General features: G+C 43.3%; 2 protein-coding genes across 6 annotated transcripts; one reads left to right on the top strand and one right to left on the bottom strand.

The window, feature by feature from the left end:
• The first annotated feature begins 44,867 nt into the window (after window positions 1-44,867).
• Window positions 44,868-78,277, top strand: SERBP1 (SERPINE1 mRNA binding protein 1). Of its 5 annotated transcripts, none has more exons than XM_075003372.1 (10): window positions 44,870-45,353; window positions 48,149-48,311; window positions 49,631-49,777; window positions 49,922-49,993; window positions 51,340-51,414; window positions 58,403-58,580; window positions 63,906-63,953; window positions 65,978-66,151; window positions 67,520-67,558; window positions 70,143-78,277. In XM_075003372.1, the coding sequence occupies exons 1-10, from the start codon at window positions 44,969-44,971 to the stop codon at window positions 70,197-70,199; spliced, it is 1,338 nt and encodes a 445-aa protein (XP_074859473.1). In that variant the 5' UTR covers window positions 44,870-44,968; the 3' UTR covers window positions 70,200-78,277. The 5 variants fall into 5 exon arrangements, with proteins under 5 accessions (XP_074859476.1, XP_074859475.1, XP_074859474.1 ...); XM_075003371.1 differs by having other exon boundaries at window positions 49,898-49,993; XM_075003374.1 differs by lacking the exon at window positions 63,906-63,953 and having other exon boundaries at window positions 44,869-45,353.
• Window positions 78,278-85,218: 6,941 nt separating this feature from the next.
• IL12RB2 (interleukin 12 receptor subunit beta 2) lies at window positions 85,219-116,695 on the bottom strand. The gene is given in 16 exon segments (XM_075002973.1): window positions 85,219-86,174; window positions 86,974-87,073; window positions 88,740-88,827; window positions 90,185-90,322; window positions 95,497-95,652; window positions 95,741-95,842; window positions 97,129-97,320; window positions 99,148-99,364; window positions 103,746-103,825; window positions 107,987-108,134; window positions 109,717-109,859; window positions 110,128-110,262; window positions 110,332-110,384; window positions 113,322-113,436; window positions 114,438-114,653; window positions 116,629-116,695. Coding segments are annotated over 16 exon segments (2,487 nt in total). The 5' UTR covers window positions 116,687-116,695; the 3' UTR covers window positions 85,219-85,628.
• Between the last annotated feature and the right edge of the window lie 27,484 nt (window positions 116,696-144,179).

Genomic DNA, 144,179 nt, shown 5'->3' with positions numbered 1-144,179 from the left:
AGCTGGTTATAGGAGGACTGTTGTGGAGTAGAGAGACTAGTGCAGTGCTCTCCAAGCTTTTTAAGACTGAGATCACTTTTTGAATTTAAGAGCAACCCAGGAACTGCCCTGCCTGTTCCCTGGTGTCCCACTCCTTCCCTGAATCACCATCCCCTCCCCACCATCACTGGCTGTGTTCCCCACTCTCTCTCACTTTCCCAGGTTAGAGTTTGGGAGGAGGTACAGGCTCTGGGCTGGGGCCAGGGGTTTTGTCGTGTGGGAGGTGGCTCCGGGCTGAACCTGGGACAGCAAGTTTGGGTGCCAGAAGGAGTGATGGTGGCTGCAGGGGGGCTCAGAGTGTTGGTGCACAGGAAGGTCATAGAATGGCTAGACAAGAGGTCTCCCAGCAGCACATCTGCATTGGTACAGCTGTGGCACTGCAAGGTCTCCAGTGTCGATGCAGCCTAGGACTATGATTGCATTTGCCATTTCCACTCAAACTCCCCATGTTTGCATAAAGTTTGAAGGCAGAGAACTGATTCTATTTCCCCGCTCCTTCAAAAGCTACTTATGCCAGGGCAGAGTGCATGCAAAGTAGGTATAACCATGGGGGGAAGTATGGTGAACTTTCCCCTTCGGCAGGCTTCCTTCTGCCCTGCCTGGTTTAGCTGAAGCACTGCCCCTGCGTACTGCTCACAGTTCTGCCCTGTCACCTGGGTTGGGGGGGGGGCCAAGAACTTGGATGGGGCAAGGGCCTTAGAGTAAGTCTGGAACTGTGGCAGGGCTCTCTGCCCTGGCTGAAACTCTGAGCCTGGGGCCCTTCCACATTCCACCCCTTGGACCACATCTGTTCCACCCATAGCCACAACCCTGTTCAGTCCCAGCTCTTGCGTCTTCCTGCCCCCCAACACCTAATGAAGCCCTACCACCAGCTTTCTCCTTTCCCCACCCACACTGGCCACTATGGCCCCAAGACAGGAAAAGTTCTGTGGCCAATGCAAGGCTTGTTGGAGTGGAGAATTTTTCAAGGTGCCTCCAAATCTATCACTGCCCAGTGGTAGAAGATTTGGGAAGGGTTAGTCTCCCAGAGCCTCCATTACACATCACCTGTGGGTGCAGCACTTTGCTAGTTGATAGTGCATTGCCCAAGTGCACCCAAGTTACACACTACAGGGAAATGGGGAATAACGTTCAGAGGTTTTTTGCCTGAAATTTTAAGAGCTGCTTTTGAATGTGTCTCATGGATCATGACTGTGAGGGGAGACCAGGGGTTGAATAGATTAATGGATTAAGAAACTAAGGGTCTGATTTCCCCAGTAATTGTTTACACAACCATGGCTCTATGTGAAGAATAGTAATTGGTGGTGTTTTACATCAAAGGGCATAGATGTGAAAGGTGCAAGTAAATGTTAGCTTGAAGGCCTCAGTTTTCTGGTAGCATTTTGAAGTGAGCAATTTTTGTGTGGAACTTCTGTGTTGCCTATGTCTTTAGTGCCATCTTGTGGCTGCTCATTTTCTTCAATCACATTGTATACACACTCTCTGTCTCTCTCTCTCTCTCTCTCTCTATATATATATATAAAAAATATGTATATTTTGACTGAAAAACTTAGGTTCAATATTGTGTCTATATTTTGAAGACCATTACATTGCTACTTTTTAGTACCTTATAATGTTATCTAGAGCTTGTTTGTTTTTAATTGTTTTGATAGATATTTGCTGGCACATTTTCTTCTTTTTTTTAAATCCATTTGTCTGTAGGCACATTTGCCTATTTCTGTTATGGCCTTTCCTTGGGCAAGGACACACATTTTGTTCTTTATCAGGCTGGTCATGCCTCCAGAAGAAAGTGGCCATTAGAGGTGGGTAGGAAATGGCTTTCCCATTTTGTAAAAAGTTTAGATGTGTTTTAAAAAAAAAAAAAAAGAGAGAGAGAGAGATTGAGAACAATCCTAATTCAAACTTGGTCAAACATTTCTAAAATTTATTATATAAAATGCTTTGGGTTATGTTTTTTGATAACTTAGAAACATCTTATTTGATTTTGATCATTTAAAAATGTTTAAATTCCTTAATGGTAAGTAATTTTGAAAATGTCAAAATGGAACATTTGGATGACTTCCAAAGTTTTTGGGGAAAAAAAATTGGTTGAGAAATTTGTTAAAACTGATAATTTCCTTTGACAATTCACCTTCGATGAATCAGTGTTTTCTGGCTAAAAAAAGTCTTGTCAAAAACTCCACCAGCTCTAATGGCTATATTAAAATGTGGCTTTTGGCTCTCTCTGGTATTGTGAAGTTCCATATATATCACCGCTGCCTGATTTCTGGACAGATACACCCAGGTTTAAGAAAAAAGGAAATGTGAGGAGCTGAGGGAGTGGGCTATCTGCGCGCTCTGCAGACAGAGTGGAACCTGAGTTGAGCTCTTTCATTCTTGCATATCACCATCGCTGTAAAAGATGATGGCCTTACGCTGGGGTGGGGAACCTTTTATTTTTGCATCAGGGCCACACAAAAAAAAAAAAGAAAGAAAGAAAGAAAGAAGACGACACTCCGCTCATTCCCCTCACACACCAATCCCAGGGCTAATAGATTTTGTGGACCCTGCCTAGGTTCTGTGATGGAACCAAAAATGAGGGGTTCGCTGTGGGAGAGCGCTGTCTGGAAGCAGTCTTGGTGTGTGGCATCTGAATGGGAGGGTACAGGAGTGGTCTGGGGACTGGGGGATCTGGGAAGGTGGCAGGGTGCAGGAGCAGGCTGTGAGTGGGCAATCTGGGTGGGACTGGGGTGCTGGAGCAGGCTGGGGCTGGGGTGTCTGGGTGCGAGGGGGTACAGGAGTGGGTGGGAGTCTGGATGATGGGCATGCATTTACCTCGCACAGCTCTTCGGGGCACATACCTCTGTGTGCCCTACAGCTCCTAGGAACTGCCCCCACTGCTTCTATTGGCCAAAGTTCTGGCCAATCAGAGTGGCAAGGGGAAAGCCTCCAGGTAGAACTTCTCATCAGCCGGGGGTGGGCAGGGGTGGCAGTGGCAGCACACAGAGCCTCTTCTTTCTCCCTTCAGGCAGAGCCCATGTGCGGGGTCTATCCCTGGCTGGTCTGACTCTCGCCTGGGAGGCTTGGAGCTTTACGGCCCCCATCCCACAGCAGGCAGATCCACTGGATCCAGGCAAGCCAAGGGCCAGACCTGCCCCATGGGCCAAAGGTTTTCCACTCCTGCTTGACAGGAATAAAAACTAGCAAGCGGACGTACTCACTGAATACACTCAGAGCAGGTCTGCTGAGCAAATATGGTCTGTTGGAAATTTCCCCCTGAATGCTAATCATTTTTAAAATTGGTTCTCTAAACTGAGTTAGAAGCTGGTTGGAGCCATAGACTGGGCAGCCTGGACTGGCAGCCTGCTGATCCAGTTTCATATGTAAATTAGTACCATTTAAGGTATAAGTTTTGGCTTATAAAGCTTAGTCCCGCAGTGCCTGGACAGCGGTGGTAAAACAGGTTTTCTAATAGGGGTGCTAAAAGTGGAAACTAGCTATTTGGGTTGTTGTTACTGCTTCAAACTAAGGGTGTGGCAGCACCTTTAGCCTCCTTCTTCCGGTACCTATGCACTTGGGATCACAGAAATGCAGGGCTGGAAGGGCTGTCAGAGCTCTTTTAGTCCTTCTCCAGGGTTACGCATGCCAAGCTCATCCCAGAAAGGTGTTTGTTTAGCCCTGTTCCTAAAAACCTCCAAAACTGGGAACTCCACAACTTTTCTAGGTAATTCATTCTAGTGCTTCACTGTCCTCCTAGTGAGAAAGCTTTTCCTCTCTGAGAGCATGTCTGCACCAGGTCTGGAAAGTGTAAGTAAGTGCTTAAGGAGACATACTGGCACCAGCTCTGATGGAGGCACCCTGCTAAAAATAGCAGTGTAGCTGTAGCGGTGCTGGCCACCCCCAGTGTGTAGCTATGGTCTCAGCCAGGAGTGTCTTAGGATGTCTAGGGTCACTTATCTCTCACGTTGCTGCAGTGACACTGATATATATTTAGCAAGCTAGCTCAGTCAGATGAAGTGCAGGTATGTCTCCTTGAGCTGGAATAGACATCTTCCAGCTCCAGTGTAGACATACCCTAAGAGGCTGCCTCTCCCTTTACCATCCTGCCAGAGTTTCAGTAAGTGTGTCTGCTGGAGTTGAGGTTTCCTCAGCAGGCAGAAACCAGAGGGGAAGGGGATGCTAGCAGCATATTCATTGTGAGAGACTTGCAAAATAGCCTGAATCATGGTATGCTGCAGATCCCATCTAGTTTCTTTGGCTTCTTGAGAAGGGAAAATTATGAAGGTTGGCTGCTCAGCGTTTTCTCAAAATCAGCTACTACCAAGGGTGGCTAGTGCTTCCGGTAGGCTCTGTATTCTTTATCTGGTTTCTACGCATCAAAATAAAACCATATTGCTTGGCACAATAACAATACTGTTCTGACTTGCAGGTGAAAGTGTATGGGGGGAAATCAAGTGACTAGACAACATCCACCCTAAAAGACCACCAAAAATGTATGGTATTGGCCTCCTCCTGCTACACCTATGGAGTTTTTACTATCTCTAATAGGATTTGTATCCACTGAGTAACCCATTTATGGACTTTCATGTTAAGCAAAGTACGTGAAGAGTTTTTTATATATCAACAATGCTGATGTGGAAAGAACTCTAAATTACTCTCTAATTAAAATGCTAGATTAAGAATAACCCTCAAGTTCTTAATTAGAGAGGAGGCAATTAGGAAGATACTGTCAAAGCAAAGAAAGGCTCAGCATTATGTCTTGGAGGATCAGGTCTGACCAGTAATAATTCTGCACTGTCAGTATTTAAATTTGGAGAACTAGCACGTAGCTGCCTATTGAATGTCATCCTAACAATCTGGCGAGACTAGAAACAGGGCTAAAGTTGAGTACATTAGAGCCGTGCATCATCTATTTATCAGCAGGGACTTAACCTATAATACCAAAAACCAAACCAAACAAAAAGCTAACAATCTAGAATAGCCAGACTGGAAGAGAAGCTCCAAAAGTATATAGAATGGCAATTGGGTCATTTGGTTGGTTCAGGGCCAAATCCTTATTGATTTGTCCATTGTTGGCTTATGAAGGTCAAACCTGCCATTTCTTGGACCTGTGCCTTAGAACAATGATTAATTTAAAAGTGGTTTCAAAGTAGGATAAAAGAATCAAGATGCAACATGTAGGAACAGATATTCATGGCCATGAAAACCTGTCCTCCTGCCTCATACTACCCATTCCTTTCCCACTCCAGTGAGGTTTACTGTTCAGTGTTCCTGTCTGAGTAATGCAGTTCAGTGGTCGTAATTAAACAGAGCCCTCACATTCTGCAACCTACAATCAAAGTGATACATGAACATGTTAAAATGCATGTGCTTAAATGCTTTGCTGAATTGGTGCTGGCTTTTCTTTTCTATTGGGGTGTGTGTAGGCTTCTTTTCTCCTTTGAAGAGGTGCATTTATTTTCTGTGACATTTCCATGGCCACAAGAATGCTCCTCTTTCATAATCTCTGTAGTTATGACTATCGTGGTATACAGAGGAAAAAAATGGAAAGGCCTAAAAGATTTTGCAAATGGTGTTGCAGGATGTGTGCCCCAACCAGACAGTGTCTGAGACTCTCAGCATTCAGGTGGGCAAGTTTTTTTCTTTTCTATGGACCTTCCACAGTTTCTTCACGTCTTTCCTGAAGTGTGGTGCCCAGAAGTGGATAGAAAACTCCTGTTAATACATCTCAGAATTATGTTTGTTTTTTTATTTTCTGGTTTTTTTTGTTTGTTAGCTGTTTTTTTTTTTTTTTTTTTGGGGGGGGCGGTCTTGGCAACAGTGTCACACTGTTGACTTCTATTTAGCTTGTGGTCCACTATGGCCCTTTTGATACCTTTCTGTAGTGCTCCTTCCTAGATAGTCACTTCCCATTTTTTATATGTGAAAATGATAGTTCCTTCCTAAGTGGAGTACTTTGCGTTTCTCCTTTTCAAACTTCATCCTATTTAACTCAGACCATTTTTCCACTTTGTCCAGCCCGTTTTGAAGAAGAGCACCACACCTTATACTTCAGCTCTTCTTAAGCTAATGCACTAAAAATAGCAATGGGATGTTGCAGCCACTGCCCATCCCTCCCTACTGTATTGTTAAGGCTTGTCTACACACTGCAGAAGGTTGACACTGCTGTGGTCAATCTTCCAGAGTTTGCTTTAGCGTGTCTAATGGGAACATGCTATGTTGAACTCAGAGGATGCCCCCATAGGCACTGAAATTCCTGCTCCTTGCAAGGAGTAAGGGAAGGTGAGGGAAGCAGCACTGCCTCAGGGGCAATTTCAGGCACTGTAGCAGTGCCTTCTTAAACAGCCAGAGGCCGCATGCTTGCTGTACCAGCCCTTAATCCCTCCTCTGCAGCCAGTCAGCATTGATGACCAGTGTGGAATGTGACAGGGCCATGATGACCCTGCTTCCTCCAGACCCTTCCTTAAACCTAGGGGGTGTTAGCAATGAACAATCCCTGCATGCACGAGAAAACAAGGAAGGCAAGAGAAGAAATATTGGCTTTGTTGGTCCAGTACAAGATATTACCTCACCCATCTTATCTATCAAATAGTGGGTTGAAAGACCGATAGTTTTGCCTTACTGTGCTTACAGAGAGTTTTGTAGAGGGCACAATAGAGCTTGGCAAAGCTTGCATAAAAAATTTAGTTGGAAAGCACTGGCAATAAGTTTTCCAAAGGCTCCTTACCAGACATTCAAGCATATACTTGGGTATCGGCAAAATTGTTCCTGTGCATACACGTGCCCCGGGCTTTGCACCACCCAACATGCTTTAAATTGCTCAGAGGTGTTAGAATTGTACACGCAGAATGCTTCAGTGGTAGTGAGTTGCATAGTTGCAAATTCTAAGACACACAGAGGAATTAGATTATTGAAAATGAATGCATAGATGTTTGTTGGAATCCATCAGTGCTGATAACAGTGAAGATTTTAGCATGAGTCTTGTGATATTCGTGTTTGTCTTAAAGTCCCAATTCCTGGACTTAAGTGATTATTTGAGAATCTCAGGTATACATTATTTTAAAATGTACATTTCTAGCCCTCATTTTGGAAGGAAAAAAGCTCCATGAAAATGTGAACTCTATGGGCTCAACCATCAGAAGGCACATAAAAGATCCCTCATCTAAATTTTTATGAAATAATTATTTCTGGAACCCTGACTCATTATTTTTGAACAGTCAGGGCTGGGAACAAAGCATTTCTCACAGTCTTTGGTGCTAAAGGTGAATCATCAGGTGCTAACATCTAGCAAATTTTGCAAGGGTGATACTAAGGATGACAATTTCAGAGGCTGCCTCTGTCTGTGTACCTTCACTGATGCCTTCTTTGCTCTGTTTTGCAGTCCTACAACTCAATCTCAACAGCTCAGAGACATCCTGTAATAGGCTGGTGCTATGCCAGAGCAGTGGAGAGATGGTTATGGTACAACTGTCTTTCTCGGCAGGCAGGCTTCTAATTCTGTACTCTCTGGCCTACGCAGTTGCCTTCATCTATCAGTTTGAAGTGGGAGATTTCTTCGTTTAGAACTTGTTTATCTTCCTGTGTCAATATGGTTTTGCTGTTTTGGCCAGCAGGTGGCCACTACCATGTTGGTTTGATTGTTTACTTATTACCTGTTGCTGGAATGGCATGCAGCTCTGTCATATCACCTTGTGTTGTGATTCTGTCCACTCCCACAGGATAAACAGTAAGGCCGTCTCTGACTTTGCTCACATATTGCTCTTACATGGCCTTCAGTCCTCTCCCAGTGTGATATTGCAAGAAACTGAGAAATATGTGACCATTTGGTACCAAATTCTGCCTCAGTAACACTGGGGATACATGGATGTTTCTGAGATATGGCCAAGGAAGTGAAAACTGATCATATCAGGTGCAGTGGTTTGTAACATGAGAGAGATGAGAGAGCTCCATGAATGGCCACAAATCAAGCAGCCTTTCCTGCCATTCAGTGGGAAGGTCTAGGCAAGATGGTCTTGACAGTTTGCTGACCCACGTCAGATTCCTTTGCATATGGGCAAAAAGGAAGTTTGGGCTCAAATCTGAGTCAAGCCTGGACTTAGGCTGTGTTTACACTACAGTGTTACCTCAGGGTCTGAACTCAGTTTCAAGCCTAATCTCCCATCTATCTACACAAATCGCACTAACCTGTGACTCAGATCCAGGGCTCCAGAATCCCAAGGGGTGGAGGGACAAGGGCACCATTTTGAGAGGGGTGAAGGGAGCTGCAGCCATGCATCCTGGGATGCTGCTTGCTAGTCTTCCCATTCTCCTGACTATCAAGGAGTGAGGGGAAAATGCACCACTTGTATGAATTACTCCTCTGCCCTCCCCTCACTAGCTGAGAGTGAGAGAAGTTTGTACACGCTGTGTACTTTCCCCTCGCTCCCTGATAGTCAGGGGAAGGGGAAGAACATTAAGCAACATCCCAGTACATATGGCTACAGACATCACCTGCCCTCCCCAAGCAGCATCCTTGTGCCCTTGTAGAGGCCCCTAACCTGAGATGAGCTGAGACCCACCCCCCATCCCCTGAGGGTTCAAGCCCTTTTGCTTGCAGTGTAGACACATTTCCACTGGATTTATGATCTGAATCTGCCAAAAGTATCCCATGGGTAGTGTTCTCTTTATGCTAAGCACTTGGTCAGTCATCCAGGAAATACTCAGGGGCTGCCCAGGTGATTAGCACAGCACCCCAGCTGGCAGCATGCATTTCTATTGGTGATGCATATCTGCATATAACAAAATTTATTTAACACATGGGTGGAAAAAAATAGAGGGAACGTTGCCTGTGGGCCAATTTTCTTTGTCTTCTGGATGGTCAAGTTTGTCAGACATTCAGGTTTTCCCACCCTGCAGCATGAACAAAGGCCAAGAACATGCATGTTTAAGAGGGCACTAGAAAGTCTGGCATTTTGGCAATTGGGCTTGGACCTGCACAATACAATGTAAAGGTTGGAGCCCTAGGTTGGGATCCAGCTTTCCACAGTTTCTAATTTGGGGTGACAGATGAGAAATAGATGCTGAAGATATAGATTAACAAGTTTAGGGTCTGCTAACTTGACGTCTACTAATCCTGGATTTACATTGCAGTGTAGCCCTAATCTGAATATACAATATAGGCATATACTGTGTATAATACTGGAGAACTTATATTCAGGGCAGAGGGAACACAGCACTGATTTGAGGAAACACCATAATAACTCATACTTTAAAATATATATATATCAACCTGCCAACACAGTATCTTGAGCTATAGTCCTTTGCCTTAGTTTCTCACCCCTCCCATGGACAAATGTCACATTAACACACCCCTCTCCCTTTTTCCTCTGTTGCACCCAATTTGTTCTCAAAGATCAGCAAAGTTCATCCCCTTCCCCCGCCCCCCAAAAAGTGGTGCTGATCAAGTTCCATCACTACCTTGGCCCACCAGCATGGCTGAATGTGCTCACCACTGCCTTTGCCGTGTTCTGAAGGTCCAGCACCTAACCCCATTTTTAGGGGTTTCCCTGGGTTGTGGGGAGCATCACAGCTGCTGTCTCCTCTGCCTTGTTCACTGCGACATTGGTGCTTACACTAGGGTGAAGGTTCAGCGCTCTATACCAGCCTCAGTACCTTATCTCAGCTCTATCAGTGATTTGAGCTTGTCATCACTAAGAAATAAAGACTCTCAATTGAGTCTTACCAACTCAGTCTTTAAGCACAGAAAGGGAAGGATTGAGTGGGCTCCAGGATCCTGTATGTGAGTGCAAACCACCAGTTAAGAACACCTGTCCTCACCACCCTGATCTCACCTCAGCTCTGTCTTTCAGCCAGTGTTGCTGTCATTAACCTGTGCTTAGTAACTGAGAGCACAGGTAGGGCGAACACCTTATCAGGGCATGTTAAGTACAGTTCTACTACCTGTCAGTCACACAGTCAGGATTACAACATTTCGTTACCCCTGCATCCAAGATTTAAGATAATTTTAAACAATAACAACCAAAACTAATCACTTTGGCAAAGGAGGTTGATCTGTTGGTTAGCTAGATGAATTAGGTACATCTGTTCAAATACGGTCTGGTTATGCAGTCTTCTTCCCCAGTTCATCAATAGATGGCAGGAGAGAGCTCGTTCAGACCATTGGCTTATGGGTTTTTTAACCATTCAATAGAAAAGTAGAGCAAAGATATAATTTTCTATGATGCGTGTCTTTACAGAACAGTTAAAATTATAATACAGTCAACCAACAAGGGAGACAGATGACCAAAGAGGGACACGGTCGCTCTCATTGCTTTCTCTGAAGGACTGTTACTCTTATGAAACTTTTACTTGGACTCCCACTGAGGAAGGACACAGCCAGGGCTTCAACCACTTTCCCCTTGAGGCCTTGCTTCCCTTTCAGGTGACAAAGGGGACCATCACCAGGACTTAAATGGACTATAGCCAGACAGAAGGACATGAGATGACCGATGAGGGACATGACTGAGGATGATGAGGGACTATATTGGGGACTGATTAGAACCAGACTGAGGGACAAGAGACTCCCACTGAGGGACATGACTGGAGCTGACAAGGGACCATGTCAGGGGAAGCATTGGCTTCCATACCTCATGGACTGAGTTAAACCGGACTGAGCTAATTTTTTGGGGGGGAGGCCGGGGGGCAGCGGGGGGAAGAATCTTAGGACTTATCCCAAAGAGGGGCAAATTCCTGCAGTTAAGATTCTTACTTATTTTGACAAAGAATCTGCTGTCCCACGGGCTACGTAGTGACTTAAATGTAATCTTCCCACCACATGTATCAGGGAGGGGGTGGGGGGCAGGTTACGATGTATAATTGTTAACCAAGTTCAGTGCTTGTTACTGGTGTAACCCATCTCTGTGCTGCAGTTGACATATGTTTTATTTCTTACCCTACGCAATTTGGCTCTTCATTGGTGTAAACATTTGCTAAATAAAACTTGCTAATCTATTCTATTTTTATTATATTTTGTAATACTTTTCTATGCATAAATTTTCAGATACAGATAAAATCATAAATCAAGCAATCAATTTTGCAAGCATCTAGAAGATAATAAGGTGATAAGTAACAATCAGAATGGACGTGTCAAAAGCAAATTGTATCAATGTCAACCTGATTGCTCTCTAAAAGCCATGTGGATGGGAGTAAGTTGCAGAAGTGTCTTATTTTGATTGTTGTAAGTCTTTGGATATTGTCTCACATGACCTTCTCATAAACAAACTTCGGAAGTGCAACCCAGATGGTTTAAGATGGGAGCATAATTGTCTGTAAAACCATTCTCAGAAGCCGTTTCTACACAGGCCACTTCCTTCAGAAGTGGCATGCTAATACACGGAGCGAAAGATACTAATAAGGCGTGGATGCAAATTCACCATGCCTCATTAGCATAACGTCACATGATTTGGAGTCTGGAAGACCCTTCTTCCGGACTCCAAAACTCCGTGTAGAAGCACAGCCCTGGGGGGGCTTCCAGAAGGAAGTCCTCCTTCCGGAGGCCCCTTCTTCCTGAAAATTTTCGGGAAGAAGGGGCCTCCGTTAGAAGGACTTCCTTCTGGAAGCGCCCCTGGGGGCCTTGCTTCTGCATGGCGTTTTGGAGTGGTATTCCGGACTCCAAATCACGTGATGGTATGCTAATGAGGTGCGGGGAATTTGCATCCACACCTCATTAGCATCTTTCACTCCGTGTATTAGCATGCCACTTCCGAAGGAAGTGGTCTGTGTAGAAACGGCCAGAGAGTAATAGTTACCAGTGGTTTGCAGTCAAGCTTGAAAGGCATATCAAGTGGGGTCCTCCAGAGATAAGTTTTGGGTTTGATTCTATTCAATATCACAGAATCATAGAAGACTAACTTTAAAAAGACTTCAGGAAGTCATCCACTCCAAACCCTTGCTCAAAGCAGGACTAACCACAATTAAATTATTCAAGCCAGGGCCTTAGAAACATGTAAGGATTGAAATTCCACCACCTTCTTAGGCAACCCATTCCTGTGCTTCACCAGTTTTCTTGTGAGGTAGCTTTTCCTAATATCTAGCCTAGACCTCCTGTTCTGCTACTTGAAACCATTGATTCCTGTAAATAATGGCATAGATCGTGTACTTATGAAGTTTGTGGACAATACCAAGCTCGGAGGAGTTGCAAGTGCTGTGGAGGATAGGAATAAAATTCAGAGTAATCTGGACAAACCTAAGAAATAATCTGAATAAAATAGGACAAATGCAAAGTATTCCACTTCTAAAGGAACAATTGGTGGCACATGTACAAAATGGAAAGTGACTGCCTAGGATGGAATACTGCAGAACACAATCTGGAAGTTATAGTGGATCACAAACTAAACATGAGTCAATAGTGTAACATTGTTGAAACACAAAAAAGAAGCAATCCCCATTCCGGAAGTATTAGCAGGAGTGTTGTAAGCAAGGCATGAGTAGTAATGCTTCTGCACTGATGAGGCCTCATCTGGAAGTTTTGTGTCCTGGGTGCCTGGAAGGGTGTGGACAAAATGGAGAAAGCCCAGAGAAGAGCAGCAAACATGCAAACATGACCAGTGAAGAGAGACTGAAACAACTGGAATTGTTTAGGCTGGAGAAAAGAAGGCTCAGAGGGAACACAGTAATCTTCAAGACTTCAGATTGCAGCAAGAGAGGTTTAGGTTGGACATTAGGGCTATGTCTACACTAGAAGCATCTGTCAACAGAAGGTACTGTCAACAGGGTAATCTCCACAGAATCTCTGTCAACAGATTGCATCTATGGAACTTGCTCCGTCAACAGAGAACTGCCAGACTGCACTGTCCTCTGGTGCCAAAAAGCACAATGGCAGTTCTGCAAAGAGAGCTGCCAAGCAAGCAGAAGTCCTCTCCGTTGCCGGAAGTGGCTACCCTGTACTTTTGTCGACAGTACTCTGTCCAGAGATTGTTATGCCTCAATTTTTTGAGGGATAATACTGTCGAGGCAAATGCAGAGTTCTGTTGAGACTCTGTTGACAGAATGCTTTAAGTGTGTAGATGCTCCCTGAGTTATGTCGACAGAAGGCTCAGCCCTGCTGTCAACAAAATTCTCTAGTGTAGACCCAGCCTAGGAGAAATTTCCTAACTGTCAGTGTGGTTAAATACTGGAATAAGTTGCCTAGACATCACTGAAGATATTAAAGAACAGGATGGATAAATATTTAACCGGGATTATGTAGATGGTGTTTGGTCCTGCCTTGAGAGTGGGGGCTGCATCTGATGGCCTCTTGAAGTCCCTTCCAGTTCTAATATTCTGTGATTCTATGATGCTAAGGACATAAACGATTGGTATAAGAGGGAAGGAGAAAAATTGTTCTCCCTAACCTCTTGAGGATAGGATAAGAAGCAATGGTTTTAAATAGCAGCAGGGAAGTTTAGATTGGAGATTAGAAAACCTTCTTAACTGTCTGTGTAGTTAAGCACTGAAATAAGTTGCCTAGGAGGCTGTGGAATCTCCATCATTGGACAGTGTTAAGAACAGGTTAGACAAACACCTGTCGGGACACTATAGATAATACATTCTCTGCCATGAGTGCAGGGGAGTAGACTAGATGACCTCTCCTTATCCCTTCCAGTCCTATGATGCCATGAAACGATACCTGATGTAGCTCTGTAGAATTAGGCCCCTCTTTCTTATGTAACCATGATCTCATCCCTTTCAGATCAAACTTCTTTTTCTTTCATTAAGAAAAATATAGTGCTTTTAAAAGTGAGAGACGAATGATGTAGCAGGGGCACATGCTAGTTTTTTATTCACTTAAAACTAAAGTTGACAACAATCTAGAGCAGCTAATAAATTTGACATTCACCTCTTGTGTTCATGAGCTGTCTGCCAGCAGACTACAGCTTTCTCTTTTATTTGAAATTATTCCTGTAACAATTATCATTGTTACAGGAGTAAGGTCCAGTGAATCTGATAAAACTGTATCGTTGGTTGTTTGCATGTTATTAGCACGCAAAGGTTCAAGTTGGACATACCATGCTACACATCCTACAAATATATAGTTTAACAGTAATTTTTGGTCTATAACTGTTCATGAGCATTTAGTTGTGAGAGTTTGATATCTAGTATGCAAACTCTTTTGAATGGAAACTTAGGTTATGTGAAATGTTTCCCTTACCTGACTGGGTGAGCACAGCTCTTGGAATCAGGTTTCAAGATCAAATACCAGCATTTGCAAATTCAGTATCTCTTCTTACCAATCTTTTCCAATATTAGAAAGCTTCTTTTTGTCACAATCAATCTTGCCACTAAATCTTGTTTCCTAGAATATTTGTCAAAAGTAAATGTAAAATGGAGCAAACATAATTGCAATTTACATTGTTTTAAAACTTGAGTAAAATATTCCAGTAAAATTTTTATTATTGGCCCAAATCATTGAATTGCAGTTATTACATATGTGCAGATGCATGGCCCTGTCCTTACACACACACACGCGCGCGCGCGCGTGCACAGAAAAGTGACAGAGGGAAGACAGCAAAGGATCAGAATCTGTGATCCAAATTCAGCACAAGACTGAAGAACATAGGTTAGGGTCTTGCCATTTGTGAGCGCCTCATTCGCAAATTCAATTATTCGTGAGTGGCCTCGCTTCCCTGGGGCTCTGGGGCTGGGAGCGCCAGCAGCTGCCATGGCTTCCCCGGGGCCCTGGCTAGGGAGCGCTGGCAGCCACCACTTCCCAGGGCTCTGAGACACCCCCCACCCACCATTCGCAAAAATCAACATTTGCGAGGGTTCTGAACACAGAACCATCACCAGTGTTGAGACCCTCCTGTACTTAACTTTAAATTTACAATGGCTAAATGACCTCAGTGGGACTAAGTGTTTGACTAAATCTGAGTGTGCCACAGAAATTATTGTTATGAGGGTGAAAAAAGAGCAGAGATGGAGCCAGAGGCCAGAATCAGAATCAGAGGCTGAAGACTTTATTGCCAGGTGCAGATTCTCTTCTTCACTTGAGAAGTAAAAGTCTGTGTGTGAAACCAGAACAGTGACACTAATATCTTTTCCTGCCGATGCAGTTAATCAGGATGAATACATAAAGGTATTAGGCACCAGAGATGGGGAGCTTAAGGCTTCCTCCCCCAGCTTCCCTTGAGCCATCCACAAGGCTCGAGTCTCCCCCTACTTACCCACAGTGTGGGGTAGAAGTAGGGAGCCACCACTAAAGCCACTGAGGGGCCAGTTCTGCCTGCTGAGGGGAGCCAGTGACTCTGTATGCTGCTGTTCCCCCCCCAACCCCCAGTTGCGGCCACTGGGAGTGGTGGGGGCAATGTCTGCAATACAGGGAGGTATGGAGACACCTGTGCTCTCCTGGGAGCTGTGCCAGGTAAGTGCCCAATCTCCTACCCCTTCCTGCACCCTCCCTCCGACCCAGGCCCCCAGCCTGCTTCTGCACCCTCCTTCTGACCCAGGCCCCCAGCCTGCTCCTACACCCTCTCTGCGACCCAGACCCCCAGCCCGCTTCTGCACCCTCCCTCCAACCCAGACCCCCAGCCCGCTCCTGCACCCTCCCTCCAACTGCTCCTACACCTTCTCTGTGACCCAGACCCCCAGCCCACTCCTGCCCCTTCCTTGTGACCCAGACCCCCCAGCCCACTCCTGCACCCTCCCTCCAACCCAGGTCCCACATCCCAACATCCACCCTGTTCCTGCACCCAATCTCCCACCCAGACCCAACACCTCCACCCCAACCAATTCCCTAGCAGCCCCCACTTACATACTGAACCCCTCATTTTGGGTCCAGTCTAGAGCCTACAGGATCCTACAAAATCTACTTGCTGCAGGCTCCCAGAAGCATTAATCTGGCCCTGAGTGGAAGCCCTGAGCCTCAGCACCCCCCTACATCCCATGGGCTGGAGCACAAGGGGAACCCTGTCAACCCGAGTTGATTTGAGTGAAGTGAGTGTGTGTCTCTCTCTTTTTTTCTTCTTCCTGCTTCTGAGTTGGGGGCCATGTCAGTGATGTTTTTTTTTTCCTTCCTTCTCACTTGAGGGCCAGGTCAATCATTTTTTACCTCCATTATGTCAGCCTTTGTACAGAAACATCACAGCTCATTGCTTTGTAGTTTGATTTAAGGCTAATAATATAACTGTAATTATAATTTGTACTTAGTTCTTTTCATCCGAGGAACTTAAAGCATTTACTGGAAGTACTTACAACACCTCTCTGATGAAGGCAAATATTATTCTGCCTAATTTACAATTCAGGCAAGGCAACGTTGTGATTTGTCCAAGGTCACACAGCAGATTAGAAGCAGAACAAGGCATCTAACCCAGAAGTCCTAGCTCCCAGGGCTGCCTTTTAAGCAGTGGATTATTTTAGTAAGTGAAATTTGTTGGCTCTCTTCTCATTTCTCATATATTTCCATTACTGCAATATGCCCTAGATGAAATTCTGTCTCCACTGAAGTCAACAGTAAAGTCCATTGATTTCAATGCAACCAGGATTTCACTCATTTTCTCTATGGAATTTCAGCCAGAAAACTGTGTCTAAGCCACACTCTTCCCACAATCTTCAGAAGTCTCCAGTTTAATGACTCCATGCACTAATGAGGTTAACTGGAACATGTTTCAGCTGGTTGTTTAAAATCATACTACCCTAGGTGAGCCAGTGGAGAATCCTACTGTTACATTTGTCCCTGTGTCAAAGCAAGCAGGTCCGGAAGCCTTACAGTGTTTGTTCTCGGTATAAGCAAGACTTTAGGGACCTGCTACACGAATAATTCTTATATTCTCTTATCTAAGCCAGCAGACATGCTAAGCCAGCAGCCATTACAATCTTCTATTTCTTTGTCCCTTTATCTAAACTACCAGCACCCACTCAAGCTGCTGTGTTAAAGTCGCAATGGAAAAGTGAGTAAGAGTGTTTGTGTTCAGAGCTAAAAATTCATACCTAAGTGCAAAATGTATTAAATGTCTCCCCGGTATTTATGTACAGCAGGGACGTGATAGGGGCACCTAATTCAGGGTAGAACTTTCCTGGGTTTGTCTTATTTGGTCAACACATTTTATACCTAGTTCAGGACACATTTTGGATAAACTTGCAGAGAAGTGGAGTGCCTCTGCCCAGCAGGTTGTAAAGTGGGTCAGACTGACCTCTTCCTATGGTAGAACCTGCAGGAAATAACTACAAAGGTGAAAAAAAGTCACTGGTCCTGCTTTGGGGACTAGGTCTATATGCTCAGTAGTGAAGGGTTCCTCAGTCCCCCAGGCCGGGGGAGATGGTCTGATCTGGTGGCTAACTCCTCTCACTGAAGGGCCTCTCCAGAATGTATTCTGGCTTCAATGTGAAGCAAACTAAGAGTCAGGTCCTTGGTAGACTGTCCATGACCGGATTCCCTTCTGTCTCCCCTTACTATCCTCTAGGATCTATTCCCTCAGCGCTCTGATCTTTCAGTTCAGGGCTCCAGGCTTTTTAACAGGTAGGGCCATTTGTCTAGTTTTAAACTGGACAGTTCTCTTTTCGTGTGGTTTGTCTCCCGTCTGGTAATGAGAGAAAACCAGACATGGTTTGCTCTGGTATTGGATGGGAGATGGCACTTCTGCCTCCCTGCTGGCATGCCCTTGCAAACACGATGTGTGTGAACTCACACTGGCTGGGTGAAGTGGTGAAGTTTTTACATTGAATCAGGATCGCTCCAGTTTATCTTTGCCAGGGTGAATGGTGCTATTTCTCATTGGGTAGCTTTGTGCATCTGTTTTGAAAGATTCAGAACAGATTTTGTCATTCATCTGATGAAGCAGGTCTTTGCCCACAAAAGCTTATGCTCCAAAATATCTGTTAGTCTGTAAGGTGCCAACGGACTTGTTGTTTTGAAAGAGTGTTTTATTCAGGTGCTGCAGCTACCTGCTTTGGAAATGTTCCTCTAGAGGGACTCTTCAGTGGGAGGGTCATCTGGAGAATCAGTCCAGCCAATCAAAAAGTTCTGCCTCTGCCTCCTACAGTATGGAGGACTAAAGAACCCATCATGACTGAATTTATGGGATACTCGACCTGAGCCATCTTGTGCCTGATTCTTCACAGGTGCTGAACATCTCTGTGTCCTGCTGAGGTCAAGTAGAATTGTGGTTGCTCAGCATCTCTGAAAAGCAGATTCTCAATAGCACCTCAGCTCGGAACCCTAAATCACTGCATTCTTTGATAATGCGGGCCAATAGCTTCACAGAGCAACCCTTAGAAGATAGCTTTGCTTTGTTTGCTTGGTTTGTTTTGAGAGTACTGTTCATCACATTTATGGAAAACAAGTATATTGCTGTTATGATTTAAGTTCTGTTTTTCAGTGCTGAACTTATGTGGTGGTGTGGGCACTGTCCTATTTGAAGTCCCCCCTTTTTAGATGAGTTTTTGGAAAGTAAAACGTTGACCCTCATAGACATTAAAAATCTCACCATGCAGTATTCATTAGAAAGATGTACTCCAGAAGTTCTGGCCAAGCTCCAGGATTGGTAATTAATTTCTCCCTTTTTAAATTCCCCTGAGTTTCAGCTGGAACTTCTACACTTTCTGTTCCAGCTTGTTTTATGGTTGTGCTGCATATTGTTAAATGTGACCTGTATTCCCTCCAGGATGTGGCTGCATTTCTCTCTCTCTGTGTGTGTGTGTGTGTGTGTGTGTGTGTGTGTGTGTGTGTGTGTGTGTGTCTGTGTGTGTGTGTGTGTGTGTGTGGGAAATGTTATGTGTATGCTTGAAAGGTGATCTGGAATTTTTTTAGCTAAAAGATGCTTTATAGTGCATTTTTAATATGACGTATGTTAATGTAGTAATGAGCATCCTGTGCTCATTTTTATTTTAAATGTTATTAGTCAATGTACTCCCTTAAAATGGAACCACATAACAGTGAGTGAACAACCCTTCCACAGCGAAATGCTTTGTATCCTATTTTCAGTCCCTTGGGTCATCCTGCGCACCAAAGCCTTATATTTTGTTTGACAGCTGTGGATTTTGAAGAATCGTTTACATCAAAGGGAGACACCCCCCCCCCCCCGTGGGTCATCTACTCCATCCATCAGCATCAGGGAAGAATTAATGTAATTATCCATACAGTAATAATCTTCAATGCATAATTGCATACCTCCAGCAGATGCAATTACACAGTCTCACTTTGATAAGTTTGAGTCAGTCTGGGCTTTCTAGCATTTCCCTACCCATAGTATGGCTAGAATGGCCAATAATTTGCATTTCAGACCCAGCGTGTACACCCCAAAGTGGTGTGGAATTTACACGCTTATTAAAGGAGATGTCCTTTCAACAAACAGTTCTAAAATGTCTAGACTTTTCTGTGTGAGTCCCCCTTACCTCCTAGGATTAGGCTGTAATTGATGAGTGACAGAGCCCACATACAAACATATGTCAGCCTAATTGCCACAGCAGGACACCTTTCTGAAGAGGGAGGTAATATCTTCAAATTTTAATAATGTGTTAGAATCATCCGAATCCTTTGATACTTCTGTACCCAGATTATTTTGTAATGCACACTGGGCATGTCTTTTTTTCCCAAACTATTCTGAGTGCATTGCATGTTTCTTCTTTTTATCTCTTGGTGTCTCTTTCACCTATCTATTCAACCTTATATTGGACTGATTTGCAAAAGGAACAAAAGAGCTTTGTAACATAACAAGTAATCAATAATATTTAGAAGTCTGCCATATGTGCCTATTTGAATCCTTATGCACTGCTGTGTTTCAACCCCCAGTACTCCATGGTCTGCTCTGGCGTTCTTCAGAATTATGTTTGGTCCCTTTTGTGAAATCTCTGCTTATGTTGGTGGTTCCAGAGTATGTCCATTAGTTTCACTTGAGTGCTCACCACCAAGAGGACTGTTTCCACAATGGGGCCCTTGTCTTTTGACTGTGCCTTTCATGTAAAGTCATGGGTTCGTCCAGGTCAAAATTCATCAGGAAGATGGTTAGAATTCTGTTAATGAATGATCTCTACCTACTTTTTTTAAAAAATCCATTGTTTTGCATAAATTTTACCTCCCCCACCCTTCCTAGCTGAACAAGAGAAAGCTAATAAACCACATCTGGGCTATGTCTACACTAGAAGCACCTGTTGACAGAGAATTCTTACCTCTGTCGACAGATTTGGCTACACAACTTGCACTGTCAACAGCGAACTGCCAGACTGCACTGCCCTCTGGTGACACAAAGTAGAATGGCAGCTCTGCAAACGGCTGCCAGGCAACCAGAAGTGTTATGCGTCAAATTTTTGAGGGTTAACACTGTCGAAGTAAATGCAGAGTTCTGTCAAGACAGAAGGCACCTTCTGTTGACAAAACTCTCTAGTGTAGACACAGCCATACACCTACCAAAAACTTTGAAATGGCCATGCTAATGGCCAGATCGAACAATACTAATGAGGTGCTGAAATGCACATTCAGTACCTCATTAGCATGCTGCTGGCCTCGACACTTCAAAATTGCCCTGTTTTACTCCTGTGCGGCTCAGCTACACAGGAGTCCTTTTTGAAAGGGCCCCACCAACATCTAAATCCCCTTATTTCAGTGAGCTCACTGGTGTTCCTCGCAATGAGAATAGGTGTTCTGTGAAAAAAAATTTAATGCTAGAGATATTTTTCCTTCTAAGATACTAAATATAAAATTATGTGTGTATCAAAAATACTAAGGTATTTGAATAGTATTTAGATTGTAGGTGTATTAGTATTTATAATGCATTCATAATAGTATAGTTATTATTATGTGACTTGTGCCAAAACAATCAGAGTCAATTCGGATTGTTGCAGCATGAATTGTGTTCAGAGAAATCGTGTGATGCTGCACCTGATATGAGGATTCAACTTTCAAGTATCATTCCTAATATTAAGCTATGTGTGATCAAATGATGCAACAACACTCTTCTCATTTAAGAAAAAACCGTCAAATATTACTTATTGTTTTCCAGCAGTTTTCTGTAAACATAACAAATTTATAAAAACACAAAATTTAAAAATATTTTTTCCGTACTTAGTTTGTTTTGCATTTCCGTTTCATAAAAATGGTTTAAGCTTTCAGGAAGAACAGTCCTTTTTAAAACAATATTATCCTGTTTTTGTACAAAAGAATGACACTAGCCAGCCTTCTTTTGGCCATTATATTGATGTTTTGGTTTGGACTAGTACTTAATTTTTAATTTTTATACTTAATTATGGGATTGCTAACCATCCTCCTCTGAGAAGGATATTACTTGTTCAGTCACATGATTTTCTCTTATTTTTTGTTCTTTGAAAACTAAAAGACAGCTAAAAAAAAAAAAACTAACTCTTTTTTAAGTCAACTTTTTAACATTGTGTGGCAATTTTTTGGTATGAAGTCCTCCACACGCACCTTCCCCCCACCAGCAAGTATGCATTCCATCAATATATTCCAACCCCAAAAGTGTTCCGCAGCCAAATTAGCTTGAGAAATGCTGGGCTAGATGACAACTGACAGAATGTCACTCTGACAAGGTCAATATAAAGAGCTGAGTGTTCCCTGGAAGGGGAGGACCCCAGAGTGTGGGGCACTGCTGTGGGGAAGTATCCTGAGGGAAGGGGGCTGTGCACTGGGCAGGATACAGGTTCTGATGTGTCATGTAGATACTAACAGGAGGCAGGTAATGGACCCTGGCCAATAGAGGTTGCTCCAGGACTGGAAGTACTCATTTCCAGATAGACCAGTAGGAGGCGCTGTGGCGGTGAATCCTGCTACACTGATCAAAAAACCTCTGGAGTTTTGCAACTCCAAGCCTTCTTCCCTAGGCATTTCTGTAGGGGGCGGGTTCTCTGGGACTGATCACTTAAGGAAGGGCTGTTCTGGAGGCACTCTGTTTTGGAAACAGTACCTCCCCACTAGTAGGCATCCTTCAGTCTGCATAGACTATGGATCGCGCCCTTTAAAGTTTCAATTGAGGACTTCATTTACAGTGTCTATTGTGACTATGAAGACCCACACGAGAGTGACAGTCCTTGCTGAATCTCTTGCAGATGTAGTGGGTGTCTGGCAAGTCCTTATTGTGCTTTTTGTGCGCTCACTTCTCCTCTGCTAGCTGTCTGACCTTCATCTCGCCCTTCTGAAGGCCCTTGTGTAACCCCTGCCTCCATCTGCTGCGGTCATCTGCTAGTTCTTCCCAGTTGTCCTGCTCGATGTCTACCTCTCTGAGGTCTCTCTTGCAGACATCTTTGTAGCACAACTGTGGGCGTCCGGGAGGTCTTTTGCCAGAGGCTAGCTCACCATACAGGATGTCTTTTGGAATCCTTCCATCATTCATCCTGTGGACGTGGCCAAGTCAGCGGAGTCGATGCTGCCTGAGGAGGGTGTGCATGGTTGGGATTCCAGCTTGCTCGAGGACGGCGGTGTTGGTCACTCTGTCCTTCCATGATATTCCAAGGATGTGCCTGAGGCAGCGCAAGTGGAAGACGTTCAGCCTCTTTTCCTGGCAGGCATACAGGGTCCAAGTCTCGCTGCCATAAAGGAGGGTGCTGAGGATGCAGGCTCTGTAGACTTGCATTTTGGTGTGAGTGTACAGCTTGTTGTTATTCTACACTCTCTTGCTGAGTCTGGACAGAGTTGTGGCTGCTTTTCCGATCCGCCTATTTAGCTCAGTGTCCAATGACAGGGTGGGCCAAAGTTCAGAATTTTCAATTTGCCAGAAATTGCAATATTTTAGAATGTGGGTTTGTTCTGAATCAGGCTGAAACCAAAATTTCTGATAATTTCTCATAAACCAGAAATCTCCCCTCCCTCCCAAATAAATCAGTTAGGAAACACTGACATGTGATGTTTCGGAAGTGAAATGGGCTCCCTAGAAGTGGCAGCCCAGTGTTACTTTCATGGCCTGCCAGGCCTGCCTCGGAGTCACTCACCTTGGGAGCCCCATCCTGTACCTCCAGCCTCCCAACTTCATGGCAGAGACCCCTGAAGTCCCAAGAGCCCTAAATCTAAGGGCTTGCAGCCTGCCTGCTGCAGAACTGGGAATCTAGCCTCCGGAGCCCCCACTACAGCTGGGGTTGCTGGACACCTGGCTCCTTCTCTGGCTTGCCAAGGTGCTGACTTCTCATTTTGCCAGTGGGGTGGGGATGCTCTCTCGCTTTCCATTCTGGATGCCAACCCCCCAGTTCACCCCTTCCCCAAGCCTTGGTCCAGCCTCTTCCCTGCCTCCTCCCCCAAGTGCATCCTGTCCCTTCTGTCCCTCCACTCTGGACTCTATTTGCAGTCAGGGCAGCCTACAGCTTGGCCAGGCCCCTGGAGAAGGTTGGGGCAAGGGTGGGGGCCTGGTCTGCACTGCTGGAAAGTGCGAGGCCTTGGGTGGAAGGGGCCAATCCTTGGCATTGCCTGGATCATGGAACATCCCCCCACCCCAGCCATCAGCACTACCTGGAGCACACAGTCACTGTGGCAGTGATTTAAATGACCCAGGGCTCTGTGTCCTGCCATTGCTATAGCAGCAGCCAGGAGCCCCAGGCCCATTTAAATCACTGGGCCTTGGGGCAGTTTTCCTCTTCCCTCACCCCCATCAGTAAGCCTGTTTGCAGTGCTCTGGAAGAGCTGGGAGGGAGAAGTTGGTAAGCAGGGGACTGCTGGTGCGTGAGAGGAGTGAGCAAAGAGAACAAAGGGTGGAAATCCCAGGTCCCTAGCAGCAAGCCAGATGAGTTGCAGGGAACCAGGCAAGTTTCTAATGGAAACCTACCTGGTAGGTGGGATTCCTGTCATTCAGCAGAAATGTGTCAAACCTGATTTGCTTTCACGAGACATTTGGGGTTCAACGGGTTGGCATTCTCCAAGGGAACTTTATTTCATCTGAAAATTTCCAAACAGCTCAGCTCCGTACAGTAACTGGGCAAATAACTCAGTGAAGTTGAACATCATTTGAATTTATTTAATCTATGCAAATCTGGTCCCCACAGGCTTAGAAGCATCCTCCTCTTGCCCAAAAATGACTCCAGCATTTGCCATGTAACTATTATACCAAGGCAGTGACTGATACAGAATAGTACTGGTGATGCCAACCTTACAAAGAGGTCCAGGAGAAAAGCAAGAGAGAATTCAAACTGGGAAAGAAAGGAATCTGAGGAAAGAATTCTTGGTTTACACTTAGTCCTCGACTAAAGAAGTGCCCATGTGAGCAGGGAACAGGACTTCAGTGGAAGATCTTATAAGTAAAGATTCCATGTGCCAATAACAGCTTGTTTAATCCAGCGCAAAGGCATTAATTTGTCTCTGGCTCTGCCCTTCGTTAGAGAAATTGTTCCAGTTGTATTTGTATTCTTATAATCGTCAGGTAGCATAATTGTTCAACCTGCTTCCATGCAAGCCACAGTCTCTACAGATATACAGTGCGGTCTCACCATTTGCGAGTGCCACATTTGCAAATGCAATTATTCACAAGTGGCCTCATTTCCCTGGGGCCCCGGGCGCGGTGTGCCAGCGGCTATTGCAGCTTCCCCAGGGTTCTGGGGCAGGGAGCACCTGCACTGCCACTTCCTGGGGCTCTGAGCCCCCTGCCCCATTCGCGAGGGTTCTGAACACCCATATCACCAATTACGCCTTTCAACCCTCGCGAATGTTCAGACTCTACTGTAGTTGGACCTTTCTGGTTTTCAGAAACAGCTTGTTCTGTGCAGCTCATGCTGTCTCTTTCCTATTCACTCCAGAGCAGATCCCGATCCCTAGCTACACCTGCAGCAGGTCCTGAACCTACCAGGGGCTTTAGGCCATGTAGTGAGTCTGCACTGCTGACTCTGTGCTCTCTGGATACCCTGTGGCCTATCTCACAGGGTATTTTGATGGGTGGGATCGGTGACCCATGTCTATGCAGGTCTGCCAGCAAAAGCACTACAGTATGAGGGTGGGTCTAAGGATGCACAGTAGAAGCTACGGTCCTAAGGAACAGCTGAGCAGCAGGAGGGTGTGCGGACATGACTGTCGCCTCTGAGCCCTGGGAATTTTCACTGTGCCCTGTGTTGGCCTGCGCTGTGTGTTGGGTACTAGTCATTTTGTGGTTAGGTACACTTGGGACGAGTGCCACGCACAGGGCTGAAGAGGATTCATGTGCATGGACCTACAAGTAACATGGGAGGAGTTGCAGCTCTTGAGATGAACAAGCAGATTTTATTCAGTTAACACAACTGTTCCCTGCAGGTGGGTGGGTTTTTGTTTTTTATTAGCCTGTTAACAGAACACACAAGGTTTGCTTTACTCAAACATATCAAAGCAAACAAGAATCTCAGCTGCCTGTAGGGTTCTGAGGAGACTGCAATAAATTTACCCTGTGTGTCATACATACCATGAGCCTTTCAGAAACCCTACAGGAGTCTGCTTCGCCCTCCTTGGGCATCTCCCAGCTGGCAGAGAGCACTGAACTGAAAATAACCTGAGGAACTGCTGCCTTTTATCCAGGCATCACTTGTGCCCCTCTCATCCTTGAAGCCACAGAGATGTGAGATGTCTGTGGCTGTAGTACAGAAGCACTCTGCTACCCACCTGCCTGTCTGTGTGGAGTCCAACAGCTGTTCTTTTCAGACTGTACAAAGAGGCCATTTTAATTTCAAACACCCAAGCCTGTTACAATTCACTAACCTGGATAATTTTATTTTTAAATTACCTCTCAATGGAGGTCCTTCAAGGGCAAGTGAAGAGGTGAAGATGAGGAGGCAGGAGGTTTGGAGATCATTTGAGACATCAGTGTTTAAACCTTGAGGATTAAGGTAGCAAACTGTGATGACAGGAATCGCGAGAGCCAGGTGCTGAAGTCAGAGAGGAATGTGAATGGGAGGGAAGGTGGTAATTGGTGATATATACCATATACCACTTCCTCCACCCCCCTCCTACCTAATGCTACAGAGTTTGTTTACTTCAATAAAATCAAAGTCTGTAGCCCGTAAGGGGTGAAGAAAACCTTCAGAACCTGAAGTGAGTATAAGTGGTGCTGTAACATCTGCCTGAGACTGCAGCTAGCCTGAAGCAATTGCTCTGTCCTGAGCTGGGTCTGTTCATCCCAATGTATTCACCGAGTTGCCTCATGACAACAATTAAAACATCGACTGTTTACAGCTCATTTTATCACATATAAAAGGAGAGGGAGGACCATCGTAGGCACAATCTCCTGTGAGTGATATCTCATTTTAGTGCTACCCTGTAGCTGGCACCAGGCACAGCTCTATCCTGTAGCAGGTCTCCCAGCAAAGGAGAGGCATAGTTCAGTAGCCTGAATGTTGGCCTGCTAAACCCAGGGTTATGAGCTCAATTCTTGAGGCAGCCATTTAGGGGTCTGGGGCAAATAGATTTAAAAAAAAAAATTGTTAGGGAAGGTGCTTCATCCTCGTAAGAGAGTGGATTTTATGACCTCTGAGGGTCCCTTCCAGCTCTGAGATACATATATTTCCACTTATAGTTTCCAAGGAGCCAGTCCCAGGGAACCCAGCAAAGCCCTGGGCTGTCTGCCTACCGCCAGTGAGGGGAAATTAAGCCCAACAGGGCATCTGAGTCCCAAGAAGGAGATGGCAGTGGACCCCAGCAGAGCCCCCATTACTATATGAGCACCATTGACTGTCAGTGCCACCTAACTTCGGCTTGTTTTGTGACCCACATGGAGAGGAATCCTTCTCCCCCACCCTCCGTTTTGATCCAAGGCAGATGTCAGCAAAAGGAAGGGTGACCAGGGAGTCAAAGGAGTAGAACAAATGACAAGGGAAGGAGGGAGGCGTTTGAAATGTCAAGAAAGAAGAGCCCCGCATCTCAGCCTTTCCCTTTGAGGATGATGTGGGGTGAGAAGTGTGAGAGGTGGCCGAATCACTGAGATGGATCCAGGCATCCGTGCCTGTGGGGAGATGAGGGAGTGTGAGATGACAGCTTTGATAATTTCTGAGGTAGGTTGGGTATTCCTCCCGAGCTGCTGGATGGAAGAGAAGAGGATGGGATGAGGGTGGGTGAGAAGGGGCAGGGGTTAGGGGATGAAAGCTAGGACAGAAATGGATCCAATGGCATCATTCATGGGTTAGGAAGGAAAGGCAGCAATGACATATAGGCATCTGGTGCACTAGGAAGTGAAAGAGGACTAGGTGGAGCTGGTGGGAGCAGTAGAGGTGGGGAGGTACCAGAGAGGGGGAGATGGACCTGGTGGGAGGTTAGGGGAGGGAGGAACAGGAGAAGTGTGGGGAGGGGGAAGAGAAGCGGGAGAATTAGAAGACCAAAATGTAAAACACTGGTCAGTGAATCTTTGGGGAAGGACTCAATGAGCTGTAAATCAGGCAATCAGCCAGTAAGGCACAAATCAATTAGGCTGAATGATTAAATAGTACATTGCTAATCAATTGAGTAAGGAAATAGACCAATTGGGCATGTGGGGAATCAATTGAACTGTGAATAAATTGGTTGGGAAGGGTGAGCGCCAATTAGCAGCAGCACTGTGGCAGTGTTGCAGCCATGCAGCTGTAGTGGAGATGTGTGATAGCCGTGGAAGAGTTTTTTTCCATTGCTTCAGTAAAACCATTCCCTCAAGATTTGGTAACTAGGCTGATAAAAGAATTCTTCTGTTGCCCTTGTGGCCTGCACAGTGTGGCTTCTGTTGGCTTAATTACTTCTCTTAGGGTGCGTCTACAGTAGGAACTAACTTGAAAGTTAACTTTGAAGTTAGGCACTACATAGAAGTAGCCAGGGGAGAGTCTACACACATTTTTCCCTTAGTTTGAAGTAAACTTCAAAGTAGGTAGCCCAACTTCAAAGTCCTTACTTCATTCCCAGGCATGGAGTAGTGCCCTACTTTAAAGTTTAACTTCAAAGTAGGGTGTGTGTAGATGCTCTACTTCAAAGTTGCTTACTTCAAAGTAAGCAACTTCGAAGGCATTTTTGTAGTGTAGACACAGCCTTACAGATGTGAACTTTTCATGCCCGAGTGACATAGCTGCATTGACCAAAGTCCAGTTCTCTGCACTTGTGTGAAGAGCAAGCACCATTTACCATCCCTGACACCTGTTGGTCTTACCTGTTCTTAAAAATCTCCAGTGATGAGACTCCACAACCTCCTTAGGCAATTTATGGTCCTCCATATGGTCCTCCCTGCTGCTTAACCCAACAAAGGAATGAAAAGCAGGTGCCAATTCTGCCTTTCCTTGAATAGGTAAAACAATCAATTTTGGGCTGTGCCAGGCACCAATTAAGTGTAAATATTGTAAGGAAAAGATGTACGTACCCACTTCCCTCTCCATCATCTGTGCTTGCCTGGCAGGCATGAATAGACCACAGTAAAATCTCAGTCAGGAGATTGCTTGTACCATTCCAGGTGTCCTCTGCCAAGTCTCCCTTGCTCCCCACATCCCTTCTCTGCCTCCTCACTGGTCATGGCAGGCATCTCTGGCGCAGGTTCCACAGAGGTATCCACACTGGTATGTGAGTGCTGGTGGGGTCCCCACCAGGGATGGCATGTGGATCATTGTAAAAGCAGCCAGTTTGCAGCATAGCACCAGATCTATTGCTGCACAACCTGGCCTTGTGACATGCCTGCTGTCGTTCCTCAGGATCACGTGGCCCTGCTGTTTCGTGTTGTACCCCTGTCTCTCCATCCCATGAGCAATCTGCTTGTAAACGTCCACATTTCTATGGTTGGTCTGTAGCTGTGCTTGCCTGGTCTTTTCTCTCCCCAGCCCCAAGAGCTCTAATACTCCCTGCCTACTTGAGCTCAGTGTCCAGTCCTTGTCTCTGTGCATGGAACCAACACAACTAGGGTGAGCTCCCAGGATTGCTTAACAAGCTGGACAATCAGGAAAAGGCATTTCAAAAACATGGGATGTTTTCAAGGGAGTCTGGGGAAATGGCGTAACCAGAAGGGCCCACTTGGGTGGCCTCTGATTTCAGATGAGTGGGTGATGATGAGGGGTAGGGCTAAGCCCCAGTGCACCAGCCCCACTCTCTGTCTGGCTCACTGGACAGAGTCGGGTAAGCCCTGGCATCCTAACCCCACTCCCCAGCTGCAGTGCTGGGTGGGCTGTTGGAGCAGGAGGAGTGCTGAGGAAAGAGGAGAGCCAGGGAGGGCTGCAGAGAGGGATGCAGAATGGGCCATGGCCCACTCAGGCCCACCTATGTCATGGAGTAGGTTCCAGTCTCTGTGACCCAGGGGCAGTGAATTTTATAATTATGACCACAGACGTCCGTGACACTGGGAATGGAACAAGTGTTGGAGGGCTGTCAGCATGGGTCATGTAGCATCTTCACTTGTACTGCACGAGCTTCAGCAGGTCAGCCAGGGATCTGTTCCATTCAGGGAGATGGTTTTTTTTCTGCAACATTGTGAAAGAACACCAACATCAGCCTGAGACACAGGTCAGTGCACAACATTTCATATCACTCTAACCTTGCAGTATCAACCAGACCTTAGCTGGCTTCTTCTCAGCTGCCCTCTCAGAGCTTTAGCTGTTCTGATATTAGGGACCCTGAGGTTTGAACCCAGGTCTAGGTAGCATTTTAGCTATAGCAGGTGCTAAGCTGCTACCCAGTGGCCTGTTAAGAAGCATTATAAAAGCTGAACTCTAAAAGCAGACCCCATTCTGGAAACTAAAAGATTAGAATTTTGAGTGTCCTGACTCAAAATTTGAGGGTCACAGCTTCTATATAAACCCAGCCCAGGACCAGGAAGTTGTCCATATAACTATTCTCCTGAGGTTTGACTGCTTCCCCTACTTGTACCTATTCCTGGTAACCTGAGCCTGCGTACTTCCTGATCTCGGTTTGCCCTCTGGTTTGCCTGGGACTCTGACCTTCTGTTATTGGCCCAAGGGTACGTCTATACTTCCTGGAAGATCGACCCAGTCTGGGTTAATCTTTCGGAGTTTGATTTTGCACATCTGGTAAAGACGTAATACCCCATATTATCACGTGGAGTAAGGGAGGCTTGATGGGAGAGTAGAGGGGCTAGGTCTATACTAGGGCAATATGTTGAGTCCGATGTGTCAGTTCTAGCTACGCAAATGCCGTAGCTAGAATTGCATGTCTGAAATCATCTTATTTCCCTAGTGTAGCCTTAGCCCCAGACTGACTCCTCCTCTTACAATTCCGACAGTCTGCTGCTGATGTCCTTAGAATGCTTTCCCCAAAGTTAATCCCATCTCCAATCTGTTCTTTTACTAAACCATCTAACCATCTATTTCTCAATCACCTCTTTAGCAGCAATCTGTAACACTTTGGCAGAAAGAGACATCCTGCTGTGAGAACAAGGTGACTCAGGGAAGGTGCTACCCTAGGTATGTGTTGGAACACGTACCACTTAGATATCTTCTCAAGAGAGTCTTTGGAGAAACAGAGTATACTGCACCGTCAGCTCCCTTGTGCACATCACAAAGAGCTGTAAATAGCAATAGGTTTCAGTTGCAGAGTTCTTTAGGTTTTGAACGAGGACAGTGAAAGATGCAAGGTGAAAATGAAAGTGGTTTAATGTAGTAGGTGCATGTGGCTGCTTGGTTACACGTCTCTCCCCTTACACAGTGGCTGGGCTTCCTCTCCCAGGGTGTGGCACTTAATGCTGCCTGCAGCTCCCACTTCTCTGATTTCTCCAGGTCGCTCCGCTGTCTGGTGATGGCCTCCTCCTGCATGTTGGCATTTAGTTTAGTGAGTTAGAAAAACCTATGGAAGCACTAGATAAAGTCCTGGAGTAGGCTTCAATGAGCAGGGGTGTGTCTGCAGAGTGACACAGCAGTGCCACAGCCACTGGGAAGTGGGGGCTGAAAATTAGGAATGTGTGCTCTGACAAACGTTTTAATTCTTTGTCCTTCCCCCACACCTCTTGGCACCAGTCCTTCCTCCCCACCCCCACCCCACCCATGAAGAGCTGGCTGCCTGCCTGCCTGACTTTGGAGGTGAATTTTGGAACTTACTGGGCTGCTCAAGTTAGGAGCAAGGTTGTATAGCTGAGCCTTCACCTCAACCCTGTCTGCAATGTCGCACACGTCTCATTCCTACGCAGCTACGGGAACTCCAGTGGGAGCTCGGTCAATGCTAGTTACTGCTCCTAGCTCAGTAGGTGGCCCTGTAGAGTGATGATCACTTCAAAGCTTATTTCTGGGTCTCTCGAATGCAATTTTGTGTCACCAACTCACAAAATTTAAAATCGAATCACCAAAGTCCCAAATAAGGCATCTGCTCTTGTTGTTCCGGGGGACAGGGTAGGAATGAACTGGTTCATGAACGGTGCTGGTTTGCCTGGAAAATGAGCTCTTTTATTTAGTTATACAACAGTGGATGCAGTGTGGGGCTGACTGTACAGTTGAGGCAGTGTGGGGTGGGGGTGGCAGGGTGGGAGTGGCAGCACAAGGGGCAGTGTGGGTTGGGGTGGCTGTGTGTGGTGGCAGTACAGGGGGTGGTGCGGATGCTGTCCCCCTACTTATGTGCCTCAAGTCTGACTGAAGAGGGTTCTCCTTTCACTACTTCCGCGTTACCTCCATGGGAGGATGATTGGTTCATCAAAGTGTTTTCCTCTGAACTGGAAATGTGCCACAGGAAGAGGGATCTCAGCCATGCAGAGGAGAAGGCCAACTGCAAAATCAGCCTCTAGCCAAGACCATTTCCAGGACATGGGCCCATACCCTGTGTTATATGAAGCTGTGTTTCTGGAGCCCCTGCTTGGCAGGAGCTCAGGCCTTGCTGCCAGAAAGAGAGATTCTGATTTTTTTATTACATCACTGGGGTATCTGGTCTGACTGTGGTGCCTGTGATAGGAGCAACACCTGCAGTGCAAGTGTCCCCCAGCACAACATGTTGCCCAAGTGCCTTGATGCTGTTCTGGAGTGTACCTCTCTGGGAGAGATGGGAGTCTCTGTGCTTGCTCCACCCTGGGCTTGTCTGCGGAAGCTGCCACCAAGGGTACCAACCGTGCTGCTGGTGCTTTCAGTTCTCAGGGCATCTATCCATTAGGCACTGGATTGAGATTGCTAACTCATTACTCCCGCTGCTCCCGAGGCAGCTACCAGATGAAAATCATTGTTGTTCTTGGGATAGATTTGGGCTATTGAACTAGACAGGAAAATCTGTGTATCTACAGCTGCTCCCCTGAGCCATCCAGTTCCAGGACAGCCCGACCACTGCTTCCAATGAGTGCCTTCCACCCTGTAGGCATTCTTCCATCACCAATACATACACAGTACTTTCTTTAACAAAGGGAGACTGCAGATTAACTCAGCCGCTGTACATGGGGAATACTAAGAGAGTGAGCCAAAGCCACCAGGAGCCCCACAGGTGCACCTGACGAAGAAAGGAAATGGAGCTAATTATCCAGGGCTCTGGGCGGAGAACCCAGCACCATACTCACTACACTGAGACAGGCTGTGTGGGGGAGTGATTGGGAGGAGCTGGAAACAAGTGGAGTTGCCACCATGCGTGGCCATGGCACAGGGGCGTATACACTATCCAAAGTATTCAAATGGGAATCCCAGATATTTTTAAGGATTTTCTTTACTCCTATTGCCCATAAGTGGGTCAGCAGCTACCGGCATAACAGACAGTTCTGTAGCACAGTAGAGACTAACAATGTATTAGGTCACAAGTTTTTGTGGGTAAAACCCACTTCTTCAGCTAAGAGCTGCACTTGAAAGAAAGTGGGAACAGGGGAAGCCATGAAAGCCAGTGACTGTCTCCTTCTGTCTTGCCCCCAAAGGGCTTTCATAAAACCATGACCTCAACAGCCAGTTGCTCAGTGACTCATGTGAGGCAAAGCTTTCTTACCAACTCCTCAACCTGTGCTGTCAGCTCCTTCCCTCTTAGTTCACCACCTTGCACACTAACAAAGCAGCATGCTCAGCAGTGCGCCTCGAGGTCTCACTCTGCTTTCTCTCTCTTCCACACCCTGAAACACCAAGTTCTCAGACTCTGCTCTGTGTGTGCAAACAGGAAGGGCTGGTTTTTCACTGCAGAGATGGGTTTGGCATGGCTCCTGCCCACAGCAGAAGAAGGGAAAACAAATTTCTACATGTCCCTTAACTGAATGAGAGAGTAGCATGAAGCGACCTTCCCTTGTCTGTAGGAGCAATACTGCAGTAGCTTTGACCGCTAGAAGTAATCATCATGTAAGAGCCAGTCTTGCAAGAGTTATTTTCAGATATGGGTTTAAGCCACAAATTGATTATGCTCAGGAAGTCCACAAATTTTGCACAGAAAATCCATGTGTTTGCATGTGGGGGTTTGGATTGGCCTGTTGTAAAGAAATGGGACACTTGCAAAATGTAGAGGTAGGGAAAGATTTTTAGCAAACCAATATTCAGAGTGTTGGGTGGGAGAGGCTTTTATCTTGGTGCAGTCCTAGTTATTTCTACAAGGAAAATAACAAATGAGGGTGTTTGATTCCTTATAACTGGAAGACTTCACCACGTTGCGGTTTGTATGCATTTACTATTTGACACAGCTGAATCACTGGTACAAAGCTGAAGACCAGGCAGTTGCATGGATGGAGGTTGAGGTTGGTAGTGACAGCTGCAGTTAGGTTGATAGTCACAGGAAGTGGCACTAGTGGGTTTTATCTAAGACAAAGTGAACTCTCTTAGGGCGTGTCTACACTTGCCGAATGGGGCATGTTAATCAGGGTGATGGAAGATTACTAATGAAGTGCTGCAGCGAATACACAGCACTTCATTAGGCTAATTCTCCTCATGGCAACTTCGAAGTGTCAAACTCTGAAGTGCGGGCATGCGTGTAGTCGCAGGCACTTCCAAGTGCCCGCACTACTTTGAAGTGCCTTTACTCATCAAAATTTTGGGGGAGTGAAGGCACTTTGAAGTAGCGCAGGCTCTTTGAAGTGCCTGCGGCTACACGCATGCTGGCACTTGGAAGTTCGACACGTCGAAGTTGCCATGGGGAGAATCAGTCTAATGAAGAGTTGCATATTCGCCTCAGCACTTCATTAGTAATCTCCCATCATCCTGATTAACACGCCCCCTTCAAAGGTAGGGGCAAGTGTAGACCCAGCCTTCCTGTTTTCTTAAGAGAGGGAGGGACGTAGTCAAGAAAAGTGTAATACTAAGCTGTCAGCACGAAGCTACAGGGAATCGCCATTTAACACATGGATGTTTAACTTTAAGTTCGTAAAGGGCAACTAAAAACCTTAAGCAAGCCAAGGGCTTTTGACATAGGGTGTATGTCAGCTTGGGAGAGGAGAGGTTTGGGTCCTGCCCCTTGGGGAGTGAGTTGTTGGAGCTTTTGGGGCTCCCCTGCTCAACTCAATAGCAGCAGCTCCTGCCCCAGGGGACTGAGCTGGTCTCCACACTCCACTCCACAAATAAGCCTGATGGAGATGGATGTGTGTGCACACATTTTCCCACTGGCTTTCACCACAGCATCATGTGACGGGTGCCTCTGCACATAGACAGCCCAGTCCCTCCTGCCATCCTGCAGTGCCCTGCCTCCTTCCTGGACCTGATGTCCCCAGATCACCTGTCTCAAGCTGGACTATGGCAGGCTAAATAAAATGATCTAGTGAGCCAGATGAAGCAATGTGCTGCAGGTTGCCCTTCCCTGATGTAAAGTCTGTTCCTGCTAAGTTTGAAATGGGTGACTAAGGCCAGGTGCACCCTACTGACCTATACCAGGGTAACTTGCACAGGGATGTGAAAAATCCACCCCCCTGAGCAACATAGTTATGCCAACCTGACCCCCAGGGCAAACAGCCACTGCCTCTTGGGCAGGTGGGTTAACTATGCCAACCAGAGTATCTTCACTTATGTGCTGCACCAGTGCTCTATGTCGACGGGCTCTAAGGCATGTACCTACATTCAGTAGTCTGCTTTGTTATACGTATACCTCCTGCATATTAATGAATTTATCCTTCTAACATCTTCATAGGACAGGCAATTATCATTCCCAGGAAATCAGATCGAAATAAAAATTGAATCTGGTTCTTCTCTATCTCACACCAGTGCTTTGACCACAAAACTATGTGTTCTCTCTGGCTGCCAGCACTGACTGAAGGAAGCATATTATACCAGCCAGCTGTACTGGTTTCCTAGTTACTTCCAGATGCAACATAGGACTGCAAGCCCTCTGGTGTGAAGCCAGACTCTATCATGTGCCATCTCAAGAGTTGAGGTTTATGGCTTTTGCTTGTGGCCTTTACAGTTAAACAAGATCTGCTCAGAAATCCACTCTCCTTTTAGGTCTATCAGAGCTGCAGTTTCTTGACATAGGTAACACTCTTCTGTTTACTCAGGCTTCTGTTTCTGTTTGGTTTTTGTTTGTGTTTGGGGTGGAGGGAGGGGAGTAAAAAGTACTTGTGGGGAAGATGAGACTTCAAGGTCCTCTGCTAATAATTCATCATTTTCTTTTACTCTTCAGGCAGACAAAATCAGCTTCTTGTGAGGAATCTGTGTCATGTAGTCCTATAAATTTTCTTCCAGCACTAACAAATGTATAATTAGAACTATTGTGACTGTTCATAGATTACAGGGCAAACTTTTAAGTGGAATTTGCTAATAATATACTCTGTTAATCTTCGTAAGTGCACCCAGAGCTTTGGACAGGCACACTTTATACAGGCTCATTAATGAGTGAGTAGCAAATCCGGTACGTTAATAGGACTCAGTTTGTGCTTGGTGTGCTGCCATCCATGGCTCTGATCCTGCATGTTGTTGCACACTGGTGCCTGGGGAGAACACTGCTGAAAATATGCATAAAATTAAGCATATGTGGTCATGAAATCTGGGCTTTAATGTTTAATTCCTCTACTTATGAATTAAGAATGGTTGTACACTTGATTGCATAATGGGACATAGGCACCAATCCTACACATGCTTGTATATATTCCCCCCTCTCTACCCAGACATGGACTTCAGTCTGGGCCCAAAAGACTCTTCTGGACTGAGAAAATACGTTTCTTCACTTCTCCCTTTAGTCAGTGTGTGAATATAACTGAACTGAAGTGCTGGTGATGGCAAATACAAATTTATTTTTGGAATGAATTTCTTTGACATTTGGTGTTCTGGAGATGGTGCAAGTATAACTCAGCAGAAACTCTCTTTACCTTTAGGAAGCTTGCGCAGAGGTCCCATGAAAGAGTTAGGTTCGGAAGGGTCAAACAAAAATGGTTATAAAAGGTTGTGGGATTTGTGTCGTACCTCCAGTTTTAAAATAGAAAATATGTCTTTACGTACTGGGGATCTGTTTTTGTTTTCCTCTCTACGAAAGGAGCTGACAGCTGGATGTTTTTTAAGAGAAAGAAAGGTTAAAGGGGAACACATTGGTTTCCATTTCAAATGTGTATCGCTGCTTTATAGTATGACATACTTTTGTTTTGTTATGCATGTTAATATTGAAACCTCTGTTCAACGTGACCATCTGTCCTGTATTGGGCAGGACAGTCCTGTATTTGAGGTACCAAAAAGATGTCCCTACTTATTATTAAAAGGGGGCTAATTGTCCCATATTTGGCTCCCCTGCCAGCTGACCTTTTCCCTCACTAGCTGTGCAGGTGCATCTGCTGGCCGGACAGCAGGTATTGTATGTGTTCTCCAGCCACAGGAAGAGGGACCCAGTTAGGGGCTCTAAAAAGGTTGGAGCTCTTCCTTGCCTCCCCGAAGTTGGGAGAAGCCACTGGCAGCTGCTGCCTCCCCGACACTCGAGGAAGCTGGGGGAGCTCCAGCAGCTGCTGCCTCCCTGAGGCGTGGGGCACAGGGAGCCCACCTGCACACAGTCGCCCACTTCCTGGCTCCCCGTGCCTCAGGAGCTGGGAGGAACACAGGCACCGCTGCTGCTTCCTTCCTGGCTCCCCAAGGCATGGGGCAGCTGGGGAGGCAGCCCTTGTTAGCTGCAGCCAGGAAGCCATCTTACCATATCTTCCTGTCCTATATTTGGCATAGGGAGAGACGGTCACCCTACCTCTATAGCTACGTCTGCCTTCATTATTTTATAATGGCGTGTGTGCTTAAGGCAGATAGATTGTAGTAATTTAAATATTTAATCCTTGCTGTAAGAAAACCCCCATTGTCTCGGCTCAGGAAAAATGTAGAGCTGTGCTGAAATGGACAAAGTTATGGCAGGACAGCAAAGCTGCACAGGGAAAATTGCATAGCTCCTGCCTATGTAAGCACCTTGGATGTCGATATCCTTGCCTCATTTTTGCAGACACGGATGCGGATGCAGATACAAATGTTGTGTCCGTGCAGGGCTCCAATGATAGGTGTGAGTACTGTGTAGGTCTAACTGGAATTCATGTTCTTCGTGAGAGCATTAGAAACTCAGCACTGCACAATGGAAAAAAGCAAACTAACAAACCCCCAGCAACTTTCCTTGGTTTATTAAGACCCATTTTATTTGTCACGTGTAATAGCTACTAGTCTAGAAGAAAACAAACGTCAGGCTTTGCTTTGGCCCTTTTTGTGCATGTGGTATTTCTGTAAACTTCAAAAGCTATAATTTTGAATTGAATGTCTGTTCTTGCAATAATTGTTTTATTTCAGAATCTACCAGAATGAAAAGCTAATCTGTTCTGTATTCAGACAGAATCGGGTGCTAGGAATATGTCATAGTATTACATTTTACCCTGTCACAGTCTTCATTCAAACTGTATGGAGGCTATGATTGTACAACAGCTTCCTTGTTCTTTAAAGTGCATAGTATACTGTGTGCTTGAGAATTTATCTCTTTGATCAAGAACTCCTCCTAACAGTAAGAACTAGGCCTACCAAATTCAGTGTGCAGCTTTCTCTTATAAGTCAAACCAACGTAAGGGGTTGGTTGTGCCAGGAAACAGTATGTTCCTGGAATGGAGTTGTTTCTCATAAAACCATAGAAGCGAGGCAGAATCACCAAAGAACGGACAGCTGTCAAAACTGACATAACTTGAGTGAATGTTGAAAGAGTCTGATCCAAGATGAGCCAGAAAAAATAAGATGAACCTGGAATAGGATTGCTTTTATGTAAACCTTGCAGAAGAGAGAGAAAAATGAAGTAGTGCTCTTTTTTTCCACAGCTAAGCCAATGTGTAAGCTTTGAAAACTTGAAGAAAACGTTATGGGAACACAAATTTACTATAGCTCTTTTTTTGTTAAAACATAGCAAATAAGAGTTGATAGGGATGAACTAAAAATACATTTCATAGAATTCCATTTTAAAAAATAAAACGGGAAATTTTTAACACTACCTTTTTAAAATAGCACAATAAAAATTAACTTCATAAAAATAACACTTTTTTTAAAAAATAGGTGTTTAAATAAAGCATGTACATTTTCTTTTATTTTCAAATCTGCTAGTTTTCTATACAATAAGGCAGTGTTCCACAAAGAGTGGGAAAGAATCTGTCCCAAAAGAAAGCTCTTAAAATTGTCTTCATCTTTACAATACTGTACACTCAGACAGTGAAACAGTTTAAATAATACATCTGAAAACTAACTGCAACAGTCAAAACCTTCAACTTGATGTGGAAACATCAGAAATACTGTTAATGGAGCTAGCCTCCAAAGGGGTACCTTTTCTCCCCTTTAAAGTTATTACATTTCTTATTACTCAGTTAACCTGCTTAATAAGCAGCCAATCAACAGCTGTTAGCCAAGCTTGACAAGAGTGTAGCATGTCACAAAGCTCTCAGCTCCTCTTTTGGTAAGGCGTGCAGCTGTAGTTCCTTTGGTAGTTTATCTGTAGGCCAGTTGCAGCCAAGTAACACTGTTGCATGTTACAGCTATAAATAGCACTGGAGCTTTGTTTCTCAGGGCGGTGGAAGCTTTAACTTTTCCACAATGTTAAACAGGAACTGATCAAATCAACCTGCCCCATGGAAAGCTCAAAGCTGCAATAATCTATCCAGTATTCAGAAATATTCAGCTCAAATTATTTTTTTCATTGGTTGTCTCATAGTGCATAGTGTTCTGATTAATACACACTATTAATAAGGAAACTAGTCTGCGGACAATGTGTGGTAGTTTAGTGCTTAACAGTAGACCCCAACTTACGCGGAGGTTGCGTTCTTTCGCAACCCTGCATAAGTCAAAGTTTGCGTAACTTGGGAGAGCCAGGAAACTGACAAGCGCAGCAGTACTGGTCAGTTTTCTGTCTCCTGTGAGTGGGGGACAGCCCAGAGCTTGGGTCTGGGCTGCATGCTGCTCACAGGGGAGGGGGAACTGACCAGCACTGCTGACTCCTGTCAGTGGGGAAACTGCTCCTGTCAGGGGTGGCAGCTGAGTCAGCTGCCAAACCTGACTGGAGCCAGGAAACTGACCACCGCAGCAGTGTCCGTCAGTTTCCCTGCTTCTCTGAGTGCTGGAAGCTGGCACCTGGCTGCCAGCTGCCCACCATGCGGGGGAGCCACGAAACTGACCAGCGTTACTGTGCTCATCAGTTTGCAGGCTCCCTTGACTGTCAAGCAGCCCAGAGCCAGGTGCCAGTTCTCCGTCAATCAGTTGTGTTAACCCAAGATACGTGCAACTTGAGTGCGTGTATTTTGGGATTCTACTGTACAAATATTTGTCCAGAAATTCTTCTTTAAGTTATCTGTTAGTCTATAAGGTGCCACAGAACTTCTTGTTTTATTTGTGGATACTGATTAACATGCCTACCCCTCTGATTCTGATTCAGTTGTGACACCAAGTACATTTCCCAGACCTGAAGAAGAGCTCTCTCAAAAGCTTGTGTCTCTAACCAACAGACATTGGCCCAATAAAAGTATCTCACCTTACTTGTCTCTTGGGTAAGTTTCACTCATACATGCAAGGGAGCAAAGCTGTGGATATTTGAGTATATTAATGGGCAAAGCTGAAGAAAGATTTCACAAAGATGTTATTTCTTAAGAGCACTGAATGTTAAGAATTAAATTTGAAGCAGGATAAAATAAAAACAAGAAACTTCAACAAAACTTATTATAATAACTCTTAGGTGCATAACATATGTACAGTTACCAAACCAAAGATTTTAAGGTTAGATCTTTTAAGCAGTAAGCTGGATAATTTTTAAGACAAGTTAAGTGATCTTAACCTTCATACCAGGTATGAACAAAAACTCTGTCAGTTTCAGGTGAAAGCATCAGTACCAAATCAGCTGTAAGTACAATGGTGTTTGATTTAAACCCTGTAACTTACTCCAGTTATGTTTGTAGGAGAATTCCCCTATTTTAAGCTCTCTTTCAGTTTTCTTTGTTGTAATTCTGTTCTTTGGCTTATTTGGATTCAGATTATTATACAGCGTCTGGGGGAACTGATAATCCTTATGACTTAGATATTTTCCAAGGAAGAATTTCCACCAGGCCATGACTCTTGTTTTATGCAGCAGGGCTGAAATTTAATGGGTTTAACATGCATAGCCTCTCAGTGGTTGGCCCAGCTGAGGAACTCCTCTCAGTCGGTGTGCTGATGCCAAAGCAACTCACCTAAGGGGTGCCTGAAAAAAGGGAGTAAATGGTTGTATAGAAACATAGACCTATCTCTGGCAAGGCAGTCCGGGGCCAAAATATGTATATTAAATTAGAATGTGCAGGGACCAAAATCAGACCCTGCAGTCACTCTGAGTAATTCAGCCTCCCTATTTATTAATCCTAGGAACCTCTGCCAAGTTTGTAGATCAGGAAACCACTTTTAATGGGTGCCTTTGTCTCATGTGCATATTTTTCTCCTGGGACCTGGAATGAGATCTCCCAAATATTTTATACAGAACCTAAGCAAACAATAACTAATGTTGATCATTACATCAAAGCTGGATTTGACTTGGGCTACGTCTACACGTGCACCCAACTTCGAAATAGCTTATTTCGATGTTGCGACATCGAAATAGACTATTTCGATGAATAACGTCTACACGTCCTCCAGGGCTGGCAACGTCGATGTTCAACTTCGACGTTGCTCAGCCCAACATCGAAATAGGCACAGCGAGGGAACGTCTACACGGCAAAGTAGCACACATCGAAATAAGGGAGCCAGGCACAGCTGCAGACAGGGTCACGGGGCGGACTCAACAGCAAGCCGCTCCCTTAAAGGGCCCCTCCCAGACACACTTTCATTAAACAGTGCAAGATACACAGAGCCAACAACTAGTTGCAGACCCTGTATATGCAGCACGGACCCCCAGCTGCAGCAGCAGCAGCCAGAAGCCCTGGGCTAAGGGCTGCTGCCCACGGTGACCACAGAGCCCCACAAGGGCTGGAGAGAGAGTATCTCTCAACCCCCCAGCTGATGGCCGCCATGGAGGACCCCGCTATTTCGATGTTGCGGGACGCGGATCGTCTACACGTCCCTACTTCGATGTTGAACGTCGAAGTAGGGCGCTATTCCCATCCGCTCATGGGGTTAGCGACTTCGACGTCTCGCCGCCTAACGTCGATTTCAACTTCGAAATAGTGCCCAACACGTGTAGACGTGACGGGCGCTATTTCGAAGTTACTGCCGCTACTTCGAAGTAGCGTGCACGTGTAGACGCAGCCTTGGTGAACTAGAGGTCAATAATTGTGAAATATGAAGAGCTAGATGGTAGCACATTTTCATCTCAAATTTCTGATTTCCTAAGGAATAGATTTGTACATCTCAAGTATGAAGGTAGCCTCCTTGTCTCATAACACGAGAGGAGATAATACATTTTAATTATATTAAAAGGTGGTAAATTCAAAAGTAATAAAAGAACTCCCCCCACCACCAAGTACGGGTTTAAATGTGACACTATAGGAAGCCACTGAAACCACAAATTTAATCAGATTCAAAAAGGATTGGACATTAAGAATATTTGTAATAACCATATAAATATGATGAAAAAATTGAATGTGCTATTACACTTCATGCTTCAGGGTTTAAAGCAGTCTATACTGGAGGCCAGAATGACACTCATGTTAGGGGCAGATTATCCCATATCTGCCTACTGCAAGGTTCTTACACTGCCCTCTGAAGCATCTGGTATTGGCTGCTATTGGACTAGATGCACTTTGGATCTGATCCAGTTTGGCAGTTCCAGTGTTAATGCATCTTGCACATCCTGGCTACACGTTTCTTTAGTGACTTAGCGGAACATATTTATCCATTTTGTTGTGGGGGTGCAGTGCAGAATTCAAATATTCACCTAATATTTCATATGTAGGTGATCTTCGTGCCTTATCTGCCTTTTGGGATGGTGACTTAACTGTATTCATGATGATGTAAGAATCCTCTTAATTTTCAAATCAAATAGTAGATGACAGTAATTGTCACCTTTTCTACAGTTCAATACACAGCACACTAAGTTGTTTCCTTCTCTTTTACACAGGAAAGTCCTGACAATGAATATTGTATTATTTCTGAGTTCAGTTGCATCTAACAATAGATGACTTGGGAGTAACTGACATTTTGTCAAATAGCATGCAACCAGAAGGGGTCATACGTTTCAAAGGATTTGTGCTAGGAACTTTAATTCCAACAAAACACTAATTCCTGAGTAATTGCAGTCTTAAAATGATGTATGGCGAATCTAAACATTGTTTCCCACCAGTCAACAGAACAGTAAAAATTAAAGTAAATTAAGTGATCGTGGACTTCAGGGATGGATTAACACCTGTATTTTAGATTTTAAAATATCATGTAAAAGTATCCGAACAATAAAATATGGCCAGTAACCATCCTGTGCTTATTGCCTCCACTTTAGATTGTCAACATACTCTTAAAATCTAAAACTAAAGGGGCCAAATTGAGTGATATTTTATATAATCCCTTCAGATGCTTCTGTCTCATTTTAAAAATAAGATTAAACATCCTCAAAAGGATATCTGAAGAATATTTCGTAAATGATTCTAGACCTACAGTGGAATCCTCATGTAATGTGTCTCTACTGACTTCTTATTTGCAGGTACAAACTGGGTTGGTGATGAGGTGCTTGGGTAGGCAGCAGATGTAGATTTTTTTAAAAACTCACATTTCGGTTTCAGAAACTGAGAGGTTCAAGAACTGTTTGGATTTTGCTTACTGATTGTTTATGTTATTGTAGCACATAATATTCACATTGCTCAATAATCCTAAATCTTTGTTTGTTTTAAAGTATTTTAGATGTTCAACAGCTTTCAAGCATCAGTGCTTTTATATATAACAATCTGGCATAACTTGCAACCATGTTTTAAAAGTAGGTTTCATTATAGATTTACCAACCTTGACATTATCTGTTTACGGGATTTCTTGTATTCATAAAGGTCCATCCCCGCTGTCCTGCATTTCAGCAGTTGATTTTGACACAATGGCAACAATCAGAAATGTAACTCACTGGTCAATGATGCTTATGAGATGTTTTCTGTGCCTGATCCACAGATGATAACATTACAACCTTTATCACAGCACACAGCTCAAGCTGCCAGGACTCTTCCTTTCATCTCTGGAAATCTCTGGTTCTTAAGCTAGCGTGGTGAAGACAGCAGCCATCATACCAGTAGTAAGGTGGATAGAGTTAATGACAAAGCTCAGACCATATCCTTAGTGGATGTGTTACATAACCACAAAATCTGTGCTGGCACTCATTTGAGGCTTAGAGAGCCATATGAGTAAACCTCTGCAGTTTTAGTACGGGTATATATAGGTGCAGTGCTCATTATAGAAGTAGAGGCTTTTTATAAATTAATATATTAATGACTGTCATTGTCCATGTTGAGATGGTTGAAAAGTCTTCTGAAAGCATAAATACAGTACAAAAGTGAAAAGGAGACAAATTGTCAATTCATAAAAAGTCACTCTTATCTGGCTTGGGAGTAGAAAAATTCGAAAAGCAGTTTCACTTTGGTTCATAGACAATTTATCTTTGTACTACTGAAAACCATTAAATGTCTGGGTTACAAAGAGAGGGACAAGGTGGGTGATCTAATACTGCAGGCAGTTTTTGTTTTAATGCCAATATAAAGTTACTTAAAAACAAACCAGTGACAGACTTGTGTGCTTTTTATGGTTTTACAAAAGCCAAATGTGAGCTGTCCCTTAGCATTTAGGGGTTTACAAAAAGGTATTCCTGTTTTTAAAGCATGTCTTTCACAGCAGGTGAGGGAAAAGGAAAGGCCATGTCTCTAAAGAACTCTCAGATGCACGTAGTAAAACACACATTCCCCCGCCCCACCCGTCATAATAACCTTGCTTGTTACAATTGTAACAATGGAAAACACTAGGAAAAATCACTTGTGCTTGTTCTTAAGCTCCAGGGTGCCCCTGTTGCAGGGCCCAGCTGTGCACAAGCAGAACAGGTTTGCTAGCACAGCTTTGGCGCTGGGGTGGCCATGACCTGCCTGTAGCAAGCCCCGGGTGCTGAAACGTACAGCAGCCTACCCAAGATAACAGCGAAGGGCGAACCCAGTGGTGCTTTCCTGGCTTGGCTGTGAACATCCTTTACTAGGTCCATCCCAGGAAAGCTCATCCATCGCCTAATAAGTTCTTTTGTTACAGCGCTACAGGACTGCTGGCTTGTTTTGTTAGCATACAGCCTAGCACGGCTGCCTCTGGGTGCCTATCCTTTACCAGCGGTGGGCAAGAGCATGAACAACGCCCGCAAGGGGCTGGGCTTGTGCGGGCCACCTTTCACCGCAGCTGCAACTCACAGCCCCACCGGCCCGAGCCGCGCTCGGGACGAGGCTGACCCACGGTTAAAGCCTGGCCCACGTGGATGGCCCTTGCAGCCGTGCAGTACGGGGGCAGGGGAACTAGAATGGAGGGAGCTAGGCCTGCGCGAGACAGGTGCACGATCCTGCCTCCCATCTCTCAACAGCGCGCGTTCTCCAGCCCGCAAAACACACGCGCCGCCCAGCCAGCACGCGGCGGCAGGGGGCAGTATTGCATGCTGGGAATTGCAGTCTCGCCTCTCCTGCCGCGCGGATTGCCGTGGCTGTAGGCCGCCTCCAGCTCCCGCGATGCTTTGCGCGCGGCGAAGCCCGGCTGTTCCTGGCGCCGGAAGAGAAGCGGGTGTCTTTGGGGCCGGCCATCTTGTGTGGTGTCGGGAGCAGGGGGCTGGGGCCTGGCCAGCATCGGAGGAGGATCCCGCCGACAGGGGCCCATCATGCCCGGACACCTGCAAGAAGGGTTCGGCTGCGTCGTCACCAACCGTTTCGACCAGCTCTTTGACGACGAGTCGGACCCCTTCGAGGTGCTGCGGGCGGCTGAGAGTCGGAGGAAGGAGAGCGGCGGCGGCGGGAGCCAAGGGGGCGGCGGCGGGGCCCGCAGTGGGCAGGCGACCCAGGCCAACTCCTCTGGTGGGGTCGGCAGTGGGGGCTCGGGCCAGGCGGGGGGAGGCGGCGGCAGTAGCAGCGCGGCCAAGCAGCTGCGCAGGGAGTCCCAGAAAGAGCGCAAGAACCCACTGCCGCCCTTCGCCGCCTCGGCCGGGGGCGCCGGCGACCGCCGGGAAGAGGGCAGCGGGCAGCCCGCCGCGCCGCTCAGGAAAGAAGGTGAGGAGAAGACGACAGGCGGCAGGTGGCCCATGCGGCCCGCGCCCGCTGCGCCAGAGCGTGGGGAGCTGCAGGCTCCAGACACGCGGCAGCACTCGCGCCCTGGAGGATCTGGTTTCAGCTGCCGCCTGTTTCCCTGGGGGCGGAATGGGGGTTGTGTCCCATGCAGGGAACCGGGGTTCGCAACCTTGCAGCGTGTAGAGTGCTTAAGTCCTCTTGGGCCTACAGCTGCGCATCTCCCACCGGGCCTAGCCATAGGGAAGTGCCTGCCGTGGGTTGTGACAGCTCTCGGCCTTCACACGCGGCCGAGGCTGAGTTTTGGGGTCTCTAAGGCCCCCAGCCCCTGTTCGGTCCCGCAGCGAAACCGCGGGGCCCTGCGTGTGGCGGGGCGGGTTAGCTGAAGTCCGGGGCTGGTGCTTCTCTACCCACGTGGGGGGAACAAGGCCTGTCGCACATGGTTGCTGGGAAAGCGGGGGATGCATCTGAGTTGGGGTGAGGGAGAGTTGGAAGGAGTTCTCGTGGTTTTAATTGGTCATGGGGATGGAGATGGAGAGGCTCGAGTTGACCCAGTTCTCTGAGGTTAGGAAAAAGATGACCCAACTCTGGGGTTGAGGTAACGCCTGATGGTGCTTGTATGTTCCCCTGAGCATTGTGCTGAGAGACGTTCGGTGGCTGGATGACCAGCTTAAGGAAAGGGGCCTGGATGACCCACTCAAAACGTTGGGACGAAAAATTATCAGTCGTCTGTTTTTTCTAAAGGGAACTGAATCGCTTTTGAAGGCACAGTAGTTTCCTGCTCCTGTTAGTGAGGCTGAGCTAATTATATCTGGGCCACGTGTGTTTTTGTTATGTTTTCTATCACCATTCCTTAGCTTTGGTCTGTTACATTATCTGCATGAGCCTTCTGCTGGGTGATTTTCTGTACCAGACAAATATCATTTTTAATTTTTTATGCTGGATAAATGTGTGTAATAAAAAACAAAATAAAATAATTGGAGATACACGTTTCCTAGAACTGGAAGGGACCTCAGGAGGTCATCTAGTCCAGTCCCCTGCCCTCTTGGCAGGACCAGGTACCATTCCTGGCATCTATTTGCCCCAATTCCTTAAATGGCCTTCTCAAGGATTGAGCTCACGACCCTGGGTTTAGTAGGCCAATGCTCAGGCCACTGAGCTATCCCTCCCTCTGTGATACACAGCTACCAATGGTGGTCTTAAATAGTCATGGTATTGTTTAAACTTCACCACCACTTTAGTACTATAAACGTAAGAGTTAATGTACTGCACTTTCAGGAAATCATAAAACAGGCAGTGGTAAGAAAAGAGGAGTTTTGCTTTGGACTTTTGAGATCTAAGTTCAGTTGTAGATTCTGCAAGGTATGTCCTGTACAGCCTGAGGCAAGTCGCTTCATTTCTCTGCCTCACCTGTGCATCTGTAAAATTAGGATAATACTATTTTTCTTACAAAGAGTTTTGCTAGGGTAAATCTTGGTGAGTTTAAATTTCCATCTTCTCATATGGAAAAGGAGTACGAGCTTGAGTTTTCGGTCTTGAATGCATGATTGTAGATCATGGAAGTTACTGTTTATTAGGGTGCGTTTGGCTTGGATATCATTATAAACGTGCTAGTTCTTACAGCTCCACCCGAATATGGCATTGCTTGTTCTGCAGGAATTTGTTCAGTTGGCTTGTTATAGAGATTTGAAATTTGGCAGTTAAACTTGCAATCAAAGACAGTATGCCTGAATTCTCGAGTCTTGACTCTTATAAATAAGACAAAAGAGTAGGTTTTTGAAGAATATGGCTATTTTAATACACAAATGCTAATTTTTAAAAGCTGTTTTGGTGATTTATTTTTAATGTTTGTTGTCCTACTTGTTTAGCTTTTGTGTTAAAACGGCTGATACCACATGGAAATCTTTTTTTAAACAGCTTTTGTATATTTTCAGTATTCTGAACTTAACGATATGAAGGATCTGCATAAAAGCAGGGTCTCTTTCATTAAGTTCTTTTACTCTTTCTGAGGAATACTTAATGGTCTTTATGACATCTGTTTTTGAAGATATCAAATAACTTTATTCCAAGTAAGGAATGAATAGCATGAGAGTATTAGTATCAATAAACAAAGGTGCTTTTATAACCTTTGTAGTGCAAAATGGAAGATTTAAAATTCTTTCAACTATATAATGTGTCATAGAAATCCAGGCATTTCTGTTTGGAAATGATGTGGCTTGTTATGGAAGATAATGGCAGAATGGGACACAACTTTAGAATGAAAGCAAGTCAGTTGACCAAAACAAATTTATTATGAAGAGCACTGAGTTAAGATCCTAAAAGACCAGTACCATATATTCCATTTACAGTCCTCTAGACATAGTGCAGTGAAAAATTAGTAATGGCCCTTTAAAATTTACCTGCAAATGGGAATGAGGAAAGTCACTGCAGGAAGGAAGTAGCTTACAAGTCTGGTGGCACAGTGTTCTTAGAGCTGATAAAGTTTTGAGTGAATCCTTCACTTTCAGAGAGCCAGAATAGCTGGTTTCACGCTTGCTTTTACACTTATATGCTGTATAAGGAGAAGGATTTGGTTAAGAGGAGGTAAATACAATTTTTAACTGATTGTGGCAATAAAAGGACAAAACAGTGCTTTAAAAAGGAAATCTTCCCAAATTTCTTGGTCATTGGAAACCATTAGGAAAACTTAAGTGTCAACTCTTACGTTTCGCATTTGTGCAGTTAGTCAAAATTTCTTGGTTCCTCAATCATTTGCTGATGCAGATTGTCTACTTTTTTAGGTATAAGACGAATTGGCAGAAGGCCTGATCAGCAGCAGCAGCAGCAGCCTCAGGGTGAAGGCAAGCCTATTGATAGGAGACAGGAGAGACGACCACCTCGTGAACGCCGATTTGATAAACCTGCTGAAGAGAAGGGTGAAGGAGGGGAATTTTCTGTGGATAAGTAAGACTTTCTTTTGAAAACAATCTTTGTGCTTATTTGGTTCATTACTCTTTTATCCCTTGACTGTTGTACAGAATAAAATCCTTGAGCTGGTTGTATCGGAATATTGATATCTTAAATTTGTTAACTATCAAAACATTGTAATAATGTAAAGTAGAAAACTGTCATTATTGCACGACTTTGTTTATAAACTTGACCAGATTACAGTGGACCAAAGGCCTAGTGTAAACACACAGTTTCAGTGATTTAACTCTGGCTGCTTCTACACTCTCACTCTCCCATTGGAGGTGGCATGGTATTGAGGCAATTCCAAGCAGGCTAATGAGGTGTTAACGTTTGCATGGTCAGCACCTCATTAGTGTAATAGTGGCCACAGGAATTTCAAAGTGGAAACTTCGAATTACAAATCGACAGTGTAGATGGAAACAGCTTTGAAATAAGTGCCCCACTTTAACATTCCCTTACTCTGATCTACTTTGGTGCGGGTAAGGGAATGTCCACGTGGAGCACTTATTTCAAAGCTGACTGCATCGACACTGTCAATCTGCAATTCGAAGTATGCACTTTGAAATTTGTGTGGCTGTTATTACGCTAATGGGGTGCTGAATATGCATGTTAGCACCTATTAGCCTGCTTTGAATTGCCTCATTACCATGCCACCTCTGACGGGGGAGTGAGAGTGTAGAAGCAGCCTAAGCTCCGTTTTTGAACCGGTACAGAACTTTGTCCGGACACTCTTGTATAGGTCTAAATCAGTTTAGCTTACAGTCGAAAGCTAAACTTATAGAACATCTTAGGTTATTTTGAGTATGACCATACCTGTAAATCTGCCAGTTTTGAGATTTTCAAACTAATTATGGTTAGATCAGTGCAATTTGGGCCTACACAAGGCTGTTTTGAGAGTTCCAGAATTATATATTCTGAATAGAGCATCACTGGGCATTAATTTTTAAACCATTGTGCCATAATGAAAACACCGTAACTTTTAAAAGTAACAAACTAGAGAGAGCAGGGTAATTATCAAAGCAAAAAATGTAATGATTGATATTTATTGTATTGGTTGGTTGGAAAAATATGGTTGATTACTAGATGAAATAAGGTAAGAATTGACTTTTTAAAGCTTTGTTTCAAGATTTTAGAATTCAGATTGCTTTTAAATTGGTAATTTTTTAAATAGCAATTAGGCGGTAGTATTTCTAAATGGATGTTTACATTTGACTAGTATATACAATATAAAATTTAAAGACAAATATATTCAAAGGTTCTGTGAGCAGTTTTTTACACGTTTTGGATGTTTAATGGCTTCTGTTCTATGACAGGCCCATCATTGACCGACTTACGCGTGGTCGTGGAGGTCCAGGTGGAAGAGGTGGACGTGGCGGTCGTGGACGTGGACTGGGCAGAGGAGATGGCTTTGACTCCCGTGGCAAGCGTGAATTTGACAGGCATAGTGGAAGTGATAGATCGTAAGTCTTAAATTTAAGTTTTTGTGTTGCTTTTTTCACTAGTCTTTACTAGAATAATCTTGTTAGTTTGCCTTTGAATTACTATATCCAGACACTATTATGTTAACTCAGTTTTGTTAGTTCTCTCTCACATTCACATTTCAGTGGCCTAAAGCATGAGGATAAACGTGGTGGCAGTGGATCACACAACTGGGGAACCGTCAAAGATGAGCTAACGTTAGTAATCCATAATTTCTTGGAATTATGAACAGAAAAATTTAAACAGGTCTGCCTGTTTCCACTATTTATAAATTACTTTAGAAAGTGTTTGTGGGGGGCGGCGGGGGGTGTTCTGCTGTGTTGTTAGAACCAGCATTCATTTAAACGTTTTATTAAAATCAGTTTTGAAACTTTATTAACACTTGACAAACAAAAAAAGAGTTATCTGATCGCTTGCTGGTAACATTTAAGGCTACTTAGACCTGGGGTGGGGAACCTTTTTCAGGGTGGGGGCACTGACCTGTAGCCAAACCAGTTGGGGAGGCCACCTAATGAAAAGCAAAACAAAAACAAAAACCTGCCCTCTCTGATATGGTTCCTGACTGAAAAACAACACTCCCCTCATTCTTCTTGCAGACCAGCCCCAGAGACTAGGGGAGCCAGGGCTAGCACATTCTGTGGGCCCCTCTAGGCTCTGGGGCTGGTGTGTGAGGGGAATGTGGGGTTCATTGTAAGAGAGGGGTGCTAGGAAGTGGCCTTGGAGTGTGGGGTCTGGGAGGGGAGGGTGCAGAAGCAGGCCGGGGGAATTGGAGGAGTCTGGGCAGGAGAGGGGGGGATACAGGAGTGGGCAGTGAGTGACTTAGGTAGGAGGAGGGTGTGGAAGCTGACTGCAGATGTGGGTCCCAGTGGGGTGCAGAAAGGTTTTGTGTGTGGGATCTGGAGGGGAGGGGTGAAAGGTCTGGGAGGGAAGTGCAGGAATGGATGGGATGGAGGGATCTGGAAGGGAAGGGGCATGGGGTCTGGGCAACAGGATGCAGCTTACTTGGGCAGCACCCCCTTCTCCTGGTCTCAGGCAGCAGAATGAAGCCTCATGAAAGTGCTGCTGCTGCTCCCTCTCTCCTGCTGGCTGGGGAGACAGCAGCAGAAGAGCCTGATGCTGCTTCCTGTCTCCCAACTCCTCCTTCCCCATATGCTGGGAACAGAGCCCCAAGCTGCTATGTCCAGATCCAGGCGAGCTGGGTGTTCCCCACCTTGGGTTTTTAGTTCTAAAGTTTTACTGACATTTTTCTATTGCACTTTTTGGGAAGGAGTGGTTACCATTGTGTCAGTTTACATAGGTACAACACTTTTTGTTTTTCTAGTTCTCAGTCTGAGTCGCTTTTACATTTGGGACTTGGAATATTGGTTCTAAAAGCAATACTAGTTGGGAAGACTGCCCGGAAAATTGAGGCAGTCGGCTTTCTTAAGTCTGTGTCTTCGTGAAATAGCGAGAAAAGCTTGATCTTGGGACTATTAAGAGAGTCTGAGTTTAGAGATTCAGTGCTAGCTTGGAAAATAAAAAAACAACCCTGTCTTAATTGCAGTGAATTGGATCAGTCAAATGTGACTGAAGAAACGCCAGAAGGAGAAGAGCACCCGCCTGCTGATTCTGAGAACAAGTGAGTGCTAATGTTTTTACAGCTTTCTTCAGTTGCTTCACATACCATTTTTGAATTATTTTACTCTTTAATTTCTTGGGTTCATTGGCATGAACTGTTTCCCATGGGATCATTGGCATTTCTTCCACAGATAATGTAAATAGTCGCAGTACAGGTTGAAACTCCCAAATGCGTCTTTCTCTCATCGGGCAATATCCATCATCTGGTAGGACCATGGATCTTGCAGAATGCCAGAGTCCCAGGGCTAGGAGAAGAGTCTAGCTAGACCAGCAGCAGGAGCACAGTGCAGGGCAGCCACAGCTGGTCTGGCAGCAAGGAGGGGTGCACCAGCAGCAGCCAGGAAGCCCAGGCTGCTAGCTCATGGCAGCTCATCTCTGAGGTCTGGTGGCAAGCCGCATCACGGGATGCATGTAAAGCCACTGGCTGGGGAGTAGCATCTCGCAGTAGTGTGGCCCTGAGCAGTCCTTGGCCAAGGCTGTGCTTGAAGCCACGGCTGGTGTCAGGCAGGAAGCTGTGGCCTGGGGAAGCCATGACAGGGAATGGGTGTCTGGGGAGCCTGTGGGGTGGCAGGGGAGATGGGAAGTTACAGACGACATCAGGGAGGGGGCAGAACTGATTTCCGCAGTCCATCAAGATGCTTATGAACCGGAGATTTCCAGAGATGAAAGGAAGAGTCCTGGCAGCTTGAGCTGTGTGCTGTGATAAAGGTTGTAATGTTGTATTGGTTGTATCAGATAACACTTGTATCTGAAACACTTGATGTGAAGCTGAGTGGATGAAACCACATGCTTCTGTTTGTGGTTTTAATAGCAATACCTTTTCAGCTTTAAACATTTTGTTTTTTACCCAAATGTAGCTATTGCCATCACCCAAAATGTGTAAATTGTAAGTCGAAACACATTTTTGGAAAGTTCAACACTGAGAAAAGTAGGTTGGTACTCATTAGTAATAGATGAGTTAAAATAATTACATTGATGTATTTGGACTTCTAGTACAGAGTCCATTACTACTTGTTACATCTGTTTCTGCAGTTTCTGTTTTATGTTGAAGATAATTTTTACAGTGTGAATCAAGTGAATGTCTTGTATTTGCGTCCCAGAATTGCATCCAGCATATACACTATGGCTAGGTCTACACATGCTCCTTCCTTTTGAAAGGGTATGTTAATGAGCAGATTCAAAATATGCTAATGAGGTGCTGCAGTGTTCTCTGAAAATATCCATGCAGTGTGCAGCAGCTGTCAAAAAAGCAAACAGGATGTTAAGAATTTTAGAAGGGATAGAGAATAAGCCGGAGAATATCTTTTTGCCCTTATGTAAAACCGTGGTATGCGCACATCTTGAAAACTGTACAGATATAGTCTCATATCAGAAAATCATATATTGGCATTAGAAAAAGTTTGATAAAGGGCAACTAAAATTATTAGGAGTTTGGAACAGGTCTCATATGAAGAGAGATTAAAGAGGCTGGGACTTTTCAGCTTAGAAAAGGGGAGACTAAGAGGGGGATATGATAGAGATATATAAAATTATGAGTATTATGGAGAAAGTGAACGGGGAAGCATTATTTACTGGCCCTCATAATATGAGAACTAGTGGACACCAAATTAAATTAATGGACAGCAGGTTTAAAACAAATAAAAGGAAATTCTTCTTCACACACTGCACAATCAGAATGTGGAACTGCTTGCCAGATGAGGCTGTGAATGCTCAGAGTATAACAGGGTTTAAAAAATAGTTAGGTAAATTCATGGAGGTTAGGTCCATTAATTGCTCTTAGCCAGGATGGGCGAGGAGTGGTGTCCCTAGCCCCTGTCAGAAGCTGGAGATGAATGGCAGGAGAGAGATGTTACTTGACTGGTTCACTCCTTCTGGGGCACCTGGTATTGGCCACTGTCAGCAGTGGAGCTAGGTGGATCGTTGGTCTGATCCAGTGTAGCCGTTTTTATGTGGGAAGTCATTAAGTGAGGCGTTACTGTACCATTAAAAGCCACTCTGGAAAGATGTGTTCTATCTCTGCCTCTGAAAGAGTTTTATGATTCTGTGTAAGATGTGTAAAAATAAATTTTCACAGGCAACCACTGTAGGTTTCTCAATTTCTGGTTACTCCATGAGACTCCCTGAGTCCAAGTTGTAGGAGTGTTGAGCATTCACAATTCCAGCCATTATCCATACAAAGGAGAAGCTCCATTCTTAATGTGTTATGAAAAACTAAGTAATAGGAAAACCGAGCCAAAATGGGAATCAGGTAATACATTAAAACAAATTTGGTGTCTAAAGTAGTTTACATTTGACACTATCGGCTTTAATCTGTTCTCAGTTTGTAAAACTGGCATGATGCTACCTCAGTTCACGTGCATGTTGTGAAGTTAATATCGTTCCTGTTTGTAAAGCACTATATTACCATAAGCACTATAGGAGAGGCCCAGAAGAATTAAATTATCCTGTTTTCAATGCAGGGCTTGGGTGGAAATTAAAAATATATTGAATAGCTTCCTTGTCAGTGAGTGTTGTCCAGCCATGTTATGTGAGGCTAGGGATATAAGGGGGAAAATGTGTGCTCATGTAATTAAAGACAGTATCATATGAGTTTTGGCATTTGTAACCTTTGTGTGCTTGACTTTGTGACCTTAATATTCTTTTAATGTGATTTCTTTCCTAAGTATTTTAAAGCATAAAACTTAAAAGAAAAAAATGTGGAACTGTATTGGCAACCCTGCCATTGGCTGGTCATCAGGGTTGGACTCTTTACATTTACAGTAGTTCTCCACTGCTTGAGCTAATAGAGAATCTGGTAACAGAAAAAGACTGTGCACCTGCCATTAGAAGGTGATGGGGAGACACTTTACTAACAGGTGGCATAGCTATTTGCTAAATAGTAACAGAAAGTTCACTCAGGAATAGTGAAATCAATTCTAGGTTTTGTAAGTGTATGTCTGCATTAAAAAGTTAAGTCAACCTATGTTAGATTGACTTATGGTGCTGCAGTGATTACGGTGGTTTTTCATGTCCACACTGTTGTCCTGCTGTGGGTGGTCTCTCTCCACCCCAGGAGCTTTTGCACTGACTACAGGGGGCCTGAGAGCTTGGGCGCTCAGCTCGCTGCTGAGCTCTAAGATGGGCACATGGCAGCTGCCTGGGCTCTAGTCTCAGCTCCACACTTCATACAGCAGACAATATACAGCCGCTGTGTCACCCATACTACACTGACCTTAGCTGTATGTTTCTTGGTGAGGTGGATTTACGTGGTTGGTATAGCAGGCAATTTATAGCAGTGGTAGGAACACTGTAGTGTGTACACTTAATCGTTCAGTTGACGTAAGCATGGCCTAAGATAGTGTACTTCAATGATTACAGACCAGTGTTCCCTCTAATCTTTTCCATGCATGGAATACTTTTTTTGTGCATTGATGCATGTGCAGTATCAGTAAAAACAAAAAACCCCAAAACCCAAGCTGGGGAACCACTGCTAATCATCTAGGCAGCATTGGAATGCCTCCTGAGCTGAACAGGGAACACTTACAGATCCATGTGGCCTTGATTTCCCTGCCCCCCTGAGGCTCTATCTGCTGCAGGTTGAACCTCTCTAATCCAGTACTGTTTGGTCTGGCAACATCCATGGTCCAGCACGATTTTAGTTAGCCGGACAGCGGCTTCTCATAGGCGTGGCCAAGTTTTCTGCAGTCACCTGTTTGTTTACAGCCACCAGTCCTGGCTCTGCATGCTGTACTCTTATTTATCTGGAATTTACCCCTCAGTGTCTAAGAGCTCTGTAAGCAATAAAATTGTTGATAATGCTGTTAGACAGTATTCACCTCCTGAGGTTTGACAAATTCTCAGGGCCTAAGGGTGCTGGACTAGAAAGGTTCAGCCTATGCGTCTGCTGCTGCTCCTTTCTTGTTGCATCTGGTCTTCCTCTGCATGCTTTGTAATCGTTCCTATCTGTTTAGTATCACTTCCCCTATCATCCTTTGCTTTAGAGCTTCTTTCTCCATCCATGTTGCAAGGCAACTGAGAGGGGCAGTATGGAGAATGCAAGACACAGATATTCCTTCTTTCAGTTCCAGTGCCCCTAGATAGAGCATGTTCAGTTGCTGTTTGGGGATGGCACCTGCAGGCTGATCTCAGGCTGCCTTAAGGAGATGCAGCCTACAGAGTGTTTGGAGAATTTAGCTGCCAGACTGTTACAAGTCTCTGCTGAACATGTACAAAGTTAGGGTGACCCATATTCAGCATAGGGAAATATTGGACACCTGTTAAAAATTACTTGTATTAAAGCAAGTTCAATGGCAAACAGAACTCTGACATACAAACATTCAAATTAACATGAAGTTCACTGAGCCCTATTAAAGGAAAAGAAATAGCTACATAGTAGTTCTTTTCATCTTCAAGGCTTTAAGGTTCATAGGGTGGAATGGTGCCTGCACTCTCCTGTGTCTCTGCTCTCACATAAGGTGAGATCACACACACGCTCTTCAATACGCATCTCTCACAAGGGGCGGGGGGCGTGACTGACCCAGCACTCTGTGCTTCATGCTTTCTGTTGTCCATGTGGGGCTGGGCACCTGGACAGAACCGCCACATCTGGTATCCAGCACTGCATCTTCTGTTGGCAGTTTATGGAGGGCAGGGGGTATGCTGGGTCGCATGCCCTCCACAGATTTCTGCCAAGGTTTCCACCACAATGTGGCCAGCACCAGCTTTGGCACTGTGCAGGAGGGAAAAGGATAGGAGGTGGTTTCAGCTGCAGGGCCTGGCTGAGGGGATGACCTAGCCCATGTCTTTGCAGATCTCGTGTCTTCTCTCCACCTTCCCCTGTGGCTGGAAGCAACATGTGCCTTCTGCCTGTGCAGAGTCAGAAAAGCTGCTGCTGGTCAGTTACATAACCCAGATGCCTTCTGTTCACAAGCTACAACATGGTCAGAAAGGGGTTAAACCCAAAGGTTTTACCATACATGAGGGCCCAAGGGACTTGGCTGCAGGGGCTTCAGTCAGCTCCACCACAGATGGCTAAGCAGAGGAGGGTGCCTTGGAAATGGAGCAGTGCTTCTGCCGCGGAGTAGGAGCATGTGAAGAGGGTACCAAGTCCTTGCCCAGACTGCCAGCCAGGCTGTTGGTCAGCTGGTTGCTTCTGTCAAGGGCTTGTTCTCCACACAGTGCTGGGAGCAGCATGCTCCCTACCAGAGGGGATATGGAGGAGTAGCAAGGCTTGCAGGGGAGGAGATGGGCACAGCACAGGGAGAACAGCCATAGGGAGAGCATATAATGAACCAGTGGATGGCCCCTACTTTGTATACCTGTCTGCACAAACTGGTCTTCACAGCACTCAGCCAGTGCTGAATGGAAATGGGAACTGTTTCAGCTGAGTATTTAAGTCTGTCGCATTACTGAACATAAACAAACAGAAAAAAGCCCATTTCCATTAGCATGAGAAAAAATAAGGTTAGTAAATAACAAGAATCTTTCTCATTTAGTTGATGCTCTTTAGCAGGGGTGGGGGAACCTTTGGCTTGTAGCTTGCCTGGATCTGGCCCCCGAGGCTCAGGGATCCTCCTCAGCATCAGGAGCTCATGCTGGTGCTCCATCCCCAGAGCCTCTCTATGCATCCCTCTGCCACTGCATGGCTGGAGCGCCTGTGCCAGTAACCCGATGTTGGGGGAGCCCTGAGCTTTCGGGCTTGCAGTAAAGGAAGCTGATGCTGGATCTGTCCCACAGCCTCTGCCTGGTTGGCAGGGAGGAAGTGGCTCCACATGCTACCACATCCATCCCCCCTGCCCCCAGGTGGTGAAGCCAACCCATAGGAAAATGCTCTCTGGATGCTTTTTCTCCCGCTGGTCCAAGTGGCTGGAATCACGGCCCATAAGAGCAGGGGGAGGTGCTGCCTGGAAGCAGCAGGGGACACAGCCATGTACATCCCCGGGGGCGGGGTGTGTGTGTGCACAGTTAAGGCTCCCACAACACCTACTAGCATGGGCCCCCCTAGGCTCTGGGAGTGGTGTGCAGGGGGAATGAAGGAAGTACTGTTATTCTGCTTCTCAGTTGGGGGCCACAACAGCGAGTGGTGTTATCTTTGCTTCTCACTTCTGTGTGGTCCCCAACTGATTTTTCTGAGGCTCAGTGGCCTCTGACCCAAAAAAGATTCCCCATCTCTGCTTTACATAGTACCTTACATATATTGGTTTGTAATCGTTCTCCCAAGAAGTCCAATGAAATATAAGTAGTGAATATTAGTGATATAATTTGCCCCATATAAAGATGTTAAGTGAAATTATAAATACATTTGCATTTTCAGTATGGGTAGTTATAGCAGTCTCTTACGGAATATGTGACTAAATGTTTAAGTTACAGAATAAGGGCTTTTTTGGCAGGGATCAGCAACACTTAGTAAGTGAACCTTCAGAACTTAATAGTCAGATCTTGGGTTGCTCACGATTACTGGTGCAAGTAAGATAAAACTATTCAGCTGGTGGAAGGTGTAAACCATTTTGTGCATTTGAGTTTGGAAGTTGGAGGAAAAAATAAAATTACTAAATAAGTATTTGAACAGCTACTAATATTGAGAACAGTACATAAGTGTCCTTCATTTAATTTGCTCTTGCATTCCCAGTCTTTCTTTCATCATCTGCTAGGGGATATCTTAAAAACTGATGCTGTAGCAAAAGGTAAAAAATCTCATTTGGAGTGAAAAATAGCATTAATGGGCATAGGGGTACCATGTGCCATCACTAACTTGAAACTGCTTGCTGTGCTATACTCCCACTTTACTGTTCAAAGCACAATTGCCCTGCTGTTGCTCACAGTTATTAGTTGACTTGGGTGGACATACCATCTTTTGAAAAGCAACATACCTTTTTTTAGTTGAGCAGTGTTCTGAAGATTTTCTACTCTATATCCTAATAACTACTGATGCAATGTTTGTGGATTTGCTGTGCATAGTTATATTAATTAATAGAAATTTAAGTAATCATAAGAAAAATAATTTCATTCAGAGAGAATGAAGTTGAAGAGGTCAAGGAAGAAGGCCCTAAAGAAATGACTCTGGATGAATGGAAAGCTATTCAGAATAAGGATCGTGCAAAAGTTGAATTCAACATCCGTAAACCAAATGAGGGTGCTGATGGGCAGTGGAAAAAAGGATTTGTTCTCCATAAGTCAAAGAGTGAGGAGGTAAAGTAAAACTTAATGGTATTCCAAAGTACCTAGATCTCATGTTGTTAAAATTTCCTGTTTGACTTGCAGATTTTACTTCTTGACATGCAAAGTTCGTAGCAATAAAATTCTATTTAAAAGTAGGAATCAGATGTTTTGCTACGAAAAATTTTAAGCATAAAATGGTTTTGGGGGGGTGCCATTTTAAGCTATTGGGCTGTCACCTTAGCTTAGGCTACAGTTACACTAGATTGCTCTGTCGACAGAAGTCACTGTTGGACTAGATTTTTTGACAAAACTTCTGTCGACAATGTGCAGCCACACAAAAAGCCAGTCACAAGAGCGCTCCACTCTATTGACAGAGCAGCTGCACTGGCTGGCTGTTCTCTCTACAAAACAACCAGCTGCAAGCACAGCAGACAGGGTTGCCCATTGCTGTGGATGTGCTGTCTGTCAAGAGATGCCCCCGGAGGCGTTTACACAGCATTGAGGCAGAACGCTGTTGACAAATCTCATTTTGTGTATTCATGCTCCACAAGTTTTGTTGACAAAACTGGAGTTTTGCCAGCAAAACTTGCTAGTGTAACCGTAGCCTTAGTGGATAGTACATTTTTATCTGTAAAACTAGTGTGCCAAAACTCTGGAGGAAAGGTACTGCAGTTTTGATAGGTTCATAAGAAAGCTCTTTTGGAGCATTTAAAAGAATTTTACCATCTCAACATGGAAGTGTATTTAAATGAACCACAGGTTAAACTTTGAAATGCATTTGAAGTAGTAGTAAACAATGCATTCAGTGATTTTTTTTTTTTTTTTTTTTTTTTTTAACATGTTACTGTCATGCCCAAAGGCTATGAAGTCATTGTACTAGGCTCTGTACAAACATATAGGCACATATGGGTCCTATTTGAAACATCTTAAAATATAATATCTAGTTTCATGTCAGTATCCTGATAATTTCCATTATAACTTTGCATGGCTACCTAGAGTGCCTGCAAAGAATATAAAATTCAAGAAGCCTATGGAGTGTTTGCTATTGTTCTATGTATATTTTGGTAATTGTTACATGACTCCAGAAGCAGGGAAATCCTGTGATGTGAAGAATCACACTATTCAGTCCCCCATTATCTAGCATATTATGAGACCTTGCACACTGGCATAAGAATCTTCACATATGCAAACTTCTTTAAATTTCAGGGGAAAACCAAGTTCATTCTTCATCATTTTCTCATTCAACTTAACCAGTCATTTAAAACAGCTTTACAGACTGCTGTTAAGAAGCCCTTTTGTTTTAAATATTGGTTTCAAAAAAGGATGTATTACATATTCTGTTACAAGCCAAGAAGCTGAAATCTTTCCAGAGTTAATACTGACTTCCACTGAGGAAGTAAATTGTCATTATTCTCCTTAGCTTTTCTAATTGGACAAATTGATGCTCTCAACTTTTTACCTCTGTCTCTCTTGTTACATCTATATACCCAGTTTGTTTATCATACAACTTAAACGGTGGGTGTGGATAGATGAGCACTGTAGGCTAAGTTCCTTTATAAGCTGCAGAGCTTCCCATTAAGCTTAACGTCTGCGCTTATGGGAAGATAGATGCACTGGTGATCAATCCTCCCTGGTTGATGACGTATGTCTAGTGGGGAGATGCTAAATCAAACTGCGGTAGCACTGCTGTTGACCCCTGTACTCCTGGCAGTCACAAGGGATAAGAAAAGTCAATGGCAGAATTTCTCCTGTCGCCCTCCCACTGTGTGGACGGCAGCAAAAATCGATTTTGGAGCGGTTGTCTCCAGCTATGCAGTTCTTTTAGCTGGATTTGCATATCTAAAATGGAGATATATATTAGAAAATATTTTTAAAATAAGTATATTTTTTTCCTCCTAGTGTAGACTAGGCCTAAATCCTGCACAGGAGCATATAGCTGCAGTGGGGAGAGATGCCAGCTACAGAAAGAGGGTACTAAAACACAAGGCAGTACTTGCCAGACCAGAGAAGGTCAACGCCAGTCATTCTGCTGCCAGCCTTTGGGCTCTCTTAGGCAGCTGCTGGCTTCGTGGCCCTAGTCACACTCCCTGCTGCTGGGCTGTCAGCCCGGCTCTGCTCCTACCTGCCAGCTCCTCTGCTTTTGGACTCCCAGCTGGCCCCTGCTCCCAGGCAGATGTTGCCAGAGCAGAAAGCCCTGGAACAGGGAGGTTCAACTGTCCTGTGATCGTGGCTGAATATGTGCTTAGATCTGTGCACTGTTATACACTCAGCACTGTCCATTTCACTGAAAGCAATGGTGTCCAGTTTGTTCCCTGTTCACCACATGTGGTGAATGGGGCAGTGCAGTGTGGCAAAGTGTGGTTCGGAGAGCTGCACATGACGGGTGTCCTTCAGGCCATTCTGTGCACACACCCAACCACTTGGTGGGACAGATGTGGAGGCAGCTCCTCAGGCCCTGGTGGGCTCCATAAGCTTTCTGGAGTGGCTTGTGGAGCGGTGGCTGCAGCTGCGTTCGGCGGGGGGCGGCTACCTGGTTGAGGGGGGACTGTGGCGATCCCTTACATCCCTTTTGGACACCAATGATTTAAAGAGTATTTAAAGTTTGTCAATAACATTTTACAGTGTATGGCGTCACTAGAGAATGAAGGTTTTATTTTTTAGGTTAGTTTGTTGGCAGGCAAAATTTAGAAATGACTTCACTTTTCCAAAATGCCTTCTGGAATGACATCGCTGGAGGTAGTTTTTCACTGGGAAAATACGTTGTAAGGTGGAGCAGTGACTTACTTTATTTGGTCATTGAGGGCTTGCTACTTACCACAGAGGAGTTCTGATCCATCCTTAGTTCTTCCAGGTGCTCCTGCAACACAAATAAAAATCATACATCCTAGGGAATTTTTCTATAGTAGCTCTTTCTAGAAAGGCTAAACAGAGAATGAGCTGAAATTATAATGGAAAAAGCTGACTTTGAAAGCATATAGAAGGTTTAACCCCTTCAGAGCTGTTGGCACAGAGAATTTTCTAATGGCTGATTTTATTTATGTATACATTTGAATGCTGAGGCAATCTAATGTGGTTTTGAAAGTTCACCAGTTCTTGAAGCCATACAGATGGCCTGGAACCTTTTCCCCAAAACCAGATCAGTTTGGTATCTGACCAGGGAAACTTGACTTTTATTGTCTTACCTAACAATAAAATAAGGGTAAAATACCCTTATCTTTTAATTAGTTGCTATTTTGTTTTCTGGCGTTGCAGTTAAATTATAATAGTTGTGCCTCCATTAGTCATATAAAATCCTGTACTGACAAATGGGCATAATTAGTAGATTCTTAAATTTTAATAAAAAGTCTAGTAAATTAATCCTCCTGGAAATGAGTATTGAAATACTGTGAGTAACCATAGAATTTTGCAAAAGAGGTGTTAGGACCACTTATGCTTTGAGGATTAAGAGATTTTGGCCTTCCCTTACTAGTTCAGCGCAGAGTGCATCTATTAAAATAGACTGTCCTGAAATTTCAATACTTGCTTTCAGTTTTTAAAAAATTATATAAAGACATTCAGGCTAAATCTACGCTTGCCCCCATCTTCAAAGTAGGCATGGTAATCGGGGTGGTGGAAGATGACTAATGAAGTGCTGTGATGTATATGCAGCACTTCATTGGGTAAATTCTTCCCTGCCACAACTTTGAAGTTCCTTTAGTCCCCCAAAATTTTGGGCAGTAAAGGCACTTCAAAGTAGTGCAGGCATTTCAGAGTGCCCACAGCTACATGGCATGCTGGTCCTTCAAAGTTGCTACAAAGGAGAATTTGCCTAATGAAGTGCTGTGTATGCATTGCAGCACTTCATTAGTAGTAGCCCATCACCCCGATTGGGGTAAGTGTAGCCGAAGCCTCACTATTTCAGCCCAGCAACCACTGCGTCCCATCCTGTCACTGCTTTCAAGAAGGAAGATCAAATTTTGTTGGCGAAATACAGACAGAAAGCTTTTTATAATACAGGAGTCCAGAAGAGTGGTTGTGTGAGTGCTCTGCCATCAGATTGAGGAGTGCAATAATCTAAAAACACTTAAACAAATTCCAGGTATTTACATTTCCTGCTATTTCCATTACTGTTCTTTTTCTCAGACCACCTGATCAACCATGTAATCATGAAAAGTGACATTCTATGGAGTAACTCACACGTAGGCCACTGGCGGAAATCTTGCTCTGGTTGATTGCAGTCAAAAGTTCCGATGCAGCAGTGGTTTGACTTTTACGCAAGATTGGGGTTACAGTCCAGGTCTTTCTGGAATGTCAAGGACAGTACAGATAAGTGTGCCTCATTGGATAGTCTCAACAGAGAAATTAAGGATTGAATGCGCTTTGTGATGGAACAATTTTCAGCCCCTCAGATAAGTAGTGAGGAGAGGAATTAAGTGTCCAGTGTTTGCCATCCATCTGAAATCTGTGAAAGAACTTTTTCCCTGTATCAACCTTAGTTTTTTTCTTTGCTGTTTCGAGGAGCTACACTCAGACGTTTCTGTCTTTTTCATCCTTTTCACATTTTCCATGAAAATGTTTGGTGGTTTGTTTTTCTTTTTTAAAGTGGTTGTCCAGTAAAGTTCACTCAAAAGCAACTCTCTGTTGCAGGTTTCTGATGGGTTTGTTGCATTTTGATCCAAAAGAAATATACCCATTTGCACAGACAATAATTGGATTATGTAACAGAAAAGAAATCTCAAATATTTCCCATCAGATTTGTTTTATGACGACAAATACGCAGTTTCTGTCAACATAAGACATTCTAAATGAAAAGGGCATTGTGAAAAGTATTGGAAATGTCAGGTTTAAATAGATTTACTGGTGAGATTTGCTTCACAGCTAATTATTTCATATTGTATCTGTTTGCTATACAAAATGTGTTGACTATGCTTCCAAGCTTTCTTACCAGTCCTAATTTTCGTAGTGAGACATATGGTGTGATAGCCCAGAGGCATCAAAAAGAGCTTTAAATTTTGTTGGAAAATACCTAATATCTTTGCAAATGTACACAACAGTAAGTCCTCTTTGCAGACATTTTTTCTTTGGTATTTTTATGACCCTTTGTGAAAACACAAGATGTCTTACAGTGAGGCCTATGTCAGCCTTCTGGTATGAACAATGAGACAGATTCAAACTAGATACTTCACCCCATGAATCTGCAGTAGTATGCAGCCTCTTTCTCTTTGGATATTTTTGTAGCATTATTTCATGTTCTCAGTGGCATATGTATTCAGTGGGTTCACTTAACCATCATGCCTGGGTATTTCTGTATGTAGTGGAGTCTCATCTCTTCCTTTTGTTTTTATACCTTGGGTGTGGATACACAACTTGCATCAGACAAAGGGGATGACAGAAATGCAGGGGAGTCCGCTGGAGTCAAATGAGGTACCTGATCCTTTATATATGTAAATAGCGATATGTCTGTTTTGATGTGAGCTCCTTAATGAGCTAATCCTTAGATGAAAATATATGTAAGGAAATGACTGACAATAGAGAACATAAGTAGAGAGTGTGTAACTCCTCTGTCCTTGCCTGGTGCTTTGCTATATATCGCCTGTGACCTTTTCATAACTAGCATGTTTGCTTCCCCCGGAATTACAAACCTTTGCTTGGTAAGTGTCTGCTTCTTTCATAAGTGTCTCTTGCTGTTTCTCATGCCACATCTAATAGGCAGAAGCCACCTCCCTGAGATATTCCATGAAGCTTTTTCACAGCCCACCTTAGGACCAACTTCTGCTGTGATGCCTACAGAAATCATCAGCTGCTAATGTCTAGATAAAATGCTAGAGAAAATTGCTGATGTTGGTTCATACCTAGGCTTCCAAAATGAGGTGGAACCATCAAGCCGTGCATATAGTGTGCCTGTATAGTCATGTTCTTACTACTTTTACTTTCATCCTCATTTCCCTCTTGTGTTTTAGTTCTTTTGAGCAGGGGGACAGTACCTTCCTATATGTTTGTATAGAGCCTAGCACAGTGGGGCTTTTATGTGCTACTGCAATTTTCAGGTTGCTCAAGCCATGATGTGTATGTATTCCAATAGTTAAACCAAAGAAAGAAAGAAGGAAAGAAACATACTAGCAAAATGGTCTGAAGATGACAACTGTTTAATTTCAGTGTAAAGGGGGGGATTGTATTCTCACTGAAATTAATTCAAATTATTTAACGTTAAATAATGCTGACAATTGCTGCTTATGGCTCTTTATGCTGATAAAATCTGTTGTTGAATACACTCTTGATGTTAATAGACCACCAGAAGAATGAGTGTTAACATTTTAATTATGAAAAGAGCATTTGAGGAAGCTGGAACAAAGAGAGCGTGTACTTGCCTCTGTAATGTTGATATAGTTTTCTAGATTTTGCTTTTTATTCTTCTTCACATAGTGCACAGTCAACCTGTGGAAGTCCTTGCCAGAGGAGGCTGTGAAGACTAGGACTATAATAGAGTTTTTAGAAGAGCTAGATAAATTCATGGAGGTTAGGTCTATTAATGGCTGTTAGGTGGGGTGGGTGAGGAATGGTGACCCTAGCCTCTCTTTGTCACAAGCTGGAGATGGACGGCAGGGGAGAGATTGCTTGATCGATACCTGTTCGATCCATTCTCTCTGGGTATTGGCCACTGTCGGCACACAGGACACTGAGCTGGATGGACCTTTGGTCTGACCCAGTATGGCCGTTTTTGTTCATATGGCACCAGCGTGAGGGCTCTTGTGTAATTTTAGCTATAGCTCATAATACCAGCTTGTTCTTTATTTAAGTATGGTATGTTTGCTGTCGTTATCAGTGTGATATATTGTGCATACATCTAATGCACTGGCCAGCTAAACTGAAGGAATGTTAAGGTTAGCTGAAGAACTATAAAACTTTTTTCTTGGCTTTGGATAATACTGTGGGATATGCAAATAGAAAAAATAAAAAGCAGTTATGTAAACATACAAATGTTTTCAACATTGAATGCATTAAGAATTGAAATACAGAACTAGCAGGAGTCATGGAAGAAGAAAGAACTGCAGAAAATGAGATTCAGTATTTCCTTTTTTTTTTTTTTTTTTTTTTTTTTTCTTTTCTTTTCTTTTCTTTTCTTTTAAATGAGGAAAAATATGGTTGTTAAATCAGGTCTTGTTCCTTTAATGGAATACGGGAAAGATCGGGGAGTAGCCTAGTGTTTTCCTCTTAAAGCTGTTTTGGTAAATGTGTACTTTGCTGTATGTTAGCTTGTTTGTTAGTGGAGTGTTATTCAGAGCTGATATATTTCTCACAAGGAGAAAAATCTGCTGGACTTTAGATCGTAGATTCTGACCTTAACGTGCTTGCTTGAAGCTACACTCATACATAAAAGTGATTGCGTAGCAGGGCCTTATACTGGAAAAGTTTTTAAGTGGTGGTGGATGCTTTTGTTTTAACTTCAGGCTCATGCTGAAGATTCTGTAATGGATCACCACTTCCGTAAACCAGCAAATGATATTACGTCTCAGCTGGAGATCAATTTTGGAGACCTGGGTCGCCCCGGACGGGGTGGCAGAGGTGGTAGAGGTGGCCGGGGACGTGGTGGAAGGTCCAACCGTGGAAGCAGAACTGACAAGGTAAGTAATCTGTGCTTAGATCCACAAATTACTTTCTTTTTTATTCTGGATCTTTTAACAAAGTCTCTTTTCCAGGAAATTGGCATAATAAATCCTTTTTCTTGAAATCTTTGCCACTTTTAGAGAAGCCTTTTTTTTTTTTTTTAAAACCATGAGAGTAAGTAACTATGGCAATAATTTACCAGAGTAGGAGCTGGACTTTCTATCATTGACCATTTTAAAATCACAAGTAGATGTTTTTCAAGATACTCTTCAGGAATTAATTTTGGAAAGTTCTGTGGCCTGTGTCACGTAGGAGACCACAAGATAATCGCAGCAGTCCATTCTGGCCTTGGTATCTGTGATGTATATGTATTCTTCTTATAGAGATCATTGTTTTAGTAGTACATACTTTTCCTGCTGGGGTGGAGAGAGAGCCTGTCACAGCTCAGAACTTTGTAATCACCACTTTTGAGGTATTTACATGCTAACTATGCAGTTTCTGCTAAACTAGCTTCCTGCTAGTATTTAAGGGTGCAACTGGGCATTATTTTATTATTAGCAAAGGTGATTCTAAAATGTTAGCATCTCTCTGTAGGTATTCTTTGGGGTTTCATTATGGCTTACACAGTGGTTAGGAGTGCTTCGTCATTTCTAATTGTCTGTATTCTCCCTGATGTAAAACTGTTTCTGGTTGCGTTTTCCCCATTGATTCAGATACGTTCTGGAAGATGCAAATGTTCCTCTAGAAAAGTGTATGAAGTTAGTAGACTGTGGAAACCTGATCTTCATGTTTTCACTTAAAATACTTCTTTATTCCCTCTACCTTTTCATATTCTTGGTAGACTTCCATCATTATCATTTCAGTAATTTCTACTTTTCGTGGTCTCTGCAACACTTTTCACTTTCTAGAAAGTGACAGCATCTAGGGCATTAGAAGAACTGTATCAGTGTAACTCTAAAGCAGATCATCCCAACTAAGATTAAGAGCAAGTAAGTTAATAAGTAGTAGTATAGTTGGTCATTTAATCAGTTTAAGTACATCTGTGCTAGAGATTTGCCCTTTTAAAGTTTAGTTGCAGTGGAGCAATTTTGCAAATGTAAACCGGCTTGTACTCACTCTTTATTTAAAATACCTTGCTCCCATGTACCATTCACAGAAGTCTAGTTTCTGCATTAGCTCTTTGATGATTAGTGTTGAGATAAGGGTCTACAAATGCAGATGAATTTTTTTTCTTAGAAGTATTTCCAAAATCCAGGTATTTCTTGTTTTAACTTAGTACTCCAGTATGACATCTAGTTTCTTTATTGTTTTTGTGATGGCGCTCTGAAAGGCTTTTATAAATCTTGCAGTTAATTTATGTTGACTTTTTGTGTGTTTCCTTCCAGTTGGTTAAGGAGTTTGACGTGATCCACACACCCAATCAGGTTGGTGATTTACAATGAGTGTTAATTCTGCCTTTGAATTAAACTAGCAAATTGTGAAGACAGTTGGTTTCTCTCTGGATTGGCTTTTGTGGCTGGCTTTGTGGTTTCAAAGCCTCACTGATGGCCATACTCCGACTGATGCATATATATACATATGGAATTGGACAGAGGTGAGCACACTTTACATTAGGCCCAGTTTTCATCCCTGCAATTATCAGTGGCCCACAACTGCCTAATCTATAATCTAAATCAATGGAAAATTCAATTGTGTTTGCATGGGTGGGGGCATATTTCAGCACATGTAAGAAAATAAGTGTAGAATGTAAAAAATTTATTAATCCGTCAGTGTGAATGCATATACATAAAAAAGTGACATACTTCAGCCTTTTTAATGAGATGGATGAGGCTGTGCACCCCCACCTTTTGAAATCTCATGCCTCTCAGAGGGGGGGCCCCTCACTTTTGGAATCGGGGGCTCTTTTCTTGTTTAGGTCTTACATTTGGATTTTCGCATTGCTGCCTTTTCTGTTTGATTGAAATCCTTGCTTGCAATTGCAGTTTGGATTTTTTAGAATATTGGGTTGAGTGATACTAGATAGCTACAGCACTGCTGGTTAAACCTCTTTCTTCCTGGTAAAATACTCCTTTCTTCTGTAATCCCTCTCTTTATTTCCCTTCTCCTCCTCCCCCCCCCCGGCCCCACACACACACACACTCTCACTCTCTCTCTAAAGAGGTTAATAAGTCTCCTCCTCTTCGTAATTGTCATTACACCCTTATTCAGGTGTATCAAACTTAGGAAAAAAAACAAATCTGAAGAGGTGCCTTTTTTCATTCTTCAGATTGCTAGCTGTTTTTCAGTGTATTTCAAATGTATGTTAGCACAGGTTTCACTTGAACGTAGACTTGGATTTAACAGAATTCTGTGCCCAAAATACTAGTCTTGTTTAAATTCTGTGAACGCCCAAGAAACTTATTTTTCACCAGTTCTCTTGTATATCTCTGTTGGCAGGAGTAGTTACGTATTGTAAAGCTGTGAAATATTCACATGAGCATCTATGAATCAAAACTACACTGTCACCAATACTATTGTGACCCACCCCTTCATGCCATAATAAAATGTATGGCCACATCACAGGTTGTTGCTCTTAGGTTGCACTGCTAATAGAATGGGACCAGCCACATGTAAGATACTTCACACATACACAGCTGTTTTATATTTTTTGGAAACATATGGCACAGTGAGACGTATTCTAACAAATGCAGTGGTTCCCAGCCTTTTCCAGACGGGACCCATTTTGACAATTCAAGAAGACTTGGTGACCCAAGGCAACAAAAAATGGTGGTGGGGAAGAGAGGAGGCAGAGCTGTAATTAGCTAATTTTGCACCTGAGGCAAGAATATAAAATTGTATCCTCTCATGTTTATATATTCATAATAGTTATTCCCTAGAAAAGGGGAAATGTATTAACTAAAATAATAACACTACTTTTACTATGGTTAATCAGAGTTGTGGTGGTGGAAAGACACTCATCCACAAACTGCACCCCTCCGCCCGCCCCAGCTTAAACCCAACATTCAGGGGCTAGGACAGTCACACTGGAGCTGAAGGGGCTAAGGGAGTCACTCAGGGGCTAGGGTAGTTACTCAGGCTGGATGGGGGTAGGGGTGTCTCACTCAGGCTTGGAGTCAGGCCGGGGGGAGCTAGGGAAGGCACAGGGACCCGTGTGGTGGGAAGTCAGCTGGAGCGTGGAGCTCCAGCCAGCAGCGCCAGCCATGGGAACCCCAACCGGTACCGGGGGGAACCCCCATCCCTGCAACTGGAAGCTGGCTAGGCAGAGCCCTGTCTGGCAGAACCAGCTGCGGGAACTGGGGGGAAAGGGGGGTCTCCCAACCCCTGCAGCTGGAAGCTGGCCTAGGGAACCCTGCATGGATCTGGTGGGACCCCATCTCCTGCAGAGGCTGGAAGCCAGGGAGCTGATCAGCTCTTCCCTCCCTCTCAACCTTGGACTCAGACCCCCACCTTACCTGAGCTGGGCACTGCTCCTCAGGTATGCAGTTCTGTGCCCTGCAGCTGAAATGGTTGTCAATTTAATTGATTGGCTTAACTTCCTGGTGGCTGCTAGTCCAATTAAGAAGTTGAGAACCACTTCAGGAGTGTGAATGGCTTCTTTAATAGCTACTTGTGGAATGGCCTAGCCCAGGACCTTTTTGAAATGTAACCGCAACCCCTGTTTGGATCCCGACCCATAGGTTGGGAAACCCTGAACTAGAGTGAGTAACAAACATGGTTAATAGATACCCCAAATGGATAACTGAATAGTTGGGTAGCAGCAGTAAAATGTTGGTGTGAAAGATTTGAAAGCATTTAGAATAATTCTCAATTTGATTGCGGGGGGGAAAAAAATTCTTAGGAAATGTCCATCTTATTTTAAATGTATAGTATACTGTTTTGAAAGCCCCTTGTTTGGCATGTTAGCCACTGAATCTTCCAACATATTAGCACAAGTGTATTTTATGTATAGCAAAAGATTAAAACATTGTGCTCCTTCACTTAATTTTTCTTTTTTTCTCCCTTTTCTAGTCAAGTGTTTCTGCTCCTGATGTAGATGACCCAGAGGCTTTCCCAGCTCTGTCCTAAATTGGATGTCATAAGCCAACTGTGCCCCTTCGCTGGGCCCTCCTCTACGAGGCTTGCATGCTTAAGGATCCTAAACAACTAAGAAATTTTAAAAAGGAGACTGTCATTCATACCATTCACACCTAAAGACTGAATTTTATCTGTTTTGAAAATGAACTTCTCTCGCTACACAGAAGCAACAATATGGTAGCCAGTTTTGTATTTAGAAATGTAATGGTAGCAGGGATGTTTTCATAATTTTTTCAGAGATTATGCATTCTTCATGGATACTTTTTTGTATTGCTGCTTGAAAATATGCGTTTCCAAACTTGAAATATAGGTGTGAACAGTGTGTACCAGTTAAAGCTTTCACTTCATTTGTGCTTTTTAATTCGGGATTTTAAACATTTTTCCCAAACTACGATCTGGGTTTTTTTTAAATATTGCATACTCTTTCTCTTTCCTTTAATACCTACTTAGCAGAGTTTAACCCATGGTCATTTGGGATATGAGAATTTGATTTGGCAACCTGTTAGTACCATGAGGAATATACTGTTCTAGAATACTTTAATTTAGTTTTAATACTTAATTTCAATCTTGAAAAAGTCATTTTTCATCTCTTTGCTAGCTGTTTATGCAGAATCTTTATACAAAGTTGATATCAAATACTTGAAAAACAGTCAAAGCACATTGGTTTATAGTCAGATGTCTGCATAGTTGTCCAGCAGTGATGGGTGGATGATTGGTCTAAAAAAGTTTTTAAAAATTATATTACACCTTTCACTCATCCTTTTTTCTATTTTTCCCTTTTCCTTTCAACAAAGCTAGATATGTTATTGGTAAAAGTTGTTTATCCTGCTTAATATTACTTCTTGGGATAGTGTCCTCTAGATGGGGGTATTTCTTTTTGTTTTACAGGACTGGGAGGTGGAAAGGGAGCATCATCTCTTTCTGATAGCCTATTTAAATTCCATTTAGAATATGGAATGTTGGCAATGTAGTATGTTTATAAAAATTAAGTCATCATCTGATGTATTTACACACTATTCCATTAGCTGCAGTCCTTGTTCAGAAGAGGAAAACAAAGGGCACCATCTAGGTTTGGGAGGAGGAACATGAAAGTCAGTCCCTTCAAAAGGGAGAGGGGGGATATCTGTGGTCTGCATGGGGTTCAAGCAAACAAAAAAACAACCCTCTTGCCTTTATGGTCTAAATTTTGTTTGGAATTTTTGTTCCATTTCTACCCCTTTTTGGTCTCTGGTTATTAGCTGACAAATCAGTGTTTTTCAGAGGGTGATTGTAAGAAAACCTGCTATGCCTTGTAGATATTCCTTCAAGGTTAATTTAATCCCTGTGAAAAGGAACGTTACCACTTTCCAAATATGAAAGGACTTGAGAGAATGACTAATAAAAAAGATTCTTAGGCTTTTTTTGTCTGCAGCATTTGTTAGGAGACTAGAAACAGGTTGCTCGTTCTATTTAATGTTTTATGCTAAAATATTGGTAATTTCTTAACCAGGTAGATAGGAAGCAAATGGTAATGCCCTATTTTTTTAAAAGCTGTATAGGACTGGCAAAAAATATTGGAGACTTTTGGATATGAAAGTGTCTGTTTAACTGGCTCGCTTTATCTAAACTATTTTCTACACCACCTCCCCAAATCCTAAAACACAATTGTGCTGATTTAGACACAAGTTAATACCCATTGAATTAGACTTCCTTTGCGCACTCACTTGTTAGTTTAAAGAATGGTAGGCTGTGTGAAAGAGTGCTGTTTTCCAAAACACTGGATGGCAACATTTTTTGTTCCTGGATCAAATCTTCTGACATGAAACATGTTTTACACAGGTGCTTAACATTGGGGTACTCTTGCATCTGGCACCAAGAGGTAAACTTTCATTAACTACTTTTGCTCTCTCTGCAATTGCACGTTCCACAACATGGAATGTGCTGAAGGTTATAATATTTGTCAAGTACTAATATCTCTGATAATACAACTGTGCAAATAGCTTGATTTCCAGAACCACCTAAAATGAAAAGCTTTTGCTGTAATAGAACCCCTTCTGCCTAAACTATATATTTGGGCTTGCCACAATGAATCTTAACTCTTTATCCAGACTGCTCCTGTGCCAGTCAAGCATTTTGAGCCTTGCTATCTTTAAATTTGTCACAGAAGTTGTCTGTCTCTTTGCATATCATAGTATAGAGCAATACCTTGAATAATATGTCATATATAATACACCTTTTCAAGACAGCCTGTACATAGTCGGTCCATCTGCTGCTGTTCTAATGTAAATTTGCCTTAGTCCATTCATGTCAAAAACTAAAACTGTGAACTTCTCTCTCTACTATTAGTGGGTGTTAACTGACAACGTAAAGGTTTATTTTCATGCTCTTTTTTTATAAAATGTCCTGAAAACAGACAGTAGAATCCATTTAGGTTCGGGCATCTCTTCAGGCTTCTGTCCCAAGTGTTCTAAATCTTACAGTGTTTGTGCCCTGGCATATCCATTGCCAGCTTTGGATTTTGCTTTGGATAAATGTCTCCCTCCATTGAATAGTTCCAGTATTTTGCTGTTGATGAGCTTTTCAGTAATGTCTTGTCCTATTGCGTGCTCATCATGCTGTTGTGCTAAGACCAGTGCTTGCCTATATTCATAAAAGATATGGGTCAGAACAGAAAAGTTCACTCAATGTTTGTGGAGGGAAGTGGACAGCATCACACAATACAAATTGGCTTATTGATTGTACTAATTCAAAGGCTTGAGCATGAAAGTTGATCTTATAAAGTGAATACCATTGATCCTGGTAGAAAATATTAAGACTTATAGATAAATGCAAGCGTTGGCCTCATGGAAAAGGGCATAAACTATTTTAAGGAAAATTAAACAAGGATAAAAAGCCTGTGTGGATATGGTGTTTGCACCTGTTACTTTCAAAGAGAAGCGATGACTGACTGTCATTTGACCTTTTGCTCATTGATATTGATTTGTATACCCATGTCGATTAATAAGTGCAGTTACTTAGGGCTGACACTTTCGAGCATTTTCTAACCTATCTTATGATTGTAGGGAGTGTCACTGAGACTCCCTACCCCTCCAGTGTCAACATTTACTTGAAAAATTGCTAGTTGTAAAGTTTAGAAACTTCCACTTTTTTGTGTTTTCATGTCACACAATGCATAATGCCCTACAGTAGCATTAATAGATGCACAGATTCCTGCTGATGTCTTACAGTCCCGGTACACTGATCCATAAGCCTCCAAGGCAGTTGTGCTGGCTTCTGCAATAAAAATGGAAAAGTAGCATTGCTAGCAAAATAAAAGTTGAGGAAATAAATTTTATTCTCACTTACGAGCATCTGTGCAGACTGTGGGGTTTAAGTACTTTAGCTCTGAGTCTGAATGTGGATTTTTTTTCGAGCTTGAAATGAGACTTCAAGCAAGTTTCACATTGAAACTGGCTACTTAGTCAACAGACTTAATAGATTTTAAATTATATAATAGTAAAGAGTATATTAATTGATTAATTAGTTATTCATGCTGAACTTCTAGAATCAGCTAGCTACTCGTGCAGTGATGAGCAGTATGTAAAGCATAGGTGCTGGGAGAATGGTTGTCAAATAAAAAAGCTGTTTTTCAACTTCCATTCTCAAGTGATTTATCATACACGTGTCTAACTTGGTTATTAGAAGATGACATAAAGTACCTCATTCAAAGGTACTAATTTTAATTTGGTATGTCCTACCAGAATCTTCCAGCAAAGTTATTTACAGTGAGATGAAATATGAGGCTCTTGAAAAGGGGGAGATATTGGATATGTCAGTCAAAAAGTTGTACCATCTGACTGCTGTCTAGTGGGAATCCTTTGGACCTGTAGAACTGAAGACCTTTGCATGTGTTGTAGCCACAGTGTTACTGACAGTAGCTGTAGTGCAAATAAGCTTATGGAACCTGAAAATGAAGCAGATAGGGTAGAAAGCCAGTAGAATTTCTGTTGGGGAAAAAATGTTTTGTTGTTTTGCCGACCACTTCCATTAGGTAGTGGCCCAGTATAAATCGAGTATAAATAAATAGTAAAATTCAACTGTATTATTGGCTGTTGTCCAGGCTGCCTGAAGCCCATGTGGCATGGCAGTTAAGTCTTTCTCAGGTGAATTTTCACTTCCATTGTAAATATTGCTGTTCGTTCTTTCAGAACAAATCTTTGTCATAACTTAGAGCTATTTTCATTTTGTCTTAAGCAAACTTTCGCTTTTATGTACAGTGAGAGCAACAAGAGCAGTGATTTTTCAGTTTGTGTCACTAGTGAAGCAATTGTAGTGCACACTGCTCTTTAAACTGGCCATCTGCTCAGAGTCCCTGGGACTGATATTAGATTCTTCAAGGGGTAAGGTGCACTGGCAATCAGACGAGGCTTGCGAAATACCACATACCTGCACAGTTTGGTGTAGTCCAAAGCCACAAAAAAGTGGTGGTCGTGCTTTGATTTGCTGTAGCCTGACAGGCCACACTTTCACATGAGAAGTCAGTGCTCTCTATCCACGTTCCCATTCTCTGCTGGCAGGAGATTGAGTGGAAGCTGCAGGTGTTTAACATCTTTGATATGCATTTTAGGCATCCAAGTAAGAATTTTAGCCTCAAATAGACACTTACAGTCTATTAGGGTTTCAGGCAGGTAGGTCGTTCTATGACGGCTTCTATTCAAAGATCAAATGCTGTGCTTCTGAGCTTAAAAGAAACAATGTTACATCTTTCTTTAAAAAAATATTTAGTGGTGACAAATACTAAACATTTTTTCCAGCTCTGCTGCAAAATGGTGCTGGACATGCAGCCTTTTATTCATGTGTGAACAGGTTAAAATTAAATTATGCTAATCTTTATTGGATGTAATGATAAAAACACTTCTGTGTTGGAGAGAACTTTTCTATGCACCAAATTCGGTGGTCATATTTGAAAGAAGTTTGGCCCTTAGTCTGACAGGGCCACCATGCTACTGCTTAGTGCCAAGTGTGTGTGGCTTTATTCTTGCCAATATTGGCAGTTTCTCATTTTCATAAACACTGAAATTTTGCAGTTTTAATAGTGGGACAAATATATACTTGATACGGGATTGATCACAGTATATTACAGTTGAGTTTATGACGTGCACTTCAGAGAGTTCACATTTCTTGTAATTTACTCTTTATACAACAGAACACTGAATAAAAATAACGGCTTTGCTGTTCTCTCTGGTCACAAGGAAATAATTGGAGTTTTTCAAGTTAAATCCAAAGTTAAATTGATTAAATCCAAAATGAAATACTGCCATTTTATCTTCTGAGTCCAGCAAGAGCTCCTGCACCTTCAGCAAAATAGTAGCACAAACTCACATAGAATAGTAACCACGTAGATAATTAACTTTCTAACCATAGATACGTAAGACAATTAAGTAGAAGAGACTGAATTGTTCATTGCTGGTGGAAGTATTAAAAACATGCAGTTTCTTAACTTCCCTTTCAAGGCACTTCCCCCTAATATCACCACATGACACCAGCTTGGTTGTTCTGTGTTTGTATATTAGCATGGCATCCTGATCCATGAAACTTCACTGGGCAAGCAAGTTCTTTGGGAATGAAATGACCAATTTATTTGCATTCACTTTAGTTTCTCTGTCGCCATCTTTAGCTATGGTTTGGTCATACTAATGGCAACAGTAAAATAATAATGAAAGTGATCCTAGCGAACTTCAAATACTTGCTAATCATGAGCCTTAAAATCTAAGGGGAGAGGGAGAAACTAGGTTCCTCCCACCAATACTTGTGGTGACTAGAATATTCTGATCCATGCAAATAGATTTTATGCATAATACTTTGCATATCAGTGGGAGTACATATTCCAGTGTAAGGGCCAGTAGTGATTATTTAGGTACAGTGGCCTCAGGGGAAACTTACTTTCTGCCTTTATTTAATCTGTGTATTTGTGGCTAATTTATATAATGAGTCTTGACCCCCTTACTGTCAAATACTTCAAATGCTTCCATGCTGTAAGTAGTATCTGTCATCAAGGGATCACAATACATGGTATAGGTATTAAAGCTTTTACAACAGCAGTGAAAAGTAGAAACAATATTCCAATTCTGTCACTCAGAAAATGGCTATTATTACACCCTCGACACAGACAATGTCAGGTTCTGTAGTTCTGCTAAGGTGATGATTGCAAATGAGCATGAGTGTATTGAGATATTTGTACTTGAGTGATGATGATGGAACCATTGCAAAGCTTTGTGAAGATTTCCCCAGAAATAAAGCACACTGCTTTTATTTCCAAATTAAAAAGCAGGCTGGAATAATAGTTTAAAACTGCCTTGGCCCCTCAATTCCATCCCTGTTAGTTTTACTGTAGCCCAGCCTTAAAAATTAGGAAAGAGTTACCACACACCATTCCAAAGTGCCTTTTATGGTACAGTTATTTTGCTGAAAAGTTTCTGGAGCTTCTAATTTTTTTCTAAGCCATTTTCCTGTTTCCTGATTTCTTTCCAGCTCTGAAAAATTGCCTGTCCAAATGATGCACTATCCTACCTCTTAAAAGTCAGCAGACTCCATATCTCCCGAATGTTTGTTCAAGCAAGAATTAGGTGTAGAAGCAAGAAAATGAGAACAAGGTTACTTATTGTTGCTTCAGCGGCAATTGACAGGTGTTCAAAAACTTTGATTCTGGATTCAGTTTTCATTGATCAGCTATTATAACCTTAGCGCAGGTGTTACTATAAACTCTTCCACCTATAAAGGATTTTGCCACACTGGGGAAAGAATAAATTACCAATTCTAATTTTGAAGTTCAGTGACTTATTGCAGAATGGCTAAAATGTGTAGCACTAGAATAGTAGTAATGTGTGAGAAGAGATTTGTTATTTGTGATCAAACTATTGCACACTTTAGAGATGGAGTATACCAGCTGGAGTCATTCAAGCCACTCAGTGCCGTGGTAGGTTTATAGGTAGGATAAAACATTAAACTGAGGTAAAAATGTTATTTAACCTAATCTTTGAAATGAAGATTGACATGGTATGCAGGTGAAAAACTGTCTTCACCTGGTTGTCGTGCTTGGCTTATCCAACATTTTTTAAGTTTTGCTTAAAGTCACAGTATGTACAATACATAATCTGCATTGACCCACATTTAGGTGTGTTGAAAAATACATTTTAGGCATTAGAGAACAAGTATTTGGTTACATCACTCATGGAAAGTTTTACATAGGTGTGTAAAAGAAGATATGTTAATGAGTGGAGATTATCTCTCTGTATTTGGGGTAGGCTGGCTGTTGGAGAATACAGTCTGCCAGGGTGTTATCTGGGCTACTTGCCCAACTGCATCTCTCAGTGGCAGTCCTGCTCATTCCTCTTAGTACTGTTGTCCAGTGATGAATTTTGTTAGCTAAAAGGCTGAGGAGCAACTATTTTGAAGTAGTTGGCTTGGTCACTGAAAGCCTCCCCTACACAAGGGAATTACTGATTTAGTTAAATCTGGCAGCTGCTTTTTGCAGGTGCTTACTTCACTTGACAGATCTGGGGCCTAATAATGTGGCTTCTTACTAGTATTGTGCCATTCATCTGGAACAAGAGGTACAATAGCGATTAGTTCAGTTTGCCAGTTCTTTTCCTTCCTCAGGCTTAATTGTTGATTGATACCAAAGCACTTACATGTATAAATAGTTTTGCTATGAAAATGTCCGATTAGGTGCTCTAAAAAAGAAATAATCTGGAAATCGACTTTCTTCAAGAATTGCAGTTAGATCTATGCCAACCGATTTGATTTATTTTGTATGTATTGCAAATTACTTTGAGGCTGTTATACTTGTTCCTTAAGATTCTGTGATTGGTTGTATGAAGGTAGCATAGCAAATTTCTAATATGAAAGAGAAAAAGTTTGGTGCAAGGCTCTCCACTGGAGCTTAGGTATAAAGAGGAACAAGATGACATTTTTTCCCAAGGAATTGTAGTTAAAAGCAAACATTATTTGAAGCCCTGTGGAAAACATTTCAGAGGTCATTGTAATTTAGCTTTTAAAGTCTAGGACTAAAATTGCCTTTAAAATGTTTTAGAATAAATATTTGTATAAAATTTTGCTCAGTCTTTTTTATCTAGCTGGAGCATGGAAAAAAGGTGTCTTAAACCAGGTGTGTGTATAAAAAATACAGCATGTATGCAGTGCGCACACCTCACTGAGATGAGTATATATAAACAATGTCCAGCTTGAGCCCAGTAATGAACATAAAAGAAATCTTGCAGGCATTGGAAACTCATTCTGCTGCTGATCTACACGCAACCTGAAGGGTGCGTCACCTGAGAAGTAGCTGCATCCTCAGTCCTATGGATGTTAGTTTGAACTTAACCTCTCTTCATTCAAATTTTTAGAGAAGTTACATATTGAAAATGAGCTACTTCACATGCAAAGCCACTACTTGTATAAAACAAATTCCTTACTAGATGCAAGCAAGGTTAACATATAATTCTGAAAAGACCATAAGATAGTAGTATTTTCTTATTATTACTGATTTACCTTTTTATTGTTTTGATGCTTGACTACAGGAAAACATGATTGTATTTCATGGAAAAGCCACAGGCTTGTCATGACAGATCTTTTGATGTTTAGAACAGATGTGATTAGAAAAATACCATTATGGACCCATGTTGACAAAGAGACAATAGTGGAATAAAAAGAATTTTTGGAAAACTGCAGACCAAGGTTTTCCTCCCTGACCTGCAAGCATTACTTGTGTTGAAGGCCCTCTCCTGAGTGTGGCGGCTGTGTAGCTATCAGTGGGAAAAGCTGTGGCCTGAATTCAGCAGTCTTGTGTAATAATGGTGCATTTCTACTATATGGCAGGAAAAAGGAAATTCTCATTGTTTTCAGAGTACAGATATCTGCAGTTCCATTAAGAGTTATTAGATCAGGAAGTTAGAAAATAGCATTTCAGCAGGCAGTCTGTGAAAGTATTGAAATGGTTCAAAGCAACTAGCAAACAATTTAATTCACATATTGGCATATGTTTTACCTTCATTGGCAGGAGAACTATCATACATGGTAAGTAAAGAAGGCAGGAAAACGTAACAGGTAAGTTCAAAATCTGTACTACGTATGCTTGAAATGTCTACATTTAAACAACCAAGTACCTCCTGTTAAATATTAAATCTGGTACAGCAGATCAGACTCTGATCAATTGTACAGTAACAAGTAATTCTTTTCCCTCGGGTACTATGTGAACAAAATGTAGTTCAAAGTCCAGGAGTTTAAGTGAATAAAATGACAATGTATATCAAACATTTTAAAAACTGTATCTGGACTATTTTAATAAACAGTCAAAGATTTTGCTCTTGCAGATTCTTGTTGCCTGCTTATTCATTCCTGGCAACTATTCCTCCTACCTTTCTATTTTCCTGCCAGTGTTTCACCCAAACAGACAGGCTCACTTTTGTATAGTGATTCATATCACCAAGTGCAAAAATGTACTAGTTACCCATGTACACATCTGTAATATAGTGGGCAACGTACCATTATACGCAGTCTTGTGGCACCTTAAGAGACTAACAAATTCATACTCACACTCAGCACCAAGACAAGAAAAAAAAATCAACTAAAGCTCTAAAATCTGCATGCATAATTAGAGTGAACTGTGCCAGCAGAGCTCAGAGTATGGTCTAAAGCTGGAGTTTGAGTGGCATTTGAGAGTCCCTTAAACATATGAAAGGAGAGGAAATGGGGGGGGGGAGGGCAGAGCCTGCAGCAGAGGGGAGGATTGAGCAGTCCCAGCAAAATAAGAAGTGTTGTGTTTGGAAAAAAAAAACATGAGGCGCATGCTGGCTGTGCACAACATTGGGAGAGCCGTGTGCTCCCTCTGCTGTTGTTACTTTTGTCAGTAACTTCATTTATCCCTAATGAGCGAATCAGTTTGCATTGCAGAGGCTTGAGAGCGGAGGAGAATCAAGTACAACATATTTAATCTGATTCTTGGGGTCATAGTGCACATGCCCCATTTCACTCGAGGCCCACTGAGATGGAGGGTCACTCATGCGGCCCAGTCACTAGCCTTGGTTGCTCATCACTGTGCTGTGGCCATTCAGCCTTGAGGAACACCCATGTACTGTGAGTTCTAGCCCTCCAATTGGCACGTGACTATTCCACCTGTATTCTGATGAGGGGTTCCTCCTTCACTGGGAGCTTAAACAGCCTCATTTTTCAAAGTGAGGGGCTCTGTGAAATACAACTCCCAACCCAGCTCTGTATGCAGCAGTTGAGGTGGGACCTCCATTGCTGATAGCTCTGGCCCTCAAACAGATCAGGGGACAGAGCTAGGGCCATATTAGGAGCCCAGCAATCTGCCCCAGTCCTCAGGGACATTGCTCTGATCTATGGTAGGAGAAGCTGGGCTGTTTGCAGCCTTTTAGGCTTTGTCTAGCTTAGAGGGGGTTTGTTGGCAGAAGTTTTTTGATCTCTTCCAACAAAACTTCTGTCAACAGATCGCAGCCAGGCTGAGGGAGGATTGCAAGCGTGATCTGCTTTGTCAACAGTGGCTGGATTGCTGAGCCATTCTATCAGCAAACAGCCAACCAGAAGCACAGCAGACAGGGTTGCGCGGTGTCCCAGAAGCCCTTTCTGTTGGCTGAAGGCCCCCAGGAATATCCACACTGGCTTTTTGTTGACAATCTCTGTTGACAGAGGCATTCTTTCTCATGGGGGGGGGGGGGGTACAGCTGTTGAGAAAAGTGCTGCATTCTGTTGACTTACTGTCAACAGAACACCCTTGGGAATCTGGATGCCGTTTTGCCAAAAAAAAACCCTAGTAAAGACATAACCTTAGTTACCAAAAGCCCTTCTGTCCCTGGCCTCATGGCCACACCTGATGGGCATTGAGGGGCCAGAAGAATGAAAAGAAGTGGAGAGCTGAGGATTGCAGAGCTCCAAGGCCCGAGTTTCCTAGCGAGCCCTGCTGGTTCTGATTATGAACCATGGCTTTAATAGGAAAAAAACAGCAGAAAATGTACAAATGGCAGAGGTGCTCAATGACTTTGTTTTGGTTTTCACCAAGAAGGTCAGTGGTGGTTGAAAACCCAACATACTGAATGCCAATGAAAATGGGTTATGTTCAGAAGCTAAAATAGGGGAAAAAATGTTTAAAAATTACTTGAACAAGTTAGATGCCTTCAAGTCACCGGAGCCTAATTAAATTAATCCTAGGATACTCAATGATCTGACTGAGGAGATACCTGAGCCATTAATTATCTTTGAAAAGTCACTGAACATGGGAGAGATTCCAGAAGACTGATAAAGGGTAAATATAGTGTCCATTTATTTAAAAAAAAAAAAAAAAAAAAAAAAAAAAAAAAGGAAACTACGGACAACCTAGGGAATTCTACAAATCAGCTTAAGTTCTGTACAAGGAAAGATAATTAAAGAATCCATCTGCAAACCTTTAGAAGATAAGGTGACAAGTAACAGCATCGATTTGTCAGGAACAATAATGTCAAACCAACCCAATGGCTGTTTTGACAGGACAACAAGTCTTGTGAGAAGTGGGGGAGCAACAGATGTGGTATATCTAGCCTTTACTAGGGCTTTTGATAACCTCTCATAATTTATCATTAATACACTAAAGAAATACAACCCAGTTAAGAGCTCCTATGAGGTGAGTTTGTAACTGTTTGCAGAGAGTAGTTATTATTAGTTCACAGTCATGCTGGAAGGGCATAATGAGTGTGGTTCCATAGGGATGATTTCTCAATCCAGTTCTGTTCATTATCTTCAATTATTTAGACAATGGCATAGAGAGCACACTTACAAAGTTTATGGATAATATTAAGCTGAATGGGGTTACAAGGGCTTTGGAGAACAGGATTATAATTAAAATGATCTGGACAAACTGGAAAAAAAATGAGCCACTGCATGAGGCTGGGAGGGAGCGTGTGTGGCGGAAGGCCAGTGCCATGGTTCGGGTGGCACTGAAGGCTCAATGCCCTAAGCCCTGCCCTTCCCACCTTGATCTGAGACCCATGGTGGCTGTTGGCCTCCTTGCTTTCATCTGTTTTGTTGCACTGTTGGTATTCAACCCACACTTTTTTTTTACCCAGCGGTGCAAGGATTTCTTGAAAATATTTCCTAATGGGCTCTTCTTCTTCGAGTGTCCCCGTGGGTGCTCCACAATAGGTGACGGGCTTGCCCGGCGCCGCAGATCGGATCTTCCAAGCAGTTTCTGCCGGACTGCGCATGTGCCGGCGCATGCGCCGGCACGCGCCGCTCCCTTGCGCGCTCCTGGCCACGTGCGCGATCCGGTCCCCGCCAGTTCCTCTTAACCGCCGTCGGCTGCAGACGGAATCCGACTAGGCTAAGGCCAAATAGCGTATTCAACGACTTTATCTGTTTTTCTTTCCTCGTTTTATCCAAAACCTCATAACTCCCAACGAAGAGGCGCGCCTACACCTCCTGGACGTGAGGAGGGCGCTAGCCTTCTACGTAGACAGGACCAAGTCCTTCCGGAAAACGGATAGACTCCTAGTCTCCCTCGCTCCCAAATCGAAAGGAGAGGGTCTCTCCTCGCAGAGAATCTCAAAGCACGTTGTATCCTGCATAAAAATGTGCTACGAGCTCAGAAAGACTCCTTTATCGGCCACTCCCAGGGCTCATTCCACCAGGGCGGTGGCGGCATCAACAGCCTTTTTCAAGGGCGTTGCGTTAAAAGACATTTGCAGAGCGGCGACCTGGTCGTCCTACGACACCTTCGCCAAACATTACGCCCTTCACAGGGTATTCCAAGAGGATACCCGTCTCTCCGCAGCGGTCCTCTCGGGGACAAGCTGCACATAATCCGATTACCCACCTCCTATCTTGGGTTACTGCTGGGTAGTCACCTATTGTGGAGCACCCACGGGGACACTCGAAGAAGAAAGAGAAGTTACTCACCGTAGTAACGGTGGTTCTTCGAGATGTGTCCCCGTGGGTGCTCCACTACCCGCCCATCCTCCCCGCTTCGGATCTCTGTTAGTGTTTTGCAGGGGCACCCGAGGCGGTTGGTCGAGGAACCGGCGGGGACCGGATCGCGCACGTGGCCAGGAGCGTGCAAGGGAGCGGCGCGCGCCGGCGCATGCGCGGTCCGGCAGAAACTGCTTGGAAGATCCGATCTGCGGCGCCAGGCAAGCCCGTCACCTATTGTGGAGCACCCACGGGGACACATCTCGAAGAACCACCGTTACTACGGTGAGTAACTTCTCTTTTTTTATCACCTACCAGCCATGGTAGGTTTTTTTCTTTTTTCCCCCCCGCTCCACTTCTGCAGTTCCCAGATGTTGATTTCAACATTAGGGTCTGCACACTTAGGAATGTTGTCCTTTCTCTCCAAGGTGTCTTGGTTGACACTAACAGCAACAAAGGGTCCTGTGGAACCTTATAGACTGACAGAAAAGTTTTGAGCATGAGCTTTCATGAGCACAGACTCACTGCATCAGACTGTTGCTCCTTTCTGGTTGCACCTGAGTTACAAAACAGTTCAGTTTATACACAGCACTACACTAGTTTAGATTAAAAATAAGTTTATTAGTAAAAGGTAAGGTTGACTGACACTTCCTTGGTTAAGCTCTTTCCTAGAGGCCCAAAGGTGCAAGTGCCTTTGTTATCTCAGGTGAACGGTATAGCTGAGGTGGCTCTGCCCCATTCTTTTACAGGCGGATGAACCTTTAAAGTGGAGTCCTCTGAGAGTCACTCTTCAAAGTAAAATTTATTCATTCAATAAAGAACACAAGATGGAGTCTGGTAGTGAAGAAGCTTCTGTGCTTTCTTCTCCTACTTGTGTTTGCTAAAATCCAAATTGTTCGGTTTCCTGCCAACTGCTCCCCTTTTGTCTTAAGGTCAACTGTTTACATCTTGTACATAAACTGATATAAACTTACTCTGCTTTACGTAATAGGCTTGTTTAACAACTTTTGCCTGCCCAGAGCTGGCTGGTTTTGAACATGTGCTATTATCAGATGTGGAATTTACAACTTTACATACACTGTTGCTGCATACCTTTTGCCATGATATTTCGACCAGTGAGTTAATTTTAAAAATAAGGCATATTTTGTACAATGTATAATGATGTGTAGGTGTAAAAACAGGGTGCTTTTGGTCATGCTCTCCCTCCCCTAAAATGATCTGAGCCCTCAAGTAGGAGGGGTACTGGCTAAAGTTGATGGGGAGGGGGGTTGTATGGATCTGCTCTCCGAAGTTCTTTGCTTTCAAAGGTATTCAGTTTAGCCACTCTTCACCTGCATCTACACTACATTCCCCTTTTGAGAGAGGAATGCAACTACAGCCAATTTGAAAAGCAAATGAGGTGCTGATTTACATATGGCATGCCTTATTTGCATAATGGTAGCCACTCACTGTTCCAGAAGATCGGTTTTCAGGGAAAAAAACAAGCAGCGTAGATGGAGTTTATTCACACGTATCCATGTCTTGGAGCCAGGCACCAGCTCCCTGCCCCTCAGAGGAGTGGGGAAACTGACCAGCTCCCTGCTACTCAGGGGGAGTGGGGAGCAGCACTGACTTGGCTACCACCACTAACAGGACAGGTTTCTGAGCTCCTGTCGGGGTGGCAGCCTCCCCACTCCTGGCATGGGTGGTGAGAATCAGGTTGTGCAAGAATGCAACCTCCATGTAAGTTGGGGAATCTACTGTAGTAAGTCCCCCGCCTCCCAAGTACATATACTGATTTTTTTTTTTTAAAAACAAATGCAACTCTCACTAAAAACAGTATTAAAAACAGTGAGGCACTGATACAAATCAAGCCATTTAAGCCACACAAATCACACCATTCCACTTATGCTTCAGCTCGTCGGCTGCTGCTGGTGGAAGCACCGCCTTAAATAAAAAAGCAGTGCAGTAGCAATGTAAAGACTAACAAAATAATATGGTAGGTGATAAGCTTTTGTGGGACAGGAGTGTTGAACATTTGCCAGGCCAGAGTGTAAGGTGGAAGCCCTCTCTCCCTCAGATCTCGAGCTATTGTGGGTAAAATGTGCCCAGTCAAGGGGTTTTTTTGTTTTTTTTCCTAAAGGTTCTCACTCTCCTGCTTCCAGAAAACACTCACTGCCACGCCGTTGCCTCATGCCTGGTTTGACAACTTCTGCTCTACATTAAAATTAAACTCCTGGCAAATAATAAATATGTATGCTCCACTGTAAAACCTCTCAACTTGTCTGTATGAACATGTCCCCTACCTCAAATGTAGGTTCTCATAAGGTCCATACAAGAAAAAGATGCAAAACAAATACTGTTTCACAACATAAAACAAAGTACACAACTCGTTCCATTTTAACAGTGTTTGGATTTTACCCCTTTAAAGTACAAGACTAAACATAATAATTTTGTTATTTGTGTATTTGACTGAAGTGCACAGAACCTAGCCAGAATACAAAAGAACAGACATTCAAGCTTGACTGCTTATTCTGTGAAAGAATTGCAGTCAATTTTTACTGCATCTAAAGTAAGTTTCCCTCCACAAGAAAACATTGGCATCAGAAGAGAAGTTGTTGGAAAAATGGAGAAGGATTTGCATTCAAATTCATTGCATTCTTCGTTCACGTCCAGAATGGCAGACGATATCTTTGAAGGCAAATAGTTTGCAGTTATGTCCGTCAGAGGATTGGCAAGGTACTCAGAAACCATTTGAACTGGCTCTGCTTCCTCTGGTCCTACTTTTTTGTACAAGTCAGGCAGGTGACACTTATAATTGTCTCCATCATCTGGTGTGCTGGGAACTAAAGGTTTGTACTCAGAGTCCTGTTCAGTGGACTCCTGTTTCTCACAGCTGTTTTCTGTTGCTGAGCGGTCCTGATTTTCACTGCTTTTAATGTTGCTGATGATTGATATGTCACTGAAAGCCTCTGGTTCCCTTTTTATGAAGACTACTTCTACTTCTATAGTTTCAGGCTCTTCAAAACTGCTCAAGTAGCTGAGGCACTGATCGGAATGTAAGTTCAGCTCATCCTGGTGGGTGAGTAAAAATACTCATTATTCAAGCAGTATCTTCTACCCTGTCAAACATCCTTTCAAGGGCTTATCTCCACTATGCCAGATGCTGCTGTGCTTGAACCACCAGCTGTCTGTCAATTTATCACGCCTGCTTAGACATGATAAACTGATCTCTCAGTGCTCTCCCTTTGACAACAGTACTCCACCAGGACAACAGGAGAGCATTCCCCACCAGCATTACTGCACACAAGATGCACCCAAATAGCATAGCTGAAGTCTTGTAGATTAGATTGGTGGTAGCGTTTAGTGTACAGAAGGCCTAATACTGCTATATCGAAAAGTAGGTTTCTGGATTGTCTTTGTGTCTGGAAGATATCTGATAATCTAAATAGGCCATAAGATTCACAAACTAGTTTCCTGCCAAAACAAAGAGAATTCCTGCAGCATCTCATGGACTAAGAGATTTTTTGAAGTATAAGCTTTCGTGGACAAAGACCCACTTTGTCAGATGCATCCTGAAAATTGAGAGAGAAGGGGGCTTTCAAAAGCAGGGTTTCCTTTTGAATGAACCCTGAAAGCTTATGCTCCAAAATCTTCAAAAAACCTAAGTCTATATGGTGTCACAGGACTTCTTGTTGTTTTTGCAGATATAGACTAACACGGCTACCCATCTGATACTAGTTTCCTGCTAACAGCCCTCTGACCATAAATGGACACTTTTTTGTATTGAGGGTTTACAGACATTTATGACCAAAAGAGTTTGAAGGTGAAGTTGACAAGCTCAGTATAAAAAGAATTCTAAAAGATGGCTTACCTCTACGGAGGAGTACTTTTTAGCCCACGTAGAGTTAGCAGGATCTGGAATGGCTTTTTTGTACCACTGAGGTACAAGGACAGAAAGGAAGGAGCTTAATCTACAAACAAATTGAACACATTGGCATTAAAATCAGAATGACTAATTGCTGCAAATATAATGGCTTTAAACTATACTGCATACCTGCTCACATTAAAATCTGACATAGTAAATTGGGACACTTCACAACGCTGAGATATTAAATAGTCAGTATTCAGCTCAGGGTAGACTGCTTTAGTCTGGACCAGTAGAAATTCTAGTGTGGCAGTATTTGGTAGTCTGCATATTACTTTGTTGGAACCTGTACAAAAGTAATTTAGTCTAAGATGTGGAGAAAACTACTGTGATGTTGACTGGTACTTTCTCCTTAATGTTTTCCTTTGCTAGCACCTATGGTGTCTCCCTCAGACCTACATTCAGATGGTTTGCAAAGAGAGTGTCTTGCTATTTATACTGCTGCTCCTGGATTCTCCTGAAAAGCAGGAGTAACAAATTTTATTCAGGCTTCAAATGGCCAAGACGTGCACTTTTCCTTTTCTGAAGTGGTCCACAAATATCCACGTCTGTTTTCCTTAAAATGTGACTACTGCAAAACCCCTCTGCTTTGAGCCCTTGAAGAAGCTCCTTCGCAAATGCAGCCACTTGACTTAGCAGGATGGAAGATAAACAGAAGGACTCCTACACCTTGCTCTGTCTCAACCACCACTGACTTTCTAAACCCACATGACTACATTTAACCATAACGGAAGATACCTGTCTTGGCTTTTCATTAGCTGGACTTTCAATCTAAGCCATGCATAACATGCTGAATGAGGTAACACCTCTTACAAGCCAGTAAGTTATCTCTTCCCATCCCTGCTCCTTCTCTAGTATGCCAAAAAAGGGTCCTCCAACACATTTTTCTCAGACCTGGTGACTGTCTAGAGCACCTGACAAAGCTGAACTTTAGCCTTTAGAGTCTAGCAATACCTGGCATTTTGTCAACAAAACCCAGGGAGCACCCGGATTTCCAAGGCCTTCTGTCGGCAGTAAATCAACAGAATACAGAACTGTTGTCAAGTCTTATCCCACTCGCCACGAGAAATAACGCCTCTGTTTACAGAAAGCCGGTCTGGGCGGGGCCTCTATCAACCAACAAGGCTCCCAGGACACTGGGCAGCCCTGTCTGCTGTGCTTCCAGTTGGCTGTTTTGTCGAGAGAGTGGCCAGGCAGTCTGGTCACTCTCTGTCAACGGAGTGGATCACTCTTGCGACCCACTTGGCAATTTGGCTGTGCTCTGTTGACAGAAGTTTTGTCGAAAGGTATCTTCTGACAAAAACTTCTGTCGACAAATTGCTGTAATCTAGACATAGCTGAAGAGTTTCAGTCTAAGGGCCTGATTCTGTTCTCAGTGAAGTTAGTGGGAGTCTTGGCATTCATTTCAATGGAAGAAGAATTAGGCCCTCAGAGTCGCTTGAAAAAGTATTTATATATAAACATGTAAGGAGGTATGTGTGATTGTTCTTGATCGGCACACATCTGAACCTGGATCTATTTACATGTACAAATACCTGACTTTGTGTCCTGTGTTTTATTTAATATCATTTATGCAATTTGTCTGACATCTTATGAATTTCAAATACAGTTTAAAAGAAATTTAGAACAAGTTGTAAAAATACATTATGCATTCTAAAGATAAATCTACTTTACTTTTTGAGTTCAGATACAGTGAAAAAAAAATCACTTACACTTTTTGAGGAGACTGCAGCAAGCAAATGAAGGTTGAAATACTGAAGAAGATACAAGCAGCCAAAATAATAATCCATTCAGAAGAACCTATAAATCCCAGCAAACTCATGTTGATTAACAACAATGATCAGGTTTTAAGTATGCTAACTCACTTGTGTGTTTGAGCTATGACAGCTTTCTCTCTCAGAAGCTAAAAAGAATTGAGTACGTTTAAGAACTGGATTTGACACTGCTGACATGCTAAGGAGCACTTGGCCAAATGGAGAGTCCCAAGTCGCAATTTCACCCAAAACCGATTAATATGTGTGCTGCGCCTAACATTGACATATGCAGCGAATAAATCTAGAGTCAATAAGACTGACACTGGTAGAAAGTGCTAAGCTAGTCAGAAAAGCTTTTAGACAGTAAATGTACTATGTTTTATCTATGAAACAATCAAAATTAGAGCTGGTCAGGAATTTATCATCAGTTTTTTGACAAAATTCAATGTCTGCAAAATCAAAACTCAGTGTTGTAACATTTTGATTTAGCTTAAAAAAATATTTTGGTTTTGATCGACCCAAATATTTAATACTTCAATTCGTCAAACAGAATCAAAATAGTTCATTTGGGGTTAGTTGAGCATGCATTCTCCTCTTTAGAGTTGGTTCCACATGTGGTTATTTCCCATAACGCGTCCTTGTTTCTCTGAACTGCTGTGGTGCATGATGGGACTCACATAACTACTGCATAAACCAAAAGGAAACTCTTTGGTATTTTCTAATAATTTTTTTCTGACCTTTCTGTTCCAATTTGGGATGATGAAAAATGTCAAACTGGGAATTTCCCAGGGGTTGGATTACCAACTCTAACTAAAATTTTAAAAAGTGGTCTGACCTTGTAAGTGGTATTACAGGCAAAGTTGTGTGGAATACACACACACAAGGGAGCAATTTCTGAATACAGGAAACATCTGCAATAGCTGAGAATTACAGAATTCAGGAATAATACCTTCTTACTTTACTGGGAGTCACTAGGCATTTTGCCATTTTTTAAAATGTGAACATAATCAGGCCCTATTTTACAGCTAGCTTAAATTTTTAAGTAGTAATTTGAGGCCAATGGGATTGTTCAGATTGAAGTCTGCAGCAAAACTCCTATTGCCCTCAGTGAAGTAGAACACTACTTTCCTTACTCATGTCAACAGGCCCAAGGGCCTCAAATTACTACCTGCAAATCCTAATTGTTTACGCAGACATCTTGGGGGGGAGGGTGGGCAGTTGGAAGGAAAAAAAACTGCTGCACAATTTTATAAGCAGCTGAAAATATCCAGTTATCTTCTCCATAAGAGTTAACAGGAGTAGGTACAATCCAAATTTGTGCAAAAGAGCTGGAGCAGAAGATAGGCTAGAACTCTTTCTGCTGACTGTTTACACAAAAGTCCTAAGATGAAAATAGTCATTACTTTCTATGTATACCAGTTCCTCATTCCCCTTAGGGCTTTCTCCAGCCATGGTTGAAGCTGTCATCCACAAACCGTAGTTCACATCACGCTGTAGGTTTTTGATTAAAAATGAATTTCTGGAAGTTTCTTTAGGGATGACTGAAAGGAGGAAAAGAAGACATCAAAAAGCCAGTGTTTTTATGTTCTGATTCAGTTCTAAAGAACTAAATCCTCAATTCTCCATCTCACTTCTCTCACCCTCTCCCTTCTTGTTCTGAGTCTTGTCTTCACTATTTTCTTCCACTCTTGGCTACTTGTTTTTATTTTACATTATGTCCTGTGCTCTGAACAGTCTCTTCCTTTATCAAATGCCCTGCTTTCTCCTCTACACCTCTCTGCAGTTTCTTTCATGAAACTTCTCCACTCCAGATCTGTCCCCTTTGCACTTTTGTGTCTGAACCATTGTCTTGTTACTCTATTTGGTTGAATTAGATCATAAGCTGCTCAGGGTAAAGACCACGATTACGAAGTTTGCTAAGCACTATGTACACTTAAAGGGCTTTGTAAATAATCATATTCTTTACACACAGAATTTAGCAGTACATTCTTCTGTCCGACTTCAATTGGTGTGATTCCTTGTAAAGAAACACTGCATAGATGAGTAGTGTTCATATTTGAGGACTTACTTTAACTTTCTATGCATTGTGCCTGCAATGAGCTGCAAGAACGATGGACCCAAATAACTGTACTGAGCCCCGCTTTACGTCAGTGCAGCTTCATGTGGTCAAGGGATCTGCCTACACAGATTTTGTAATAGCATGGGGGGAAGGGAAATTTATAAATTTACTATATAATTTAAAGTGTTTGTCTGTTTATCTGTTCAAGAACTCCTCCTAAACCATTAGCACTAGGTCCCCCCAATTCTGTATATAGCGTCCTCTGATCAGAACTTAAAGCAAATTAAGGGTTTAGTTGTATCAGGAAAATGCGATGTGTCTGGAATGGGACTGCTTCTCATAAAAGTGCACAGAAAGGAGACAATCACCAGGCAGATGAAAGGGGCTGGCTGGAGGTATGCTCCTCTCCCTGTCAGTGCCCCAGCCCCAAGCCTCTTCTGCCCCAGGCACCCTTTGGGGGCCTGATGCTCCCTCCTTCCTGAGTCCTACAGGGACATTGCTAACTGTTCCCCTTTCTCAAGGAGGGAGAGGAACATTCAGTTTGCTGCATTCCCTACTCTGGCTGGGGAACACAAGGGGTAGACAAGCGTGGCTTTGCCCAAGCCAGGGGACATGCATCCTTCCCCCAGCTGTGCTCACTGGAACTGGGGTAGCCATGGAGAGGTGCTTCTCACCTGGCCCCAAGCTGCTGAGGTGACAGAGGACTGAGGCAGTCCTCTATTCCCAGGGGCAGCTTGCATACTGACCCCCCGGCCCTTTATCCCTAGCCCCACCCAACAGCAATGATTGAAATGAAGCATGTACATTTTCATTTTAGTTTCAAAAATTTAAAAAAAACCCCACAGACTCAAGGAACACTGGATAAGTCTTTTTTATATATATATATATATATATATATATATATATATATATATATACACACACACACACACACACACACACACACACACACACACACACACACACACACACACACACACACACACACACACACACACACACACACATATATATATATATATGAGTGCTTTCATTTTTTTTTTAATCCCACTGACTAAGGCTACCGTTCGCTCACAGAGTTCACAGATTTCTGTGACCTGTCAGGCCTTCTGTGACTTCCTCTGGAGCAGGGCTGCAACTGCCATCCACCCTGGGGCTACAAGAACAACTGATGCAAAGCCAACCCAATGCTGCTTTACAGCTGACCAGCAGTCAGCCCCAGAGCCACTGGACCAACTGACCAGGGGCATCAGGCCTGAGGCCACTGGAGCAGCTTTGCCCAGCCTGGCATTGGGTCAGGCCCTTCTGCAGCAACAGTGGTAGGGCTAGAGTGGTGCAAGCCCTGGAAGCACTCTGTTTTTGCTTCTCCTCCCCAAGGTATTTTTAGGAAAAGTCAGCGTGAATTTTTCTTTATTGCCCATGGCCTATCCCAGACTTTTTGTCACAATTGCTTTTAGTAAATCTTAGTTTAGGAGTGATTCATTACTGGTTTTTCTGAATGTGAACAATCCCTGCCAATGGTTCCACATGGACCAGTTCACAAACTGGTTTGTTCACAGGATTAGGACACAGCTAACAGTTGTTCATGGGGAAGGTTCTTAGTGGTGGGCATTTAAGCTTTTACTATTTTATTAAAGCTCTTGAATTCCTAGTGGTAGTAAAATGATGCCTAAAACAGTGAAGTTGGATGTAATTCAGTGCAGCTGTTGTTATGTTGTCTACTACAGCTCCTGCCCCTGTTATGGTAACACACGAACACCTCACAATCTTCTAATGTCTTTATCCTTTCAATACCCAGTAAGAGACAGGCATACTATCAGCATTTTTTTCCTGACAGAAGGCCTGCCAATGGGGAGGGAGCAAAATGGGCTATTCCAGGGCCTGGTGATTTAAAAGTACCCAGGGCTCCCAGCAGCCACAAGAGCAGCTGAAGCCCTGGGCCCTTTAAATTGCTGCTGGAGCCTGGGGTGGCAGCCAGTGGGGTAAGGCAGCCCTGCCCCTTCTGCCTAAGGCCCTGTCCTTTCCAGAGCCCTGGAGCCCCTGCCCCCACATACGCACCTTGTCCAGCATCTGACAAAGCCTGTTGGCAGCCCTGATTAACAGGGAGTTGAGGTAGAGAGAGGAAAAAAATGACTTGCTTAAGGTCACACCAGAATTCTGTGTCAGAGCAAGCAACTGCACCTACCTGTCTAAAGTCCCAAGCTATTGCCCTAATCACTGTCCTTTTTTGTGTTAGCTACAAATAAACTGTGCTCACATAAGGAAGAAAAACCTCATCAGGCTCAGAGTACTAAGTTAAAAAAACAAACAAACTAATCTTGTCCCTGTTAAATTACTTGGAAAGTGAATGTGTGTTTTTTGACTCTTCCCAATATTTTTAAATCAAAGGCCTGAATATATTTGTTGGGAGGCTATTGGGAGTGGTTGGTTTTTGTTTGTTTTTAAATGTGGAAGTGGTTTTTGCTTCCTTTTTTTCTCCCATAGAAATAATAAATCTTGCTTCTGTCTGTTGGCAAACTTTACGGGTGACTCAGAAATGTGGAGTGAGATTATTTTCATTCTACAGAGGAGCCGCCAAGAGCCCAAACCCTTATCAAAGAAGTTTTCTCCAGTTCTTTAGTTAAAAGTGGTATTGTTAAAAAAGAAAAAAAAATTGTAAGTAACTATAAACTGTTTCCTCTCTCAGGCTCCAACCCAAACACATTTTAAACTTTACTGTTATGTGCACTCCCATTGGTTATTAGTGCGAATAGTTCTACAAAAGTTAAACATATGCATAAGCAACATGAAGGTCTCAATTAGGGCCGTGTCTACACTAGCCCCAAACTTCGAAATAGCCATGCAAATGGCCATTTCGAAGTTTACTAATGAAGCGCTGAAATACATATTCAGCACCTCATTAGCATGCGGGAGAGCGAGGCACTTCAAAATTGACGCGGCTCACCGCCATGCGGCTCGTCCCGATGGGGCTGCTTTTCGAAAGGACCCTGCCTACTTCGAAGTCCCCTTATTCCTATGAGCAGATGGGAATAAGGAGACTTCGAAGAAGGCGGGGTCCTTTCAAAAAGGAGCCCCATCGGGATGAGCCATGCAGCGGCGAGGTGCGTCAATTTTGAAGTGCCGCAGCCGCCCACATGCTAATGAGGCACTGAATATGTACTTCAGCGCTTCATTAGTAAACTTCGAAATGGCCATTTGCATGGCTATTTCGAAGTTTGGGGCTAGTGTAGACACTGCCTAGGTGTTGCTTCTGCTGATGCCAGTAACACTCAAAATGCCCACACTGATAAAACCTGAAGCTTAATTAAAGAAATAAAAGCAGCAACCTTTCCAGGCCATGTCAGTCTGTAGCTTTACAAAAACAAAAAAGCAGTCCTGTCACACCTTAAAGGCTAACAATATAATTTATTAGGTGATGCACTTTTGTGGAACAGCCCTACTGCTTCAGAGACAATTTTCACACATACTTAATTAGCACAAAACCACACCACTGTTAGGGAGTTACTACAGCCAAAATTTGTGTCCTGCCTACAGTGATTAACTGACCTACTCTTATCCACAGGTGCTGTGAGAAAGGAAATTGAGAGCAGGGGAACGTGGGATTTAAGTGTTCTTTTGTTTGTGAGTCTAAAAAGTGAGTCTATATATGAGAGGCTGGGATGAGGTAGTGTGTGGGGTAGTAAGGATAGTAGGAGCTCCAGCAGCAGACTGCTGCAATAATGAAAAATGGCAATGTAAAGCTGTGTAATTGAAGAGAATGCATTTGAGCAACATGGCATTATAAAAAATAAATGACCTTGCAGCTGAAAGTGATGAAAGTAGCAGTAAGGAGACCAGAAGGGCATATATGGCTACAACAGAGGTAAATTTTCTTTTTTTTAGTTCTAAGAAACTGGAAGGGATATAGAATTAACACTATTGTATTTGCAGTAAGACTTGTATTTTTTTGCAGTACAATGATGACTAGAGATTGTTTGAAGACTGAATGTTTTTATCTTCTGGATGTTATTGATTCACTTGATACTCAAAAATGTTTGTAAGGTGACATTTTGAAAGGCATGTCTTGTATGTTTGTTAAGAACTCTGTTATTGCAGTGTCTAGAGAACACTGAGGCAAGCACTACATATGGGTTTGTTTTTCTTCTCTGAAGAGGTGGTAGATGTAGGAGTTACAGCGACCATAAATGACTTGCACAATAAGAAAGTAGTGTGTGTATGTGTTGATTTAAAAACTTCACTGGTATGTGTAATCTTGCATGACTAAAGAGAAATTCTGTTACTTATCCAAACTGCAATTAAAAAGGACAGCATCATTTATTGTTGAAGTAACTTCAGTAGCTAATTCAAGGGCAGCAGCAGTGTGCACAGATCTAACTGAATTAGTTTATTCTACATTTTTCCTGCTACTTTGTTTATGATATTTTAAAAGCCTGATTCTCTAGTCTCTTCTGCAAATATTTTAAGGGAGAGGAACCGAAATCAAAACCTTGAATCTGTTGCCCCAAACTCTGGATAAGTTCAGGTCTGAAGTCAAGCCTTGTGACTTTTGGGCTCATATGTAACTTTCTGAATGAGACTTTAATGAGAAGGTTTATATTTTCAAAATCCTGTATAAGACTATGGTTTATCTTCTGCTCGTTTTTATCTGATACCTACCGTAAACTTCAGGGCCCATCTCTGAGGTCTTTTTCTGCAAGTATATAGTGTAGTTAGTGATACAGCCCATTTGCTGGTGACCTGGGATTTCGTCCCATGAAACCCAAATGCCATCTCCTTTTACGGCTGTGTAAGGCTGGGGGCCAGCTGAGGGGGCTGCAAAACACAAGATTTTCTTTTTAAGGACAAAGGTTTAACATAACTTAAACAAAATGTCTCAAACTGAAGAAGAACAAGATCTTGCCTTTCTGTTTTGAGTGTCCTCTACCTGAAGCCTTCTGTCCAGCTCTCTTGCTATAAAGTGCAAACACATTGATGTCATAGCAGATGTTCTGCCTTATGCCCTCTGAAATGAGAGGTGGTGGATATGTAGTCAATGGTAGTTTTACTAACTAATTTTATTATGCCTACCCAATCATCTAAGCAGAGTCTTTTTTTTTTAATTTTATTACATGCAATCTTTATGTTCTTCCATACAGCAGCTCTGCATCATTTCTCTGCTCTGTGTAAGTAACTTTAATGTTTGCGAAAGATGTCAAGCTGACAGTCCTGTAGAATGAAGCCCTGTATCTAGCTATGGCATGGGTTCTGCATGGGGCACCACAATGGGAAGAAAAGTCAAAAGTTTGAAACAATTCTCTTCAGCCATTTTGGAGAAATAAGAAAGTACAGGAGAAAACCAACTGTTATATCATATATTATTACCCTGTCATATATGGTTTTGCTATAGCAGCCTGGTGATGGCCTCCTAACTCACATATGCAACCATGGAACAGGAGCATCTCTCACCAGAATGGTCTCTGGGATTTGAGATGTTGCTAGTAACTCATTCTCCTCCTGGAGAGTACAAGATAGTAACAAGAACTAGATGGTTATTTTCAGGTCTACTCCAGAGGCAGCAGGATCCTTACTCCCAAAGGCCTAACAAGCCAACAAGGAATAATACAAGTACAGTATATGGGAAAGACTATAGCAATAGTGACTAATGCCCCTAGACAATCCTTCAGCACACTTGGCGTGGACTCTATGGTTCTGGTGGAATTAATGACAGTCTAAGTTCCCTTGTTCATCAGTTTCAGTGTTCAGGTTCTGTCTAGCACTCTTTTTAAATCACATGGAAGGGATTATGATGGACTGTGTGAGAACTGACACAGAACAGTCCATTTACCAGTACAATCATGCACTGAGTCACAGACAGTCTAATCTAGTGCAACTAAGATCATTAATAGCAGCCCCTAACTTTTAAAATGCTTTAAATACTGTAATGCATAAGCCTGATCTAGTAGAAATTAACAGTGAATCAGGCCTGGTCTATGCTAGGAGGAAAAAATCAATTTTTAGATATACAATTCTTGGAGCTGCATTTCTCATCTAAAAACTCTTTTTGCCACTATCCACACAGAGGGAGGTTGATGTAGATGGAAGAGTTTCCCCCATCCCTTGGTCCTCGGAACTGCCATGAGTACTGTGGTCAGCAACAGTGTCATGTCAGTTCAATTTAGCATGTCCCCACTAGCTGCGCTAAACTGCATCTGGGAAGATCAGCCACCAGCATGTCTTTTTCCTCCATAAGTGTAGATGTTCAGAAGCATCTGAGGGTACAAAGAGTTTTCTAATTGCAAGGATAATTACCTGATATTATTGTGGACGAACTAGATGCTGGACATTTTATCCAGTTCAGATGGGGTTCAGGGCTATGTGTCCCTGCCCACTCCACTATATATCCATCGATGAAGGCTGTAGATTTAATGGGAGGGTCCCAAATAACACAGATGCTGTTATTCCCTATTGGTGTAACAGAGATGTTCTGTGGAGGAGGTAGATCTTAAAAAAGAAGAGAGAACCACAACAAACTTGCCTGTAAAAACTCCCTTACACTGTCACTTATTTGAATCTGTTACTCATACTCAGTTGTATTTGGAGTTGGTAGGATGAATGGGATCTTACTGTTGCAGCCTTTCTTTATCACAAAGTACAGATTCCTTGGTCAGCAGGAGAAGCACTTTGTGCTAGTCTGATCACAACTAAGCAGCTAAAAGTGTGTGGTGGTTTGGCTATTTTTTTTTTTTTGTATTGCTTTCTTGTGGCATGGTATAGCAACTGGAGCATTGCTAATTTTACTCATTAATGCCTATCCCAGGGCTCTGGGATGATCTTTACATGGCTTCTACCTACCAGCCATTCTAATAAAGCCCATACTTCCACCAAGGGTCTGGAACACATGTAGGCTACAAAAAACGTAAGATTGTGCTTTCAGACACAGGGCTACATTATTCTCTTCTATAGGAAAAAGTATAGGAGGAAGGCTCATGGCAAAAGAGGGTTACTAAGTTTCTGTTTACCACTGACATATGACCATGCTGCAGACCTGACCTTGATACACCTAACATGGTAGAGTTGTGTCCACTCAGCAACCTTTTTTCACAATACAGTAAACTCTCGAGTTATGTGGAGGTTGCATTTCTGCAACCCTGTGTAACTCAAACTTTTGTGCAAGTCGAAGGGAGACAGGAACTAGGCTGCCGCCTGGTTCCTGGCTCCCTTGGGGTTGCAGGAACCAGGAAACTGACTTAGCAGGACTGGTCTGTTTCCTGCATCCCAGCATGGCAGAGAGCCCCAGGAACCTCGTGGCAGACTGATTCCCATCTCCCCGCAGCTTGCCACTTGCGGGACCCTGGAAACTGACCAGCTGGTCAGTTTCCTGGGTCCTGCAAATGGTGGGGAGCTGGGAATCAGGCAGCAGCCCAACTCCCCTCCCCAGCTCCACGTACAGATAGGGGAAACTTTTCCCCTCTCCAGCCAGTGGAGGGCAGCTGGGAACCAGGAGCAGCCTGGCTCCTGGCTCCCAGCTCCCTTCTGCTCCTTGGAGCTAGGACGCTGGCCAGGGCTGCTGCCCTGCTCAGTTTCCTGGCTCTGCAAGCAGATGGGAGCCAGTAGCCAGGCTGCTGCCTGGCTCCCAGTTCCCACCACGCTGGAGACTGGGAAACTGCTCCTGATAGGGGTGGCAGCCTGCTTCTGTTGGGGTGGCAGTGGCATTAACCCAGGACACGTGCAACTTCATTGTGCATATCTTGAGAGTTTACTGTACAGACATGTTTTTATGGTGTCTTTATCAGTTTCTCCTTAGGCTACATAAAAGGGCTTACATTAACACATTCACTGTATGTCTATGCTGTACTGCCTCAGTTGGGGAGAGCGTGCTCTACATGGTGCTTATTTTGCTCTGTGCATTTCCAGACAATGTGAATGTCCTACTGTATAAACTTAGGAAAGAGTCCCCTAGAGGGGCCTTCCTATAGCTAAAAATGAATATTAATATTGGGCTACAGGAACACAACTATGTGCTAGCCTATGTTGCAGAAAGGGATGAAACCAGGATATCAGAGTTCAGCTGCTGAATAGTAACAGACGTTTGAACACAATGTGCTTAGAGAGTCATATTGGTCACTAATTACAAACTCTGTGACAACTTATAGCATAAACAGCAAGCTTCATAAGCACTAATCTTAACTGTATAAAAACGTAAGGGCATTGAATGACCTTTTAGCTTAGGCTGCTGTAACACAAATGCTGCCTACTTCAGAACACAGTTTTACTCTCTTTGGAGCAGGAGCCAGTATTTCTCATAACTCAGGCAATAAAGGTGTTTACCTAAAATACTCAGATTAGTAATGATGGATGTCAGAGATGAGTTTCCTTTTGCATTATGAGCACAGACAGTTATATTGTAATCCATCTTGGGGAGGACCCGAATGTAGTGGGTTTGTGTGGTATAGGACACATCTGTTCTAGGACTCTTCTGGGTTAGAGATTGAAAGGTCAATGTGTAATGCAGGATCTTTCCTCTTGCTTCTGACTTGCTCACAGCCTACAAAGAACGAACCTTATTACTTTCACCATTATTTTCCTAGTAAAATCAAAAGCAAGAAGTTTGCCAAAACAGTTAATTTCATTTGAAAGCAATGGCTAGCTGCTCACAGGAAAATCTGGTGCCTTTGCAATAACCTGTGCACAATGTACATACAGTAAAAAAGTTCAATATAGTACCAAACTAAAAACATAAGCATAGAAATGCATGGCAGCAGCAGAAGGTATAACTTCTGATGAGGCATTCTGTATCAGCTGTATTCAGATCAGCTATTTGTAGCGGGTGTATTCTGTTTTTATGGAATTATTAAACAAATGCAGCAACTATTAAAGGATGAGCACTGGCCATTAGGCTACATTTAAACTTAGAATTTTTTGTGCTGTCAATTTCACTGGTGATAGGGAACACGTAAAAGAAAAGTGCTGTTGTAGGTACTCGCTTACTTGCTTTCACAGGCATCAGAATGTTTACATTTGTGGTACTTCCACTACAGATGCAAGCAGTGTCCTGAAGGCAACTACCCCACAGCTCAGCTATCTCAATTTTGACCAGAGGACTTGTGGGAAGGGTGGATGACAATGGGGCATCCTGGATCCCTGCACAGCTGTCTCTCTCCCCAAACACTGGTCAGTCCCAGTAGCTCAGCATTGCTGCAAACAGGAGATTGTTTGTTTCCTCTATTGAACAGGTTTTGTCCCTGATCAATTAAATGACCACTTATCAATAAATCAGGAAGAAGAATTCCTAAGTTCCTGGGGTTTTACAGATGGAGTGGGGAACATCTGGTTACTTGGCATCAGAGCACAAGAGGCACTGGCTAGAGTGGTCACCTAGGCACTGTGAGATACCCTGTAGAAGCTAAAAGCTCTGTAAACAGCAAGAACGTATCCTCACTTCCACATCACTGCAAAAGCATCACCTGGTAAGAGCCATATGCTTCTCATGGGCTGTGTCTACACGGCAAAAAAAACTTCAAAGTAGAGCATCTACACACACCCTACTTTGAAGTTAAACTTCAAAGTAGGGCACTAGTCCATTCCCGGGAATGGACTAAGGACTTCAAAGTTGGGCTCACTACTATGAAGTTAACTTTGAAGTAAGGGAAGTGTGTGTAGACTCTCTGCTGGCTACTTCAATGTAGTGCCTGACTTCAAAGTTAACTTTGAAGTTAGTTCTTAGTGTAGATGCACCCATGGAGGTGGTGGTGTGTGGTTTGTGTTTTTTTGCAGTGAAATTTAGTTTCACCACAAAAAGCTATTGACAAGTGTAGACTTTTCCCACAGCTTTTGTGCAAAAAGGGACTTTTTCCATTTCAACTGGCCAGTGTAGACATGCCCTTAGAAATGGTATTGTGAAGACTGGGGAACATTTACCAGAATCCTGCCATTTTTATGATTTATCAAAAAAACTGCAAAGACAACCAGAAAGAGATGTAGCAACCCCTAATGTTAACTGGAAGTGTGCTGGTATGATTTCCCACCTACTGATTAGAGTGTGCTGGAAATAGTCTGCTGTATAATCCTCCAAAGTAGCATCAGGCTTGCAAAGTTTAAAAATATATCGTAAACTGACTCAACAGTACTTTTGTTATGAACCGATCTTCAATTTCTTTGAGTCTCTTTAGATGCAACAGGCACACCTTTCTTTTTCTTTTCTGTTAAATTCATACGCAGATGCTATTGTAACCCATGTTTGTCCCATGTGGCAGTGCTAGACCACTTCACAGAGAAAGTGTCCTCTACAGCCTAAGATGAAGCCCCCTTGCCTTTATCTCAAGCTGTAGAGGCACCTGCACTAATCTCCAGAAGTCCGGGGTTCAAGTCTGCCTGTGGACAGTTGCACTATCATGATGAAAGGGATGTGACTCTGTGTAAATTTAAGGTATCTGGTATCAAGTCTTAGGGAGCTCAGTAAAGCTGTATAGAATATGATAGGTCTTCTATCCCTGCTACTGGATTTTATAAGTTGGTTTCAAATGTGATAGCTTATAATTCTGTAGAATGTCTCCTTAAGGGACATATATATAGAAACACTTTAATCCAGCTTTCTCTCTCTGTAGAGGGGAGAGATGGAAAGCTGGTATTTTGTTTTACCACAGCCCCTACAATGACACACATTCTTAGGTCCTCTGTGGTGGTTCTGGGGAGACTAATACACTTTGTTTCCCAGAGCTGTCTGTGTAAGTGAGCAAACCTGACTCCATTCAAAAATCAGGAATAATGTAATTATTTGCTAGCTAACATTGTGTGTATTGAAACCCTGCCCCCTGCACCCACCCAGCTTGTTTTTTTTCCTTCTGCTCAAATGTGTTTTCCAACAGGTAATCAAAATTATGGTTAGCTAAATTCCATTCAGTTAACTAACAATCTTAAATTCCTAGCTATCTCAGTTTACTGTGAATTGGTCAAGTAGCTCCTTCCCCTCTGAAAATGCCCATTGCAAAGTTGTAGCTCAGGTGGCATCTCATGGGCACATCTTCTATTGTGACAAAATGACTTAGATGCCCCTGTCAGAGAAACAGGCAAAGAAACAGGAGGTGGAAATTCTGTCTGTGAGAAACATACCAAAAAAAAAAAAAGCCTGTAAAAAGATTCTAACTGCTTCTTCTGATGTGAAAAATAACTAATGAACATCATCCTGAGGCCTTTCATGGTTCTGGAAGCATGGATTACATGGATCACAACAAAAGAAGCAGTAAATCCTAGATCTGACTGTTTGCCGAATACAGCAAAAGAAAATGGATTTTTGTGTGATATGAACTCACACTAGAAATGGGCTACAGCTTGTCTGTTAAAGGCTTGACTTCAAGCCCACTGACCTCCATGTCTTTTTATATAAGCCAATCAGGCCCTAATTCATAATCTGCTCTGACAGCAGTTCAGACAGTTGTGATTTCCCGGAAAAAATTTATACCAAACTATCTGATCGAACACATCTTTCACATGCACGTATTCCTTATGGGGAAAAAAAGAACTCAGGATATGTGAATGACTTCAGGAGCTGCTGCAGTGGCCACCAATCATCATCATTGTGGTCTGTGACCAACCTGAAAGACAAACTGCCTGTTTGTTCAGTGTGTTTTCACATTTTCCAGAGCTTGATTCAGATCTTCAAGCTGACTATTTTTAAGAAACTCAGCCACTATTTCTTTCAATAATCATTCACAGTAAGGTAATTTTTTTTCCTGAATGAGACAGCTATTTATAGTAATAGCAGTCTCTGCTAGAAAATGACATTCATATCAACAGCTGTCTTTTGTAATAAGTTTTCACTTCCTTCCTATCTACAGTCTAGAATCTACAGGACATACAGTAACACCCTAGCCATCATTTGAAATCTAAGACTGCTTCACTACACCCCTTAGTATTAGAAATTACCTGGTCAGCAGTGATGGAGGTCTGACATTTTTTAATTAACAAAAGCATGTTCATTGTGACTTAGATGTAGTGGCTGCTGTCAATAACTTACAAATACAGGTTTTCCCTGCTCCTTGATATGACCCATGAACTGGGGTCACCCAATAAAATGATTAGGCAGCACAGATTTAAAACAGGTAGAAAGGAAGCTTTCAGAACACACACTCAACTTGTGGAACCCCTTTGCAAAGGCCAAAACTATAATATGCTTCAAAGAAGAACGAAATAAGCTCATGGAATACAGGTCCATTAATGGCTATTAACTAATATGGTGAGAGATGCAACTCCATGCTCCAGATGTCTCTCGCGTCTAGTTGCTGGACATTGGGTGTGGGAGACAAGGGATGGATTACTCAAGGACTCCCTGTTCTGTTCAGCCCCCAAACCCCACAAAGAACCTGGCACTGGCCACAGTCTGAAGACAGGATACTGGGCTAGATGGACCTTTGGTCTGACCTATTCTTACTTTCTGCATATTAGAAGATAATGATATTATAAATAACACTGTAAAAGAGATTTCAAAATGTCTCTTTCCCCCAGCAGCGGTGGAGCTGAAATTTTGGGGAGGGGGATGAGGATACGGGTATTGTCTCCTTACCTTCCTGGAAGGAAGAGGAGGAGGTGGTGAGGGAGAGCAGCCTTTTTAAAGGCAACAGGTGGGATACTTACTCCTCTGATCAGGTGCCACCATTCCTACTGAAAGTCTCTTCAGCACAAGAACTGACTTCTTACTGCTCCCACTTCACATGTCCCCTGTCTGGTGAGCCTTTGGATTTGCTTTCTGATCAGAGTTTCCTCTCCTCTTTGGTCAGCTTTCAGAAAGGGAAAGTAGCTCTCCTCTGCTCTTAGCCGCAGTTTTTTTCCTTCCTTTTCTAACTCACTTCAAACATATGATAAGACATATAGAAGAGTGAAAGATAGGGACTGTATGCCCACTTCAATATATTACCTTAGTAATATCTTACCTTCCAAAAAAGAGTGATATTCTGTGTTTGAGAGTCTATGTCCTTCTTGAGGTACCAGACATCTAACAACCCAGTTGGCACTGGTTTGGGGGAGAAAAAAAATATGACTACACTTTGATACAAATCTGCAAAATATTGAAAGACATGAGAGAGAGAGAGAGAGAAATCTAAATGAAATAGAGAAGTTGTGGGTTTGTGTGTGTGTGTTTTTTTTAAGCCACAAAACCATGCAGCCTGAAATCCTTAGACCCTTTTTGAAATTACTGTACCTAGTTTCTGAGACTACCATGAGAGGCACTCTAGAAACATTTTAAGATAGGCAGATTGTTTAGTGTCATGACTTTAAGCACAAAGAAAATAAGACTCTAGGGCATCCATCCAAACCATAAAACTAAGACATTCTTAAGATACCTTCTGCCTACCATTCAGTTTATAATGGAGTGCTAAAAAGATTAGCCACTAATAGTTGCACAAAACTTAGAGTCAAAAACACTTCAGCACTAAACCATTAAGTTCCTTGTGGTTAGGCCACAAGCATTCAAGCACTGGACGATTTTTTTTTTTTTTTTTATTACGGGTTCAACATCTGCAAACTTTGCTTTGGCGACTGAAGAGAAATTAACATCTCCATAGATAATGTTCTGATAGGGTTCTTCCTTTACCGTTCACATCCTCTGTGTGACTTTCTTTGTAGAAAGAGCACTAGATCTCAACTCAATGGCCATGGCTACCCTAGCATCCCCCTTTCAAAAGGGGGATGCTAATGAGCCACTTTGGCAGATGCTAATGAGGTGCTGCCATGCATATGCAGTGCCTCATTAGCATAATGGTGGCTGCGCACGTTTCAAACGTGCTAGTTTCGAAATACATGCTGCCAGTGTAGACAGGGGGCCTTTTGGAAGGACCCCCTGGATTTCAAAAGCCCCTCCTTCGCATTTGGTTTCAGCGGCACTTTCGAAACGCCTGCAGCTGTCATTATGCTAATGAGATGCTGCATATGCATGACAGTGCCTCATTAGCATCTGCCAAAGTGGCTCATTAGCATCGAAAGGGGGGTGCTAGTGTAGCCATGGCTAATAACAATATACTGTTTCTCATGTTACTGAAAATAAATACTCATAATGATCAATGGTGTTTAAAAGCTGCAGTTAGCTCAATGAAGAAAAATGTTCATGAAAGACATTTTTAAGATTTAACAGAAATAAGACTGCAGATAAGCTATGGCTAAAGGTTTTTCAGTTAATACACAGTAGCAAGAATCAAGTAAATTGATGAAGGAAACCCAAAAGTTGGTGGACGATGTGGTCAAGTAGTTCAGAATCAGAAAAGTAGAAAGATAGGAAGAAAAAAATAATAAAACAAAAGATGCTATAGCCTGATTCTTCAAAACCAGGACTATCCTTGGTGGAGGCGGGGGGACTGGGACAACCTTCCCCAATGCCCCAGGGATGGCAATATCCCTCCTGCCTCACCCTTCCCCCAAGCCCTGCCTCTTCTCTGCCTTCACCCTGCTCCTTCCCTGCCCTTCCTCAGGGCATTAGGAACTGGGGAATTACAGGGGGCCTGGTGCTTGGCAGTAGAAGGTGTCAGCCCTTCCTCCTTCACTCGCGGTGGTGGAAGCTGGAGCAGCCCTGCAACCTGCTTTGCCTTGCCCTGCCCTGCCATCCCTCCCAGCCTGCTGCACCCTGCTTCTCCACAGCAGCAAGAAGCAGAGTACCCGGGGGCATCCCCAAACCATCCTATGGATGGGACAGCTCTGTTCACATCTAATTTCACTAATGTATGCTGAAAGAGGAACACCAGAGCTCAAGAACAGACTTTACCAATAACCCAAAAACAAAAGCAGGAGCTCGTGGATAAATCTGACTGGAACTGAATGCAAGAAAGATATCTATTCTAGATTATAAAAAAGCAATGCTAAGAACTGTTACCTCAATCACCTGTAAATCTCCCATAGCCTTATTAATTTTAGCTAAATTTGGACGAAAAGTAGCATTGGGAGAACTAAAGCCTGAGCACTATTAGGGGATGATATATAGAAAGGTATCCAAAGGGTGAAAGCAACTTAAGGAATTTGTCTCCTGAGTCGATTAACCCCAAGTATTCCAAACTTCAAGACTATTTTCACATACATCCTGCACCAGAACAAACAAATTCCAGAAGGGTGTTTTAAAGTAACATTCTGTGGCAGAACCAGACACTATATGGAAACCTGACGAGTAAAATGTATTGTATTCACTAAAAGCAGAGCTTTGAACTTTGCACATTGTCATTTTTAGTTTAGTAATGTAGCCATTTTGTACCTATGACTCTGCTCAAAACTCCAAGATCACTTAGAATGAGGGTAGAACAGGGGTCAGCAATCCCCTGGCATGGATTCTAAAAGAGGCACATGAGCTGATTTCATCAGCACTAGCGGGGGAACTCAGCTCCACCACTCCTCCCACATGCAGCCAGGAGCTTGCTCAAAGCCATGCCTGTGGCTCAACAACAGACCAGCGAAAGCTACCAACCACCACCTGGTGGTAATGGTAAAGCTCTGCATCTTTATTAATGAAACTGTTGTAAGCAGGACTATCAGTGACTTTAAAAAGTATTGCTGGCACTCGGACTGGACACAGAAATCAAAAGGTCGAATTTCAGCACTCCCCGTTGTAACGGTTGCTGACCCCTGGGCTAAAACGTACTCATTGATTACTTTGAGATTATATTTATCTGGGAAAAGCGTAAATGCTCTTCTCCCCCAGACTGACATATTACCACTTAACTAAAATACTATAGCAACCCAATATACGTACAAAGGGTTACAGGAAGGAAATTACTGGGAGGGAGAAAAGTTCACGCTGCTTTCTTGCATCAATCAATGCTGCTTCGTACAGAAAATGATGCTATCAGTGGTAGTAAATAGGATAAGTCACTGTAAGATGCTGTAAGTTTTATAATAACTTACAAGTATATCAAAGGCATATGTAAGATCAAAGGAGCTGGTGTCAAACTAACAAAACTTTGAGAGACAGACTTGGGAGAAATTTTCTTCCTTCAGAAGAACTGAGAATTTTGTACTATGTGACTTCACAGAGGGTAACAGAAAGAAAGCTATGCTAGTCTAGACACTATCAAAACAAAAAAACAGTAAAGTAGCACTTTAAAGTTAAACTGGGTAGAGATAGAACTCTAACAAAACAATTTATTAGGTGAGCTATCGTGGGACAGACCCACTTCTTTATGGCTTTGGTCTGAAGAAGTCAGTCTGTCCCACAATAGCTCACCTAATAAATTATTTTTCCTAGTCTTTAAAGTGCTACTTTACTGCTTTTTTTTGTTTTCACAGAGGGTAGTTTTGAAGTCAAACACATGACCTCACAGCATCACACATCTGATATCGGAGCTAGCACAAATTTATTAATACTAATTCTCTTTAAGATCTTACTATGTGGGAACTGTCCTCTATTTCTACAAAGAGGACTAATGGCAACACCTCTCATTCATTTCCCTACTTTATTGTGTATTTGGCTGTTCAGAACTCCTGACCTGATTCTGCTGTTTCAAAATTGTAAATCTGAAGTGATTCCACTGATTACTAGGTAGAGACAGAACACTTTCCTGTACAAAAATACTATTTTGTTTAAATGAAAATGTTCTGCAGGAACATGTCAATATAGTTGAAATTGACAGATACTATGCAGGTTTCCAGTGGAAGCCTGCCTGGGTTTCCTGCCAGCACACTTGGATCCTCAGCAGGAGAAGCTTCAGACCAGGACCTGAGGACCTGAAACTCTAGCTTTCAGCACTGAAGCTCCTTGGCAGCATCTGTTCCCAAATTAGTGGCTCATCAGTAGTCTAGGCTTCTGGGGTCCCCAGCTCCAGTGCAGTGCATCAGGCAGACTGAGGCTTCCAGGTTAGCTCCTCAGCATTCTTAGAAGCCCTGGCTCCTGGGCACCAAGAGCCTTGGGAATACTTCAAAAAGATCAAAATGGAACAATGTTCCAATTTCCAATCAACATTTTGTTAATTCCTGTTTTTTCTAAAGTTTCCTATAAATTTAACTTCTGTTACATTTCCAAAGAATTATTTTTGACCTTTTTTGGAGTTTCCCAATGAATAGGAATTCCAGTTTCTGACTTGTTCTAATTACACTAAAATCTGCCCCATGCTTTGCATTAATTAATATTAATCTGTTCTCAAACACTTTCTAAATACATCATAGACAATGGATGGAGACAAACTGCTCATTTTATTACCTGCTTCTGGAGTCTGTATTCGAAATGTGTCACTCCAGTTACTCCATAATCCTCTGCTAGGATGAAATTTGCAGCAAACCTGAAATTCATACTCTGTATATGGCTTCAGATTATGTAGATTGTATCTTGTAGCATTTAAAGTTTCGACCTTTAATGACATTAAATGGAAAGTATTTAACCCAACTACTCAAAATCTGAGGTGGTTTCAAACGATCACCAACCAGGCTTCCAGAAGCCATTCTTCTGCCTGATTTGGGAGTTTAGGTGTCAACTCCTTGCCCAAAGAAAAGCTTCCTGGAACTGCTACAAAGCATGTGTATATGCCTACCATTTTATAACAAAGTACATAACTCACAGTGACTCCTACTGATGGATAACTAAGTTTCCTAGGTTTAGAAAACTTTTTACCACAGTACTGTCAAGTTCTGGAGTTCCCACAAATCCTTATTTAGCTAGTTACTGTACTAACTATTCTCTTGCAGAGAAGAAACTGAATACAATATTTAAACCAATGGCAAACGAATTCAGTGCAGCCTTGAATAACCCTTTTAAAAAGAAAAGTAACAAATACAGTAAAAGCTCTGTGATCCAGCACTTTACCAACCAGAAGGCTCATAGCCACCATTTCTGACATCTCCCACTACAAATCTTCAGTCTAGTAACAGGGATTAGTATATGCTGGCAGATTATGCAACTACACATCTTGCGCTTGACTGTCTTCTGTCCTCCCTTGCTTAAAATTAAATGCCTTCTAAATCAAAAAGATTAAAATTATACAGAACATAATTTAACATGTAAGTGTATTTTGTGATCTGGATGTGTACCGAGAACTGCCCATAGTGATATAGAGGCTATAAGATAAGGTCATAAGATAACCTACTGTGCAGAAAACTGTACCACTATAGACCTAAAGTGCCATGAGAAACCAACCACTCTGCTGTACACTACTACTACTGAGCCAGTGAGTAACTGTATACTATTTTTGTACTTTATTCTTTTTACCCTATTAGAATTCTCTGAAAATTGGTATTCCACTGGTAACTATAAGCTAACTGGAATATCTGATTAACAGTCAAATTCCCCCAGCATGCTATATTACAAAACTTCCTGCATTTTGCTTTGCAGTTTTCCTATAAAACCCCCTATAGTTTGTAAACTGACAATAACAAACTCTTCAACTGTTCAATACTTTGATTTCTCATTTGGAAAAAAAAAATCCTAATATGCTCATTTTGAGGTCTGACTTGACTCCTGTTAAAAGGAGAGACTTCCACTAACTTCAGTAAAAGATGATTCCCTGATTCATCTTAACAAGAGTCGTAGTCTATAAAGTGGTAGTTCATATCTTGTAACTTGGAAAATGTGATCAGAAATTTTTGGCTTTTGAGGGGTGTAGCAAGTTACTTAATATGTTTGAACAGAGAGTTATGTCAGGCATTAGGGACCTGATCCTGGGGGAAAAAAACTCAAATGAACACTAGGCTTCACTGAAGCCAAACTATGTACATAAGTATGGGGTTTTTTGTCTGTCTTTGGTAGGATTAGGGCCTTATATGTACAGAAAATTTCAGCTCAGATGTGGTGTTGACAACATTTAATAAAATTTATTCTGATATGAATTACTACATTATCTTAAATTTGGTCACAACAAGAAGAGATGCAAATTTTGAAGAAATAAAATCAAACATCAATGATCAACTTCATTTTTATTTTCTTGAAAGAATTATTACCATATTCCAGGAGTGACTGTTAACTGGTCGATATCTTAGTCTAAACCTTTGGTTTTGTTGCTGATCATGCCAAATGACAGTACAATCTGTTGCAGAAAAGTTGTGAAATTTCACTAAAATATCTGTTGGAGAATGAGGCTTCACTAATAGCAAAGACCAAAAAAAAAAAAAAAGTTAGACATGCAATCTTAATAGAAGCTGTAAGATACAATGATGGAATATGTACTTCAGGTAAATTACAGTGGGTCCCTTTATTTAGATAGGTGCTGCTACTGTAAAGTAACAACTATATGAAACTCTGGGTGCATTTGGCAACCTTTTGAAATTGATATGCTAAGGTATATAATGGTATATTTGATTCTTCATTCCAGCTCCCCAGATTTGCTCATTTCAGAAGCAAGTAACACTTACCTATGTCTATTAACATGAAAGTGAAGGGTTCGGAGGAAGCATTTCCTAGCCTATTTGAGGCAGCAACCACAGCTGTATAATTAGATTCAAAATTCAGCTTGGTCAGTGTCAATGACCCATATTTACAATTTTCCTCTTTTTCTTCTGTGAAACTTTCCACAGATTCGAAATTCAGCTTGGTCAGTTTCAGGGACCCACATTTACAATTTTCCCCATTTTCTTCTGCAAAACTTAAACTTTCTGTCTCACTTGTTACCCTATAACAAATGAGAAAACTGTGATTAAAACCATAAACACACACACTCTGTGGGCTAAATCCTCAGATGGTACATTGACATAGCTCCAGTTATTTCAGTTGAGTCATAATGGATCACACCAAATGCGAATTCTGGCTCTGAAGTTTTTCTCTGAACAGCAAAATATTAATGTTGGCTTGAACTGTCCAATCAATGAGCTCTTCTGGCTGAAAACAGATACACCTGCTGTACATGTATCTATAGCTGCTTAAATGTCTTAAATACCATAAAGCAATGCAAGGTGTTAAATTAAACAAAGCTATACTAAGATGGCACTGGTCATATGGTATGCTTTCTCAAACAAAAATTATTTCAAAACCTATACACTTCTGGATTCCTTCTAAGTTGCAAAGATTTGGGTAGATTCTTCTGTAACAATGGGGGTAGCAACCTACATCATACTGCTTTACATCAAAACAAAAAAGCAGTCAAGTAGCACTGTAAAGACTAACAAAATAATTTGTTAGGTGAGTTCTCATGGGACAGACCGAATTTTGGGTCTGTCCCACGAAAGCTCACCTAACAAATTATGTTGTTAGTCTTTACAAAGCTACTTGACTGCTTTTTTGTTTTGATAGTATATAGATTAACATGGCTTTCTCTGTTACTAACGCTTTACATCAGTGAGATATGTGCTTCCCTGCTAGTCTTCGATTTCATATGCTTTATCAGATTGAAGACTTGATAGCAGATCTCTCTTTCTTATACAAGAACCAGTGCTTTTCTGGCTAACAGCAGAGCACAATAGGAGCCCTAGCAGCACAAAATGCCTTGTTGGTATTCAAATCCTGGTTGGACAGCAGCTGAGTCTGTCCATCTTGCCTGTGAACAACAAAAAGAAAACACCCCAACTCCCTGGCAGGTTCAATAGATCCAGATGGCTGGGAGGAGAGTTTGTTAGGTGGTAGGAAATACCCTGTGCATTTTGACTCCCTAAATCAGTGGTTCCCAAACTTTCCAGCATCATGTTCCCCTTTTGATTTTTGGGACACCCTCATGCCCACCCTCCTTTACCATCATCCAACCCCTCTAACAAAAAATTCAATTTGTAATTTCAAATAAACCCAAACTTGATATAAATATTATTTAAAATTAAAAATAAGCACAAATAGGTTTTTCTTGGCCTCTTGCAGATGCCTGGTTCAGCCCCAGCTGGCCAGCTGCCTAAATCCCATACCAGCCACCAGAGCCACCTGCCCACTTGAGACCAGCACTGCCAGAGCCGCCTGCTCAAGCCCGACGCTGCTGGGGCCAGCCAGCCACCAGGGCCAGCTTCCTCGCCACTTGAGCCCTGTGCTTCTGGGACTAGCTGCCCACCCAGTCATGGGCCAGCCTTCCAGGCCACCCGCCCAGCCACAGGTCAGCCCCCTACCTGAGCCCTGCGCTGCTGGGGCCAGCTGCAGCTCAAGCCCCATGAGCTACCTGCCTGAGCCCCTCCCTTCTCACAAAGCCAGGCACCCCTAGCCCCCATCTAATCCCATCCTCCTTCCCCACAACCCACACTCATTCACCTCTGCAGGAAGCAGTTAGTGCCAAATGGGCCTTCGCCAGCTGCCTGCTTTTTATAGCAGTTGTGCAGGGTCACCCACATAAAATGGCAGGGGCTGAGAGCCAGAAGCAAAGGCGGGCTTTTTTGGGGGGGTGGGTGAATTTCTTTACTCCCCCACATTTGGGAAACCATGCCCCAAATTATCTAGTTCTCTTCCTTGTACATACCAAGGTGGGCAGCCTGTGTGGACTTAGTACAAGGTCCCTAGCTTTCTATAGTAAGATATAGGGAAACCTAGACTCCGAGGGAGGAATACAGGCTCCTCAGTAGGATCAGAGAATCAGAATTCTGCCTGGGTTCTGAGCAGCAGGCTGGGTAATACATTTCAGAACAATGTTAGGGAAAGGGAGAGTGGCCAGAGTTCCATGGCACAGATACAAGCCATAGGGTCCCTTATTAAAAGTACTTCCAATCATGCCCTAACTGCGCAGAGAAGCACTTTCGCTCTACTTATATTGGGACAATTTGTGAATATATTCCTGGGAAGTGGAAAGCTTATGCAGCTGTCTAATATTACTTCCAGTATTGCAATATCCAGTTTCAAGGGGGAAGCATTTCTAGAAAAAAGGTACAGTCCCTCCACTGGCCTAGCCCAGAAGATGCTGAGCTACTGTGGTGCAGCATCTACAGAGGGGGAAAAAAAGTGAGCTAAATAGGCTCCTCATGCAATTAGACTCTCTTTCATGAACTTTAGTCATATAATCTCCATTACACTTCTCACCAAAAGTCTTTAAACATAAGTAGTGTCCTATCAAATTCATGGCCATGAAAACTGGCCCTTTGCGTGCTTTTACCCTATGCAAAACAGACTTCACAGGGAAGACCAACACTTCTCAAATTGTGTCTCCTGACCTAAAAAGGAGATGCAATTCTCTACTAATGTCAGAGTGAGGTGGACAAAGAGCAGTGGCTGTTGGCTGGGCACCAAGCTCTGAAGGCAGAGTCCCTCCAGCAGCAGTATACAAACAAGTAAGGGTAAGAGTAGCATACGTTAACACCCTTAATAGTGAATTGTTGCTGGTGGCTCTGCCTTCAGACCTGTGCTCTGTCTCCCATACAACAACCCTGTGACATCCCCACTATAACAACTCCTTTTTGGCTAGGACCCCAGCAATTACAACACTGTCAAATTTCTGATTTTTAAATAGCTGAAATCATGAAACTTACAACTTTTTTTAAAATCCTATGACCATTAAATGAACGAAAATGGTCTGAATATAGTAGGTTTCTACACATAAAGCATCCCCCCCTGCAAAAAGGCAGGTGGCTTATTAAAAATAAATAAGCCTTCCAGACACAGGTGGTTATTCAACTGTAGGCTTAAAGGACCTTGTCAACCACATACTTACTGTACAATATATGTCGTGTTTATGTGAGTAAGTCTTCCCTTATCCCAAGTACAAGTAAGGTGCCCATCTCTTCCATGCTGAATGCAGGATACATTTTTTGGCTGGTCTGGAGGATCTTAATGGTTGTCAATAGTTGAGATAAAAACAGGAAACAGACATTCAGAAACTGCTCTTGTTGGTTTTTAAAAAATCTGGGCAACAAAACTAGAGAGATCATGGTTCAGGCTGTACTTTTACTTAGCTCTTTTTATGGGACACTGACTTTATTATATTCTAAATTCAATTTCTGCAAGCTGTTTCCCATGGACTGATCACTGTGCACAGAACCAATGAAGTCAACTGGATTCTAGGGAACTCTATGTGCATGGTCTGTACAGGACTGGGACCCAAGGCCTGCCTACCACAACTGACCACCACTTTTAAAAAGCTTTCCTTCCACATGAGACTAAAGAGATGCAACCCAACCCACTTCACGAATATTACCTCCTATAGGCTACTAAAAACTGAGATTCCTGTTGCAGTTTCTTATTCACAATACAATTCATAAAGGAACTACTTGGAGTTTGTGCCCTCCGCCCACAAAACTTGGCGATCATTTGGAAGCTAAATCTGTCTAGGCTGAGGCCTTGTGTGTCTGCCTTTCCTTCGGGGAACCCCACATCCTCCAGTAGAGCAATGTGTTTGGGATTTTTTCCAAACTATTGCTGCCTTGGACTCTTCTGTCCCCTTCACACTAAAAGTGACATTCCACTGAAGGGACAAATATGTTGTTATAAAGGCTCATGTAGTATTTTACAAGGATGGCAGTAGTTAATGTTTATATAGCAGGCTGGCAATATATGTGTGCAGCCTGTTCCCAAAGTAAAGCGTATGATTCTACAATGGTGGATGCCCACACATGCATGGAGGGAGATCAGTTAATGGAGTACCCTGATGCATAAATCTAGCCCAAGGTAAATAATTTTAATTCTGCTTATAAGCTATCAATCACGCAGTGGACTCACTGAAGTAGTTACCCCACTACTACTTTGTGATGTGCTTCTCAGAGGCACATCACATCTGATAGTCTAGCAAGCAAGCGTTTAGAATGAGAAACAGGAAATGGCTTTGCCTTACTTCCAACACAGATGTCAATTCCACAGATGAGCTTTCCATTTGATTTACATTTGCAAGTAAATGTGTGTTTTCCATATGCAAGCACCTTTTCAGAATTATTGAAAATTAGCTCAGTGCATTGTTCACCCTGTTTTAGCTGGCATGAGAAAGTAATGTTTGATCCAGGAAGGACTACAGAATCTGTGCTAGCAATCATGTCTCCTCTCCTACAACTTTCTACAATAAGAAAAACAAAAATTAGATAATAATTACACGATCCCTTCTTAGAGCATGTAAAATCCTTTGGTTTTTATTTTGTCTGAAATTTCCCAGAAATGTGTCAGTATTTATTTTTCTTAAAAAGGGTGAAAATGAGTGTGAAATAACTTCAGTTTTTCTGGACATATATCGGGTTAATACTGCGGGACGAGAGGACAGAAAAAAGCAACAGATGACCTTGAGCTGCCATCTCTTTCCACAGTGGGGAGCTGGGTCCACAGAATTCTGCCAATGCTGCGTGCGCGCACTCTCTCTTTTTTTTTTTTTTTTTTTTTAAAAAAGACTTGAACATTGAGGAGTGGGTTATGCTGCACACAAGTCATTCAGTTCACTACCTTACCTTAACAGTCTCGCATTTAAATTCAGACAAACTTCTTATTAACGCAAACATATCTGCTTAAAGTAACATTTATTTTGCTAGCAATCGCTATTTTCATGTACCTGAGTGGTCTAAAACCTGTGGTTTAAAAAAACAAAATTAGTTTCCCTGGGCTCCTATAATAGCTTCTTTTAAAATCTGAGAATTTTGGGGGTGGGGTAAAGCCTGTTTAAAAATGGAAAATGAAGCATGTTAAGTGTTGGGTGCTTTACTAGGCAAAGGTGAATCCTTCAGCTGCAGTGACAGTACAGTTAGGACTCTGAATTATGACTTGTGCTTGGTGGTAAACTTCCCTTGATTTAAGGGACATAATGAATGAAAGTCTACTTCCTTACTGAAAAAAGCACAATCCAACAAAACTATCTTAACAAAAAACACTACACAGCCATAGTGAAATAGCAGCAAACGTGCCTCTATTGCTGCGGTAGGCAATAAAAAAAAGAAACCCACTGTCCTGCCAGGCTTGATCCATGGCAGGCCACCACCTCTGTTTACTGTGCCTGGACCAGTATTGGGCAATGTCAGCTGTCATTGGCTGTGGATCACCATTTGAAGCTAATAGAATCAGGACAATGCTTCCCGCTGCTCCCACCAGCTGTGAACAGTGATCCATAGCCAACAAGAACTGCAGTTCTCTGACACTAGTGGAGGCACAAGTAAATATTAAGTGGAGGCTCACCAGGGACTAACCCAGGCAGATGATCTGGCCCCCAGGCCAGTTTTGGCCATCCCTGCTCTACTGAATGGTAAAACTGCCTCTGAATAATGGGAGATATCCCTTATTTTTCTTTTCATATTTCCTGTGTAGACGCAAGGATAAGAAGGTGAAACACCCAGCTCAAAGATGCGTTTACATTTGAGAGAGAAAGAACTACGTACTTATAATCAACTAAAATGGGCCGTGGAAAATGGAGTAGCATTTCTATTTATTTCTTGACCTAGTCAAATCAGCCTATTTGGAAATGGATTACATACAAGATGTGCCTCTCATATAACCAAGAGAGAACCTCTAACTTTAGCTTTAACTTTGAAGAGGGGGAAAAAAAAATTACTAGCAGTTACTTCCTGTATGTAGCCTTAAATTCACACATCAAACGGAAGTGAAACTTCAGTTATAAGCAGTATAAACAAATGAAAGAGAAAGTTGCCAACAGTTACATGGATCTTAACTTATCCACTATTTAGATTTGAAAAGTGCATTCAGTAAACACCTGGCTTGATCCTCCACTGCCTTGCCTTGTAGGTTTGTTCACAGTTGCTAACCATGGCTGTACAAGGCAACCAAATCAAACCAGAATGTATGAAACTGTGACAAGGCCCAAAGCAGTGGAGAATCAGGTTCGCTATTCTTAGCAGAAATATCCAATTCACTGAAAATGGCTTTTTTTAAAATTAGAAAATAACCCAGGCACGCATTGTGGTCATGCTATTCTAATTCTCTGGAACTTAAAAACATAAGACATCTTTTCAACAAAACACTCAGACTGAAGAAGAAACAAATTAGAATGCACAGGATTTTACGACGCAAAATTTTTGTTTAAAAAAATCACATACCTGTTACTGCTTGTACGAAACACCAAATTGCGAAGTGTACAATACACATGGACAACATTTTGCTCTTTAAAGTGAAATTAATGCCTTTTACCTGTTTTTAAAAAAAAAAAAAAAGTCAACATTTTGAAACATATTACATCTGTAGCTTAGAGACACAAAAGGTGGTTTTTGCAATAGTTAATAATAAACCTTTCACATGCCTGGATAAACAGTAGCTCTCTAACCACTGCCCTCAGGATTAGGCTTACTGGGAGAGAAGGCTAGTGACCTCAGTGATTTGCTTCTGGCAGGCATGGCATCCAAGGGAATACAGGGACTAAGTATGCCTCCTTTCCAGGGATGAAAGTAACTTAAACTTCCTACAGGTACTGTCCTATCACACACCTATGCCCCAACCCTTGGGGGGAGTGGGGCTCAGGGCAAGATGTGGGAGAGTTGCAATATGACACTACCTGTAGGGGGCAACTTTAGTCTGAGAATGCTCAGGGCAGAGGGCTGGGTAGGGGGGCACATTGGGGGAAGTCAGTCACAGCTGGGGGTGGAGGGACTATGGAACCAGGTTACCTGCAGCTGCCAAAGGGCTGTATCTTCAGGAGTGTTACTGAGCAGACTCAGTTCATCTGAGCAAGCTCAGTGCACATAGGTAGCAAATTCCTACAGAGCCCAATTTTCAACACTACAATGTGGAGGTTAGCACCACTGCAAATGCTAGCCATTGCAGTGTTTTATGGTTAGGAACCACAAGGACAGACTGACTAGCCCCTGTGCAAAGTAAAGGTCACTCTTCATGTCTTAGCCTCTTTCCCTTTCTCTCACTAACTTTTATATGCATAGGGTTTTCATCCTATATAACAAACCCTCCAGTTACGCAGGGTGGGGGAGGTTGTGTTTTTGCAACCTCTGTGTAACTCAAATTTTCATGTAAGGCAAGGGTAGACGGGAACCAGGCTGAAGTCTAGTTCCTGGTTCCCCTGAGCTTGCAGGAGCTGGGAAACTGTCCAGCCCAGCAGGACTGGTCTGTTTCCTGGATCCCAGAGTGGCAGAGAGACCTTCCAGTATCCCTGCTGCTTGCATCTTGCAGGACCTGGGTCCTGCAAGTGACAGGGAGCTGGGAATCAGAGCAGCCTGCTCCTGGCTCCCCTCTCCTTGCAGAGAGGGGAAACTGAACATGGCAGCATCCTTGTTCAGCTTCTTGGCTCCAGGCAGTGGAGGGGAGCTGGGAACCAGGGGCAGCCTGGCTCCTGGTTCCCTTCTGCTCCCCGGAGCCAGAAAACTAATCAAGGCTGTTTCCCAGCTCTGCAAGGGGAGGGGAGCTGGGAGCCAGGCTGCTGCCTGATTTCCAGAGCTCTGCCACTTCCAGAGACCAGGAAACCCCTCCTCTGAGGGGCGGCAGCCACAAGTCATGCTGCTGTCCCTGACAGGAGCAGTTTCCCACTCCTGTCAAGACAGTAGCCTGGCTTGCGGCTGCTACCCCTGATAGCAGCAGGAAACCACACCACTCCTGTTGAGCGGCAAGAGTCAGGCTTCTGCCCCTGACAGGAGTAGTTTCCCTGCTACCATCAAGGACTGAAGGCTGACTCACGGCTGCTGCCCCTAACAGGAGCGGTTTCCCACTCCTGTCAGAGTGGTATTCGCATTAACCCGAGACACATGCAATCAAGTTGCATGTGTCATCTGTGGGGTTTACTGTACTACTTAAGATCTGATATTCTCCAGCTCCCTGGCATTCACTCCTTGCACAGCTACAGACAACCTGCAGGTATGGGTCCTCTACATCCCTTCATCCTTCAGAATTTAACTCTCGAATTTTTCTGCGTAGGAGCCCAAGGGAGAGGAAGTTAGTAGACAAGTCAGATGCTCAGAAAGGAGAGAAAAGTAAGTGGTTCTGCAATCTGCAAGATCCACTGGCTAGAAAGACCAGAGGGTTAGGGGAGGCTGGGAGAAGCACAGAGTTTGCTGTCACTAAGTCTGTGGTATAATAGTGCAACATAAATGTCCTATGATGATTATGTCCCTGTTGGTGCCCCCAACATCCAATATGACGGCACATTATCGGATGTTTTCAGCATCAGTAGCGGCGTCAAACAAGGATGCATCCTTGCTCCAACATTGTTCGGGATCTTCTCCGCGCTCCTCCTGAAGCTCGCCTTTGGATCTTCAACAGAGGGCTTCTTTTTGCACACAAGATCTGATGGGAAACTATTTAATCTTTCAAGGCTGCAAGCTAAATCTAAGGTGCAGGAAGTCCTCATCAGAGAGATGCTGCTGTAGTGTCACACAGAAGACCAGCTTCAGAAACTGCTGGATCGGTTCTTCAGAGCATGCAAGGACTCCAGGCTTTCCATCAGCCTAAAGAAGACAAATGTACTTGCTCAGGACGTTGCTGAAACTCCATCAATCAGCATTGACAACCATACATTGGAGGTCGTCCACGAGTTTGTTTACCTTGCGTCCACCATCACTGACACCCTGTCATTGGAGTCTGAGCTAAATAGGAGGATCGGAAAAGCAGCCACAACTCTGTCCAGACTCAGCGAGAGAGTGTGGAATAACATCAAGTTGTACATCCACACCAAAATGCAAGTCTACAGAGCCTGCATCCTCAGCACCCTCCTTTACGGCAGCGAGTCTTGGACCCTGTACGCCCTCCAGGAAAAGAGGCTGAATGTCTTCCACTTGCGCTGCCTCAGGCACATCCTTGGAATATCGTGGAAGGGCAGAGTGTCCAACACCGCCGTCCTTGAGCAAGCTGGAATCCCAACCATGCACACCCTCCTCAGGCAGCGGTGGCTCCACTGGCTTGGCCATGTCCACAGGATGAATGATGGAAGGATCCAAACAACATCCTGTATGGCGAGCTAGCCTCTGGCAAAAGACCTCCCGGACGCCCCCAGTTGCGCTACAAAGATGTTTGCAAGAGGGACCTCAGGGAGGTAGACATCGAGCCGGACAGCTGGGAGGAGCTGGCAGATGATCGCAGCAGATGGAGGCAGGAACTACACAAAGGCCTTCAGAAGGGTGAGATGAGGATCAGGCAGCTAGCAGAGGAGAAGCGAGCCCATAGAAAGCACAGTAAGGACCTGCCAGACACCCACTACTCATGCAACAGATGCAGCAAGGACTGTCACTCCCGTGTGGGCCTTCAGTCAGTTGACGCGGCAAATGATGATGATCCCAAATGGAACTACGGAGGGCGTGATCCATAGTCTACCTAGACTGAAGGATGCTCCTGCTACTAGTTCTACTGGTGCCCCCCTTCAAAATCTATGTGTATTGACTTTTTTTCTTAAGTGATCCAAGATACTGCCCTAAAGTAAGTGACGATCAGGGAAAGGACCAGAATATAGTCCCCCATGCACAGAGCATGTAGCAGAAGAAGTGAAAGCTTCCTTGCTAATGTACTCCAAACTCACAATGGTTTCCAACCTTTTCAGTTACACAGCATACTTCAATGAGAGAGAATTCCATAGCACACCCACTTTTTTCAGCTGAATCAATTGCTCATAAATGTCACACTTACTGTGGTTGCAGTCTTACTAGAGAGGCTTGTAGCACAGTAGTGCATACAACAAACTAAACAAGAATAAAATGCATTCATGTTTCAAATCCACCACAGAATACACTGTCTTTGATAGCAACCACAGACACATTTTTAAAATCTGCTCAATATCATAGTAGGGATGTTGAATAGCCGCTGAAATGTTCAGGGGTTACTCGATTGTCCACAAGTGGGGTAGGTGGCTCCAGAAAGTAGGCTCCTCGCCCCACCGGCCCCTTGGAGCTGGTGAGCCTCAGTGAGGGGAAACTGATGAAATTTCATGGCACACTGGATTAGAGACCATCCATTGAAAAGGACACTACTGGAAATGTTATTCCAGAATGAGGAAATTAGTTCACCCATGCCCCATTCCAAGGGTGAGTTATAAACTGAAGTTTCTAAATTCCACTTAGAATCATGCTGTAGATTCCAAGAAAATCATTGTCAGGCCTTTACAATGCATTTATTTTATTTTTTTTCTTTTAAAGATAAGTGTGTGGGGTAGTTTTATTTGCCTTCTAGTTTTGAGCCTTAAGTTCATTTTCAGGCTTTTCTAAACAATCATGAGGGTCACAAATTTTTCTTTTCAAAAACCTATGAGTCAAGAATTGGGACCTGTACAGAAAACACTAATATAATACTTGCAATAAAACTGTAGGAGTTAAGCAACACTCTGATCCATCCACTCCCTGAAAATGGAAGGTTGCACACATCGACTTCCAAACCCTTAGTAAAGTTTACTGTCCAATAAAGAAATAAACACTTTTGTATTTTTATTTTTTTAAATGACTTAAGTTTCAAGCTTCCATAAAATAGCTTCTTTAAAAATCTGTCCAACTGCAAACCTTACACTAGTTCTGGTCATACTAAACACAACTTAAAATATAGATGCTGTTGAAGTGTTTGATCTTAGGTTAGAAATATTCTCAGAAGGTGCTTTAAAAATTTCAAGTTCAGGTAAGACTAAGATCATTTCCCGCCCCCCCCAGCTTTTTATATGTTTGCAAGTGGCATTATTAATCTTTTTATTCTGTAATTATGCACATGCACACTACGGTACAGTGAGTATTAAACACTCTTATAGACTATGTCTATACTACAAGATAAATTAAAATTTATTAATATCTATTTTCTAATTCTGGAATTCATAAATTTGAATTTGACCATCCTCACTTCTCACATACTCCTCAAAGTCAAATCACTGCTACCACACTCAAATTGGCTAACATCAACTGTTGCAGTAGTGCATTGTGAGAAGCTATCCCACAGTTCCCTCATCCCCGTAGCATTCTGGGTATGCTAGCTGGCCTTGACATCATCTTCCCACATTCGCATATTTTCACAGATCAGAAGGGGAATGAGGAAAATGCAATCTCTGGAACTAATGCAGAGACTCTCAAAGTTAGAAGAAAAAGGACAAAAGTCTAGGAAAAAAATTATTGGTTCCCACCCCCCCCATGAAATTAGGCCCACTGGCAAAATGTTTACGTAAGAGAGAAAATAATATAGCGGATGAGAGTGATTTAAATCATGTATGATCTGTAAAAGATGTCCCTGGAAGAAATTTTGCCAAGGTAGTTTTGGACCAAAACGGAACACACAGAATATCACTGTAGGTATAATAAGGTGACGGTGGAAGCCCCAGATCTCAATGACCAGGAAGGGCAGCTTGTGTTTTTGAGGCGGGACAAGCACTGAGCCCAGATGACATGGTCCCTTCGTGGGGAATCGGTCCCCCCCCAGCTCATGAGACTTACCCTGGCAGCAGCAACCCTCCCCCAAGTATCTTAGCTGCCAGGGGAGACTTTCCTCTGTGGCAGCAAACCCTGCTATGGGCTTTGGGGGGAGGGGTTCAGTGGGAGACCAGTTGAGGTGGTCCTCCCCGAATATCTTAGCCACTGGGGAAATTTCCCCACAGCAACAGCAAACCTACGAAGATCTTAGCCACCCTTGGAGCCCTAAACGTGCATGTGGCAGCATGGTCAGCACAAAACAGGCACATCCTTTTAGTGGGTTGGGGACTACCGATGTGATGTGGCTGAGCATGGGAAAGACCCAGGCTGTGTGGCACCTGTTGGGAAGGGAAGGAGGTTCACATACAAATTTAAACCGCTAAGAAGAAGTTTCTTGGCATGTTGTGCAAGCAAGACCCCCACCACAGCCTTGCTGACATGTGTTGTGGTGAGGCAGCGGCTGGTGCCGGGCAGCGCAGGAAAAAAAAAACAAGTGTAGAGACAGAGCTGTGAACTCTCTGCAAGGGCTATTTGAATGGGCAGATATGTGCACAGTGCTAATAGCAAAGAAGGAAAGACCTTTCTCAGGCTCTCACAGTAGCATGAGCCCACAGCTAAAGGCTCGCTGCTCCTGCTTGGAAATTCACGGACTTCCTGTTACTGGAGAGTGGTGGCCAGAGCACAGCACTGAGAGGGGCACTGTGGGTTACATAGGACACATCTGGAGGCTAATAAATAATAAAAAAATTCTAATTCAAGAGTTGGTGCTTCCACACTGGTCTTTAAACGAACTTCAGAATTCAAGCTTGACGCTATACCTGTCAGGTAACTGTAACTTTGTAATCTCAAGACTAGTGCAGCCTAAATCGAGCTAATAGCGTTTACAGTGAAGACAGTCAGTAGGTAATATCAAGCTAACTGCCTTTAAATTCGAATTTATCTCGTAGCGTAGACGCAGCCATAGTTTGACTGTAATATATAATACTCCTCTTGCAATGTTTTCATGATATAATGCTTTACTTCAAATAAAGTATTTGTGCTGTTAGAAATGCTGTAAATTCTGACCCCCTTTTCATTATATTTTGGGGGACACTGTACTGAAAGTCCAATCTTTGCTAAATTATTTTTGTTAATATAAGTTTGACTTCTGGGCTTTTTTGGGGAGGGGATTGAGTGAGATGAGGAAATGTGAACTCTTCCTCTTTTGGAGAGGTATCTGAGGATGAAAGGTGGAGGAGAGTTGATGTTTTTTGTAAGTACTGAAAAATCTTACACTTCATAAAGACTATTTTTTTTTCAACCTGTAATTACAAGTCCTTTAAACTGAAATCTTAAATCTCGCTAAACTTCCTCCAATTCTGCACAAGCTCACTTGATTTCAATGACTGCTGTAATCTGCTACCACACTGATGAGCAATCACTGCACTAACATGCTTCAAGTAAAGGGTGTGTTTTCCAATAAACTGAAATTGCCCAGTAACTGTAAACCACCCTTCAGACAACTTGCTTTATGACAGCAAAACCATACCTCTCGCACTGCCTGAGTCAATGTGCCAACAAAGCATCTATTCATATCCTTCTTTGGTCAGTTACTTAGTGCTTTCCATGTCTAGAACTTAAAACAATGTTACATATACCAAATTCATACAGTATAAAATATAACAAACTATTGTCAAGGAAATCAGAAGACAATTTGTCTTAAAAAACAAAACAAAACAAAACAAAAAAAACAACAAAAAAAAAACTTAGTCTACATCAGGAGTGGAAAACTTTTGACACCTGTACACAGACTGAATAAAAGATAACTGATGTTCTTTTTTGATTTGTGAAGTAGGGGACCTAAGAATAAAAAGTCCTCTGTGTTTACCCATGTTTACAACTATGAAGTCTATGTAGTACACAGATTTGCTGATAGTGTATTGTGTACAACAAGAAGTCCTGTGGCACCTTACAGACTAAACAAATATTTTTGGAGTGTAAGCTTTCATGTGCAAAGACACACTTTGCCCATGAAAGCTTATGCTCCAAACTATCTCTTTAGTCTATAAGGTGCCCCATGACTCCTTGTTTATTGAAGATACAAACTAATAGGGCTACCTCTGATACAGTGAATTGTATATATTCCACAGAAGTATTTAGTTATTGTAAAGTAACTAATGTATTTGAATAATTTTTACTTATTAAATAATTGGCAGCATCTCTTTCACAAAGACTTTACAGTTCACTTTGAATGCTCACATTCTCATTCCAAGAGCAAAGAAATTTAGAATTCAGGCAGAAACTTCTCTCTAAGCACAATATAGGGCTACTGATAAGAACACTGAGATGTCTTTCCAGTATAGCCTTTCTGAAAGTGGTACTGAGGTCAGTGTATGCATGCATTACAATGTATGCGCCTTTAACTACTGCATACTATTTAGGGATCATGAAAACATTTGAGCACTCAGGGACTATTTATACTAATAAATAAAATATTTACTTCAGCAACAGTGCTGATACTAATATAAAATAGGAGTATTTAGTATCGTACCTTCGAACAATGTAGGTGGTCTGTAAAACCCACCTGCTCTCAGGCTAGATGGTGCTTGTGCTGGTAGCATGACTGCAGCTGCACTTTCACTGAAGAAATTTGCTAGACACAAATCACTAGGAGTCACAAAGCTGCAACATTTATGGAATGTCCTGGCTTTTGTGGGTTCACAGACCTCCACTATTGAACCAAGAAAGACCTGAATATAGCTGCACATAGCTGTCAGAATGATTGGAACCATACAGTTAGACAGCCACATGCCATTATCCTGTTGGGTAAACTTATTTAATCATGCCCTTTTTAAAAAAATCTTCAACTTTTTTTAAGGCAGTACTTTCATTCACGAATTACATTTATATTTAACTTGGATTACTGTGGGCAGAACCCATTAGTGGTTGGGCCGCAGAGAGGGGGTTGGAACAGCTCATGCTATTGTGCCCCATGAGTAAGTCTACCTGCTGTTACAACAGAATTTGAGTAACAACCTTAATAGAAACTCTTCCACTGATAATATGCGTCTTTATATTTAACAACTAGTTATGTGAAAGCTCTTTGAGGGGGAGATGGTCTCTGCTCTGATTGTATGATACTGAGCATACCAGGCTCTCTGTACCTACAGTTTCTAGGTACAATGTTAATACACACAATTAAAAACATTTTACACAAATTGATATTGTCACTTTCTTTAGACTTGATCTTTCTGTCACCCTGAAGCTCCTGTTGCCTTCAGCTGGAGCAGGGCTGAACCCGTTCTGTACTAGTAACACAGGTTGAACTTCTCCACACCAGCACCCTCAGGATCTGACAGGTTCTGAATGAAAGACGGGGGGACCACAGGAGCCAACGGTGGCCAGCAGCATTACTACCCCACCATGGCTCACGGGGCTCTTAGACAGGGTGGGGTAAATTGCAGCTCAAGGGCAGCCCCGAGCAGTGAGCGCCAGGAGAGCCGGGCCCTATCAGGAAACTTTATGGGACCCTGGGGAAACCGGGCTAGGTGAGATGATGCTGGAGTATAGCGGTTACCGGACTAGAGAGGTTGACCCTGTAGCTTGGCCTTCACGGCCCAGCCCTTGCGGAAACTTAAAGCAGCCCTGTTTGAACTGCAGCAGCCTCGGCCAGGCCGCGAGCCCCATCCACCTGCGCCGGGGCGGCCGCCGAGCTGGCCTTTTCCACAGCTGCGCGCGGGGCACTTCCCGGGCAATTAGTACGGCCCGCGGGCCAGCACTGGACTTGGTCTCTCCTCGGGCGCGGTGCGAGCCGCTGTCCTCCGCGGACCCCAGAGGCGCCGTGCGCCCCTACCGGCGTAAATGCGTGGCCGCAGCGCACGGGCCCTGCACTGTCCTCCGTCGGTTTCCCGCCCCTCGTCTCCGCTCACCTGAGAGCGGCCCCGGCCCCGGCCCCGGCCGCGGCTCTGGCGAAGACGCTCCCCTCCCTCGCGGCAGGCCCCGGCCTCGACTTACCCGTTTGACGGCTGCGGCTCCCCGCCGCGGGGGATCGCTCCCAGCCGGGGGCAGCTCCGTCTCCGCGGCCCCCCCACAGGCCGGAGCCCGCGCCGGGACGGGGCGGCGCCGCAGCACGACGACTCGCTGTCCGTGCCGGGCGGCGCCGCTTTGCCGGTCAGTGAGGGAGTGGAGGGGAGGGCGGGGCACGGAGCCCGCCTCGCCGCCATCCCTCAGAGCTGCTGCGGGCGGGGACCTGAGCCGCTGCCCTCAGCCCGGCTGGGGGCGGGGGCTGCGTCGCTCCCCGCCGGCGGCTGCCCTTGCAATGAGCGGAGCGGAGGGTGGCCGCTCCCGCCGGGCGGTCCCGGGCAGAGGCTGGACGTCCCCCCGCAGCAGTCCTTGCCGGCCACCCCCTCCCCTCAGGGGGCGCCACTCGCTGGCTGTCTCCCCACCCCGGCTCGCGCCGCCCAGCACTGCCGGGAGAGGACAGCGCTGCGCTCGCCCGTCAGCCCAGCCGCCTTTTCGGCGCGAGCGGGGCTTTCCCGCGCCGCCTGTCCGGGACGCCTGCACCGCGCACGGCAGGGGAGCTGGGAGCGCGGTGTGTCGGCAACTCCCCCCTCCTCCGCAGCGGGCGCCTCTCTGTCCCCGGGCGAGACCCGGCCCGGCCCAGCCCGGCCCGGCGGGTGAGGGTCACGGGCTGCCCTGCGTTTGGGCTTCCCGGGTGCTCCCTCCGGCCCCCCCACGCCCCGCAAGTGGCGGCGTGAGCAGGGCTGGGCGGCAGGAGCGCTGTGCTACCGCAGGAGCGAGCCCGCTCCGTCCTGGCAGTGGCAGGTGGCTGTTGACAAGTGCAGACAGACTGTGTGTTCCTGACCTGACTTTTAGCCACGAGTCGCTGCAAGCTGTGCGGATACAGGGGTAAGGAGCGGTCAGTGCAGGGCAGCGCTGCCTGCCTCTGTGCTGGGGGTACAGCTGCACCCTCTGCTTTGCCGCCCTTTGGCTCTTAGTCAGGATTTACACGCTGGTTCAGTGGGCTGTGCCATTATTCTGAGTCCCCTGGGTGCTTGTGTTTTCTTAACACCATCTTTAAAGCACCCTTACTTACTATTTGCCCAGGCAGGGCCAGCTGTATAGCTCAGGAGTATCTTGCCTGCCCTATGGCTCCTACCTTCTATCCTGCCTCCAGCACCACAGTTTTGGGAATGACCTAGGAGGGGTTTGTTTTAAAAACCCCTGCAGTAGCTTCACCTAATCTATGGATTCTGCTCCAAGGAGACACTTTCCCTTGACTCCAATGGGTGGTGCATCATACGTGCCCCCTCCTTATGACTATATTATTTGTAGCGTTTTTTACCCTGTTGTGGTAGGTGCTGCAGAAGTAGAGAGAGTTCATGCCCTAAAGAGCTTACAGTCTAAAAGCTTGAAATCAACTGAAGCTACTTACATCACTTTAAGGACACATTTTGGTTTGAAATTTTAAAAAATATTTTTTAAAAAATAAAACCCACTTCTGGAGCCAGCGAGGAGGGTGGTGCTTTGACAACAAGACATAAGAACAGTTTAAGAAACAATAGTTAGGGAAACTCCAACCTTCTCTGCTTTTTAAACAACTTTTGAAAAGTGTGTGTTCCCCAAGTTCAAGCTGACTATGACATGCATTACAATTGGTTAAATGTACACCTTTTAACCCAAAGCAATTTAGGTTGGGTAGGCCAGCTTTTTAAATATCAATTGCCTTTTAAAATTCTGTTTAAAAACACACAAAAATTGCTCTCAAGTAGATGGTAGACTGAGCCAGGCAGTCCTTTCTTTGACAAAGGGAAAATGTTTGGGTTAGGGGCAGGGGTGAAAGTACCTGCAAGTTTCTTACAGGTACTGTTTTATCTCAACCCAGGTCCCTGCCAGCTCTTTAAATAGCTCTCTGCTGGCTTTTGTTGTAGTTCAGCCAACTCTTGCTGGAGCTGCACACCAGGGCAAACCTCCTTAACTTTCTTCTCTGGAGGTGACCAGAGCATAGAATGGGTGCTTATTGTTGCATCCTGGAAGTTTGGAGTGATAAAGAATGTCTGAAAGGGTTTTGCTCAAACATTTTTTTCTCACCTATTTTTTTTCCTTTCTCCAAGCAATGATACAAAGGCAACACTATTGTCACTATAATTCATGGTAACAGGAAAGCTTGGAGCATAGTTCTTGTTCTGTACTTAATTCCACATGATTTTTTTTTCCCCTTAGGCTGAAACCCTTTGCTTCATAGTTTGTCCTCTCTCAAACACTACGTCTACACTACAAAAATAACATCGAAGTTGCTTACTTCGAAGTACAATTTTGAAGTAACAGACTTTGAAATTGAGCGTCTACACATATCCTCCTTCAAAGTTAAACTTTGAAGTAGGGCACTACTCCATTCTGGAAATGGAGTAAGGACTTCAAAGTTGGGCTCCTTACTTACAAGTTAACTTCAAAGTAGAGGAAAACGTGTAGACACTCTGCAGGTTACTTCAAAGTAGCCTGCAAACTTCAAAGTTAGCTCCTAGTGTATACGCACCTGTGTGTTCCAAAGAACTTTCTAAGGGTTAATTTTCTATAATCATGTGCTCAGTAATGTCCAATGGTACAGACCACAAAACATTAAAAAAAAGTTCTTGTACATTTGTCTTTGCTGCTTCTCTTTTTAGGACTTGGAAAGAGGGTACTCTTGATAATGATGTCCCCTTGACTAGCTGGAATTTCAGAACACAGGTATTCTCTGGATGCCTAGAGAAAGGTGCATATGAAGTCTGCAATCTTCAAAGGATTAATCTGTGAATTTCAGTGTTGTCAGCACATCTATTTACTAAAACCCATGTAACATTAGTTTAAAAAGAAACAGAACCAAAACTGCTGACAATTCACAGTACTGGTGTATGTGAACAGTGCATTATTGGACCACATACACTGTGAAAATACAAATTTCACCAGTTTCACTTGAGGTGTGAACCCCCCACCCCCTCCCGCACTTCTGCGTGGTCTTTTACTGAATACTAAATTTTCTCTTTTCTTTGCAGAACGCTAAGCATTATAGCTGATTCCAGAATAGTCTTTCTACTCTTTGTAAACAAAGGTTCCTAGCATTCCTATATATGTGAAAACTAGATTCTGACTCCCTTGCTCTTGTTGAGGGCTCAGTTTGTCAACAGGGCACTATGTGTAGTACTTTGCATCTGTGGGAAGTAGGTGCAAAATTCTTCCAGATCAGAGCAGTAGGGGGTTTGCACTCACTTTGAATTAGCTTAAATGATTATTCTTAGTAGCACATTACTATAGAAGTCACTGAAGTAAAGAGCAAGGGTATCAGAATCTATCGTACCTCTATGGAGTCTGACGAAAAGAAACAAACTAGAAATTTAAACTGCAGTCTCGGTAGACTTTATAAAGATTAACACTTGCTCAAGTAGTTAGATCTTGTCTTTTTATTTGTGTCTTGTTTCAGTGCTGCTGATTAGGACTCTATTATGTGGGTTACTGTGCAAACCACACCGTTGCCCTTTGCAAGGTTTTATTATATTTGACATTCTTCTTAACATAATGCTTTACTGACAATATATTGGGCTTGTTAAAAACAGAGGCAATAGATAGTCATGAAAGATTAAAGCAGAACTCTTCAGTGTATTAAATCGGTAAGGCTCTGTCTACACTAGCTACCAACTTCAAAGGGATCCTGGTGAGTAGGGTGTTGGAAAATTACTAGTGATCTGCTGCAGTGCATCTGCAGCACTTCATTGAGCTAATTCTCCCGCGCAGCAACTTCAAAGCGGCAAACTTCGACAGGATGGCGTGCTTGTAGCTGTGGCTAACCCACTGGTACTTTGACGTGCCCAGGCTACTTGGAAGTGCCTGGGAGAACAGGGACCTTGAAGTAGCCCGGGCACATCAAAGTACCTGTGAGTTAGCCACGGCTACATGCATGCCGGCACTTCATTTGCAGCTTCGAAGTTGCCATGGGGGAGAATTAGCTTAATGAAGTGCTGCATATGCACCACTGCACTTCACTAGTAGTTTCCTGACACACTACTTACCATGCTCCCTTCAAAGTTGGGAGCTTGTGTAGACACAGCCTAAATAGGTTTTTGCTTATAAGCATTTTTACTGTGTTCAGTACCATAGTATTTGAGCTTCATTTTGTTTCTCTGCAGAGGATGATGCAGACCAATTTTACAAAGACCAGTATATCATTTAGCAATTGTCTGGTGCACGTCTGGGAGACACTGTTCACTGAGCAGTTCAAAGTTGTAGAACCACTTGAGTAGCCTTCTGCCAGTGGGATCAAGGGCCCTGTCCTGCAATATGCTGAATATTCTGGCCTCAATCCAGCTCAGCATTAAGCATGTGGGATTGCTTATGTTCAAAATTAAGCACATTCTTAAAATGTTTTCAAGACTAAGGCCAGTATTCTGCCCTGAAAGAAAGAGCATTTCTTGCTATGTCCCCCACAAGTATTAGAAAAGACACTATATATCTTCTGCTGTATTTCCCTGCCACAATCATTGTTCTTTGTATTACCTCATTGTCCAGTTCAATTAAGAAAAGTCCCAAATGACCATGCTTTCCTCTGTACTCCTTGTAAACTATCCTACACACTGCTTACAAGTTTCCTCTATCAACCTATGTTTCCTTTTCAATTTGAATATAGCTATATTATCCCTCGCTATATTTCAGTGTATTAGCAAAAATAATTCCATTTCCTCCATCAAACAAATATTTCTGAACTGTTACCATAATATGGTCACTTACATGAGCTGTTAAGACTTCTTTGAAGTCAGGCCTTCCAGTACTTTTTTCTTCTCTGAAATCTCTCTGTTAGTCAATGTTGTTCTTGTAATGAGGTACCAGAACTCAACCACCCAGGAGTGATCACACCCTAAACCATATAGAGAAAGAGTTACTTCATTATTGGGTTACTGTGGCAAGGCACCTCCTCCACCTTGACAGGCTGAGCATTTCTTCCTCTGGCGGTCGTGGGATGTGGGGGGAATAAGTCAGCCCCATTCTGGATGGTGTTTATTCTCTCACTTGGTGGTTTATTTCCCACTATCTTCCAGGCAAGCCTTGGTGCAAAGAGTGCTCCTCCAGCAAACAAAAATAAAAAATTCCAACACAAAAGAGAGTCTTTCTCTAGTCTTTGTCTGAGAGTGGCTGGCCTTGTTATTGGCCCTGAGGATCTCTCTCTTTTTCCCCTAACTGGACAATCTGTTATGTAGGCTTCCTTTGTAGAGAGGAAAGCAGTACAGTAATCCATACGGGAGCAGCCTTTCTACCTGCTGCTACTAACTGCAGCAGTTTGTCTCTCCTTCACTCTCTCACCAGAGGAGGAGTTTTTAAAGGTCTCAGGCAGTCCTTAAGTGGATGCAGGGCCCCTTAACTGACCTGAGATAATCCCCTTTCAGTATTTTAGAGAAAAGCACCTTCAGCGTTTCAAGTCTAACGTACCTGCTTTCCACCACACTCTCTCAGCTCTCTAGCCTGACTTTTGTCATGATTACATGAGGTCTCTGTTCAAGCAACCCTAAAAAGCCCTGGCCACATGGCCAAGTGCCATCATGTTCCATTACAAACTCATGTTTAATCTATCATTCACCACTGTGCTAAGGATTCTTGTCATTATTACTTTTCAGTATTCTCCCTTTCATTGGCTATGCAGTTGAGATTATTTTGACCCAGATACCTTGCAGTGATTCATTCTAACATACTCGTATAGTATACCTTTTTTTTTAAGTTTTCATTTTTCTATCTTTGCTCATACCTTTAACTTTTCTTGCCCCTCTTGTGTTTTTTCTATTCTGTCTGGTTGTTGCAACTGCTTGCATTTTAGATGCTCTGCAAATTGCATTAACCTGCTGCAGTCTTCCCCTTTCAAGTAGCTCCTGCCTTATTTAACATCCTCCTAAACAGTGATTCCTGTGCCATCCCAACAGACAGCAATTCCTCAATTCAATGCACTCCCATTTACCATTACCCTCTGTTTACAGTCACCCGATGAGTTTTCATCCATGTTTCCTGGTTCCTCTTGTCCCTACAAATTCTGCTCCTGTTCTTACTCTACAGACTTGTCTCGCACTTTAGTTAAGGGGCAGCCAGATTATCAACAACCCCTTTAGGCCAAGACCACTGATTGATGCCTTAGATCAAGGACACAAGTGGAGTGCGGGTCACGAAAACAACTTACAGCATTAACTGAACTGAAGGTAAGCTAAACTGAAGTAGCTTACACACAGCAAAGTTTATTTAAAGATGAAAATGTATAATAAGGGCAAATACATTGCTCCTCTCCATATTGCTTTTTAGAGTCGTCATTAACCTCATGGAGTGTCTAGAAAAGCTCCTTATGTTACAGCTTAAATAAAGTGGAAAAGAAAGAAACAAAGATCATCCGTGCATTAGACTGCATAGGCTAGTATGACTTGGCTGCCAGCCCTAATGCATCTCTTCTCACTCATCTTTCCCTTTCCTCCCCCTTTCCTCCCCCTGCTCAGCTATCTGACTAACCATGGTATGCACGATGATGGGCCTCCAGAGCCCAGTGCTTGCAGTTGTCCAGGCCCTTTGTTAGGCCACCATGTCCCAAAACTCAAGCTTCATCTCCTGATTTTTCTCTCCCTTCGTTGCAAGCGTTCTTTTTTAGTCTTGAGCTGAATGAGTTGGGTCTACTGTAGTGCTCATTTGTCTTACTTCACAATGCCTTGAAAATGAACTCTCCTCTGGTTAGCTTTCTGGTGGTGTATCTATTGTTTATCCCAACAATTTTCTTCAGTGCAAGATAGTTATCCAACAGTATAAAAATATTTATTAGTATCAAATATAGTTTTCCCTCTGCTGCTCTCCCATCTACCTCAGTACTGAAGCCAAGGTGGATTAACTTTGAGAATACAACTTTGTGAGACATTGTACCAATAATCTATTAAAATGCAAAGAGCCGCTGAATCTCCTGCAACCCTTAATACTGGAAATCAAATGACAAAAAAGTAGGGGTTTCCCCCCTTGCAGTAAGGTTGATTCTTTATTACATCTTAGGTATGTAGTTTGTACTGGGGAGGTAGCAGTTCCTAAAAACCCCATGATAGATGATGATAATAGGTCGTGATTCTTCTGGTTCTCTTAATCCCTTTATATTAGTGTTTGCTTGGTTATTTTCTCATACAACTTGTTCTGTTATTTTACTAGATGTTATAAAGGATGTTTTCATATGAATACATTTGTAAAGCTAACATTCAATGAAGCAGGTAAATGTACAAAACCACAGCCATGTCTTCTCACATCCTCTTCTAGGAACTACATATTAGTTTCATTCTCTGCTCTTGCTGGTGGCCAGACATCGCATTTTTAATGTGACAGTCCCCATATTTAAGCCCTCCTGCTGGTGCCCTTACTTTTTCTTAAAAATATGCAAATTTTCCCCTATTTTCTGTCTTGTCCCATCATTCCTGGCCGGTCCAGCTGCTGACCAAATCCCTTATTGACAGCTGCCTGCTCTCTAATGTATGGTAGCAGATGTGTCCAGTGGCCAACAAGTGGGGTGGGTGCGCAAGACTACTGGCGGGGCACAGATGCAGTGTGTGGGACCAGCCACTCCCCCTGCTGGTCCTTTAGTGCAGTCTCTACTGTGTGTTGGCTCTCAGCCAGCACAGCTTCACCCCTAACCCATTTCCAAGCTGGCACTGTCTGAATGCTGCAGTGGTTGGTGAGTGCAGGTAGGTATCAGGCATCAGCTGGTTATTTGTCACCTCTGCTGCTCACCCATTGACCCTCTACATGATCCTCATCTCACTGTCCACTCCATGCTTCTCCCTTTCTCTCCCCCACCCCTGCTGCTCCTCCATATCCTATGCCTCTACCAGGGCACATCCTGCTCCCAGGTCTCTGCAGAGAACTGCCCTCTGGTAGGAGCACTGAGCTCATCAACTGCCTCACTGGTAGGTTCCTTCCTTCCTCCACTGCCTTTGGCTGGGCCAGCATTGTGGGAAAGCCCATGGCTCTCTGGCCCAGGGAGTTGGCCTGGAGAAACTACCCTGTGTGTGACAAAGCCCTACACAGCACTAGCAAGGGGAAGACTCTCTGCCCCTTAGGTAAGCTCTGAAGTGGCAGAGGAGAAGCAATTTCCAGTCTAAGACAAAAAAGCAGTCCTGTAGCACTTTAAAGACCAACAAAATCATTTATTAGGTGATGAGCTTTCGTGGGACAGACCCACTTCGGATTTGTAAAATTCTGACCCATGAAAGCTCATCCCACGAAAGCTCAATTGGAGTATTGTGTCCAGTTCTGGGCACTGCAGTTCAAGAAAGATGTGGAGAAATTAGAGAGTGTCCAGAAAAGCGCGACAAGAATGATTAAAGGTCTAGAGAACGTGACCTATGAAGAAAGGCTGAAAGAATTGGGCTTGTTTAGTTTGGAAAAGAGAAGATTGAGGGGAGACATGATAGCAGTTTTCAGGTATCTAAAAGGGTGTCATAAGGAGGAGGCAGAAAACTTGTTTTTTGGCCTCTGAGGATAGAACAAGAGGCAATGGACTTAAACTGCAGCAGGGGAGGTTTAGGTTGGACATTAGGAAAAAGTTCGTAACTGTCAGGGTGGTCAAACAGTGGAATAAATTGCCAAGGGAGGTTGTGGAATCTCCATCTCTGGAGATATTTAAGAACAGGTTAGATAGATGTCTATCAGGGATGGTTTAGACAGTACTTGGTCCTGCCACTGGGGCAGGGGGCTGGACTTGATGGCCTCCCAAGGTCCCTTCCAGTCCTAGTATTCTATGATTCTATGCTACAGGACTGCTGGTTTGTTTTGTGAAGATACAAGCTAACACTGCTACCTTTCTGTGACTAATTTCCAGCCTGTTCGCACCTGGCCACGCAGAGTCTATACAGAACCCCGCCACCAGGGTAAGGGCTTGACACACTTTTCATCCATGCCCTGCCTTGGGTCCTGTTCCTTGGAAGCATGAGGCTTCTCCATTTCCTAGGCACCTGCTGATTTATCTCTGGCCAGGTTCACTGAAGTCCCTGCAGTCAGGTTCCCTGGGCCCTGGTGCACAGTACAGCCTAAGGTCTTAATTCCTTCCTGCCTATGCTGCAGCCAAGGAACAGGAGGCAGTTGGTTTATATCAGTAGCAAGCAGCAACCTGGAAGTGTCAGCGGCCTTTGGAAAGGAAAGGCAGCTGACAGCTTTGGTGGGCAGGAAGGACAGTTGCTTCCAGCCATATGAGAGCTGAGCAGGAGGGGAGTAAAGCTCTGCAAAGATAGGAGCCAGGTCATCCCCTTTCCCTCCCTTCTCCACTGTGGCTGGAAACAGCACCTGTCCCTTCTTTCCAGTATTGTGTAGAAAGGCTGCTGCTGACCCCATTCTGATGTGAATCCTGGCAAAAATCACAAGGGGGAAAGTGACCCTGTGTGCCCCTCATGCACATTTTGCCTTGGAAGGGTGAAGTACCAGGTACCATAAGAGGCAAGTTCATCCTAGGAGCCCAGGCAAGCATGGAGGGTAGAGAATACAGGGTAGGGATGGTTGGGTTTGTTGATCTCTCCTCCACTCCCCCCGTGTGAGAAAGGTGTGCGGGAGTGCATGTGTGCCTCCTCTCCTCATGAGTGTGGCGGGGGTAGCTGTGTGTTTCACCTCTCCCCGAGTGAACCCTGCAGCCTTAAGATAAGACAGTAAATAAAAAGAATCCAGCCATGCCGTATTTGGCCTCATGCTGGCATTCTGGCTGCCCGCACCTCCCCCGGCCCACCACTAACATCCGTGTCCTTGCACTGGGATCCTCCACCCCACCTGAGGTAACTGAAACCGAAACCCACTGGCCCCACTCTGCTGGCTGCAGAAGTGTGTCAGCACCAGCAAGATTCACATCATAGTGGGGGCAGCCAGGGCAGCTTCCCAGACCAGGTAGCTGGTGCCATTTTGGCGGTGGGGGCTGCTGGTGGCTATATGCATGGGTGAGTCCCCCACCCCAGCTGGGAGTCATGTGGGCCTGATTCAATAACTTTTCCAAAATATTTCGCAGGCCAGATTGGGGAAGTGCTTGGTACATAGTTTGCTCATGGACCAGGAATTTTGTGATTCTTGCTGTACATCTCTTGTAACTTTTTAATTTTCCTCTCTTTATCCACAGATAGGTCCCTCCCACTGAGATTCCATTAGAACTGGGAGAAACAATAGTAACTGGAGTAGCTTAGTTCTATTGAATAGCACATGATGGCATATTAAGCCATTACATTTAGTTTGCAGGTCATAATAATGTTACAAAATGGCATAATATGTGCATGCACCAGAAGAGCTGTCATTCAGGAGTTCCTCCAAAAGGTGGTAATTAGGAATTTTTAGTGGGCCTGTTACCTTGCTTGCATCTGCAATGACACCACCACAGAGGATGTGGAGTCACAGCTTTTATGAATCATAAAAGGCAACGTCAGCATGAGACGCTCTCCCACACCATACTCTGACACCAGCCAGTTCCTGTGCATGATGTACAGAAAGAGGATGCCTGGATGTCATGAGATAGCAAGCAAAGATTTTGCTCAGTGGTAGGATGTGTGCAGCAATACACACAGACACTGCTACACCTATGTTTGAATTCTGCATTTGCATGCAAGGTCAGCTAAATCCTACTGATATGCCTGAGCTCAGTCACGCATTCCAGAGCAGCCAGGACGTATTTCCCACTGTCTCAGTAATGGCAAGAGGGAAGGGAATGAAAGACTGAAGTACCACCAAACAAAAAACCCCTTGAGCTTGTAACTTAGCCCAGAAGTGCTGGTAGCAAATAGGGCTGTCAAATAAATATAGTTAACTCATGCAATTAACTTAAAAAATGAATCACCATTAATCACACTGTTAAACAATAGAACCCCAACTGAAATTTATTAAATATTTGTGTACATTTTTGTATATTCTCAATATTGATTTCAATTACAATATGGAATACAAAGTGTACAGTACTCACTTTTTATATATTTTTGATTACAAATATATGGACTTTAAAAATGATAAACAAAAATAGAATTTTTCAGTTCAAGTACTAAAAGTACTGAAGTACAATCTCTTTACCATAAAAGTATAACTTACAAATGTAAATTTTTTGGTTACCTAACTGTACTCAAAAACAAAACAATGGAAAATTTTAGAGCCTACAAGTCTACTCAGTCCTACTTCTTGTTCTGCCAATTGCTAAGACAAACAAGTTTGTTTACATTGATGAGAGATACTGCTGACTGTTTCTTCTTTGCAGTGTCACCAAAAGTTAAAACTGGTGTTTGAATGGCACTTTTGTAGCCAGCATTGTAAGAGATTTACTTCCAGATATGCTAAACATTTGTACGTCCCTTAATGCTTCAGTCACCATTCCAGAGGATATACTTCCATTCTGATGATGATCTTTAAAAAAACAACAGTGCATCAATTAAATCAAATAAATTGAACTCTTCAGGGAAGAATTGTATATCTTCAGCTCTGTTTTATCTGTATTCTGCCATATATGTCATTTTATAGCAGTGTCAGATGATGACCCAGCGTACATTGTTTAAGAGAGCTTTTCCTGCAGATTGACAAAGTACATCGACAACATCAATGTGAAATTTCTCAAAATAACTACAGCACTCAACCAAATTTTAGGAATCCAACGTATCTTCCAAAATCTGAAAGGGATGAAGTATGGGCCATGCTTTCAGAAGTCTTAGAGAGCAATGCTTTGATGCAGAAGCTACAGAACCTGAACCACTAAAAAAGAACATCAACCTTCTGCTTGTGGCCTCTGATGATGAAAATGAACATGCATTGGTCCACACTGATTTGGATCATTATGCAGCTTCCCGATGTTGAAGGAGGGTCTGACAACCTTGAGCTTCTTGCAGTACAGTGGTGTGATGTACAGCATAAGGACAGATCTGACAAGTCTATGATCAGTCCAGCACTCAGCTCCCCATATGGCCCTGGTGACCTTAACATCACGAATTTCTCACCTGTGACTGATGACAGTCAATCAAGTGCCACTGTTTTGATCCTGGGTGCATCTATGTGGTCTTGTATTTATTGGCCTGCCTGAAGAGAGTGTTGGTAATTGTCAGGTCATTTTCTGCACACAAGCTCAGCAGAATAAGGCCATTGGCATTCAAATGCTGTGATGCTCCAGCACCCCTTTCCAGTTCCTAGAGTCCTTGCCGACTCTGGTGTTGAAGTCACCTAATGGGAGAATCTTGTCACTAGGAGGAGTTGCTTTTGCAAGATGGTCAGGGTCCTCATAGAAACTCTCATTTGCTTCATCGCTGCTGGTCAAAGTGGGGGCATAAGCACTGATGACTGTAATGTGGCGAGAGGGGTTGAGGGGGAAGCACAGCTTGATCAGATGGATACAAGTTGGTGGGGCAGGAAGCTGGCACAGAAGTGATGGCTTGATGGCAAGTCCCACTCTGTGGATTCTGTCTTCGTTTTCTGGCCTGCCTTTCCAGAAGAAGCGTAACCTCCTTAAGGTTCGCAGATGGATCCTTCCTCTGCAAGTCTGGTCTTGCTCAGGGTGGCTATGTCAATGTTTATAGCAAGCCAGCTCTCTTGCTATGAGGGTCGTTCTTCTTTCAGACCTCATAGTGTTCTCCCTGTCCAAGAGGGCGTGAACGTTCCATGCTCCAAATGTCATCTTCCTTTTCACTGTTTTTCGATGGCTGTGAGGGTAAAACTGCCAGCTGCAGCATGTTGGCCAGTTTGGTTGGGACAAGCAATTTTTGGGACACCTTTTCTAGTCATTTGAGGGTGAGCAGTGCTGCTCTGAAAAAGGCTTGCTCAGTCGCCAGGGATGTTGCTGAACTCCTCTGTTGTCCTGCGGTCAGAGTTGAGTGACCAACAATACACCTGTGTATATATATTGTTACTGACATTCTAACACAGTTTCTAGCCCCACAACATCCTTTTTGCTCTGTAGTATGATACAAGAATGAGTAGAAGACACTGTGATACTGAAAGGCAATACATTTAGAAAAAATTCACCAACATTCAAGTTATAAGTAACACATGGACAGTGTTCCCTCTAATTTCTTCCATCCGTGGGAGGAATACATTTTGTTCTGTGCACCAAAACATGTGCAGACAAGCACCAGCAGAAGAAACACACACCACCAACTGTGGGGGACTGTTGGCATTCTGCTAATGAGCACGGCAGCATCTGAATTTCCCAAATGCTCAGCTTACAGGAACAATGCTTATGGAACAGGCTGTTGGAAGAGAAATTTGAAACAAAATAGCATGCATAAAAAAGAGAATTCAGCATTCCTCTGACTGAGAATCTAAGATGATTTTCTAAGTCCCCCAAGCCCAAAATGGAATGTGTATTTGAAGTGTATTTCTGATCATTTTATTCCCGAAAGATCCAGAAGCATTTGAAAGGATGCAGAGACAGTGATTAAAAAAGAAGGCATGGAAGGACTCCCCCAGGAGAAAAGATTGAAAAGATGAAGGTGATTTACTTTACAAGAAGAGTGAAAAGGTAGTGATGTAAAATAATGAAAGTTATGGTGAAAATGAATCTAGTCTCTCTTCTCACAATAAGAAAAAGGGGAGACACTCAGTGAAACTGAGAAGAAAATGGTTTTAAACTCCTAAATGGAAATATGGTTTTAGACCATTTGTAGTAATCTATAGAACTCATTGCCACACTCTGAAGTGGAATCCATTACACAAGATATCAAAGCATGGCAAAATTCAAAAAGGGTTAGACATGTAGATGGGAGATGAGAACACCCATTGTTACACTAGATAGCTTCAAATACTCTTAGAAGTTATATAAACTCCCATCCTTCAGGGCATGAGCCTCCACGAACTGATAACGGGGCTTAAAAAGAAACCCACCATCAGTTAGTTATTCCACATTGTATCAGGGCACTGGTAGTTTTCACTTATTCCATAATTATCCAATGCGGGCCTCTTTGCCTGGTCCCATGAGGTAGTGATGTGTAAGTGGCTAAGCTAACCTAAATTCAGTTTATACATGTTTATTATAGACCGGGGTCTGCAACCTGTGGCTTTTTAGGACTTCTTTGTGGGTCTCAAAACTGTAATTGCAAAGTAAAAAAATGAAACCCCACAAAAAAAGCAAAAAAACTGATGATTTTCAAAATATGGTGAACGTCTAAAAGCCCAAAAATGAACAACTCTTATCTAAATAGCAAATTATATGTGATCTCAAAACATTGGATATCTCCCTGTAGCATGCTCCAGAGAAAGAGAAGGTTTGGGAGTGAAAGTCAGAAAGACAGTGGTACCAACATACATGTAAAGTGTGAGGAAATAGAATATGTAAAAGATTTGTGATTGTCCTGCAGTAAGCATGTATCACATTACAAATCATTGTTTGTGCACTGTTCTTAAAATAGGGGTTACAAAAAGTATGGTTTGACATTATTTATTAAGGATGGTCTTGTATTTACAAGCATTGCAACTCTTGAATTATTGAGGTTTTTTTTTTTCTTTACCGAATTGGCTCTTCTTGCTAATTTGGTTGCCAATCCCTGACCTAGACCATACAACTATCCTGAGGCATCTGGTATGATTGCTGTCAGTCACCATACTGGATGAGATGGCTAAGTGCTGTACGTGATCAAAAGAAGGCACAATCTTGGACCAAAGAGCTCAGAAAGGGGAAAACAGAGAGGTAGCTGTATTAGTCTATATCTTCACAAGACAAAAAAGCAGTCATGTAGCATTTTAAAGACCAACAAAATAATTAATTATGTGATGAGCTTTTATGGGGGGCAGACTCACTTCTTCAGGTCTATTTCCAGATCTGAAGAAGTCGATCTGCCCCACAAAAGCTCATCATATAATACATTTTTTGTTAGTCTTTAAAGTGCTACACCTAAAAGGAAAGGACGTCTGGGTACAATGGCAGGTGCCCCTTTCTGCATGATAGAGACTGAATTCCTGAATTCACTGAAGTCAATGGGCATTGATTCATTGATTTCAGGGGGATGAAGATTTCACCCAAGGTATCTGGGGTGCACAAGGAATGCAAGACTTTGCCCTTCTGGTTTCTTAAATACAGCAATGAAACATTTACATGTTGTTGTGAAGACTCCTGTGCATTTCTTGCTTATGCAATGGCTGCAAACTGAAATGTCAGGATGTGGACAAGAAAAAGGTTTATTAAGTTCCACATCTTGGGTGTTGGTGGTGTGGCTGCTCTTTTACAATTTCCTTCCTGCACAAGTAACAATCACTACTTTTAGACCAACTTGCATGCTTGAAAAATATTTACACTTAGAGATAATTTGCAGCTTATAAAATCCCCACCACCACCACAAACTACAGGTTTAAAAACTTACCTGGTAATAAAATACTCCGTAAATTAAGTAAGAAGACGATGTATTTCCTGGATCTGATTAACACTTCACATTAATGGGAAGCAGCCACAGTCTACAGTTATCTCAGCTCAAAGATACAAGAACCAGTAGTTAGGAGTATTGATCTTTCATTGATCATTTATTTGAGAAGAACTTACAGAGCCTAGCACAATTTTTGAGAAGAATTTGTAGAGTACTAACAAAGTCCCCTTGTCCATGACTGGGGGGGTCTTAGCTGATAGGAATAAGGGGATTTTGATGTTTGCAGGGTCCTTTTGAAAAGGACTCTCATGTAGACAAACCGCGCATGAGCGAAATGTGGCACTTTCAAAGTGCGGTGCCCGGTAGCATGCTAATGAGGTGATGAATATTCATTTTAGTTCCTCATTAGTATTCTCCAATTTGGCCATTAGCATGGTCATTTCAAAGTTTTCCCCTAGTGTAGATGTAGCCAATATGATTATTACTAGCTTCATCATTACACATCTGGAGAGGTCTATCTGTACAATTAGTGTAATCAATTAAGCTATTCATATACAGTATCCTCTGTGAGTCCAGATAAGTCCAAGACACTTATGAATTGCTTACAAGCTTCTTTGTCACACTGCAAAAAGAATGTGCATAAGGTTAACATTAGGCTAGTTTTATTTAAACAAAAATAAAATACAATTAAATAGAGGTGCCCAAAATGTTACCAAAAGGAACTAATGCAGCTCATGGTGATCCTACCTTCTTTGTCCTATGCAGACTGAGGACAATACTTGGTCTTCTGTAGAATTTTATTGCTAGTGAACTCAAGTATGAAGCTACTCAAAAATATTGATGTGTAATTAAAGATTTTGGTGTGATATTTTATTTTTAATAAAAGATAAAGTCCATATGTAAATAGCATTAGTCCCTGAGCTCCTGACAAACTGCTAATCTGACTCAGAATCTTTTGGAGGTTTCACATAGAACCAACTTAAGTATCTCAGAACCCGTGTTTGTTCCTTTGAAGACAATGAGTGCCTTGTCTTGCTCTTCAAAGGGAGCAGTGATGAGCATGTATTTTCATACAATGTAAATTAGAGACTAAAGTATCATCAGAACTGCAAAGATCTTAGAACTGGAGAAAGCCTAAAGGTCTCCCCTGTAGATTTTGTAATGGCAATAAGGCAAAATCTACATCTCTACTCACACCTTGATGGGAATGCTTGCTTTGAAGGCAATGGGTCTGATTCTTATCATTCTCCATTTAGATAGTACAAGTAGGATTCCCACATTTGTGAACTTAAGGTTTGGGAATTCAGTTATTTGCGAGCAGCTGCTTCCCTGGGGCCCTGTGGCAGGGAGCGCCGGTGGTTGCGCGCCGGTGGCTGCCACTTCCCCAGGGCCCTGGGCAGGAGCACTGGCAGCCGCTGCCTCACTGGTGCTCCAGGCAGCAGCCCCGGTAGCTGGGCTCTAAGCAGTTAGCACTGGTGGCCATCATATTGGCGAAATTCAACATTAATGAGGGTCCTTAACATGGAACTCTCGCAAATGTTGCAACCCTACTGCGTAACTCTGTTGATTTATCCATTAGATTTAATTCTTTCATTTTCATTGGCATAAATTAGTATTAAAGCTACTGAAGTCAGTGGAGTTACACAGGTGTAAAGGAGGAAAGAATTGAGCTCAGGAAGTCTTCTAGCCTTGTTGCTTTATGGCAGTGTTTCCCAAAGTGTGGTACGTGTACGATTGGTGAGACACGAAAGGATTTCAAGGGGTACATGGCATAAAATAAGTTAGTAAAAATTGGGAGATAAGCACTGAGACAGCACTGGGAGAGAAGGTACGCCGATACGACTGAAGTCCCACAAGAGGTACACAACCTTGCTATGGAGTACAACAGAATGGGCTATTGTTCTATGGTTGTGCAAGCCTGGATAGGCCACCAGGGATGCTTTACCAATATCACTGTGTACTTGTCTGGGAGAGTATGTGAATCTTGTATCTTTAAGAACACAGGACTATTCAGGAACACTGCGACCAGTGCATTGCCTTCATTGGTGCTGAAATGCCAATAGAGGTTTTGGGAGACCTAGCCAACTCCTTGCTTTTCTGTAAATTGACCAACTCAACAGCAGCAAGGAAAGATTCAAGTACTTTCTCAGGAGTTGCAGAATGACTGTTGAACGCAGTTTTGGATTGATTCTTAACAAGAAACATATCCCAATGGTTATAGCTGCCAGTTGTGCTCTGTGTAATATCTGTGAGACCTCAGAAGAAAAGTTGGTGACAGGTGGTAGTGGATTGGCTCTATGAGTTTCACAAGGCAAACGAAAGGGCTGTTAGATGAGCTCAGTACAGAGCTGTGGTCTGAGGTGCCTAGGACAGCCAACACTATAAATGCTAGGTCAGGGCATGCTGCAAAAGGAGAGCAGATTCTCTTGAAACTGGTGGCTAACCCTATAGTTAGATTCACCCACCAAGCACAAAACTGTGTTCCTAGTTCCCCTTATTTGTTATCAAGAAGTTAGAAAAAAAGAAATCATATAGCTTGCTTTCTTGCACTCCAGTCTCTAACTCTCAGTGAACTGGTCCAGTAAAGTGAGAAGTTACTTCAAAATCTATTCACTTTACAAAACCTTCTCCTGATCCACAAAGAACCACTTATATTACCAGACCAGAGCTAGTTTGGTTCTTACCCAAAGTACCATTCTGCCAGACAATTCTTGAGTATCCAAAACTTGAGCTTTTATTTTAAAACACAACAATCAGACACATATGACTTCAGAGTCCATATATCAGGTTATTAGCAATACTGGATAGTTTGCTAGCTTGCAAAATCCCTCTGGAGTATGTCCAAATCTTGAATGGTCTATCAGTCCTTTTGTTTGAAGGTTCAGTTTTAGAGACCTTGCTCCAGAGGTGAGACACAAGACTGGAGATAAAAAAGGAGAAGACGTAGCTGCCTTTTTTATATCCTCGCCCATATGACTTGCA

This window comes from Carettochelys insculpta, chromosome 9 (genome assembly GCF_033958435.1).
Source record: "Carettochelys insculpta isolate YL-2023 chromosome 9, ASM3395843v1, whole genome shotgun sequence".
In the NCBI taxonomy this organism is placed as follows: Eukaryota; Metazoa; Chordata; order Testudines; family Carettochelyidae; genus Carettochelys; species Carettochelys insculpta.
Note: the sequence above shows the minus strand (reverse complement) of the source record. Positions and strands in the feature narration are given on the sequence as shown.

Bases quoted from the DNA above. Each gene is read 5' to 3' on its own strand.
- SERBP1 (XM_075003371.1), top strand. From the start codon at position 44,969: ATGCCCGGACACCTGCAAGAAGGGTTCGGCTGCGTCGTCACCAACCGT. The intron at 49,778-49,897 runs GTAAGTCTTAAA...CAGTTTTGTTAG, and splicing joins CATAGTGGAAGTGATAGATC to TTCTCTCTCACATTCACATT. The intron at 51,415-58,402 runs GTGAGTGCTAAT...AATTTCATTCAG, and splicing joins CCTGCTGATTCTGAGAACAA to AGAGAATGAAGTTGAAGAGG.